Raw genomic sequence first — 144,179 nt, forward strand, 5'->3', positions numbered from 1 at the left:
TTCCTGCCCAAAGATGTTTGGCAGTAACAAGTGTTATTTCTCCTCTTAGCCATCAGTTTTGGAAAGAATTGCCATGTGGTGATTAACTCTATCAAGTAACCCTAGTAAGTATCATGTTACATGAGATACATTGTAAAGAGGCGGAGCTGCAGGGTAGGATGACGCTTCTTTGTAAGACATCAACTTTTCTATTGAACCATGGTACTTTTCCTTTCAGTTTCCTTTCAGTTTATGGGTAGCTTGGGAACATAGAAGCAGACAACATAGTCAGCTTTTTGGAAATAGAAGTTATATCTATGTTATATCTAAGTTATATCTAACTTAGATATAACTAAGTTATCTAAGTTATATCTAAGTTATATCTATATCTATGTTCCTCACAGTGCTTTTTACAGGAGAGGCCCTCAAGAGAAGCTGAATTAAGAAAAAAAAAAAAGCCTGACATATTTCAGTGCTTAGTTCAAACCTGCCATCTTCCAAAATAGGTCACCAGGTATCACTTAAAAAAAGTCTCTTCCAGCTCTAAAATACTAAATCTGTGTTCCATTTTCTGTGTTTTATGAATAAGCATAATCAGTATTCAGAAAGGAAATCAGCAATCTCTGGTTACTTCAGGACACTGGTACGTTGTATAAGCTGTAAAGTTCCCGCAAAGTCAGGACAGTGGGGCAGGATGGGGGCCAAATGTTTAGAAAGAACAGATGGTTTAAATTGTCCTTCATGATGATTAGCGGGAGTTGACCTTAGGATTTTGCCCTCACTTTGAATATAGCTTGTGATTTGGGACTGTGAAGTGGTTGGACTAAAATACTTTCTACGTTAAAGTGTTGTGGGTTTTTTTTTTTCACTCATTGCATGAGGATATTGATGGAGAAGACATAATGATCAAAATAAAAGTGTTTTAAAATAATATTTTTAAATGTTGCACAATGATCCTTTGTTGTTATGTAAACCAAACCTTGAGAAATAAATACTGATGGGACCCAGTGTAGAGAAAGTCAATCATGCCAATTCATTTGGTTGTGTTTGTGCCATATGTGTAAATAACTCCAACACAAGCTAGCCTGGGGAATAAGAGTTAATCTGGAAAAAATGCTTAATCTCGTTAATAATGTTTTAAAACCCTTAGAATTCTTTTGTCAAATTCTAAGACTTAAGAAGCAATAAGGATGATGACTTTCAAAGCTGAGTGTGGAAATTATTCATTTAGTGTCTCTCTGTGTTCCTGCAGTACTACTGACTCTTGCAAAATTGGATCTCATGTCTCTTTACTAATGAGAATTCAGATCTTCTCTGGGGACTGACAAGTCTGAAGGCTCATTACTCGTTGGTTTGATGTTATCTCTTGTTCTCAAGTAACTGACACTAGAGTTCTGAACATTTACCTTTGAGCTTTCTCGGTTGCTTAACATTACGTTAATTCATTTGGAAGGGGATGCAAGTATGTATCTTCAGTGACTGCAGAGTCTTTACCTTTCTTGAGAATTAAAGAAAATTATCTCCATTAAAACCTGAAATCCTAGCACCCCTTTTTGTGTTCTTGGTCTTTTCTTCCAGGAGATGGCGACAGAACACCATAAATATCAAATTACAATCTGCAAGAGTTTTGCCCCTTGAGGTCTTCCATCGTCTGGCCTATGACCAGTGTGGATTACTATTCAGGATTTGAGTCGTGTGTGAGCTATTTCACTGCAATATTTAATTTCAATGTCATATGTAAAGAGAGGACAGAAATACTTTCAGCTCAGGTGCTCACTTCTTTTTCCACATCTTCTCATTTTCAGAGTTTGTGTTTTTGAGTGGAGAAAACAAATAGGATGGCCTCCAGTTGAAAGGTGCTGGGTCTTACTAGCTCTGTTGTGAGTGGCGCTTTTGAACCTAGAATGATTGCTTTTGTAGTAAACCAATATGGCAGCAGTGAAATGGCAGCATAGAAATATGAAGATACAACAGGCTCTATTAGAAACAAATTTTTACAATACTCCCTGGTATTCCTCACTCTTTATGTTTAGCATTTTGGGTAGTGTTCTTCAAGTTGGTATTTGGCAGTCCTCCTTCCCCCATTTGAGGGCAAGTAAAGGAAACAAAAAGATGTTTGCCAAGGAACAATTTCACATGACCTTGGTTGGATAATGGAAAATTTTCATATTCTGCTTGTCTATCTACCAGCTGACTTCTGGTATCCTTATAAGGAGAAAGAAGATGTTATCCCCAAGTTGTCACCAATAGCTGCCTGTCTAAAATTAGCTACCTTTCACAGTAATCTAATTTGAAAATATCCATTGTTTGATTACCTTGGAGATTTTGCTATAATAAAAAGTTCTTGATTTAGCAAAAACAATTCCAAACAAAATTAGAATTGGTATGCAAAAGGGAACTCAATGGAGAGTTGTGCGTAAGGAGCTAGAAGAAGAGAGAGAATGCATATCTAGAGAAGGGCAGCTTGGAAACCCAGAATGGGAAATTTCCATAGGGTGGCACTGAATGCTTTGTTATTCACAAACAATATAATCATACTCCAGTACTCCACAACTGAAAAGTGGAAAAGAGAAATGCTTAACTCCAGGCCAGTGCTTTTGTAGGTGTTCTTTCACCGAAACTTTTACACTGATGAAATTTTTAATATTGATTTCTTTTAAAATACCCATGGGCACACCAAAATTACAACTACTTACAGAGAAACTATTTATGAGAACAAACTAAAGACAAGCAGAAAAGATTTTCTACAACTAAAGACATAAAGAAGGAACTGCAACAAGACAGGTAGAAGGGGTGGAGATGTGATATAGTCAGGATCCACACCCCTGGGTTGGTGATCCAGAAATGGGAGGAATATCACGACCATAGAGATTCTCCCCAAGGAGCAAGGGTCTGAGCCCCATATTGGGCACCCCACCTGGGGGTCTTGCATCAGGCAGATGAGCCCCCAAAACATTTGGCTTTGAAAACCAGTAGGGCTCATCTTTGGGAGAGCTGAAGGACTATAGGAAAAAGAGACTCTGCTCTTAAACGGTATGTGCCAAATCTCTTATGCTCTGAGTCCCAGCACAGAGGCAGTAGTTTGAAAGAAGTCTGGGTCAGACCCACTTGCTGATCTTGGAGAGCCTTCCAGAGAGGCAGGAAGCAACTGGGACCGCCTCTAGGGATGGAGACACTGGCATCAACTATTTGGGAGAGCTTATTCTACCACTATAACACTGGCACTGGCAGCACCAGTTTGGAACCCTCCCTCTAGCCTATAAGCACTGAGGACCCGGCCCCAACCAAGAGTGAGCTGGGACCAGCCCTGAGCTGCACACCCTGCCCAAACTGCATAGACAGCTACTTGGGGACCTGGCCCCACCCATTTGTGTGATGGCACCAGCCCCATACCCTTCCAGGCCATATAGACAGCCACTTGGGAAGCCTACCCCACCTTCCAGTGGGCCTGCAGTTACTGCATGAGTCATGACCTCTTAGCCAACTTGGCTGAGGACCAGCCTTCCCTGCCAGTATGCTCACAGTAGCCAGCCCTGTCACAACAGAAGAGCCCACATAGGGGGTACCCCTAGAGCATACAGCTCTGGTGACCAAGGGAGCATGCTGCTGGGCCCCATATGACGTCTCCTACATAAGGCCAAGAGCAGGAAACATAACTGATCTAACTAACAAATAGACATAAACATAGAGAATCAGGTCAAATGAAGGAACATATTCCTTTTTTGAGGTTAACCTCAAAATAGATAAGCAATCTACCCAATAAAGAGTTCAAGGTAATCATCATAAAGATGCTCACCAAATTCAGGAGAAGAATGGATGAACACAGTGAGAATTTTAACAAAGAGTAAGAAAATATAAAGAGAAACCAAACAGAGCTGAAGAATACAATAACGAAATTGAAAAATACAGTAGAAGGGCTCAACAGCAGACTGGATGGAGTAGAAGAACAAATCAATGACTGGGAAGACAGGGCAGTGAAACTCACCCAAACAGAGGAGCAAAAAGAAAAAGGAATTTTAAAAATTTAAGGTAACTTAAGGGACCTATGGGACAACATCAAGCAAAAAATATTTGCATTACAGAGGGCCCAGAAGGATAAAAGGGGCAGAAAACTTAGTTGAAGAAATAATAGCTGAAAACTTCCCTAACCTGGGGAAAGAAACAGACATCCAGGTCCAGGAAGCAAAGAGAGTCCTCAACAGGATCAACCCAAAGAGGTTCATACCAAGAAACATTATAATTAAAATGGAAAAATTAAAGATACAGAGAGAATCTTAAAAGCAGAAAGAGAAAAGCAACTAGTTATAGGAACTCCCATAAGACTATCAACTGACTTCTCAGCAGAAACTTTGCAGGCCAGAAGGGAGAGGCATGATATATTCAAAGTGATGAAAGGAAAATACCTACAACCAAGAATACTCTACTCAGCAAAGCTATCATTCATATTTGAAGAAAAGATAAAGAGTTTTATAGACAAGAAAAAGCTAAAAGAGTTCAGCACCACCAAACCAGCTTTATGAGAAATGCTAAAGAAACTTCTCTAAGCAGAGAAGAAAAAGTCACAACTAGAAATATGAAAATTATAAAAGGAAAAAATGTCACTGGTAAAGGCAAACATACAGTAAAAGTAGTAGAAAATTACAGGCCAAAATCACTAGTGAACATATATGAAAAAATCCTCAACAAAATAATAGCAAACAGAATTCAACAATACATTAAAAGGGTCATATACCATAATCATGTGGGATTTATCACAGGGATGCAAGGATGGGTCAGTATCCACAAATCAATCAATGTGATATACCACATTAACAAACTGAAGAGTAAAAATTATATGACGATCTCAAGAGATACAGAAAAGGCTTTTGAAAAAATTCAACAGTTATGTTAAAAATTCTCAGCAAAGTGGGTATAGAGGGAACATACTTCAAAATAATAAAGGCCATATGTGACAAGCCCACAGCCAACATCATACTCAATGGTGAAAAGCTGAAAGCACTTCCTCTAAGATCAGAGATCAAGGATAAGACAAGGATGTCCCGCTCACTGCTTTTATTCACCATAGTATTGTAAGTCCTAGACACACCAATCAGACAAGAAAAAATAAATAAATAAAAGGAATTCAAATAGGCAATGAAGAAGTAAAACTGTCACTGTTTCCAGTTGACATATTATACATAGTGATGAATGGAATATTTATAAATTGGAATGGAATATTTATAAATGGAATATTTCCTGCCCTATCAGTAAACAAAGATGTCACAGTCATCAACAATTGCAGCCCTCCAACAAGAGCCGGTGAGCCCTGAGGAAATTCAAGATGTGAAAACACAGGATACTGGTCCCAGATAGCTGAGGTGCATATCAAAGGAATGATTTCAGTGAGCCCAGACTCTTGCATCTTCCCATACATAGAAAAGCGCTAACTTCCTTAACTTGAGATATCTGGTTTTCTTTAATTAACAATAATCCTTTGACTTTCCTGACTACCTGCCCTTTGTTGCAAAACTCCTGTATATCCTGGCTCCTCCCCTCGCTTCCTCAGAGAAGTTTTCTCAGAGCTATCTGAAACGCTGTCTCCCAGGCTGCAGTCCACATTTTGCCCCAAATAAAACTTTGGGGCAACTCTCACATTGTGCATTTTTTGAAAGTCAACAGTAGAGAAACCCAAAGATGCTACCAAAAATATTAGAACTAACAAATGAATTCAGTAATGTTCCAGTAATGATACCAATTTAATAAACAGAAATTGTGTTGCATTTTCACATACTAGCAATGAACTATCATAAAGTAAAATTAAGAAAACAATCCCATTTACAATTGCATCAAAAAGAATAAAATACCTAGGAATAAATCTAACCAAAGAGGTAAATGACTTGTACTCTGAAAACTATAAGACACTGATGAAAGACACTGAAGATGACACAAACAGATGGAAAGGTATACATTGCTCAGGGATTGGAAGAGTTAATACTGTTAAAAATGACCATACTACTCAGGGCAACCTACATATTCAGTGTAATCCTTATCAAAATACCAATGGCATTTTTCACAGAACTAGAAGACATAATTCTAAACTTTGTGTGAAAACACAAAAAAAGCCCTAATAGCAAGATCCATCTTGAGAAAGAAGAACAAAACTAGAAGTATCACACTCCCTGATTTCGAACTGTACTGCAAAGCTACAGAAATCAAAACGGTATGATGCTGTCACAAAAACAAACACATAGATCAATGGAACAGAACAGAGAGCCCAGAAATAAACCCATGCTCATATGGTCAATTAATCTATGACATAGGAGGCAAAAAAATACCATGTTGAAAGCCAGCCTCTTCGATAAATGGTGCTGGGGACTTCCCTGGTGGTGCAGTGCTTAAGAATCACCTGCCAATACAGGGTACATGGGTTCGAGCCCTGGTCCAGAAAGATCCCACATGCTGTGGAGCACCAAAGCCCACAAGACACAACTACTGAGCCCATGTGCCACAACTACTGAAGCCCATGCACCTAGATCCTGTGCTCTTCAACAAGAGAAGCCACCTCAATGAGAAGCCTGTGCACCACAATGAAGAGTAGCCCCTGCTTGCAGCAACTAGAGAAAGCCCATGAACAGCAATGAAGACCAAACGCAGCCAAAAATAAATAAATAAATAAAATAAATTTATTAAAATAAACAAATAAATGGTGTTGGAAAAACTGGACAGCTACATGTAAAAGAATCAAACTGGACTACTTTCTCACACCATACAAAAAAATAAACTCAAATGGATCAAAGATTTGAATGTAAGATCTGAAACTATAAAACTCCTAGAAGAAAACATAGGTAGTATACTTTTTGACATCAGTCTAGCAATGTATTTTGGATCTGTCTCCTCAGGCAAGAGAACCAAAAGCAAAAATAAACAAATGGAACTATATCAAACTACAAAGCTTTTGCACAGTGAAGGAAACTATCAACAAAATGAAAAGGTGTGCTACTGAATGGGGGAAGATATTTGCAAACAATATATCCAATAAGTGTTGATACTCAAAATATACTAAGAACTCATATGATTCAACATCAAAACCAAAAAAAACCTGATTAAAAATTTTTTTCCATTTTATTAAAAAATTTTCCATTTCCTTGGCAGTTTTCCAAAGACATACAGATGGCCCACAGACACATGAAAAGATGCTCAACATCACTAATCATCAGGGAAAAATTAAAACCACAGTGAACTACCACCTCACACCTGTTAAAATGCCTATTATCAAAAAAGCAAGGAATAACAAGTGTTGGTGAGGATGTGCAGAAAAGAGAACACTCATGTACTGTTGGCGGGATTGTAAATTGGTGCAGTCACTATGCAAAACAGTATGGAGTTTCCTCAAAAAATTAAAAATAGAACTGCCATGTGATCCAGCAATTTCACTTCTGGCTATTTACCCAAAGAATATGAAAACACTAATTCAGAAAGATATATGCACCCCAATGTTCATTGCAGCATTATTTACAATAACCAAGATATTAAAGAAACCTAGGTGTCCACTGATAGATAAATGGATAAAGAAGATATAGTGTATATATACATACAATGGGATATTACTCAGCTGTAAAAAAAAAAAAAAAAAAATGGACTCTTGGTATTTGTGACAACACAAATTGGATCTAGAGGATATTATGCCAAGCAAAATGAGTCCGACAGAGACAGACAAACACCGCATGTTCTCACACGTGGAATCTAAGAAACAAAGCAAACAAATAACAAAATGAAACAAGACTCATAGATACAGAGAGCAAAGGGTGGTAGCCAGAAGGGAGTTAGGGTGGGGCTGGAAATAGGTGAAGGGGATTGAGTTACAAACCTCCAGTTACATAATAAGTCACAGGGATATAATACACAGCATATGGAACATGGGCAATAATATTGTAATAATTTCATACAGGGATGGGTGACTTACCATGGTGATCATTTCATAATGTATGCAAATGTCAGATCCCTATGTAGTACACCTGAAACTAACATAATTTTGCACGTCAACTATATTTCAATAAAAAAGTACGTATAGGTGATCAACAAGTGCTTATTTAATTCATATGCAAACATTTTTGACCTCCTATTGGATGCTGGGTCCTGTGTTAGGTAATAGGAATGCAGAACCTAATTAAGTTTGGGTATGCAGATATAAAGGAGACAGACGGTCCTGCTCTCTCAAGATGTGTGCTGTCTAGTAGATGGAGACAGACAAGAAAACAAAAATTGGTAAATAATGCTTTCTAAAATACATGAATTTTTCAGCTTGTCATGATCACAGCACTGAAAGAAAGTCATCCAGGCCAGCTGTATGCAAGACCTGGTTACTGGGAAAGTATACTAACAGCAAATCCCTGGTTTTAAATTCTGGCTTATCACTCATTAACTTTGTGACCTTGGGCAAATTATTAAACTCCCTCAACTTCAGTTTTGTCCTGTAAAGTGGGAATAAGGCTAACTGGTGAATCTATTTAATGTGATCATTGCAGCTTGTCTCTCTTTAGTTGGCTCCCCTCCCACTGCCAAGGGCTTGGTGGCCTTTGCTTACTTGTTGCTGTGGTCCTAGGGCAACATCCCCCCTCAGCCTCTTCAGAAATGCATGCATGCTATGATGCTTCCTCTAGCCTGCTGTCTCCAGGGCAGGGGCTCTATTTCTAGAACTTATCTCAGGCTCCTGATCCCTGCCAGACACCATCCCACTAATCTGAGACTAGCCTGTGCTGAAGAGGTCATGGCAAACGTCACGTTTTACCTTGGTTAAGGGGGGCTGCTGAGACAACCTGTTAGCGTGTGTCCTCAGGCATCCCGACTTTTCTTCCTAAGGAGTCATGTGTGTGGTCCTGTAAGAGCTGCATTTCTGGTTCCAATGGAAGGACAGCCCATGTAGTCATTAAAACATTTTATGGAGTAACTCTTCATTTCTGGATGTTGGGTATACAGTGGTGGACAAAACAGCTCATTGAGCTTGGAGAAAAATGGGACATGAACATTACCCAAACAGACACAGGGGAATAAAAATATACAGATTTAATAAGTACCATGAAAGAAGTGGTATGAAAAAGAACTGGGACTCTGATTTAGACTGAGGGAATGTGTTAATTTTTTAGGGCTGCTCTAACAAATTATCACAGACTGGGTAGCTTAGATGACAAAAATTTATTGTCTCACACTTCTGGAGGGTAGAAGTCTGAGATCAAGGTGTTGGCAGGGCTGGTTCCCTCTGGGGTCTGTGAGGGAGATATGTTCCAGGCCTCCCTCGTAGCTTCTGGTGGTTTGCTGACAGTCTTTGGCATTCCTTGGCTTGTAGAAGCATCACCCTGATCTCTCTTCACTTGGTGTTCTTCCTATGTGCTTGTCTATGTCCAAATTTCCCTTTCTATAAGGACACCAGTCATATTGGATTAGGGGCCCATCCTACTCCAGTATGACTTCATGTTAACTTCATTACATCTACAACAACCCCATTGTCAAATAAGGACACATTCTGAGGTTCCAGGGGTTAGGACTTCAACATATGAATTTGGGGGCACACAATTCAACCCCTAACAGGGAGTCAGCAGGGAAGAGCTCTCTGAGGCAGAAAAGAAAGGGAGCTGTTTTAGGAGTAGAAGGTTCTGCTGGGACTTTCCAATCATGCCATGGAACAGCAGCTGTTCAGCCCTGTCACTGCAGCTCAGGCTGGGAGTGGAATCAGGAAGACACACGCTGATTATGTTTGCATGTCTTGCCACTCATCTGATACCATGTTTGAAAGCAGAAATTAAATCTCCCTCCCAAGTGATGTGGGGGGAGGCTTTTTTATTGTTTGTGCTTTGACATTAATGTGACACACACTCTAGCCTAGTCTTCTCAATCACAGGGCAAAGATTGGAAGTCTGGTTAGTGTGATGGATTTATGTAATCATCGATCATGTTGGAGTTGCAGGGTAATTTTAGAGACTGAAGAAATTGTCATCTGAGTTTTCTTTCATCCATCCATCCATCCATCCATCCAATGCTATGTGCTGGCACTGTGCTAGCCAATGGCCATACAATCAGGTGATATGAAAAATATTTAATCATCTGTGATGGCAGCACTGCCCCAAACCAACAGCATCTATAAACAGGTGGTACAGCCATGTTGGTGCCAATGCACTGGATATCAGCCATGGGTACAACAGTCAATGACCAGCAACTGTCCTGGGTTTCAAGAGACTGGTATCTGGCTAACAGAAATATGGTGTGTGCACACATGTGATTTAAAATTTTCTAATAGTCACATTAAAAAGTAAAAAGAAAGTGGTGAAATTAACCTTAATAATATATTTTACTTATCCCAATACCTCCAAACTGTTACTTCAATATATAAGCAACATAAAAATTATTAATGCAATATATTGCATTATTTGTTAATACAGTCTTCAAGATTTGGTATGTAATTTGATACACTTACAGCACATCTTAATGTGGAGAAGACAAATTTCACATGTTCAACAGCCACATGTGGTAGAGGCTGCCATGTTGGACAGCACAGGCCTAGAGGATGTATGAAGGACAGAGGTCAGGCTCTCACTTTCTTAGAAATAGAATAGACTGAGATGAGAATAAATGTCCTTTGAGGGGCACATACTTGTACTAGAGGGAGCATGTAGTAGGAGTAATATATTAAAATAGAAATGAATTACTTTTCATTCTTCTTTCTCCCAACTCGAAATCATGTTTTCCTGCTACCTTTCTGGAGACCTTTCTGCTACTCCCAGGAGAATGATGAGTATAAATAACATTTTGTGGGAGGAGGAAATAATCTGGGGGCAAGTCCCTGTCAAATAGGACGAAGAAGTAAAAGAAAAATTTTCTGATTTGAAGAGGAGGTGGATAGATGGGAGGGAGGGAGAGTGAGAGGGGGGAGAATGAGATGCCAGTGTCCTTGCTTTATCCTACTCTCTTAGGGGTGAACCACGATGAGGCTTGAGCTATAGAAACATCTGTGTAAGCCTGAGGGAACATGGTGAAATGAGCGATCCACTTCCATGAGCATAGCCTAAAGAAGTCTGCAGGCTTCTAGACATCCTGTAGTTAAATCGGCACAATATGCAGCCACTTTGGAAAACAGTATGGAGGCTCCTTAAAAAACTAAAAATAGAGCTACTGTACAATGCAGCAATCCCACTCCTGGGCACATATCTGGAGGAAACTCCAATTCGAAAAGATACATGCACCCCAATATTCATAGCAACACTATTTACAACAGCCAAGACATGGAAGCAACCTAAATGTCCATCAACAGATGAATGGATAAAGATGTGGTATGTGGTATATATACACAATGGAATATTACTCAGCCATAAAAAAGAATGAAATAATGCCATTTGCAGCGACAGGGATGGAACTAGAGATTATCATACTAAGTGAAGTAAGTCAGAGAAAGACAAATATCATATGATATCACTTATATGTGGAATCTAAGAAATGATATAAATGAACTTATTTACAAAACAGAAATAGACTCACAGGCATAGAAAACAAACTTATGGTTACCAAAGGGGAAAGGAGAGGGGAGGGATAAATTAGGAGCTTGCGATTAATAGATACACACTACTATATGTAAAATAGATAACCACCAAGGTCCTACTGTATAGCACAGGGAACTATATTCAATATCTTGTAATAAACCATAATGGAAAAGAGTCTGAAAAAGAATATATATAATATGTAACTGAATCACTTTGCTCTACACCAGAAACTAACACAACATTGTAAATCAACTATATTTCAAAAAAAAAAAAAAAAAAAAAACAATTGGCACCATATCCAAAATAAAGAAAGTGTAATAAAGAGGAATGGGTGTGATGGGGTGGAGAGAGGGAGAGAGGGAGAGAAGGAGAGAGAGAGAGTCCTGAGGCCATGGGGAACCACAGCTTGCAGGAGATTCCAGAGCCCCTGTGTGCCCTTATGAAGGGATTTGGATCTGCTCAGAGGCCAGAGAATCAGAGGCAGAGGCTTGGCAGCAGAAGAAATAAGTGCAGAATTTGAGGACCTGTCAACTGAAGGCAAATGGTTGGAATCACAGACTGTAGTAGTAGATGTCACCTCAATGCCCCTTAAGGCCAGAAGGGACGCAAGGGACCTCAGAGGACATTGTGGAGGATCATATAAGACCATCTATTCTTCAAACACCAGCAAAAACTTGGAGAGCATGCAAATAACCATTATTGAGGTGTATTTGCATCGGTCACGGCCCAGTCAAGAGACCAGAACCCATGACAGGTAGTAAGGGGTATTTATTAAGGACACTGGTTGGAGAGGTATTAGAAGAGTTTTAAAAAGGGGGGAAAGTGAGGTAACCCTGAGATTAACCAAGGCAAGAAGCCACCACCTCCCTTAGGGTTTCACAAGATGTCTAACCCAACTACTCAGTATTCCTCTAAAGCCCTGGGTGGGCAAGTAGCAAGGCAAAGAAAATGGAGATATTGGAGGAATAAAGGAGTTCAATAAAAAGAAGGGAGAGCCAATGCAAGGTCTGACCTAATTGTTAAGTCAAGGGTGGTGGTAGCAGCCAGTGGAAACACAGAGAACAGTGGCTGAGCGGGTGTGGTCTTGCAGCTGGGCCTCAGCTTGCTTAGTCCGGGGTGGCCCACGGCCTGAGGGGCTCCTCCAACCCAGGGAGCTGAGGACTTGGGCTTATCTCCCTTATCTCAAGTGTGAAAGAGGACCACTGTGTTTATTCATATTCTTGGGGGGATCAAGGCTATTCTTGCCTTTTAAACCACCTAGGGTGTCTGGCACCAGGATTTCTGGAGGTGCTGAGATGTTGGCAATTCTTTTTTTTTTAGATGGCCATCTAAAGCTTTTAATCAAATTGGAAAAGATACAAAGCAAAAATTTTCCAGTGTACATAAAAAATGATATTTTAAAACAAAATAGTTACATCACAGTAGTACCTAATGGAATCTAAATACCAGGGTGAGTCATCCATCATCATCTATTTAAAAAATACATGAACAAGCTCTTCTTACAGGAAGTTAGACATCATTCTATTTTTCTCCTTAAAGTTAGTTTTCAATTTTACTTTATTCACAGATTTTCTGCTTAATATAATTTTTATGCTTCAAAGACTTCTATTGATCACCTACCACATTTTTCCGAAACAAATAGGAAATCAATTAAAATTATTTTAAATTATTTCTTACTGTGATTATAAGGCTACTACATGAAATACAGTTTTGGGATATATATAATTATCACACAATTTATGAAAATAGTGTTTTACTGGATTTTTTTTAGTTATTTCTGAGATACACATTTTAAATAACTAGAATTATGACTTATAACATTATACGAGAACATATAAGATTTTTAGAAATTTCATGTAATGTCTGAAACATTTATATTAACATATTTACATACAAATAACCCAATGAAAGTTTAGTATTAGTTGTTTTGTTTATTTTTTTATACTGCGGGTCCCAATCACCCAATTCAGCACACCACCATCCCCACCCTGATGTTGGCAATTCTTATTCCAGCACACTTTTCCCCAGAGGGTATCCATGAGGCCCTAACTGAGGTAGGGTGTGAAGAGGCTTTGAGAAAAAATTCTTACTGTGCTTCAGAGGAGTTAGGGCTTATTTTCTGGGAGTGATATTTCAAGAAGAATTGCTGGAGTCCAACAAATGTTTTTTTCTTTCCCCTGATATCTCACCTAACTTCATCTAAAGGGAAGACGAGTCTGAGTGAAGGTCTTCTGGTACTTACTGGGAAAACTTTTCCATCATTTTATTTTCTGCTTTGAGCTCTAAGAATTATGAGAAAAAATCATTACAGATAGGAGAAACAAAAGGAAGCAATAGTCTTATAAATGGTAATAAAATTTCCTACAGCACTGATGTGAAAATACTGTCTCGTGCAGCGTAAAAGCCAAGGTAGAAGATTTTATTTTAGGGAAAAATTGTGATTGATTATTCAAAACTCATTCATTTTAATAGATTATTTAGGGCTTTGGATTTCCTCCTTTCTCTATTGACACTTTAAGATCTTTCCTCTTTAAAATCTCCACCAGTGTTAGAGCCATAATAATGCCTTTGGAAGAGTGTATTATGTTCTAGTATCCATAAAAAAACTGGCTGGCTTTATTACTTATTAACGTTTTTGATAAAATAACTGAGGTAGGGCAGGTTGAAAAAGATGGTCAAAAGTAAAATTCAAGTATTATTCCTGGATTTCAACATTCTGGGCCTATTCTCCCATCATCTATAAGTGTCTATGATCAGGATGTAAACAATTCCTAGTTTCTGGAAGTTAAATTACTTTTGCAGCTTATAATTCAGTCATTTCTTACCTAAAAAATATTCTTCTATTACAAATTCCCACCTTAGGTCCAAAAAAGCTATTGAAGTTATTTAGATTTTTCTGCAAGATAAAACTTTGATTTTGGTATTTCTGACTGATGTTTCTTAGAGTCAGAGTGATGGTACTGAGGGAGTAAAAAGCATAGCCAAGGGGGTATCCAGAAGAAATGGTTCCCAAGTGTAAAAGTGTTTTCCCCACAAAGGAAGCCACACTGAGTGACCACTTTGTCCATTGTGCAAATAAGGACTCCTCGAGCAGCTTAAATGTCATAATTTAAGGAGTGTGGGTCCTAAGTCTGTCCTGGACTCTAGATGCCTCTCCCACACAAAAGGATTTCTTCTGTTTACTTTTGGTGGCACCATGTAGCTTGCAGGATCTCAGTTCCCCAGCCAGGGAATGAACCTAGGCCTCCAGCAGTAGAAGCACTGAGTCCTAACCACTGGACTGCCAGGGAATTCCCATCACCCTGGACTTTTTCAAAAAAATACAACTGTCTCTGGATAGGTTAAATGGTAACCATTGACAAATAAGAATTGATTTAACTAGATTGCTTTCCAGTGAATCTAAGGCTTCTTGGAGATTATAATGCACACCAATGAAGGACAGCGTTTCTGGAGCCTCTGTGGAATGGGGGAAAGAGTACCACGATACATGCAAGCAGCATGGAATAGCTAGGAAGACTTATTGGAAATTTCCAGAAAGGATATTTCTCATTTGCAGAATCAGTAAAAATTTCTTTGGGAGTCCCATTTTCAATAAATTGAATGAATATTTATTAAACCACCATCAAGGGCTGGATATTGATTAAGGCGATGTTGACATTTAATGAGCACCTATCATGTGACATGAGTTTTACCTACATTATTTCACTTGATCTCCTCGTCAACCCATTGTGCAGGTGGTGAACCTAAACCCAGGAAAGGATAGCCGCTAGTGTGGGAGTGGTAGAGCTGGAATTCAAATCCAGTTCTACATGTCCTCCATGAGCCTTGAACTTCTACATACCACATTTCTGAGTTTTTATTTGGTTTGTGTACTAGAAGAGAGCTAATATTGTGGCATAATGGGATCATCTTTTTTTTTGTTCTTTTTTTTTGCTTGGTATAACATGCATGTATATCTATTTTTATTAAATATACTATCAAATAGTTTTCTATAGTAAATAGTTTTCCATTATTCCAATTTCAACTCCCACCAGCAGTGTATGAGAGTTCCAGTTGCTCCATGTCCTTGCAAATATATGGTACTGTCAGTATTTTCTTTCTTTTTTTTGTTTTGTTTTCTTTCTTTTTTTTCTTTTACATCTTTATTGGAGTATAACTGCTTTACAATGGTGTGTTAGTTTCTGCTTTATAACAAAGTGAATCAGCTATACATATACATATATCCCCATATCTCCTCCCTCTTGCATCTCCCTCCCTCCCACCCTCCCTATCCCACCCCTCCAGGTGGTCACAAAGCACCCAGCTGATCACCCTGTGCTATGCGGCTGCTTCCCACTAGCTATCTACCTTACGTTTGGTAGTGTATATATGTCCATGCCACTCTCTCATTTTGTCACAGCTTACCCTTCCCCCTCCCCATATCCTCAAGTCCATTCTCTAGTAGGTCTGTGTCTTTATTCCCGTCTTACCCCTAGGTTCTTCATGACATTTTTTTTCTTATATTCCATATATATGTGTTAGCATATGGTATTTGTTTTTCTCTTTCTGACTTACTTCACTCTGTATGACAGACTCTAGGTCCATCCACCTTACTACAAATAACTCAATTTCGTTTCTTTTTATGGCTGAGTAATATTCCATTGTATATATGTGACACATCTTCTTTATCCATTCATCTGATGATGGACACGTAGGTTGTTTCCATCTCCTGGCTATTGTAAATAGAGCTGCAATGAACATTTTGGTATATGACTCTTTTTGAATTATGGTTTTCTCAGGGTATATGCCCAGTAGTGGGATTGCTGGGTCATATGGGAGTTCTATTTGTAGCTTTTTAAGGAACCTCAGTACTGTTCTCAATAGTGGCTGTATCAATTCACGTTCCCACCAGCAGTGCAAGAGTGTTCCCTTTTCTCCACACTCTCTCCAGCATTTATTGTTTCTAGATTTTTTGATGATGGCCATTCTGACTGGTGTGAGATGATATCTCATTGTAGTTTTGATTTGCATTTATCTAATGATTAATGATGTTGAGCATTCTTTCATGTGTTTGTTGGAAATCTGTATATCTTCTTTGGAGAAATGTCTGTTTAGGTCTTCTGCCCATTTTTGGATTGGGTTGTTTGTTTTTTTGTTATTGAGCTGCATGAGCTGCTTATAAATTTTGGAGATTAATCCTTTGTCAGTTGCTTCATTTGCAAATACTTTCTCCCATTCTGAGGGTTGTCTTTTGGTCTTGTTTATGGTTTCCTTTGCTGTGCAAAAGCTTTGAAGTTTCATTAGGTCCCATTTGTTTATTTTTGTTTTTATTACCATTTCTCTAGGAGGTGGGTCAAAAAGGGTCTTGCTGTGATTTATGTTATAGAGTGTTCTGCCTATATTTTCCTCTAAGAGTTTGATAGTTTCTGGCCTTACATTTAGGTCTTTGATCCATTTTGAGCTTATTTTTGTGTATGGTGTTAGGGAGTGTTCTAATCTCATACTTTTAAATCTACCTGTCCAGTTTTCCCAGCACCACTTATTGAAGAGGCTGTCCTTTCTCCACTGTACATTCCTGCCTCCTTTATCAAAGATAAGGTGACCATATGTGCGTGGGCTTATCTCTGGGCTTTCTATCCTGTTCCATTGAACTATATTTCTGTTTTTGTGCCAGAACCATACTGTCTTGATTACTGTAGCTTTGTAGTATAGTCTGAAGTCAGGGAGCCTGATTCCTCCAGCTCCGTTTTTCGTTCTCAAGATTGCTTTGGCTATTCGGGGTCTTTTGTGTTTCCATACAAATTGTGAAAGTTTTTGTCCTAGTTCTGTGAAAAATGCCACTGGTAGTTTGATAGGGATTACATTGAATCTGTAGATTGCTTTGGGTAGTAGAGTCATTTTCACAATGTTGATTCTTCCAATCCAAGAACATGGTATATCTCTCCATCTATTTGTATCATCTTTAATTTCTTTCATCAGTGTCTTATAATTTTCTGCATACAGGTCTTTTGTCTCCTTCGGTAGGTTTATTCCTACATATTTTATTCTTTTTGTTGCAGTGGTAAATGGGAGTGTTTTCTTGATTTCACTTTCAGATTTTTCATCCTTAGTGTATAGGAATGCCAGAGATTTCTGTGCATTAATTTTGTATCCTGCTACTTTACCAAATTCATTGATTAGCTCTAGTAGTTTTCTGGTAGCATCTTTAGGATTCTCTATGTATAGTATCATGTCATCTGCAAACAGTGACAGGTTTACTTCTTCTTTTCCGATTTGGATTCCTTTTATTTCCTTTTCTTCTCTGATTGCTGTGGCTAAAACTTCCAAAACTATGTTGAATAAGAGTGGTGAGAGTGGGCAACCTTGTCTGGTTCCTGATCTTAGTGGAAATGCTTTCAGTTTTTCACCATTGAGGATAATGTTGGCTGTGGGTTTGTCATATATGGTCTATATTATGTTGAGGATAGTTCACTCTATGCCTACTTTCTGCAGGGTTTTTATCATAAATGGGTATTGAATTTTGTCAAAAGCTTTCTCTGCATCTATTGAGATGATCATGTGGTTTTTCTCCTTCAATTTGTTAATATGGTGTATCACGTTGATTGATTTGCGTATATTAAAGAATCCTTGCATTCCTGGAATAAACCCCACTTGATTGTGGTGTATGAGCCGTTTAATGTGCTGTTGGATTCTGTTTGCTAGTATTTTGGTGAGGATTTTTGCATCTATGTTCATCAGTGATATTGGCCTGTAGTTTGCTTTCTTTGTGACATCTTTGTCTGGTTTCGGTATCAGAGTGATGGTGGCCTCGTAGAATGAGTTTGGGAGTGTTCTGCTATATTTTGGAAGAGTTTGAGAAGGATATGTGTTAGCTCTTCTCTAAATGTTTGATAGAATTCGCCTGTGAAGCCATCTGGTCCTGGGCTTTTGTTTGTTGGAAGATTTTTAATCACATTTTCAATTTCAGTGCTTGTGATTGGTTTGTTCATATTTTCTATTTCTTCCTGGTTCAGTCTTGGCAGGTTGTGCATTTCTAAGCATTTGTCCATTTCTTCCAGGTTGTCCATTTTATTGGAGTATTTTCTTTTTAATTGAGATATAATGACATTTTTCACTTGTTTCAGGTGTGCAACATAATGATTCAATATCTGTATATATTATGAAGTGATCACCACAATAAGTCTAGTTAACATCCATCACCACACATAGTTACAAGTTATTTTTTCTGGGATCCTCTTTCTATAGAATGTACAGAGTTTTTTTAAAAAACACTGAATAATTACATGATGGGGAAGTCTGATGCCAGGGCTCATGTGTCTCCCTAGAGTAAAATTATCTTCTGTAATAATGTCAGGAGAATTATTTAGGTGCAAATAACATGGACATGGGATATGAGAGATTGCAGAACTCACAGCTGATATACATTCATGCTACTGCTTAAAAACACTTAGGAACATTTTATTAAAATATTGAAGAATATATTTTTTACAAGCAAGTATACTTAATGAAGCTGTAATTCCATTAAGCGGAATATGAAGAACTCATATTTCAGAACAAGCCTAGAAAAAGACTAATACTTGCATGTAATTGAAGTTATTTTTTACTTTTTCCATGGTAATTTCAGCATGTCAGTACACAATAGGAAAAACTTTATTCCCTGCTAATTGGAATGTGTAATTCTGAAAGAGGCATAGATCACCTTAATCAGAAATAAGTTTTATGATGTTGTGATAATGGCCTTTGGTTTAGTAATATGGAGCAAGTTAATTTAGAGTGCAGAGCAGAAACCTGACCCTGGCTTGCTTCTGGTTTGGGTCTGTTAGCCCACGTGGTTAATTCACCTTCCAAGAACAAGGCAGATCTGCCTACAGGTGGGAAAGAGTGTGGGCTAGCCGAAGGCAAGACCATGAAGGACGGAAGCAGTGGTCTTGTTACTGAGTCCTTCTCCTTTCCCTTTCTTTTCTTTTCTTTCTTTCTTTTTTTTTAAATTGAAGTATAATTGATGTACAGTGTTGTTCTAATTCCTGTTGCACAGCAAACTGACTCAGTTATACACATATATACATTTTTTAAAATTCTTTTCCATTACGGTTTACCCTAGGAGACTGGATATAGTTCCTTGTGCTCTACAGCAGGACCTTGGTGTTTATCCATTCTAAATGTAATAGTTTGCATCTACTAACCCCAAACTCCCAGTCTATCCCTCTTCCTGCCTCCCTCCCCCTTGGTAAACACAAGTCTGTCCTCTGTGAGTCTGTTTTGTAGATAGGTTCATTTGTGCCATATTATAGATTCCACATATAAGTAATATCATACAATATTTGTCTTCCTCTTTCTGATTTACTTCGAAAAATGGGTAGAAGACCTTAATTGACATTTCTCCAAGGAAGACATGCAGATGGCCAGTAGGCACATGAAAAGATGCTCAACATCACTAATTATTAGAGAAATGCAGATCAAAATGCAGATCAACCCTCCTACACTGTTGGTGGGAATGTAAGTTGGTGCAGCCCCTATGGAAAACAGTATGGAGTTTTCCTCAGAAAACTAAAAATAGAATTACCATATGATCCAGCAATCCTACTCCTGGGCGTATACCCAGACAAAACTATAATTCAAAAGGATACATACACCCCTATGTTCATAGCAGCATTATTCACAATAGCCAAGACATGGAAACAATCTTTTTCCTTTCTGAGCTGTGCCCCTGCCTCTTGGTGTTCCCTTATAATTGGCCATGGCCCTCAAGGATCCATGAGTTTGCCAATCACTATCACTTGGGGTACTCCAGGCACAGACGTAATATTGCCTTCTCTCTTTCGCTGCACTCAAACTCTCTCTCACTGAGATATTTGGCTTCCACCCAGTTAGGAGGAAAAGACTGGGCTATATCTAAAACCATGGAGGAAGGATGGGGGGTTTGTTGACTGGCCCAACACACTCAGCCTTTCTACATGGGCAGAAATCCAGCTGTGCTTCTCCCAGGATGTCCTATCCTTTTCTTTGCCTAGAGGCACCATGGTTCCTACTGTGTACCCTGTGGGGGCTGTGTCAAACCAGAGAGGGTTTGTGTAATTCATCTACCCAGAGGGAGTCTCCCTTTCTGTTCTGCACAAAAGACACTGTGCTGGCTGTGGCTCTGCCTAACTTAATTATTATTGCAGTGACGTAGACCTTCAAAGGTTTTATTTCAAAGTGCCCCTATATATATTATCTAATTTGAAAATTACAATAACTCAGTGACTTAAAATGGGTCAGGAACCATTTATCTCTATGGTGTAGATGAGGAAGGTGAGGTTCAGATTGTGTGAGTTTCCCAAGGTGTTAGATCTTGATCTTGAACCCTGCGCTTGTAACTTTATATTCGTTGCTCTTTCTTTTGTTGGATTTGTGAAAGACTAATTATATTTTTTAAACTTTCTATTATGGAACTGTGCATACATATATGAAAATACAGGGAAGAGAATAATGAACTCTCATATAGCTATTATCCAGATTCAACAATGACTAGGTTTGGGCACATCTATAAGTAAATCTTAAGCATCATGTCTTTTCACCTTGTGTATTTCAGTTTTTATATCTTAAAAAAAGTGGACATATTCTTGTATAGCCACAGTGCCATTATCACACCTAACAAAATTAATAACCATTCCTTGGTATTATTTAATAATCAGTTCATATTCAAATTATCCCATTTGCCTAAAACAAATTCTTTTAGAGATATATGTTCAAATCAGGATCCATAAAAGCTTTTATCCCATATCTTATCCCTTCTCTTTCTTTATTTTAAAATTCTTTACTGCTGCCTTCTCTCTCATTTGAAACCTACTGAAATATTAACCACTTTTAAACACACACATACATATATACACACACACACACACACAAATGCATATGTTTACTTTTAGTCACTGTCCTATGACTCTCTTTACCTTCTCAACCAAGCTCTACAAAACAGTAGCCTACACTTATTTATTAATTTATTGATGTGACAAACATTGATTAACTGCTATGTGCCAGATCTGTGGGAGAGTTTGAGAAAACAGAATGAAAAGTCAATTTCTATCACCCCAAAAGTTTTATGTTGTCCATTTGTAATTTCTACCACCTGTCCCTCCAGGTCCCTTCTTCTCCCACACCCACCCCTGGGCAACCAGCAATCTGCTTTCTGTCACTATAGATAAGCTTGCATTTCAAAATTTTATGTAAATAAAATCATATAGTATGTACTCTTGTGTGTCTGGCTTCCCTTACTTTGTATCATCACCCTGAGATTTATCCATGTTGTGCTGAGCATATTCCATTATATATGCCACAATGTGTTTATCTCTTCTTTTAGTGGACATTTGAGTTGTTTCCAGTTTTCAGCTATTACAAATGAAACAAATATGATCATTTGTGGACAAGTCTTTGTATGGACATATGCTTTCCTTTCTCTTGGATAAATACCTAGGAATGGAATGATGAGTCATGGTATATGTTTATTTAAAAATTGTTAGACTGTTTTCCAAAGTGGTTGATCCATTTTATATTCCCACTGTCAGTGTCTGATATTTCCAGTTGCTCTGTTTCCTTGTCAACACTTAGTATGATCAGTTTAAAAATTTTTTAACCATTCTAGGGGGTGTGTAGTGGTATCTCATTGTGGTTTTAATTTGTATTTCCCTAATGACTAATGATGTTAAATATTTTTTGGTGTGTTCATTTATCACCTGTGTATCTTCCTTGGTGAAATGTCTGTTCAAATCTTTCATCCATTAAAAGAATTGGGTCTTTTTTTATTATTGGGATGTCAGAGTTTTTTACACATTCTAGATACAAGTCCTTTGTCAGATATATGTTTTACAAATATTTTCTTCCAGCTTTGGTGTGCCTTTTTGGAAAGATGTTTTGATGATGAGAAATAATATACGTGTAGCACCTAGTAGAATGCCTGGCATCATGATTGTTATTATTTGATATGTTCTTTGAGGAAAAGAAAATTTTGTTTGAAGATGATATTCACTTTTCCTTGGTATCACCAAGGATAATAAGAGCTGAAAATAGTGCAAAGTCCAGATTCTTGAGCTTCTCAAATCATCATAGTATTCATTTTTTGTATGCTGCACTTGCCATTGGAGAATTAGAGATAGCAGCAAGCATTGCCCTTGTCCTCGAAGAAACTGGTAAGACACATATATGGGAAACAGCAGAGAGACAGTCCTTAGGTAGCACTGCAAGGTCAGACAAGTTTTATTAATTCAGAAAATATTTTTTTGAGAACCTGGTATATACCAGATGCTGTGCTATATGCTGGAGATGAGTAGGGATTAAGTTTAAAAGGGGGGATAGGGGTGGGGATTGAGAACAGACTTTAAAAGGTATTATTGATGTTATCTTCCAACCACTTTTATATGTCCCACCACTCAATGTTGACGTTTTTTTGTTGCAGTATATCTCTAAATGAAGTGTCAATTCTTACTGTATTCTAAAACCAATCTGTATTATAGATAGTTCTAGCTTTATTGAATGAATAACTAAGGTACTATTGCATGCAATCACTTCGATTCACGAAAATTTGTTTTCATCTTTTATTGTTTGTTTTCTTTTCTTGTGAAGGATACAATTTGGGTTTAGTCTTGTGATATTGAACAAGAGGGATAGCAGTTGGAGATAGAATATAGGATGCCAATTGTTTCCCTGAATGGTTTGATAACAGCAGTGGCAGAATATTAATTTTGGTTACTGTATTAGGTAATGCTAGCCACTATGACAACCATGCCCCCCAATGCACAGGCTCTTTATTTAGAGCCTCAGCTTCCTTCTCACATATAAGCGTGTGTATGATAATAACAATGAAATATTATTATGCATTTGTCTTAGGACTCCTGTACAGAATGATGCGTATTGACACACCTTACAAACTAGAGTGCTAAACCAGTGTTAGTATCAGCAGTAGACTCAGAGGTAGCAGCAGCAGTAATACTTACTATGACTCTTGTTAAAATGGCAATAAATCACCCTTCTTAATCTGTGAACTCAGGGATGTTGTCAGAATGCAAAGTTGAGAAAGGAAATCTGATGATCTCATTCCTGATCTCAATACAGCAGTGGTTCACTTCTTTAAGGAGTCTGTGATTGGTAAGAATTAATGGCTTGGTTCAGGGAATACCTGGGGTAATAAGAAATCTATTCTCCATTCATTGGCCTCACTTTGTTTATGGTAGAAGGTGCCCTTGGGAACCCTAAACTGGATACTGGACATTTATCATCTTCCTTTGTGTTTATTACTAGATATTACTTATGCTATGGTTGTTTATTTTTCTTCAGTGGCCTCTGAATAAATTTGTATCTTTATAATGTGCAGTACTTAATTTTTAACTATAAGAAATTAGTAAAAGAGTTTGTTGACCATTTATCTAAGTTCTTCTGCAATGGCTGTCAAACTGGTGAGCATAGGAACCACCAGGGGGTGGATCTATTTAATCTACAATATGATTAAAATTTCAGATTGTAGGGCCAACCATTATAGACTGATTCAGTAAGTCTGGGATGGGGTTATTAATCAGGTAGGTTTTTCTCTTGATTAGCCTTTTAATTACATATTCTTATATTTATTTTTAGGGCTACTCTAGAGATTTTAATATGCATTTCTAATCAATTATAAAACGACTTCCTTAAGTTTTACCTAAACAGTGAAAGAGCTTGCAATAGTTTAACTTCACTTACTACATCCTGCCCTTTGTAAGCCCCACAAGACATTATTAATATTTTGAAACAATAAATATGATTTTATATTTACCTTTTATTGCTCTCCATTTCTTTCTGCAGTACTAGCTTCCATTTGGGGTGGTTTCTCTATACTCTGAAAAACTTCCTTTAGAAGATCTTACAGTGCCAGACTGCTGGTGACAGATTCTCTCAGTGTTTGTCTAAAAACTTCTTATTTCACTTTTAATTTTTGAAGGACATATTCACTGGGTACAGTATTTTAGGTTAGCAGTTTTTCTTTTATCTCCCTCCCAGCCCCCCAACCTAGTATATTAAAAAGATGTTATTTCATTGTCTTCCGGCTTCCAATTTCCCTTGAAAATTTAGCTGTCAGTGTAATTGTTGCTCATTTGTAGGTGACATTTCTATTCCTTGGCCACTTTTAAGATTCTTTTTCCTTTCTTTTCATTTGGTCTTCTACACTTTAACTAAGATGGTTTTCTTTGTTTTTTATCTCGTTTGGTGTTTATTGAACTTCTAGAATCCACAGTTTAATGTCCTTCATCAATTTTAGAAAATACAGGGCTATTATCTCTTCAAATATTGTTTCTGTCCCTATTTCTCTTTCCTCCTCCCGGGACTCCAAATACACATATTAAACTTTGACAGTTTTCCATGTGTACACTCTGTACTGCTCTTGTCATTCCTTCTTTTCTCACTGTGCTTCTGTTTGTACATAATACATTAACTTGTCTTTAAGCTCACTAATTTTGTATTCTGTTTTATCCAGGCCACTGTTAAGAACATTCAGTTAGTTTTTAATCTTAGATATTGGATATTTTTATTACAAAATATCCATGTCATTTTTGTATAGAATCCTTTTCTTTGTTGAATTTCTCTATATTTCATCCATTTTGCCCACATTTTCCTAAATTTTATTTGACATTTTAATCTTGGTTATTTTGAAGACTTTGTCTACGGATTCCAACATCTATACCACCTGTGGATATGCTATTGTTTGTTTTTCTTTTGATTATCAGCCACATTTTCCTGCCTTTTCATATATCTATTAAAATTTGATTGTATGCTGGTCATTGTGTCTAAGAGTACAGTAAAGGTTCGGCATGATGTCTTCCACCAGAGAATCTCCCTTTCTCTCTATTAGGCAGATAGAGTGAATTATATTATGGTAACTTTCCTGACAACTCCTGCTTAATACCCAAACATTTGGAGGGATTGTGATATGCTACCCTGGTCTGTATTCATACTAAAAATCAAGATCAAGTAATGGTTTGCCCTTCTTCTCCACGGGTTTGTTCTTGCACACAGGGACTGGGTTGAGCCAGGGTTTAATAAAAATCAATCTACTTCTGTTCCTTGTTTTTCCTCAACCATGGCCTATCCAGGCTTTTAATTTAGGCTTTGGTGGGTCTCTGTCTCTTTACCCCGAAACTTTTGCTCTTTGGAGGTTTTGAAGCATTAGCTCTTTAACTTCCTGCCCCATGCAAATTCAAAGCCTGGAAACTGTCTTCAGGAGAGACTAGTTATATTGTTGCAGGCTTCTTCTTTAGTGGCATTTTATCTTCTAGGCAACGGAAGTCTGTGGGAGATTTCACTTGGTTTTTCTAGCCCAACATCCCCAGGCCATCAGCCTTCCATGCTATCCCAGAACACAGCAACTAATCAATGGTAAAAACTAGCCTTGTGTTTGGGTCTCCTCTAGTTTTCAATGCACCAGATCTGTGTGAACACAAAAGCTCTGCTGGTTTCACCCTGCGTGGGCCAAGCTCAATCACTGACCTTTGACCAGTGGCATTTATCTCTTGGCAAGTGCCCCAAAAGAAGAAATCAGGTGGCTATGGTCAACTCACCTAGGAAGTATTTTTCCCACTCTGGATTTTAGAGTTACTCTAAACTTCATTGCCTCCAGAAAATTCTAATATCTTAAAAAAGTATATATATTTTTTGCAATTTGTTTTTAGTTTGGTAATTGCAGCAGAAATGTTGGCCCTCTATAACCTGCTACACCCTACCTTACATTTAAAGGTGCCAGTGCTATTGATCAGAGGCCCACAGCTTCAATCTCAGGAAAATATACTTGCTTACTATATATAAAATTTGTATTAATCTACAACCAAGGATTTAGAATTTAAACATGTCACCAGGGAATATACAAGAAGACATTATCTTAGTTCAATCAGCTGCTGAGAATAAAAATTATTCTGTTCTAAATTCAGTATACCTTTGGTCATAAAAATGTATACACAGTTAAATTGTATGCATTTCCAAAAGTATGATTTTTATGAGTATCTTTATTTATAAAACACAAGTTTGAGAAGCATACTCTTTAGTCACTCTCTATTAGATTTTAAATTCAATTAAAAAAGAAGAAAAAATCAACCTTGAAGAAACTCATCTCCTGTTGATTAAAATCTTTAATTAAAAAATTTTATTTATCTTTAAAAATATACTTTTTTTAGTATAACTTACATTTACGAAATTACACCTATTCTATGTTTATATTTCAATGAACTCTGACGAATGTATACACCTGGGTAGACAGCCTCACAATCAAGATACAGAACAATTCCTCAAATGTTCCCACCTTTTGTTATTACTCTCATACATACCTTCCACAGCAGCTAGTACTGAACTTCCTACCTCTCTTACACAAGTCGCTGGTATGTGATACAAGCATTTATATATACCACCATTACTGCTTCTGAAATACTCCCTCTCAGTTTTGCTCAACCCTCAAAGACTCTCCTGACTGAGTCCCTGATCTCTGCTCCTTTCTTTTTTTTTTTTTAAACATCTTTATTGGAGTATAATTGCTTTACAAGGGTGTGTTAGTTTCTGCTTTACAACAAAATGAATCAGTTATATATATACATATGTTCCCATATCGCTTCCCTCTTGCGTCTCCCTCCCTCCCACCCTCCTTATCCCACCCCTCCAGGCGGTCACAAAGCACCGATCTGCTCCTTTCTTTTTAACCTGGAGCCCTCTAAATTCTTATGAGGGCAGATGAAACTGTTTTAACTCAGGCATGTTGATATGTAAAGCTGTTCTCCACTGGATTCATATTTCTATGTCCTGTCTGCCCTTCTTGGAGCCAGAGGTCCTCTATTTCTTTTGAAATCCCCCAAAGCATCCTTTACTATATTTTATTCAATAAATGCTATTAATAGCCACAACTTGAAGAATGTAAATGAACTTCATTTTCCAAAGTCCTAAACCTACCCCAAGCAATCTCTGTGGGCCTTATTCTGTGCTAGGAGTTCACACACACACAGTGCCATTAGCTCATTCAACCTTTCAACATAATTTCATACCTGACTAGCATGAGATTGTCTTTTACAGAAGCACTGACCCATAGCAGTGGCAGCATCTGTCTGTGAGTGTGTTGAACACTAAATTGGAATTTTAACGCTAATAATTAACTAGAATAATATCTCACTTGGACAGAGCCATTTAATTCTCTCCTGTGAGCTAAAGTATTATTTGGGTAACTATCAAGGACATGGCAATAAAAGGAAAATTTTGGTGTTACAATGCTTTAAGAAAGGTGAAAGAAGAAATTCAGATTTTATGAAAATATTTCTTAAAAATAATGATTATTCTGAAATGGTATTAATTAATATAAAATGCTCTTGCCACTGAAATACTATCCCAACTTTCTGCTACTTTTAAGCAAGTGAGTCCTGAAGGAATAATACTGGCTCTTATATCTATGTTGCTAATATAGACTTGGGTGGGTTTTTAATAGATTTCAGGGAAATCTAGAGAAATGAAATGCACATGTATTATTTAAGCCCAGTATCAATAACTTTCTTTTATAATATTTTATAAGAATGCTTGAGAAGTTCCCTCATTGATTTCCCCTTCTGGCAGGGATAACTTTAAATGAAGAGTCTAGCAACTGTGGAAATGCTAAAAAGAAAGAGAGTGAGAAAAGATATGTGTACTCTTTGACCAATATAATCAACTGATGAATAATCAAGGGTTGGTAGAGGTCACCATGGGACTTGAAGCAGGACATGAAGATTTATTAAGAACATACCAAAGCCAGGGGCTTTCAAATGTGATATTTAATTATTTACCACTGTCTCTCTGTGTTTATGATCTATTATACGATCTACATATATAAAATGGGATATATGTGGGCTTTATATCCATATATAATGGGATCTATATCTATCTCCATATCTATATCTATTTCCATTATTTTGCAGATAAGGAAACTGAGATTCAAAGCAGTTTAATTGACTAGATCAAGGTCACAAAGTATCAGAGTCCACACCCATATTTTCTGACTCCAGGGTTTATGTAACTACAGCCCATACTTACGTCTAGTTTCTTATAATCATAGAATGTGGGCAAAGAAGCAAATCTTGCTTCTTATGTGCATTGCTTTTTGCCAACATAGGTGTCAGATCATACCCACCAGCAACAAACCCAGAAATGGTAACCTTATTGTTTTGTTTCCATTTGTTTGATAAGTTTGGTTATCTGAAACACTTCCTGACTGATTCAGGCAGGATGTCTTCATCCTGTGAGAACAGATGCCATTCCTCCCTTCACCGGGCACCAGCCCCGGCTGTCACCTTGCCGTGACACCTCGCAGCCTCCCTAGTTGTGGCTACTGATGGTTTTTAGGAAGTTTCCTCCAAGGGTTAGCATGGAGATTACAGGGCTCCACCCCAGTTCCTGACTGACTGCGGTGGACTGACAGTAGTAGGTGACAGGAACGCAATTAATTAAACTGAACGTACAAAAAATGGTCTCTGAGCTCTGGAAACGGGGCCAAGTGGTGATGACAGAGACAAATGTGCTTTGTTCGCCCTCTGCATGTCGGCTTTGCCCTGTGCTAAGAGCTTTCTTCTCACGTTCTGTCTCTCTCTTTTCTTTTTCAAGCAGTGTTATTGAAATTCATATAGTGAGAGGTAGTTTTACAGGTTAGAGCATGTCAGGAATACAAAGTTGTGGAGGTGGATGTGTGTGGCCATAGAGATTTATTTTTTTGAAATAGCTCATACAAAGCAATTTATTTGGTAATCATTTGGTTCTGATGATGTAAACCTGTAGATAAATGTGAAATTAGGAATGCCTGCTAAAGGTATGTTGCCTGTGCTACATGAAGGCATCTGACAGTCCTATTTAATAGTTGTAATAAGAGTAGTTATAATCTGTGAGTGTTTATATGCAAGGCACTGTACTAAACTTATACTATTTTATTATAACACCATCTTTATGAGGTAGACATTCTTATACTCGCTTAAAGAGAAGGGAACTGACATTTGGAGAGATTAAGTAATGCAAAGGAACACAGCCACCAAATAGCAGAGCTGGGACTGGAGGCCGGGTCTGTCTGACTTGGAGGTTCGTGCCCTTGGGCACTGCAGTATTTGCCTGCCATTTTATGGCGAAAGGAGAATGTAAACCAAGGCCCTCCCAAGCCTGCGAGTTGCTCATTTTCCCATTGCAGGTCACTGGCAGAAGCAGAAATGGAATCCAGACTTCAGTGTCTTGGCCCCTTGAAAGCTGATTGGCTGATTTTGCATCTTTGGAATACAGTTTCTTTTTCACCGTTGCAAAAAATAAGATCTGAAGTAAATCATGTGCCAATAGAAGTTATTTTTTTAAACTGCACACCAAGTGCCAAGTGTGCATTTGGTTCCTGTATAGTCCTCTCTGGTGAACAGAAATCCAGGAGCGCTATGCCCACCTCGGAACCGGCTTTGCCTGATACCAACACCACATCAGCACATAGAGGGTGGCTGGGAGCCCAAGCAGGCTCCCTATCGGTGGTTACTGATTTTATCACAAAGGGAAATCTCAGTGGGAAGGCGGGTGATCAGTTCCAGAGCACACCCATTTGTCTTCCTAACCTTTCCCTCATCAGTGAAGTGAGGTTATTTCACTCATGGCTGCTGCTTACAAAGGCAGCTGATATAAACCAAATCCTGTTCAATTGTGCTAATATACGGTCAGCTCTTCCAAATTGCACTTACGACCTACGGTTGAGAGACATTAAACAATGCATATTTTTGTCATCACATTAGGTTCTGAACAAAATGGTTGAAGGAGATAAACCCTGGCTTCCTTAAGGTCTACCATAACTGTTCATTGGCATTTCTGACAGAATGCACTGGATTTCCACTGCAAGGTTTTATAAAAATGATACTGTATCCATTCCCGGGACTTTTATAAGGCATTTAAAACCTTCCAGTATTCACCGTAGGTACTTAAAGGTCACTTCTAAAATTGGGTTTCTTTCTTGTAAAAGTTAGGCGTAATCTGGAGTCTAACGCATTGGACAGACTTTTACGACTTTTCTTTCGCCTCCCAACTGACTGGCTTTATGTTAGGTGAGCGTGCATTTCTGGGACACAGCAGCTTTCCAGTATTTTAATAGTGTGTAAATGGCAGAAAAACTTCTCACCATTAGATGCTCAAAATGACCCTTACCCTATAATAAATATGGATTTCAATTTTAGAGTAAATATGGCATTTATGGGTCCATCTCTACATCCTCGCAAATGGGAGTGAAAAGGTGAGAAATCGAATCAAAGATAATGGTGGTAAGAAAACCAGATAGGGCACAGGATTTGGAAAACATGAATTCCTCATTGGAGATTAATGTATTCGTTTCCTATTGCTGCTGTAGCAAATTTCCACTATCATGGTAACTTAGAATAACATCCATTTATTTTCTCTCAGTTTTGTAGGTTAGAAGTCAGGCAGGCTCATTTTAGGGTCACAAAGGCTGAAATCAAAGTGTCAGCAGGGCTCCATTCCTTATTGGATGCTCTTGAGGGAGAATTCCCCTGACCACCCCAGGCTCGTTTAGGTTGTTGACTAAATTCAGTTCTTTGTTGTTGAAGAACTGAGGTCCTCGTTTTATTGCTGGTTGCCCATCCGAGGCTGTTCTCAGCTCCCAGAAACCACTCACATTCCCTGGCCCTTGGCTCCAGCAAAGCCAGGCAAAGTGGGTCAAATCTCATGACACTTCATCTCTCTCAGACCTCTTCCCCTTCCTGACTCATCTTTATTTGCCTTCTTCTGCTGCTACATCCCTCTGTCTACTGCCTGAGAAATATCTCTGCTTTAAGGACTCAAGTGATTAGATTGGGCTCATCCAGATAATCCAGGATAATCTTCCTAATTTAAGGTCTGTAACCTTAATTACATCTGCACGATTCCTGTACAGCAGTACCTAGATTTGTGTTTGATTGAGTAATCTTGGGGAGACATGTTTAGAATTTTGTCTATCCCAGAAATGAATATGGCAGAGGGCACCCACCAGGGACTCCATGGCCAGATGTGGGTGGATGGTGAGTTTTGATTTAGAATTCCGCATCAGCGCTGCCTCTAACATTTTTAGTTTGTGAGAAGACTATCATATGATCAGTAGACTGTGTGGCCAGCACATAAAAATAAAAGATTTTCATATTGTAACCAATGTACATATTTATTGAATCACTTTTGTGTTTGCACGATTACTAGATATATGTTGGGGGAGGTCCTTGAGAGGACGTGACTGCCAGCTGACCCTTGAGCTGGATCTGGGCAATGGAAGGTTCCTTACTACCTCCTCTGTCCTTGGACTATATGTTCTGCCCACTTTTCCCACAGTGGGAGCTATCTTCTAGGACTCAACCTTGAGAGAGCAATGTGGTGTTGAGACCATCTGGATGGTATATGTAACTGTACCCAGTTAAGGCCTCTTCTATGTCAACTTTTAAGACTCTGGTGGGCAGGTGTGCAAATCTATCTACTCGTCCTGCAGCCAGCAAAGCCCAGCCTATTGTACGTAAGTTCCCTTGCTTGTTAAATCTGCCATCTACCAATCTGGAGTTCTCTGCCCCTTTCTTTCCTCTCTCCTTACCCTCTGTGTATGGGGGCCAGTTTCAGATTTTACCTGAGAAGCTCCCGAGTTTTGTAACCAACAACGTATGACATGAGGGAATCCAAATGTAGTCTTTCCCTATTTAGCAATGCTGCCAGACATGCCAAGACCCTAGGGGCATAAGCAGAGGATATGCACTGGCTTTGCTCTCAGAATCCTGACTCCTAATCTGGCAGAGTCTCCAGGGATAGTGTCAGAGCTTGAGGTGTCTGCTAAGGACCTCACCTGGGCAGTGGGACCGAGAAAGTGATGACTCAGACCTAAGGACTCCTGGCAAGTTGAATTTGAACCTCAAGGAAGGTGAAAGAATAGGATAATGGAGAAAGACTCGAAGGGCTGGAAATTAGAGTTTCTCTGGGGTTAGTAGTGGATAAAGGAAAGCAGGAAATTTCTCTGATGCTCCCCTGAAGACTCCTGAGCAAAATGTTTTTGTGTGTGTGTGTGTGATGCGCGGGCCTCTCACTGTTGTGACCTCTCCCATTGCGGAGCACAGACTCCGTACACGCAGGCTCAGCGGCCATGGCTCACGGGCCCAGCCACTCCGCGGCACGTGGGATCTTCCCAGACCAGGGCACGAACCCGTATTCCCTGCATCGGCAGGCGGACTCTCAACCACTGCGCCACCAGGGAAGCCCCGTGAGCCAATTTTTTTGACTGATCCAGTGACTTTCCATTTGCCCATCTCTATGTTTAGACGTCTCATCCTTGAATCCACGTTACGAATCCACAGTTATTCAATATATCAGACCATAGGAAGGTTGCCAGGGCTAACTTTGGCAACCTAGAAGATAGCACGTTGGTAACTGAGCAGTACCCTATGCGGTCTTCCCAGGACAAACCTCCCCCCATCCCCGCATGTCCTCCACCTGCCTCTTATCTGTAGAAAAACTAGCCTCCTAGGCCTTCCCTGATTTCCAAAGAATGAATTTAATCAGAGAAGTGAGAAAATGCAGAAGCAAAGGAGAACAGCTGAGCAAGACAAAATAATAATAGTTTAGCCATTAAACAAACTCAAAGATTTTAGTGCCTCCTCAAGGGCTATAGATAATATTCTGAGCTATGTCCTTGAGTTGTTTTGCAGGAACTGAAAGCCCCACCAGGTGGCAGAAGTCAACTCTATCCTGCCAACAAGCACATAGACTCCAGACCGACTGGAACCAGAAGGTTGATATTGTTGACTCCTGATTTCCTCACCACCAACCAATCAGAAGAATGTCCACGAGCTGATCATGTACCCCACAACCCTCTCCCTCACCCTGTCTGTAAAAATCTTTCCCTAAAAGCCACTGGGGAGTTCAGGTTTTTTGAGCATTAGCTGCCCTGGACTCCTTGTCTGGCACCTGCAATAAATGCTGCACTTCAGTACAACCTGGTGTCAGTAGATTGGCTTTACTGCGTGCGCACCGGCGAGCAGACACAAGTTTGGTTCAGTAACGCATTTACAAATGAACTTGACCCAAATTATTCTAGACTAATACATTTTCACATGGTTTTAACTTACCTGACTGAGGGCTCTCATGGCTTCTGGCTTAAGTAAGCTGAAATATAAAAATAAAAATTTAGGATACTCTTTCATCCAATAGACATATACAGTATACTGTATTTGTAGTCTAATAAATCCCATTTAAATTGCACTTTTCTTCCTCACTGGTAGTTTACAATGAGGTGACTGATATGCCTTATGATGACCTTGAGACACACCCATGACTTCTGAATAGTCAAAGAAAGATGAAACTATGTTTGGGCGCTAGGAATTATATGCATACTTTTTGAAAATGGGTATTTAATGTTCTGTACAAACGCTAACACCTCTGATTTAACCAGAATGTTTGACTGACAGAACACCCCTTTCCCTAAATAGCATGTAACCTCTAGATTACCATTGGGTTTTCTGCATTCTCTCTTTATTTTCTTTGCAGGATCTCATGGAAAGATTTTCATGAAAAATGGCATGGGCTTGGTCCAGGTTCAGAGATTGAGAACAATCCGATGGCAAAGTGGAGGATTTGGATGCCTAAACTGCATCCCCAGGGGGCTGTGTCAGTGACGGCCAAGCCAAACACCAGCAGGCAACCAGCAACAGAACCAGCCAGAGGTCTGTCATCACAGGGACTGAAATTACATCTATAAAGAAGTTATCACAGGGATTGAAATTACATCTATAAAGAAGTTAACACACAGACATTTTGAAGAAAGTATATCATATCATATGTTTTGGATTTAAACCATTTACTTTCAAATGCAGGCACTGCTACTTACTAGCTTGGTAAGTCTGGGTAAGTTTACCTCTCTGAGCTTCAGTTTTCTTATCTGTAGACTGAGGGTAGAACTTCAAAGGGTTGATGTGAACATTAAATGACATAATGCATGACAAGTGACCGATATAGAAACCCCTTGGTAAGTCTTAGCTATTATTATTCATGCACAAATCCATCCATTCAATGCTTATATTATAAAGATTTGTGAGGAAACACCAGTAAAAATGATTGTCTGGTGGATAACTAGGTAAAGGAGAATTCTAATTTTAGCAGAGACTCAATATAGGAACATGTTAATGTTCAAAACAGAAAAAAGCTGTGGTGAGGTTGTTCTGACCCCTAGGGCATGAGTGCAGTTGCCAGGAACCAAGGAGGGCTGATCCCTGTGCCTTTTAATTCAAATGACTACCAGCTGGTCTAGGGCAAACAAGCTAGGTATCAAGAATTGACTGAATTCCATACTGTCTTGTTCAATCTTTGCAATAACTCTAGGAAGTGGATAATATTACAATCTTCTCCAGTTTACAGATGAGGTAACTGTCGACTGAAAAATAATTGCACAACCTAAAAGTTGAGAGTTACGCTTCATTCGGCGGATATTCTTAGGACTTTAAGCCTGGGAGGCAGCATCTCAAGTAACCCTGAGAAAACTTCTCTGAAGAGGCAAGGGGGGAGGCAGGATATATAGGAGTTTGCAGCAAAGGGCAAACACAAGATTACTGTTAATAAAAGAAAACTAGATATTTCAAGTTAAGGAATTTAGCGCTTTTCTATGTACGGGAAGATGCAAGAGTCTGGGCTCACTGAAATCATTCCTTTGATACGCACCTTAGCTATCTGGGACCAGTATCCTGTGTTTTCACATCCTGAATTTCCTCCGTGGCTGCAGTCTGATGGCTGCTAGATGGCAGGTATTCTTTTTTTCCTTCCTGAGTTCCCTCAGGACTCACGGGTTCACCGTCGGAGGTGTGGCTACAATCGCTGATGACTGTGACATCCTTTGTTTACTGATACGGCAGGCAATATTTCATTTCTCAACACCGAAGTTGAATAATTTTCACTGTCACAGTCACATGCTAACAAATGGTGGAACTGATACTCAAATTCCAGTTTTAATCCACACTGTGAGCAACGGTCACCAAGGTACCTTACTTTGACAGCAGCCCGGACCCACCATCAGCACCCAGGAGTCCTTCCTGCAGGAACTAAGGAAGCTGGGAAGAGACTTCCCACAGGAGCAGCCTGGCCATTCGGCCCCAGAGATTACTTTCACCTGGAGGCCCACGGAGCAGAGGCTATTCAGGTCTCTTTACCATTCATTGTAATAGTACCTCCCTCATTTACTTAAGTAGAATAGTCAGAGAAGTATAAGGCAAATCATTATATTAACAGGCATCATATACTGGCTTACTCTGTGCTAGGCAGTACGGTCAGAGCTTTATATATGTTTTATCTCCACAAAGTAGGTATTATTATTCCCTTATTACAGACGGACAAAGAGACTCAGAGGGGTTAAGGAATTTGCTCAAGGCACATAGTAAGCTGTAGGAAGGAGAAAAGCTGTGTCTCTGCAATGTTAATGTAAGACAATGAGAATCAGGTGATCATCAAAGAGCTGTTTAGGAAACTAGCAGTTGCTGGCAAATGAGAGTCTCCTTGAGAGACTGAAGGTTCTTGCCGTGGGGAGCTGCGGGGAGAGAGGGCTTGTGAAACGCCAAATCACACAGCACCTGAGTAATAGTGAGTGGGTGCTCCATTAAAAAGAATTCGTAACAGTTACATAACGAGATGTTTATAATACAAAATATGCTCATTTATGGAATTCTTCTCTTTCGCGTTTGATGAAATATTCCTGACGTTTTCTCAGAAAGGCATGAGAAAGAAATACCTAGAGAGAAGGGAAAAGCATGGCTTTTCTTAGGTTCCTTTGCAGCTTGTCACCAGAGATATTTTTAAAATTTTTCTTTTAAAGCTTGCCAATTGACAGAGGAAATTATGATGAAAACTAAGAGTGAGATTGAAAAGGACAGAATGACAAGGCTGCTAAACAACACTACACAGCCATCCTCCTCTACACTCTCTCTCTCGGTAGTTCAATTGACAGATCAATGGCATTTAAACTGGTTTTTGTTTTTTTAGACTTTAAAAAAATCCTCACAAAACAGACCATGTTAATGCTTAATTTAAATTTTCATTACAGAAAATACAGTAATGATCAGGGTGAAGTTGACTTAAAAATAAACCTCCCAGAATGATGATTGATAAAAAGGGGGACTTGACCAGCCCTTGACATATGGCTTCCTTCTGAGATCTGAAGCAGCACCAGGAGAAAACTGCAGATGTGTGTGTATGAAAGCAGATGTTCTGGAGACTGGCAGCTTGTAGCTCTTCTCTTTGGTTGTAAGATGGCAGGACCTCTGTCTTATGAGTTGGGGCGGGTGGAGAAGTCTCCTGTGTTTCAGTGTTTGCCTTTCTTGCCCCTCTGCTTTAACTCTACAGTTTCTCCAAAATGATGTGCTTTTATGCTTACCTGTGCGGTGCAAAAACATGGAAAGTGAGAGGCAAGCTCAAGGTAGTCTCTTAAACCACACACTTGTGTTCCAATTGGAAAAGGAAGTCTATGGATGTCATTATATAATAATAATAGCAGCTACAATTTGTTGAGCATTTAATAATGCAGTATGCTAGGTCCTTTAATATATTATTTCATTCTCATCTGATAGGTGAGAAACCTTGATTTTAGAGAGGTTGAAGGATATGTCAAGGGTCGTGATGGTGGTGGGGTCTGGAATGTGGGGCTGTGCCTGACAATAAGATCTAGGAACCTAGGTTCAGGAATCAGACGACTTGGGTTCACCACGTATGCCTGGGGCGAGTTATATGACCTCTACGTGTACCTGTCTCCTTATCTGTAAAAAATCGGTGGAAATAATACCTACCAAGCTTACTCAATAAATGTCAACTACAACCAATATTGTAAGGCCATGTTCTGGCCAGTTCACCATGCACCAAACTCTGAAGCTAGAATCTATGTTGAGATGCAAATGGTAGTTTCTATTTGAAATTCCAACTCCTTAACTCTTGCAGGTTGCTATTCTGTCCTCCACACTTGTGTCTTTTGCTTTAATATATACTTAAATCTGAGTGAACACTTCCTTTTAGAACATCAAGAGTGACAGAGGAGGTTCCAATCAGCAGAGACTATGCTGGACAAGATGACATTGGATTTTACTTCTTCCAAATAAAAATTAGTTAAGTTTTGGGTTTTAATTACATATGGTTTTAAAAAGTGAACAAACCACCACAGAATTTTCTCTTAAGCAATTGTATTTTATATATACTTAAGTGATAGTGCAACCTGTTATAAAAAAAAACATGAAACAGAAATGTATACAAAAAAAGCGAGGGCTTCCCTGGTGGTGTAGTGGTTGAGAGTCCGCCTGCCGATGCAGGGGACACGGGTTTGTGGCCCGGTCCGGGAAGATCCCACATGCCGCGGAGCGGCTGGGCCCGTGAGCCATGGCCCCTGAGCCTGCGCGTCCGGAGCCTGTGCTCCACAACGGGAGAGGCCACAACAGTGAGAGGCCCGCGTACCTCAAGAAACAACAAAACAAAACAAAACAAACAAAAAAAGCTAAAGTTCCTCTTTAATCTGTTTTTGACTCTACCCGCTCCTCACTCGAGAGGCAACTGCTGATAACAGTATCTTGTCATACCAGGTTGTTCTCTGGGCTTTTTTTTTTTTTTTTTGCGGTACGCGGACCTCTCACTGTTGCGGCCTCTCCCGTTGCGGAGCACAGGCTCCGGACGCGCAGGCTCAGCGGCCATTGCTCACGGGCCCAGCCGCTCCGCGGCATGTGGGATCTTCCCGGACCGGGGCACGAACCCGTGCCCCCTGCATTGGCAGGCAGACTCTCAACCACTGCGCCACCAGGGAAGCTCTGGGCTTTTTAATGTGTAGTTAAATGTGTGTGTATGTCTGGTTTTCAACCGTAAGTGGGATATTTGACATAATCTAATATTTTTTATGTTAATGGATTCGCTACTAAATACAATTCAAACTCATCATTGTAGCACTGAAGTCCCTTTATTATCTGCTTTCGCCCCCTTCAGGTATATCATCACCCTGACAGGTACTCCCTTTTCAGGAAAATTTGACTATTACCTCCTGAAGGAGACCTGGTCATAGATTTGCTATAGTGGGTTTCTAGACTGTCCTCTCATATTTTCTATACTTTTCAATATTACTCCCTTCCTTAAGGGCCAGCCAAGCCCTCTTTTTCCCAGGAGGCTTTCTTAGACCATCCAATCTCCCTGAAGTTGCCTAGCACTGACCCACTCCACCATGACCCGTGTGTCATGTAGTTTCTTTAACACTTCAGTGCCTGTCGAAGCCTCTCATGTGCTTATCTTGTCTCCTTAATAGAATTCTATGTTTCTTTAGTTTGAAGACTTATCTTATCCCACTTTCTGTCCTTTCTATGGTGTTTAGCGTACCTAATAGGCATCAAGACATGCTTGAAGACTTGAACTAATTTGTTTTCAAGGAGGGCAGACCAAAGAGGGTCTTTGAATATTATGCCTGTGGTTTAAGATGATTAACAACTTTTCCATAAGCAGCTTTGAGTCTGTTCATTTTAGAAAAGGATCTCAAATGGATCCTTTTAGTGGATCTTCCTAGGTTCTTCTCTGTTGCCTGGCAGTGGGTGGTCTTGCCACATAGAGGGATGCTGAGAACTGCGCTAGTATAAACTTTTAACATCCCTCAATATACGTCAAGTATTTTTTTCCTTTGGTTGAGATGCACTGGCCACATAAACCCGGAAATAAAACTGAGTTTGGTGGTCAGTTGTGGCTAGTTGTGTGGTCAGTTATAAGATGGAGGAAAAAAATGTTCATCAATTCAGCCACCTTGTCAATACAAACCAGGTCATATAATGTAAGATCCAGTGAAGATTAGTTGGGACAAAGCTGAAGCAATGTAACCATGGAAAACGGGTGATTTATTTAAAATTATTTACAATTTTTATTTCTACTTAAGTATTTTTAGTAATCAAATGCCAGGTTAATTTATCAGTTTTGCAGGTTTCTGGTGATACTGAAAATTCAGATTTATTAGGAGTAGAAATGTTAGACATAAGTATGTTTGACCTAGTAGGTTTACTAAGGTAAATCCTCAAGCAAGTGTGCTATATAGAGTCAGTTATTTTTACATAATAACCATATCGTAGTAATCCTTTAAATCCTATTACAGTAATCTTGCTGCGGGTGGTGCAAAATTCTTTGGATTGGAATTTAGGTTTTAAACAGTGGGTGGTAAACAGCTTTGGAGCTCTTTTCTTTATGGTAAAAATGTGAATCTATATGATTTTTTTAATCTTGTTTTTCTTAAAATATCTAAAACTTTTTTCCTCACATTGCTTTTTGAAGGTTCAGTACATAAAACATTTTTTCAGTAACTACTTATATTTTTGCTTATATTATTCAATAATTAGAGACTCCGACATTAATTCCTTACATTTATTACATGAAGCATTCTTTGTAAACTGATATTCCATTACAGAAATAAACTAGCTCTTGATGAATAGAACCTTAAGAACAGAGTGCTGTAGAAACACGTCACAAATTTTTTCTCCTTAGCACATTTAAAAAGCTTTAAAATAAATGACAAAGAACTTACTAAATGTTTATGACTTTGGTTTATGCATGTGGGCTAATGGTATGAAAAGCTAATTCGTCACTTGGCTCTTAAGTGCATTTAATTAGCCTGGATCACTTTATACTATACTAGAAATACCTTCTCTCCTTTTCTCTTTTTGCCCAGGACAAAGTAAAATAAACAGTAACAGGAAATGGTTAACTTAAATTCGGGGTTGATGTAAATGACGGGAAAAATAATGACTGTAGAAATGACTGTAGAAAGCAAACCAGAGCATCTACAGCCAGCGGCCAAATCTGAACATCTGAACAGGCCATTTTAATTTCGGACCGTGTTTGCTTCTTTGTGTCACTGCTGCCCTGTTTTTTGTTTTTTAATATTTATTTATTGATTGATTGATTGATTTTGGCTGCACTGGATTTTAGTTGTGGCATGCGTGTGGGATCTAGCTCCGCAACCAGGGATCGAAACTGGGCTCCCTGCATTGGGAGCGCAGAGTCTTACCCACTGGACCACCAGGGACGTCACCTGCTGCCCTGTTTTACCTGTGATGTTGCATCAGTGACGTCCTGAGAGAGGCAAGTGTTAAAGAAAGAGGTATCCAGTATTTAGGTAGCAAGACTCATGGATTCATGTTCTTATTTATAGGAAATGACTTTATATTTTTATGTCTAACTTATGCAGCACTTTATATTTTTAAAATGCTTTGCAATCATTATTAGTTGTTCATGTTACAAATTTGAAAATCAAAATGTTGCACTTGGTCGAGATAACTGGCTATAAAGTATGTGGAAGAGCAGTTCTGGTTTTTTTGTTTGTTTTAATTTCAGCTTTATTGAACTATAATTGACATATAAAGTTGTAAGATATTTAAAGTATGCATTGTGGTGGTTTGACATATGTATAAATTGTGAAAGGATTTCCCCTCATCTAGTCAATTAACATATCCATCACATTACAAATTTATCTTTTTTCTTTTTTTTGGTGAGGACATTTAGGTTCTACTCTCTTAGCAAATTTCAAAACAAACAAGAGAGTATTATCAACTATAGTCACCATGTGTTGCATTAGATTTGAGATCTTATTTATCTTATAGCTGAAAGTTACCAACTTTTTACCAACCTCTCCCTAACCACTCCCATTAGCTCCTGACCACTTTTCTACTCTCTGTTTCTGTGAGTTTGAGGATTTCTTTGGTTTCATATATAAGAGATACCATGCAGTATTTGTCTTTCCCTGTCAGGCTTATTAGCATAATGCCCTCAAAGTCCATGCATCTTGTCACAAACGGTGGGATTTCCTTCTTTCTCGTGGCTGAGTAGTATTCCACTGTGTATATATATATATGTGTGTGTGTGTATATACCACATATTGTTTATCCATTCATCAATTTAAAAAAAATAAATTTATTTATTTTATTTTATTTTTGGCCACGTTGGGTCTTTGTGGCTGCGTGCGGGCTTTCTCTAGTTGTGGCGAGCAGGGCATCATTGCAGTGTGTGGGCTTCTCATTGCAGTGGCTTCTCTTGTTGCAGAGCACGGGCTCTAGGCAAGTGGGCTCCGGTAGCTGTGGTGCACAGGCTCAGTAGTTGTGGCTCGCGTTCTCTAAAGCATAGACTTTGTAGTTGTGACGCACGGGCTTAGCTGCTCCCTGGCATGTGGGATCTTCCCGGACCAGGGCTCGAACCTGTGTCCACTGCATTGGCAGGCAGATTCTTAATCACTGCACCACCAGGGAAGCGCTATCCATTCATCCACTGATGGACACTTAGGTTATTTCCACATCTTGACTATTGTGAATGATGCACCAGTTCTGTTTCCAACAGGAGAAACCCACTATTGTAGTGTTTGATAGGAGACAGATGTTCATTAACTGCTACATCAAATTATGTAATAAAAATTGACTTCTATCTTGGGCAATAAAGAAGGCAGTGAAGGGGCTTCCCTTCCCTGGTGGTGCAGTGGTTGAGAGTCCGCCTGCCGATGCAGAGGACATGGGTTCGTGCCCCGGTCTGGGAGGATCCCACATGCTGCGGAGCGGCTGGGCCCGTGAGCCATGGCTGCTGAGCCTGTGCGTCCAGAGCCTGTGCTCTGCAACGGGAGAGGCCACAACAGTGAGAGGCCCGCGTACTGCAAAAAAAAAAAAAAAAAAAAAGAAGGCAGTGAATTACTTTTTTTTAACCCAGATGTAAAAGGCTTACTTCCAGCATGCTGCTCGAGAAGAGACTTGGGCACAGACTAGAATTAGTTTGGTGTTGTAAACACCTGGGTTCTAGTTTCAGGTTAGCAACTAGCTGATTGTGTCAATTTAAGTAATTTAACCTCTCCTGGTTCATTTTTCTCCACAAAAAAATGTTCTTCCCAGATCAGTGGCTTTCAGACTTTCCTGAGTAAAGATTCAGCACTTCCATACCCTACACTGATGCCCCAGGAATTCTCAGGCTAAGGCCCAGGCCAAGAGCAAGGAGGGGAGGAGGCCCCAGAGAAATAGTCTCCAAGACCTCCTGGTGAGAAACTTAGCTCTTACTTGTTTTATTTGTTGGGCTTCGTTTGGGGGGAAATTTTTTTCTTTGCTTAAAAAAAAAAAAGTTGGAAAAACTCTGTCCAAAATGATAACTAGGTCTCCTTCCATTCTTTTAATTCTATACTTTAAACAACAGAAATAACTTGCAACTTGAATTAAAAATGTGTGTAATTTTAAAAAGAGATGCCTTTAGTGAAACACTGTAATTCTTGTCCATTTGTGTCTTGGAGTTTTATATATGATCGTGATTAACAGTACACACTGCTGATGGGGGGAGGGGGCAAGGTGTTAGTTAAATCACTATTCTCTGGGCTAACTGCGGCAGATCATATTTATCTCTGCGAATCTAATGATTCCAAACAGGCTACACTTGAAGTGATTAATCTTGAATCTGGTGCATCTAAAGAGTTCTTGTGTTTAAAAATGACACTATCTTGAATCAATGTCACTATCTAATTTAACTGGGAACACTTGGTTTCTTAATCACGATCAATATGTAGTGTTTTCTTAGTCTGAGAGGTTTTTTTATTCTAAATTTCCTTGGAGATATTAATATACATATATATATATATTAAAGTTTATCGCAATGGGGAGGGTGGAGAAAAAAATGAAGATTTAGCAAAAGGAAATTTAAGATGTGCCTAGGATGCATACAGCTGCTTGGCAGTCTATTCAGTGTGTCTATAAAGATCACCTGAAATTGGAGTAGTTTTGCAGAAGCCAGTCTGAGAATCCCATCTCCGGTTTGGAACGCTGTGGTCCTATGACCTAGATATGGCACAGAGAGAGGCCAAAGAAGGGGGCAGAGGGGAAGGGGGTCCTATTTCATTTCCCTGCGGTTTCACATCCTTGCGTCTGCCACCTGCCTTTTAACACTGCAGGGCTCCTAGGGTCCCCAATCAACTTGAACTTACCCGTCTGGATTTCTACGGGAGGCGGCAAGGCTGCCTGTTTGTTTTGTCATCACACTGTCCCCTGTGCTCTCACTCTCTTCCAATAAACCTGGTCCTTTAAACCTATTAATACTTTGCCCCAAGAAATCTGGCCCTCAGTAGAGGAGGGGGCTCAGGGCCAGGAGTCTCTGTGTTTGAGCTTAGAAGGGCCTCTGCAGCCAATAGTCAGCAAATGTCATTGCTGCTAAACCGGGACAATAAATCCCCAAGTCACCCAGTAACGCAATCTCCCTCAACATGGAAAAAGGTCAGGATTGAACTGTAAATAAATTCCTGTCACGCAACAGCGTGTCTTTTCAGGTGGGGCAGTAAATCTTCCCGGAGATGAGCCACCAGGCACACCATAATTCTCTTCCTATGGCCCTGGTCTTCCTTAGTTAATTTTTCTACAGCTGACCTTCCATAAACCTTGGGTATTAACCTTCCCTTGGTGTGTAAAGACCTCCCAGAACACACAGCCTGGATGAAGTGGGGATGGGGGCTGGGCTCCAGAGGGATCTATACCCTATAAACTATAGACAAAATTTATAGAGTATTGGCTCTAACCCCCTTGAAGGGAAGAAAATTTGGACTTACAGCCTGTCTATATTTAAAGGAAGAGAGGACATACTTATGCTTCCTTTGGTCTACAAAATTCCTTTGAAACTTTTGTAACAAATCTTTTAGAATGCTGTAAATGAAAAGAAGCCAACATGTTACAACCTATTACATATCAGTTTTCTTTATCTTAATAGGCCAGTGGACTCAAACACCTGAAGTCTCTCAATTCTGATTCTTTGGCCAGTTGATCAGCATTTATGAAGCCACCAAGCTATAAAGAGATGAAGATGAATGACGCTGGCTGCCCCAAAGAACCCACAGCCTGGATGTAGGGGAGAAAGATACACAAATAATTAAAACATAATATCCTCAGTGCTATCACAAAGGTTTCCCCAAAGGGCACTAGGAACACAGAGGAGGGAGCTACTAATTGTTCAGGGAATTTGGGAAGGCTTTACTAAGGAAGTGGTACCTGATCAGGTTCTTGGAGAATGAGTAGTTTTCCTCTAGGTAGAAAAGGAAGGGGAAATGTATACAGATATAAGAAGGCTGTTTACAAAGACCCAGAGATGTAAAAGAGCATGGCATGGATGAGTAACGGAAGATTTCAACGCGATGGGAACTTAAGATATAAGTTGGGATGTGGTAGGAGATGAAACTTGAAAGGTTAGCATGGGTCAGGCCAAGGCTAAAGACGTGTGTGCAAAAGACAAAGTACAGTTCATCAAGCACATTTCTTCTTGTCTCTGACAGCCGAGTATGAGGCAAGATCAGGCCTCTTCCTATCCCTATGACACACCTTGTCTTTGCAAAATAAAGTCTTGTCCTAGATAGCCAGAAGAGCTGTAGTACTTCATTGAGGTCTCTGGCTTTGAACTCTGATGATGAAGGATTCCTCAAAGGGCAGTGCATTTTAGAGGAAGCCCTTGTCTTTGATCTTCTCTGCTTTTTTCATTTGACAGAAGTTAAGAATGACAGGTTTCAGAATATAGGGCCAGGTCCTTCAGATGATCTAAGAGCTACTGGAACAAAGGAAGTCATTAGGAAGGCTGTTCATCCTTCTCTTTGTTTCATATTTTGGCAACATTATTTTGTGGTTTTGTAGAGCAATTGAATCTCAAAATCTAAACTGAAATTTTAAAAAATTGCTCAGCATCAGACATTTGTTTTATAACTCTTGTAGCTACAAACAAAAAGGGGAAGGTCGGGCTTCCCTGGTGGCGCAGTGGCTGAGAGTCCGCCTGCCGATGCAGGGGACACGGGTTTGTGACCTGGTCCGGGAAGATCCCACATGCCGCGGAGCGGCTGGGCCCGTGAGCCATGGCTGCTGAGCCTGCGCGTCCGGAGCCTGTGCTCCGCAACGGGAGAGGCCACAGCAGTGAGAGGCCCGCGTACCGCCAAAAAAAAAAAAAAAAAAGGGGGAAGGTCACTAGGGAGTGAACATTCTGGGTATGTGGACAGAGCAGAATCTGAGTTCTCAACACTAGTGAGCAGGTTCATTACTAATTCTTGGGTCTCACAGTGAAACATGAGTTCAGGTCAGTTACAGCCAGCTGTTTGAGCAGGGACTAAAATGTTTGCAGGATCTCAAGAGAATTGCTAAAATTAGCACTGAAAGGACATATACACAGAAAGAACAACTTTTTCTTTTTTAAAAAAGGAATTCTGTTGTAAACAAAATGGACTTCCAATAGGATGGAAGAGGCTAGGATGGATTTCTAAGAATGCCCTTCTCCCCACTTGGATATTTTGATCCGAATGCGGGGATGTATTCCTTTACTCTATCAGCAGATACAGACTGAATTCTTTCTGTGTCAAATGATGTGAATATAGTGTGGATAAGATTGATAGGTCCTGCACCTTTTGGAATTGCAGTCTAATTGTATTTAAGTGAATAAACACGACAATTATAGGTTGAAGGTTTGTGGGCAGTAAATAAACAGGTGATGTGAGAGGTGATAACTTGGTTGGCGGTGGTCAGGGAAGGTCTCTGAAGAGGTTACATATAAGCTGATACATGAAGGATGAGCCATAAGAAGAGACGGGGGCTTCCCTTGTGGCGCAGTGGTTGGGAGTCTGCCTGCCGATGCAGGGGACACGGGTTCATGCCCCGGTTCGGGAAGATCCCACGTGCCGCGGAGCGGCTGGGCCCGTGAGCCATGGCCGCTTAGCCTGCGTGTCCGGAGCCTGTGCTCTGCAACGGGAGAGGCCACAGCAGTGAGAGGCCCGCGTACCGCAAAAAAAAAAAAAAAAAAAAGAAGAGACAGGGAAGGGCATTCCAGGCAGATGGAGTAGTATGTGCAAAGGCCGTGAGGCAGGCAAGAATTTGGATTATTCAAGCAACAGAAAGGAGCAGAGTGAGAAAGCGCAGGAGTGTAATGAGATGAACATGCTTAAGCAGGAGGGGTCGTTGTCAGGAGTTCTAAGACCGTGCACAGTTTCAGCGATTTGCTAGTAGGACTCTCAGGACTTAGTGTATAATAGTCCTCAAGGCTATGGTTTATTATAGCAAAAGGGTTCAAAGCAAAATTGGCAAAGAGACATGGTGCACAGGGTGAAGTCTGGGGGAAACCAGGCACAAGCTTCCAAGAGCCCTTTCCCAGTGGAACTGCACAAGCTGGGCTTGATTTCTCCAGCAATGAGTTGTGACCAGGGCAGCTCCTTAGAGACTCAGTGCCTGGAGTGTGCTCTGGGGACTGGTTGCATAGGCATACTTTCCCTAGCATACACTAAAATTCTAGACTCCCCCAAGGAAAGCAGGTGTTCAGCCTGAACCACATTGTTTGCACAGTTTAGCACACGGAACCACCCTTATCAGTTCTGGGAAGAGTGCAAACTCTTCTGGAATCCAAGTTCCCATATGCAGTCAGAGGACCATCTTGCAAGCAGGCCCTTCTAAGGATAGCAGTCTCAGCCCTGCCATGTTAACTCTCCTGTGCAGGTGGGCTTGCTCCAAGGCAAGGACATCCACAGAACCTCTTCCATGCTTTATGCAGTACCACTGTGCTGGCCCATGATACCCTGGCCCAGTCCGTCAGCAAATTGCCCAGGACACCTGAGACAAGCACAGGTAGAATGGCTTTGGCTGGGCTGCAGCATATCAGGAAGCAAGGCTCACATTCCATGTGGGAATCAGGCTTCACGTGCTCTAGATGACTGACGTGTTAGCTTTTTTTTGTTTTGTTTTTTTTGCGGTACGCGGGCTTCTCCCGTTGTGGAGCACAGGCTCCGGACACGCAGGCTTAGCGGCCATGGCTCACGGGCCCAGCCGCTCCGCGGCACGTGGGATCTTCCCGGACCGGGGCACGAACCCGTGTGCCCTGCATCGGCAGGCGGACTCTCAACCACTGCGCCACCAGGGAAGCCCAGACATGTTAGCTTTGAGTTGATTTCCATCTGCTGACCCGTGAAACTTGGTTAATCCTCACAAATAGAAATGGGCTCCCACTCTTTTAGATGCGCTTGGTACCTTCGAACTTGTCTATGGCCCTTATCCCACGTTGTATCATCTTACAGCTCTATTGGAGACATATTATGTGAGTATAAATAGTCCTGTTGCTCCCCTCAGCCCCTCGCAAAGAGGAAGGCCATTTGGTTGGCAGGACAATTTTTAGGCCTGGACTAAAACTCATCGGGAGACTAGAGCTACAGAGGCTCAGAAAAACCTTGAATGGCTAGAAAGGCCAGGAGCTTCTGAAAGAACAAGTTTAGTTTGGGATGCTAGACTAAAGTAAGGGGAGTTGAGAGAGATAAAGAAAAAGTCAACTGCTTGCTAGAATTGGGACAGGAGGAAAGAGATTTGAAGGAAGCAGATGCTGCGAAGAGTGGAGCTGAGGGAAGGGTCCTTAGGACAACTGCTTTGGGTTATACAATATAATGTCCATTAAGTGCATCTTTGAAAGATTTCAGTATAGTTATATGTTTCTTTTCAATATTAAAAGTTTTTCTTTGATGTCATCTGATGTATAAGTGTAGTGTAATTCTGAAACACGAAGTGGTCTGGATTCGTTGCATTACTGAGCTTTCTTTCTCTATTACTTCCATTAGCTTCTGGAGGACAGGGAACGTAAAAGATACTTTGCACATGGTGGCTGTTAACAAAGATTTGAACTAATGAATGAACACACACATATGTTAATTGACAAGAGAAAAGGATAGTGATGTTGTTTTGGAATATGCCTAGCAGTTAGGACCTTTGTAACACCAGAGAGGAAAAAAAAAAGAAAGAAAGAATTTTTGTAGGAGGAGCAAATAAGTTATATCAGATGCCAAACCACCCTTTCAATGAGCCAGGTTAAAGGTGAGAGAGTGGCAGAGACACAAATTTTTAAGCTTAATTCTAAACATTTCAAGTAATATAGCAACAAGATCTTGAATAGCTTAAGAAGGACGGCAGATATTCTAATCTGTTACCAAAACTGAATTGGATCTTTGGGAACAAAGCAACAAAAACTTGACTAAAGCGGTCTAAAACAGCCACAGCTGGTTGGCTAATGGAAACTTCAACAGTGACCAAGAAACAGTCTTTATGGAAGCCCAACAAAATGATTTTAAAAACTGTCAAGACAGTTTTGTTATGAGCTGGTGTCAAAATTTTATTTCACACTTGCTGCAAGTAAGGAGATCTCATAGCCCAATTCAAAGACTGACTTTTGGTGAGAATGTTTCATAGGAAGAGAGAATGGCTAGATGATCTTTGTTTGACTAGATATAATAAAAAGCAGTGTCTGGTTAAATATCATTTGATGCCTGACAAACAGGCAGCTGAGAGTGTGGGTAGCAAGTTCCCAGAAGAGGCCTTAAGCTAATTAAAGTTTACCAGAAAATTGCTTAAGCATTTTTATTCAGGAATGATAATTTTTTCCCAGAAGAAGGTTGTAAATAATCTTACAAAACTATTTTGTCCCAGATCATGCTTGGAACATTTTTTTCCATGTTAATAAAGAAAACAGTTGATTTTTTCCAGTCATGTCAGTCTGTATAGATACACAGTGTATGTAGACATTTGGATATAAAGGAAGTTGTCATGTGTCCTCTGAACTATTATAGTTGGAAAAAGAATGACTTCAATCTCTACTGGAGGCCACGGAACCACTCTTGTCTCAATAGTATGTCATTATCAAGTGTAAGTAGGCACACTAGATAGACCACTTGCTGTAAGTTATGTCTTGAGCTGGCTTTAACATCTTTATTGGAGTATAATTGCTTTACAGTGTTGTGTTAGTTTCTGCTGTATAACAACGTGAAGCAGCTATATGTATACATATATCCCCATATGCCCTCCCTCTTGCATCTCCCTCCCACCCTCCCTATCTGAGCTGGCTTTAAAATAATGAAATTAATTATAAGGAAGGGGGGGCTTATGGAACGCAAAGTCTAACGCAAATGCAGCTGGGCCTTGGGGAGGTTGCAATAGGTCTGGAAACCCATTGGGGCTGCAGACAGCGCCCTCTCTGGTCTCTTGTTCTGCTTCTTTCTGGGCATTTGCTGCATTCTTTCTTGGGATCAGATTTCCTGCTGCTCAGTCCAGTGGAAGATGGCAGCCAATAGCTACCAGGTTCACAATGTCTAACCACACACCAAGGGATTTACTCTCTTTCTTGTTCCTGATTCCTGATTCCAGATTTCTGGGGTGGGGTCTGGGCTTCTGATTTGCTCAGCGTGGAACATCCCCTTTCTACTAAACTGAGGCCAGGGATTGGGTCATACCATATGGAAAGGTCTGCTGGGTGCCCTCCCTAGAGACGGGGAAATTCTTAGAGAAGGAAGGATTATTATAAGCTGGGCTGGTATACACCAAAGTGTATGACATCAGGCTTGATCAAAAACAGAGATTATTATTTAAAAGTTCGAAACAGCAGGGAGAAACCCATAACTACTGACCAGCCTCAAAACACAAAAAGTTTAATCTTAGCTCTGGAAGTTACCATAGGATGTTATCTTCTACAATGGCTCCCAAGCCTAGCCAACCTCCAGAAACAGATTTAGTACTTTAAAAATAGATTTCCTGACTTCCTCTCATGAGATTCTAATCCGTTTGGCCTGGAATCTACATTAAAATTTTTTCCTTTTAATTATGATAGTCAAGCAGATTTGAGGGCCACTGAGCCACCTTATATTTGCGCCTCTGGATAGCAAAGAAATCTTAAAGAGTTTTCAGGGAAAGACACTCATAATTGGAATCATTCCTTCTCCTTATTTTTTGGCCTGAGAATCAGACACTTTTTCTTTACAACCTTATAAAAATTTCCATCTACGACTGAAACATACAAGGCATGTTTCGCCTTGGATTTATTCTTTGCTTTTTCTTTCCTAGTTTCTATCCAAATCCTTCTAGACCTTTATACATTTCCAATTCTGGAACTATGATCAGTGGAGTCCTATCTTATGCATGTATCCAAATTCAACTATACACACCTGGACAAAAACATTCCTTTTGTGCATATACTGGAAATTCTGCCAGACCACTGTCCAGTTCTCTTCTTCAGAGACTGGGACCATCCCAGCAGTAACTTCAGTCATGCTGGTTTAGTTCTAGCCTGGGTTTTATCTGAAGGATGTGCTGAGACTATGCTGGCACGTTCTCTGGTACAGTTCAAAGAAAATGTAGTTTGAGGGGTGAATGCAATTTCAGGCAGCCAATTTTAGTATGAGAGAAAAAATAATATTGGGCATTGACAGAGCTGGGAGGTCAAAGGCAGCAGCTGGGAAGAAAGGACGAGAGCTAGAGAGCCATCAGAACAGGCTGGGGCATGGCCAGGCAGGACAGTCCAGCATTGGGCAAGGGAACACACAGCAGATTTCTTGGGGTTCCCTCCCACTGAGGCTGAGTGAAGTAGTGGGCAGGCTGGCTTGCTTAAAGGTAAGGGCGTGGCAGTGGGACAGATGCTGGGTGTCCCAGAAACTTACCATTTGGTTGTTCGTCTTATGCATACACTTGCCTGATTTCCTACATGCCTTACTGATTTCAGAACCAATTTTCTATTCTATAACTCACATACTCTCTTATAACCTCTTTTGGACTTTTCTAGTTTATTCTTTCAATATCTTCACCGCGGCATGTTAATCAGTCCTGTTGTGTGCCATGCAATGATACATGAGTCTTTAGTGGAGAGGCTCAGTAATGCTAACTGACTTGATCATTAAATGCTTTGTTCCTTTTCCAGGAAGTACAGAGTCACAAATAAGTAGTGACTGTATAAATAAGAGGGGGGTGAAAAAGAGGCTGTGAATATGGACCTTTGTCAACAGTTTCTCATTGGAGTTCAGCAGTGAATTTGTGAGCACTATGATTTAAGGGTGGTGCCAAGTTGGAATAGGCTTTGGAGGAAAATGATGGAAAATTGCAAAGGACTGAAGAAGTCTGAAGGGTGAGGCCATGTGGCAACATGATCTGAGAGAACGTAGTGTTGAGGGTGGTCTTTGTAAAGACATGACACATCTTCTTGGAGCCTCAGATTCAACTATTGGTGGGGAAGGGCAGGAGGAGATTCTTTTCACGTGAATCAGTCATAGCTATATCATGGAGTAGAGTGCAAAATTCTCACAAAGTATGAACATCAAACACAAGATTAAAAGAAGCTTTACACTTTTGTTCGAGCTGCTATGGTTTAGTTTTCTGAGCTCAGGATATACGTGTTTAATTTCTTCAGCATTAGGAGATATTCCAGATTTCATTTATAACATGGAAGATAGTGACTAACTTTCTACCAGCCTGATAGAACTGAAATTTATTGCCTGCAGAGAGGGTTTTATCTTAAATACAAAGAAGGACTTTTATCCCAGGTAATTAAAAATAAATCAGATTATCAAAATGAATTTAGAAATAGTTAGGAGTATATCACTTACCTTAGAGAAAAAAGTAACACGCTGCAGAACTGATATGTTGCCCTCCAAGGCCTTTGGGTGGGCTCCTCTCTGAGAAGTAATCCCGGGTGGGTTTATGCTTCTTTTTGTTGATGGGCCTTCTTTGCGCAAGTGGAAACATGGCTAACAGATCTCTTGCTGTGGATCTCAGAGGACAGGAACTAGGCAGATTTGTCCAGAATGTTGTTATATTTAGACCTATCTGGAAGCAAATTACCAGATTAGGACTCCTGAGTATTTTCATACCAAATTCTCTGGTTCCAGTTACAAAAGAAATGCTATGGATTTAAGTGAAAAGTAAATGTCACACTCATCTTCCAAAAATCTCTACTGATAATATTTTCTTATACATCCTTCCATACGTTTTTCTATGTGCTTATAAGGAGATATACACACACACGCACACACATCATCATATTATTTACAATTCTTCAGCTTGCTTTTTTCATTTAAAATATCTAGGCCATTTACCATACAATTTCCTACTTTATTCTTCCTCAGAGCTACAGACAGCTGCAGAGAGAGTATTCCATCCTGTGGCTGTACCACTCATTACTTAAACAATCCCATATTACAGCATATGTAAATTGTATGGTAGATGTCTCAAGTTGCTTGTGAATTCCCGCTTCTTTCTGATAAAAAGAATTCTGATTTTGTTTAAGACAACAATATCCTCATCTAAAACTAAAACTACTAAGACTCCCATGTAGGTAGGTGTGACATGTGACACAGCTTTGACTAAATGGATTTATAGTATCCCATTGTATGATCACATCATAATTTATCCAACCAGTCAGAAGAAGTTGGCTAAGCTTGGACATGGAAGTTGTTTTTGAATTATTGCTATTATAAACAGAGTTTCAATCATTGTCCATTTGCTTGATTATTTCCTTAGACAAAAGAACTGTGTTTGGACGGTAGAATTCGGAGCAGTAGCCAGTGGGTAGGGGAGGTGTTTGGGAATGGGGGGGGGGGCGCCATCTTTTTGGTCTGTGTCTTCCACAGGCCCTGACTTCCTGGATTCTGTTGGTAATACAAGTTGATGCAGCGGTACACTGTGCATTGCCAACATAATTCTTACAGTTTATCATATCTTCATTTTCTCCGTTGTGTCACCCTGGCTCCCTCCTTGCCTGTCTGCTTTTGGGGTCTTGTGGCCAGAGGTCAGCCTCCTGTCAGTGTCTTTGATGGTCTGGATGTTACTGCCATTTGCATTCTGCCGGGGTCTGCTCTGATTATTTCAGCATGACTAGGTCAGAGAAGAACAGTGAAGTCAGTCCCTCTCATGGGGAGTCAGTTCATCCACGCTGCAGGCAAATTTATTTCTGTTGTATCTTGATATCCAAAGTGGAAATAATTGAGGTCATGCATCACAGGCAGACAGAAAACAGAATTCTAAAATATTTCTAAGCAATTTCGCTCTATTGAAACTATATTGCAGCATAGGTATGGGTAGGGGTGATCAAGATGCTTAACAATAGGAAAACAGAGATGTCACTTATCAGAATGGACACTGGCATGAAACTGGCACGGCTGCACCTGTGTGCACCAACTGAGTATCACCAGGGGGACTGGAAATGGGATTCTCCTTTTTATCCCCAGAAACTAAATTCTGAAATTCTTGTCAGCTAGACTTCCTTTCAGCAGGTTCTTATCTCTTCCAACCAGGCTGTGAGAACCAATCTTCCTAAAATCTCCCTTTAAAAAAAAAGATCTCTTTGATTAAATCATCAGTAGATATTTCTTTCATTTTATATTTTTAGAGATCCAAAAATTCTAACTTGGATATATTAGTCAGAACTCTTTGGGCTGCAAGTGACAGAGCTCAATTCAGACTTCATTCAACATAGAGGGGAGTTTGGGGTTCGCATGCCTAGGAAGTCTAGGATGGAAGACTTCAGGCAGGCTTGGACTCAGGCTCCATGGGATTATTAAGCCTCTTTAGCAATTATCTCTGTTCCTCTTCGTATACTGGCCTCGTTCTCTTCTTTGGTAGATGGTCTTTTTCCAAACTGGTGGACAGGGCCAGCCTCATGGATATGCATCCCCTGTGCTCACAAAGGTCCCAGCACAGAAGGGTCCTCAGCTTGGACATGAGCAAGCCCAGCCCAGACTAGCTGAGCCAGACCCCGATGAGCAGAACCTCCCAGCTAGCTTCTGAACAACAGTCAAAGCTTACTGTGTTTGCGTTTGGGGGCGGTTGGTTACGTAGCGTTCCATGGCAATAATAATGAATACAGATGATGTTTTTAGCCTTGTCACTTTCACTGTTATATCCTAGGGCCTAGGACACTTTCTCAAACATGGTGGGCTCTCCATAAGTGTTTCTTGAGCGAAAGTGAGAAATGTTGAATGAATAATATGAGAGGCTGAATATGTACCTCATTTTTCTTTCATTAAAAATGGTATTTACAGGGACTTCCCTGGTGGCACAGTGGAAGAATCCGCCTGCCAATGCAGGGGACACGGGTTCGAGCCCTGTTCCGGGAAGATCCCACATGCTGCGGCGCTACGAAGCTCATGCACCACAACTACTGAAGCCCGTGCACCTGGAACCCATGCTCCGCAACAAGAGAAGCCACTGCAACGAAGAGTAGCCCCTGCTCAGCAACGAAGACCCAGTGCAGCCAAAAACAAAAAGATAAATAAATAAATTTTAAAAAATGGTATTTACAACTAAACCTGAAAATAGCACTCTGACAATCTTCCACAAAATCCTCCCTTTTGAGGACAAAATCCATCCTTGATTAGGAGAGTCTTTTATTCTTAATGACAATGAATTGCTGAAAAAAGAAAGAAAAAGAGGAGGTGTAGTCCTAATTAACTTCACTACTAACTTTAGACGTATAATTGGTATTGCAAAAATATAAAATTCTCAAATGAAATGATTATTGGAGTTGGCAGTCAACTAAGACTCTTAAAATCATCAACCTCCTCTCTTTCTCTTCTGATCACCATCTTAGAGTATATGTGATGGGATTTTCAAAGAAGAAAAATTAAGTAAATTTCATATGCATTACACTACACTAAGAACTGTATGAATTAGGTGATAGACACATACCCATCCTTCCTGGTAGCAGCTGATAGGCTAAGAAGAAAACTCCATTGTAACCAAGCATAAGGCAGTTAGTGACTAGCCCAAAACTGGCAAATGCTGTAATTAAATAGGATTACACCATGATCAAGCAATAGCAGGTCTGTGTGACAGTAGCTGAAAACAGTGAAGTCAGGGGAATCACATATGAATGAAGTGTGAGTTAGGTAACTTTTATGCTGTAACATTCACAGCACAGAGTCACTAAGATCAATAGAAGATGATGCTGTTTCTTTTAAAAACCTTTTTAGCTCAGAAAATGAAAAACAAAAACAATACTTTTCTCTACATCTTTAACAAAAGCCAGATAGATTCTCCTACTGCTGGCTGTGCTAGTCAAAACTGAGAACGAGTAAAGCTTTCCACTCAAGTGCTCCCAGCTGATTCCTGCAAATGCTCCACCGACCCCATTTAGCATAGTGGAATTGCTGATTTAGTTGGCATTCATCAGGGGGCGGTTCAAGAGGCAGTAATGAGCTCATCAGCGCCCCCTATAATTAGGCGTTTGCTCTGAATTGCAGGTGACAAATAAGCTTTCCAGGGGTGCCAGGCCTCACTTTCTTCCCACATGACGGAGCCCTTGGGAAGACAGGAGGACCTTGAGAATCATGTCCCTTCTGGAGAATTAAATGCATCTGAGTGGATTACGCACATTACCTGAAGGAAGACATAAATTGTCATAATATTTATCAAAGGACAAAAGAATTCCCAATTATCTTCTATAATCAAATATCTGCTAAGGACACTTGGAGAAACTGGATGTGACAATGAGTCAATAACATTGCCGCTGCCGAGTTACCTTTTTGGTGAACTGCTTCTGTTGAGAGCTGTGCTTTGATCTAGATGGACGTCATCACCATTTGTTTTTCCATTCAAGCTGGGGTCTCAGCAAAGAAAATGCTCAACTCTGTGATTTTGTAGGTCACCAGTATTCTGAAAAAGTGTGACTTAATCAATGTATAATTTTATTTTTTTCTTCCTCCTTCCCCATGAATTTTCTACTGATTCTTAGGTAATAATCAGGTATATCTATGGTCATTTTAAGTTGAAAATACAGCCTTGGTTCAGAAATTAAGTGTGTTCAGCCCAAGATTGAATTTAGTGTCAAATACCTTCTCCTCTCCCAGCTCTGTCTTCCTCAGGCTGGGAGCTTGCTGGGAGGAAAGGTGGTCACTGCTGCTTCTCTATTTTTCTTCCTTTAGTTTTTCCTTCTCTCCCTTCCCAGCTAGCTGTGTTACTGAAGCAAACTTGGGTCCGCTGGCCCGAGGGCGGCATTTATTATTAAGGTGCTGTACAAGGAGTCTGGGACAGCTCCTGCTCAAAAAACCCGAACTCCCCATGGCTTTCAGCAAAGTATTTTTAAAGGCCAGGTGAGGGAGGGGCATCCTGGGTACGTGATCAGCTCGTGCACAATTCTGATTGGTTGATGGTGAGGTAACAGGGCGGTGTTACATGCTCCTGATCATCAGGTAGTTAATTTCTTTCATTTGGTGGTGGTTTTAACATCTGTAAAACAACTCAGGAAATGTGCATCAGATACTGTTATCTAGGTACTTCAGAGAGGAGCTAAAGCAGAGGTTACAGGGAGGGGTCTGTCCTAGGAAGGCCCCATAATGTCCTGCTTGGCGATAGCTGGCCAGTTTCTAACTTCTCCAGGATAGGAGAGCTGGAGGGTGAGGGTAGGAGGGAAGGAAGGAGTGAGGAAGGTTCTCAAGTGAATCAGTGGTTGTGTAGCAGTCCTGGCAGGATGTTAAGGTAGACTTGAACTTCACAAGGTTTTTGGTAGCTGGGCTCTGCTCTGCTCTCCTCCTTTGCCCCAGGTTGATGTGTCTAGAGCACAGCTGGTAAAGTTGGGCTTGTGTGGCTATATCCAGCATGCTCTCTGTTGTTGTTTTGGTGGAACACAGCCATAACCAGCTTGTTTACTGCTGCTTTCACCATACAAACAGAGAGCTGAGTAGCTTCCAAGCAGACCAGACAGCCCTTGAAACCTGAAAGATTTACTATCTGACCTTCTCCAGGAAAAGTTGGTTGGCTGCCCTGTCTAGAGTTTGGGTGGTCATTTTCAACTCCTTCTGGAGCCACTAGACACCAAGCTTTTCCCTTCAACTACTTGCTGCTAGGTTCCTTCCGGCCCTCTGGGACATCCTATGGCTGACCCTATACTGGTTTTCTCCTGTGGCCCACATCTGACTAAGGGAAACCTTTGTACACCCCGTGCCGTGCAGTGTAGAAGAACAGGTGACCTGTTCACAGACTTCTCTTTGCTCAAGGTGGAACCTTAAGGGTAGTGGAGAGGGTAGGGACTCATATGGCAATAGCTCTCTATAGGAAAATCTCTTCCTGAGCCCTTCACCTTTGCATATCTTTAACCTGACTGGGCATTCAAACATGATGAACTGGTTTTAAATATTTATAAATTCAGTACACTTACAGTGTGTCAACAGCCTATATCTATAATATGGTATAGAGGGGGTGTGATCGTCTGCAGTCTGCATAGGGGGAGGGGATGGCATCACTGGTGCCACAAATGTGTGTGACCGAGCGTCCTGGACAGGAGTGCACGTGCCCCCAAGGATGTGGTTCAGAGCTTTCCACTTGTCTATGGGATGATGACAGTCCTAGAGGGTGAGCTGAGGTGGGAACTGAGTGAGAAAACGTTGTCCGAGAAGGTAAAAGGGAAGAGGGGAAGGAAGAGGGGCCCCTAAATCGAGGGGTCCAGAGGCCTGAGCACTGCTTCAAACCAGAAATACATGAAAACACAAGGCTACAGCATAGACCGTAAATGTGTGGGGTTGGGCCTAGGACCAGCCCATCCGCAACTGCTCTTTTAGGCCTCCGGGAAGCGGTAGGTAATTGGGAGGACTGTGTCTGAAGCAGATGATGCAAAATGGTGGCCCACAGCCAGATCCAGCCCACATATGTATTTTGTTTGTAGTTTTTAAACGGAATCCCTTGGCTATATTTAAAAATTTAAAGTATTAGCCACAAAAATCAGATTTTGTCATGGTCTCTGCCACTCCCTTCTGTCTCCCCACTACTGAGGAGTTACCAGTTTTACTTGTGTTCCTACTGTTTCACCTTGCTCACTTCAATTATTTATCTTATCTGTCTGGCCCCAAAGGCATTGGATTTTTGACCCTTAGAAAAGGACAAAAGAACAGACAGGGCAAAAAAATCTGTTGGGTTTGCTGTAAAGGTTGCTTCAGATGATATACACAATGCCTGGGCAGAGCACGGCAGGTGTTAAGGGCTCAATAAACTGTAGCATCTCCTCATCTCTACTTCCTTGTCACCATTTTGCCCCAGGTATATTTCAGGGCTGTCAGGAAGTCCTAGCCTTGATGAGAGAGAAGAGAGGCTTCTGTCTTTAAGTATACACCACTTGGCATTTTACAGGAGAGACAGGCAGTGTTGCTGTGTTTGGCTGTCAGAAGGAACTGCTGGATTCATAACAATTAAATCCTTCTTGGTGGTGGGTCAGGGTTCTAGCGACCCGGGATATGACACCCAGTGGAGTGTGTTTATGCCAGATAAGCTGTTCAAGTAAAACCCTATTTAATCCAGCAGGCACCTTGAGGATGTCCACCTTTAGAGGGAATAGAAAGGCAAACGTTAAGTAGAAACTCAAACTTTTCAGTCTCACAATCTACTTTCTGTTCTGTCATTGGATTTTGCACTCTGCTTGAACCAGAGAAATGAAGAAAAGATCACCCTGGGCTCTGTGAACTGTAATTGGATCTGTCGGAGGAGTCCCTTTAAGAAAGAAAGAATGTACTCTATCACCCCCTCTAAAGACACTCCAGGGACATAAGAGACCAGGGAGAATCTTAATACGTGTGAGATGTGTTTCTTTTCAGTCTGAAATGTAGTGGTCAAGAGGAGTTTACAAAATTAAGAAGAAAAAGTTACAATCGATACTCTGAGAATATTTTTATACCTCTAGATTTTTTTTTTCCAGATCACTAAAGAAGACCCATTATAAAGCTATATCTGTCAGCAAGGCCTTTACATATCTCCGAAGTCTATAAAGGCAAAAATTTCCTCTTCCTAATGAGATTCTGCTTACCTGATTATTTTTATTTCTCGATAATTCCTTCCTAATTTTAAGAAAACACCAGACTTTCTCCTGCATACCATTTTCGTGGAACATCTAAAGCCATGGTAAAACTAGTGATTGAAAGTTTAACATAGTTTTGACGCATGATAGAATACCTTGCCTTTTCAGTGGTTCTCAAACTGTACTGTATATAAGGGTCTCCTGGAGGCCGTGGTTTGCAGATAAATGTTTAATAACCAGCAATCTGTGGGAGAACAAAAAACCCTGAATTGTTGCATTTGCTGATTTTCATGGTGTAAATACTTCCACCAAGGCAAATTTCAGTCTACCTACGTGAAGTCCATTGGCTTAAAATTTCTCAAATTCCTGGCATTTTAACATTCTCTTCTTGGAAGCTGGTACTTACCAGCTCCAGTACACCACTGCCTGGAGGGCTTGTGAAAACTAATATTTCTGGATTCTACCTCCAAAGATTCTGACTCAGTATTTCCGGGGTGGGGCTGAAGAATTTGCCTTTTGAAGGAACTCCCTGCACCTACCAAGCAGAAGATGGTTGGAGCCGCATTTCCCAGATATGTCTGGTGGAGCCCTAGTTTAGTAAATGTTAATATTTCAGAGGAAAAATAAAAGGCGTCAGTGGTTATATGCTGAGAAAGGCCAGGACAAGTGAAGTTCTGTAGGTTTTCTTTTTCTTTTTTTTTGCGGTACGCGGGCCTCTCACTGTTGTGGCCTCTCCCGTTGCAGAGCACAGGCTCCGGACGCGCAGGCTCAGCGGCCATGGCTCACGGGCCTAGCCGCTCCGCGGCATGTGGGATCTTCCCGGACCAGGGCACCAACCCATGTCCCCTGCATCGGCAGGCGGACTCTCAACCACTGCGCCACCAGGGAGGCCCCTGTAGGTTTTCTTGAGTGTAGGCCTTGTGAGTTTCATAGCATGGTCTTCTGCAGGGTGACACATCAGTAAGAGGGTACCCAGTGCAGTTTTTCCGAAATTTATTTGATCCTAGGGCTTTTGGTCCAGGCATGCTGTTTTGGGAAAGAAAATTAGTATATACACTTTCCATTTATAGAACTAGAGTTAGACTCTGAGCCATGGGATTTTGTAAACAAATTAGTTTTCACAATGCTAGGCATGAAGTTGTATTGTAGACTTTGCAGAGGAAAGTTTAAAGGCAGTGAGTAGCAAATGTGAAGTCCTTTATCTCAATATAACCTTTCAGTACCACCTCATTCGGTACCGAATCGAGGCTAGGGTACAGATGGAGGGCTCCTTAGCATGCTTGAAGCTTGTGGCCTAGAGGAATTTGAATCATTCAGTCCTCCAGTTTTAAAGCTGGAAGAGACCTTAGAGGTTAGAGTGGGAGGATTTCAGAGCTCGAAGAGATAGAAGCGGTCATCTGGTCAAATCCTCTTTTTTCACCGAAGAGGATGTAAACGCCCCCGCGAGATTAGATACCTTTCCAGTGCTGGGGCTAAGACTGACGCCATCCATTGCTCTCTTCACTATATTAAAATTTCTTTTCTTTCCTGGAAAAAGTTCAAGATTCCAGCTGATTCTGATGCCTGTTTGAGTCAGGGGGCCAAAAGTCCAAATGTCCTTCTCAGAGCTGTTTTGGAATAATCCTCTTAAATTAAACTGGATATCTGCATCCTTTGAAATTCAGATTCGTCAGGGATGTTTGATTCTGATAACAACCTCCCACCCCCGGGAGGAAATTATGCTCTGGGGTCCAGCGGCTGCAAGAAGGCAAGCTGTCAAAGTCACACCAGCGAGCTCTCTTTCTCTCCATTTTATCAGCAGGACAGCTGGGAACAAAGGCACAGAGGGGAGAGACGTATGCGGAAATACAATCCCGTAGAAAGCTGGCATGTGCCCAGCTCTGTGACTGTAAGGGCAATAATATTTTCTGATGTTACTGAGGAGAGTGAAATATAAATCTCAAACAGAACACCCTTCATGTGTGACAGCAGAAGCTTCTAGAGCCAAGTTACCGAAGACAAAGCATTCCTTTGTACCCTTTAAAACGGCACTGTCCACTTTTTATTTTACCTCTATTATGCCACTGACTTGCAATCTGAAAGGGTCTGGTTGAGTTCATGGAAGAGGATAATTATTCTCTTATCCCCCTCTCAGGACCTGCCCCTGCCATTCTCCCATCCTCGTATATAAGCCACAGGTGACGTAGTAAGTACTAAGAATGGTGTTGAGGAGACAGTTAAAATCAACAAGCCTCACTCTTTCCCCTTACTAATTAGGCACATTTATTGGGTACCAGTTATGTTCCAGGTACTGTGCTAGGCTAGGAGGATGCAACGTTGAACAGCAACAAACCTGGTGCCCACTCTCGTGAAGCTAGGAGTCTGTGTAGAAGAAAAAAAAAAATCACAAAAATATACCTAAAATGACCAGTTGTGATAAATACGTTGAAAGGAAGGTACCTGGAGCTGCGAGAGTGTGTAACATGGCATGGGACCTAGAGCGGTGCTTCTCAAATTGTGTGATGGAGAACCAGTTCTCCCCTCCAATCTGTCACCAACTGATGCTGGCATACATTTGGTGCCACGTGTGACTAACCACGTGAGTCTGACAACACCTGGTCTGGTCTTTACCAGGTTCAAGAAGATTAGTCTACTGATCATGTGCTTGGATGTCATGGTAATATTAAAATGCCATAGAAGTTTCTAAACACTGCTTTCTCCATTTCGGTACTTATCTCCTTGCAGACAGCATTTGGACTGGCACTGGACTGTGGACTGCCCTTTAGGTAGCCCTGACCTAGACTGTCGAATCAAGCACGTTTTCCTGGGGGAAATGATGTTTTTACGAAGTGATCTGAAGGATGAATAAGCACAACCGAGATGGGCAGGAGAATTCCAGGTAGAGGGGATACAGAAGAAGACCAGGATGACTGGAGAGTGACAGCGAGTGGGAGACCAGTCAAGGTGAGTTAGCTGGAAAATGCCAGGCCACACCTATGTCGGCTTCCTGTTTTCTTGCTGGGGCAGCTCTTGGAAGGTTTTCAACGGTGCACTGCAGTGTGGGAAAGACATTAGGTGGAAGTCAGAAGACCCATTCATAGACTATTGGAAACATTCAGGTAACTTAGCCTGGGTGGGCGCAGTGGACGTGTAAGAGGTGGGATATTGAGGAAGGATAGCAGGGTTTGGTGGTGGAGTGGATATGGGGTTGAAGGAATGGGAAAGATCAAAGATGACTCTTCTGGTAACTTATCAGTCATCCCCACCTTTCTACTCTAATGCAGACAAAGAATATTACTTCTTTTATGTTCAGGACAAAAGGAGTCTCTTTATCTCTGTGGCAGTTTCCTGGCAGGGAATGGAAGTCCATTTCCCAAGTCCTTCAGAGGCCCCGTCAATATTTTTAGATGTGCTTCACGACTGCCATTCTTTCTCCTTTAAACGTTCCATTTATGGAATTGAGTTCTTCCTTTGGGTATAAAATCTCCACTAGAATATTTCCTCAGCTTTTTTCTTAAAGCATTAGTTCTAGAAAGTATTAATAAGTACTGGATGAAAAAGGAGTCCCATCAGAGAATCTATTTGGGAAACCCCGCTAGACAGACTTCTTTTCTACAAGGCCGGACTTCTTAGAGCGTTTACTATACTAATGTACGTCTTCAGTTTCCAAGAGGAGAAATAGAAGATGCAGTGTTTCCAACACTTATTTAGTTATGGGGCCCTTTTTGCCAGGAGCAGCTACTAGGCTAGTGTTCTCTGGAACATTCTTTGGGAAAGGATGCTTCATGGTGAGCAGAGGAGCCCTATCTTCAGCACCTGAGTTCGGTTTTGCTTCACATATTTTGAGGCAAGAAAAGGTTTTTTGTTTTCTCTTGTTTCTTGGTGTCACAGGACAATCTAGTTCCATTTCATAAGGTGTTTTTACCAAGATGCTAAGTGAGTCTTTGGAATCAGAACAGCACCCCGTGTACCTGATAAACTTGCATTTCTAGCTCTGTGGTGAAAATTGCAATGGCAACTCTAAGTGTCATTCTGGGGGCAGCATCCAGTGTATCTGTCTGGGGCAATGTGTCCCACCCAGGCAATAAGTTTGGCAGGGAGAACATCAAGTACCACCCTGATGGATTTAAGTGACACTTGTGTAGTAGCAGTAAATTTTACATCTGAGTTGAGCACAGCACAGCAGTAGTTATAAATGATAGCTCTGTCGGTGAAGGCTGCCCTTCTCTCCCTCCTTCCTTCCTTCTTCCTGGCCTTCCAAGGCCACCAAAGAAAACAGCAAAGAAAAGGTTTTTTCTTTATTTAGTAAACAAGTTTTATGCAACTATAACACTGGCATCTGTAAGCAGGTGAGCTAGATCAGGGTCCCTCAAACCTGAAGGTGCAGGGGAATCAACTGGGGATCGTATTAAACACGCAGGTTTGGCTGTAGTCAGTCTTTGTGGGGCTAGAGAGTCTGCATTTCCAACAGACTCCCAGGTGAGGCCAGAGCTGCGGTGAACAGAACACACCTTGAAAAGCATTGATAGATAGTTCGTTGGCTCTCACCTTTTGGCGTGCTTGCGAATCCCTTGGCCTATTTCCTACAAATGCCTCTCTTTTAGCTTTACTTCTGGAGCTTCTAATTTTGTAGATCTGGATTTTTCTCTCTCCCCCTTTACTCTCCTATATGCATTTCTTTTTTCTTTTTGCGGTACGCGGGCCTCTCACTGCCGTGGCCTCTCCCGCTGTGGAGCACAGGCTCCGGACGCACAGGCTCAGCGGCCATGGCTCACGGGCCCAGCCGCTCCGCGGCATGTGGGATCCTCCCAGACCAGGGCACGAACCCCAGTCCCCTGCATCGGCAGGTGGACTCCCAACCACTGCGCCACCAGGGAAGCCCTGTGCATTTCTTAAGAATAAGGCTATCCTCTTCAGAATCACTGTATAAGGATCAAAATCGCAAATTAACCTTGTTACAATAGTGTTACTTAATCTCCAGATATTGTTCAGATTTTTCTAGTTGTGCCAATAATTCCCTTTATAGCACACGTTGCACCCCCCCCCCCCATCCTCCCAACAAAGTTCTGGCCCAGGCTAAATGGACCAGGGGTTTAACACTAGCAAATTAGCTCAGGCCTAAGACAATAGGAAATACTAGGCTATGGTGGGGATTGTGGCTGCCTGGGGTGAGTGCCATGCTTGAAGGCATTTTCAGTAAAATATCTAACTGCAGTGCCAGCTTAAGTTGTAGTCACTCACACGCCCTCTCACTCCCACCCTCACTTCTCTCTGCCGCGTCCACACCAACTACCATGACCTTGAAGTTTTAGACCTCCCAAGGGTGCCGCTTCGCCACTCATAGCTCCCTAGTTTCCCCTCACAGAACCATTCCACTTGCCACGAAACATAACCACTCAGTTATTATGCCCACGAGGTAATCCATCATCCCTTCAGACAAATGGATAAATGCTGGTTATAAACGCCAGATGAGTTCATGAGTTTGGAAGCTTGTTAAGCGTAGGACAAACTGTTGCCTTTTTAACGGCCTGGTGTGATGTTGGTTTGTGTCAAGGATCATGCCCAGAAAACTAAGGGTGATTTTTGTAGCTGCTGAGAACCAGTTACCATCCTGGTATTCAAACATCCCTAGGAAAACAACAGCCAATGTCAACGCTCTATAGTTTTGATTAGGTGTGACTAAACGAAACTGCCTTCTTTCAGAAAGGCGTTCTCTCCCCTTGTGTTTTGAAGAAGTTGGCTGCTCAGAAATCAGACATATGACTTTTCTGCTAAACAGGAATCTGGGCCATCAAAGCCACAGTTAGCATCGGCGAGGGCTTGTGTCCATCCTAACACATAAGCAAGGCATGGTACCCGCCTCTCAGCACTGCCAGTCTGCAGTCCACAAGTTCTAACCTGAAATCCTGTCAGCCAGATGTGTTTCAGATTTCAGATGTTTTGGGTTTTAGAAAAGCAGTACAGACCATACACCAAGTATTATGCAATACCCCAGCAGAGTCTGGGGCCATACGGCATTATCAAATACATTAATATTTCTGCAGCAAAACTATGAAATTCACCATCAAATGCAATAAATCAAGACTAAATAGATTTTCTCTCTAGCTCTGGTGGCCTAAATCATCACGTGGTTTAAGTCAGCTCAGGTTTGACCTCCAAAGAAGTCGTGCAAAATCTTTCAAATTTGTTTTTCTTTTTTTTTAACGTCTCTATTGGAGTATAACTGCTTTACAATGGTGTGTTAGTTTCTGCTGTATAACAAAGTGAATCAGCTATACATATACATACATCCCCATATCTCCTCTCTCTTGCGTCTCCCTCCCACCCTCCCTATCCCACCCATCCAGGTGGTCACAGAGCACCGAGCTGATCTCCCTGTGCTATGCGGCTGCTTCCCACTAGCTATCTGTTTTACATTTGGTAGTGTATATATGTCCATGCCACTCTCTCACTTCGTCCCAGCTTACCCTTCCCCCTCCCCGTGTCCTCAAGTCCATTCTCTATGTCTGCATTTTATTCCTGCCCTGCCCCTAGGTTCTTTAGAACCATTTTTTTTTTTTTAGATTCCATATATATGTGTTAGCATACAGTATTTGTTTTTCTTTCTGACTTACTTCACTCTGTATGACAGTCTCTAGGTTCATCCACCTCATTACAAATAACTCAGTTTCATTTCTTTTTATGGCTGAGTAATATTCCATTGCATATATGTGCCACATCCTCTTTATCCATTCATCTGTCAATGGACACTTAGGTTGCTTCCATGTCCTGGCTATTGTAAATAGAGCTGCAGTGAACATTGTGGTACATGACTCTTTTTGAATTATGGTTTTCTCTGAGTATATGCCCAGTAGTGGGATTGCTGGGTCATATGGTAATTCTATTTTTAGTTTTTTAAGGAACCTCCATACTGTTTTCCATAGTGGCTGTATCAATTTACATTCCCACCAACAGTGCAAGAGGGTTCCCTTTTCTCCACACCCTCTCCAGCATTTATTAAAACTTTCAAATTTTTAAGGCTTTCTTTAGTTTGGAATTGCAGATAAGGCATTACAGACCTGGTCAAGTATTTGTTACTATAGATTTTAGTCTGCAGTGCTTCATAATCCAGAGTTTAAAAAAAAAGAGTTGCAATGGTGAAAATTAAGAAATCCAAATGAAAATTGGAAAGTATGATAAAATATGTGATCCTGGCTTATTCTGTCCATTACAATAGATAACATCAGGTGGAATGCTTTGTCAGGAACCCTGCTAGATGCTTTCCATTAACTATATCATTTATTACACTTAAGAACCTTATGAAGATGGTATTATTATGACCCTTTTTTAATAGATAAGGAAACTGAAGACCAGAGAGGTTAATTAACTTGCCCAAGGTCACCTGGCTAATAAATAAGAGAGCTGGGCGTGGAACCCAGGTCTGTCCGACTCCAGTGAGTCTTAGTTCCTTAGTCTTAACGCCACTGTGTCCTGGCCAAGTTGGCAGGGAATGCTTTTTGTTGATTGTGCTGGTGTGTGGGGTTAATCTAGGGAATCAGCTAATGTCTGGAAATGTAATCAGCTATCCTAAAATATAATCAGATTAACTTCTGTGTTTCTGTTCCAATTTTGAACATTTCAGTCAATTCATTGATTCAAAGTCTGCTATCCCCATTACATACTATTACCACTTTAAAATAATGCGTGGTGAACTTGTGGAACTGAGTTATTGTGTTATTTATGCTTTTACTCCCAAGAGTAGTTGTAGATTAAAGAAATCTTTTTAAACATTTTTTATATATATACAGAGGGCTCCTGGAGAAGTGAGTGGCTATTACCCAAATATAAAATAACCATTGAGTTCAACTTCAGTGAGAAGGGGTTTCCCTGGTGGTGCAGTGGTTAAGAATCTGCCTGCCAATGCAGGGGACACGGGTTCGATCCCTGGTCCAGGAAGATTCTACATGCCACGGAGCAGCTAAGCCCGTGCGCCACAACTACTGAGCCCGTGAGCCACAACTATTGAAGCCTGCATGCCTAGAGCCCATGCTCTGCAACAAGAGAAGCCACCGTGATGAGAAGCCTGCACACCGCAACAAAGAATAGCCCCTGCTCGCCACAACTAGAGAAAGCCTGTGTGCAGCAACGAAGACCCAATGCAGCCAAAAATAAAAAATAAATAAATTTTAAAAAATTGCAGTGAGAAGGCAATTACTGAGTTCCTGTTTTGTGCCTTATGCTTAGCTTGGGCTGGAGTTACAAAAGGGAGTGAATTTCTTGCCCTAAAGGTGTTCATAATTGGGAGGAAGACAGACAAGTAGACAAGTAATTATATGACAATGTGGAAAGAGCCACACCAGGGATGAGAAACAAGGAGCTGAGAGGGGAGGAGCCAGAGAAGAGACTGTCACCCCAGAGGCGTGACATACACCTGCACACAGCCATTCCCTCACTGAGCTGCTTATAGTCTGAACTGTTCCGGCAAAAGGTAGTAACAACATACTCTCTTAACACGTGTGTGTGTGATGGGAACGGGGTTGGGGGCAAACCCCAGGCTTGATTGTGAAGTGAGGAAAAGCACTGGCATAGTCTTAAATTATGGGTTCTGTTCACATTTCCAAAACACCCGGCTTGATCCAATTCCCAATTGCAACCTCACATGTGTGACACCGCCCTCTCTTTCCCCTCTCACCCACTCCACTCCAGCCACACCAGACTCTGCAGACACATGTTCACTCTGGGGCTTTTGTACTTGCGGTTCCCTTTACTGGAATAGGCTTCTCCCAGGTAACCATGCGGTTGGTTGCCTCGCCTCCCCGAACTTCTAACCCAATTGCCACCTTCTCAGTGCAGCTCATCCTGCCAACTCCCATCCCCTCCGAGTCCCGGGCTCCTTCCTTGCATTGGTTTCCCTGCCGCACTCATCACTGTGGGACACATTCTGTGCTTTAGTTTTGTGTTGACTAATAGTTATGTGTGTGTAACAATAGCAAATAGCTCCCTGGGGGCAGGAGTTTTGTTCTAAAATCTCTGCTGCATCCCTGGTTTGGGACAGCATCTGGCTCACATAATATTTGCTAAACAATTAAATACATTTCTATGGGCAGCCGGGCCATTGTTTTTTAACTACTTAGCCAAGAGTTATTTGAATTATTATCCTCTGTTGATAAGCAAGAAGGCCCATAGCATGCAAATGTTACATAATCCCTCAGCATTCTTCTCTGGGAAAGCTCCTCAGTCGACACTGTTCTGCTCTCAACAACATATGAGATTTATTTACACTGAAAAACTCTAAACTTTGACAGCCAAACAAGATTCAGGACTCTGTGTAAACTGGAAACCAAAGGATAAAAGCCATGTATTTCCAGGAGGCGTTTCCAGGAGCTAGCTCATAACCTATGGCAAAGTCTTACAGATAGAACATCTTAGGGTGGGAACCTCAATCCTGTCAGTGCCCAAAGTCACGAGCTGGGGGAGGCTAAGCCACATTGCCAAATTCAGAAGAGACTCAGGAACATGCCAGGATGTGAGCTGTAAAGTTCAGAATGAGACATGGACCCGTTCCAGGGACTGGAACGTGCTCCCGTGTGGCTTGAGCAGCATCCTCTCTCCCTGTTGGCAGATGGACGCGGGGACACCAGCGACATTCAGAAGCCTTGCTGGGGACGATGGGATCTGCGGAGGTGACTGCTCACACTTAGGTGTCCTCAGTGAGATGGTACAGTCCCTCCCTGGGATTTATCTACCACAGGACCAGAGCCAGGGAAACTCTCTCTGCATGCTTCTCTCCATCTCTCCAGCTGCCAGAAGAAACACTGCTTTTATTCTGATGCATCAATTCCTTCCAACAACACAGAGGCAAATCTTGCTCTGTCCTGTGAGCTGCTTTATCTCGTTAAGGTAACTACACATCTCCATCGTCTCCATTGATTTGGTCATTTAAGTCTGACAGAGCAACCTGATTTTTAATTTCTTAGACAGAACATCCTCTACGTCTTCCAAGTACCCCCTGTGGTTCCTAATGAATCAAAATAACATCACTGTCGCCTTTGCCTCCCCCCATGATTTCTTAATACCAGACAGTGGTTCTGGAAAAAAAAAAAGATTTCTTCCATTACGATTGTATATGTGACCACAGAAGGTGGCTTCTAGGATATAGGCACACTCAGGCAAATTGTTTGGTTATTTAAAACAATGTCCTTTCTGTGTAATATTCCCGGACACCAGATTGATGCCAGGACACTGACTGTCTTTGAAATTTATTGAAGAGACATCTCGTGGGGCTCAATCAGAAAACTGTCACTCTGAATTCTGCCTCATGAGGGCTGGAAGATTCAGTGCCAAGAGGGACCGCTAGTGTCCTGCAAACCTCTGAGCTCGACAATGCTGAAGGTTCTTTAGATGCTGTTTCCTGTTTTCAGGGTGTCAGACAAGAGTGTACTTTTATTCATAGTTTGCCATTCTTTATGAAATAGAGGCATAGCCTATTCAGGATTTCTGTCTAGGTATTTGTAAGCTGATGAGTCTAAATGACCTTTCTGTAGAGGAAATGTTATCTGTGGAAGGCTCTATGGAGCGCCAGGATACAGTTTCCATCAGCCTATATTGGCACCAGGTCTCATTTACCGAGCACTTACTACACGCACGTAATCCACATTCCATATAAGTCACCCATTTAAAGTGTACAATTCTATATATAGAATGGATAAACAACAAGGTCCTACTGTTTAGTACAGGGAACTATATTCAATATCCTGTGAGAGACCAAAATGGAAAAGAATAAGAAAAAGAATATATATATATATGTATAACTGAATCACTTTGCTGTGCAGCAGGAATTAACACAACATTGTAAATCAACTATACTTGAATAAAATAAATTTTTAAAAAGTGTGCAACTCAATGGCTTTTATTATATTTACAGAGTTTTGCAACCATCACTATAATTACTTTTAGAACATTTTCATCACCCCCCAAAGAAACCCTGTGCCTCTTAGCTATGACGTCTGAAGGCAGTCAGTTTTTAAAAATCATTTTATTGAGGTGTGATTGATACATAAAAACACTGTACATATTTAATATATATAACTTGATGAGTTTAAGTATACATATGTGAAAGCATCACCACCATGGAGGCCATAAACATATCTATCACCTCCCAAACTTTCCTCCTGCCCCCTTCATTACTATCATTGTCATTATTACTGTGGTAAGAACACTTAACATAAGATTTACCCTCTCAGCAAATTTTAAGTATACAGCACAGTATCGTTTGACTGTCGGCACTATGCTGTATAGTAGATCTCCAGAATTTATTCATCGTACAAAACTAAAATGTTGTACCCTTTGACCATAGCTTCCCCGTTGCCCCCTCCCCACAGCCCTTGGCAGCCACCATTGTGCTCTCTCCTTCTATGAGCTCGACTATTTTATATTCCACGTGTGAGACAGATCATAACAGCGTTTGTCTTTCTGTGTCTGATCAAAGCCTGCATGCTTAACCATTACACTTTTCAGCATGAATCTGAAGCAGGCTAAAAGGTCACCTTTCTCTCACCTTCTCTTTTTTCCTTCCTTCCTTCATTCTTTCCTCCCTCCTGCTCTCCCACCCTTCCTCCCTTCTCTCCATCTTTCCCTCCTTCCAGCCTCCTCTTGGCTCTTCTAAGCTGGCAAATGTATTCATTTTCCATCAGAAGCTTGGTGACACTTGCAGTGGGAGTAGATTTGCTTTTTTCAGGGTTGTGTTTATAATAGCATTTTTGGATAACCCATGGGAATTGCCATGTTTCATCTTGACACTGCTAAATACTCTCCCATATGAAATCAAAGCAAATCTTTCACGTGTCACGGCTGGGTAATGGCTTTTCTTGGACAGTGTCCAATCCAGAGAACTGATGCTATTTTATTCTCCTGATGAAAACTGTTACTTGGCTTTTTCCAGCTCTTCAATTATCCTGTCTTAGACTCTCCACCGCAGCTGAAGAGAGAGGTGAACCTGTTTTAAAGAACATATACTTTTTGCTGAAACTGATGTGTCAGGATTGAGGGAGTCATTTGTTGGGAGTTGAGCAGGCAAACCTTTTATTTTATTACAGTGTCTGTAACCTCACGGCTTTCTCCAACCACCAACGATTTCTGTATTTTGGGTTTTCAAATTTTGTCTTGTTTTTGAATTAGACCTAGGAGGAAAATTTTCAAGGCTTTCAGGAAAAAAAATCGGATTCAGTCCTACGTGGGGAGGTTGTGGACAAGGTGGTCGAAGAGACACTCCGTATAGGATTTGCTCTTAGACCTGGTCAGGACCAGTGTCGTTCAGGAAGCACATTCACCCGGGCAGGTGACACGGATGACTGGCTCCCTGCCGGGGACCCCTGGGCTCGGCCCATGAATGCCTGTTCTAACTGCACTGAACACCCTCTACATAAGGGTTTTATGTCCCCATGAGATTTGAATACATGTGCTGCAAATGTCACAACAGAGAATGGGGATAAAAGAAGATTTATCTGGAAAAAAATAAAGTAAGCGATTTTTTGGTCTGCCCAGCATCTTTCTCTTGGGAAACTTCCCTCTCTAGTCTGGTGGGCTGTCATTCATGTGGTGATTTCCCCTGAGGGTTAGGAGGGTTAGGAATTCTCCCCAATACAGTGATGTCCTGTGGTAGGCATCTAACTCAAGCAGAGCATCAGACTCATTTCAGAGGTACTGAGGTGGGGCTGGTAGAGAAAGGGTTCCTTCTTCTGAAGACTGCAAGAGCAAAGAACCATTAACATCTGAAGCTGCTGAGATAATCTGTACTGCCACGTGGAGACAACTTGCTTAAGGAGGAGGAAAGCGGAGTCTTAAGGTGATGGAGCAACTGCACCTTAAAGACATAATCTGATGTCCTGGATCCAGCTGTGCCTGAACTCGACATATTCCTCCTTGCCTTTTCAATGATGAGAACCAATACATTCTCATTTGGTTCAAACTAATTTGAGTTGGATATTTGTCACTTGAAACTGAAAATGTCCCGACGAATACAACAACATATGCAGAAATTTCTGGCCATATAAACAAGAAGTGAAGAAATATGCTAACACCTCCCAATATGAACCCTGCTGAAAAGGCACCCTTTGCGGTTATCACATTCAATTCTAATTTCTATAAAATGTGTGTGTGAGGGAGACTCATTTCCCTAAGCCTCTTAGCCAGTCATCTGTAGGATTACTTCAAACACAAGGAGGGACACTTCCCACTGGGGAGGGCTGGGGAAGCCTTCCTGGAGGAAATGATGGTTACACTGACTTAGAAAGGCAGAGGCAGAAGAATGAATAATTCTGGCAGGGGAAGCCTCAGGCCAGGAGTGTGAATCAGCAATGGGCTTTCTGAGCAAGGGGGACAGCAAAAAATGTTTGGAGAACTAGACACAGGTTGTAGCTTGGAGTATATGGAGAGATGCTGAAGGACTTACATCAAGGGAATAAGGTCAGAGCTGCGTCTAGAGGGTTACTGTGGCATCGGTGTGGAGAAGGATAGTGTGTGTGTGTTGGGAATGGGCTGGGAACAAGCAGTGAAACGACTAGAAGGCCAGAGATAATGGTGGTCACATGGTCGGATGAGAGGCAGCCCCGTCCCATCGAAGGGCTGGCAGTGCAGCTGAAGAAGAGATTTAGAAGGAAAATCAGAGCACGTGGGTCTAGAGTTCTGAGTCCTGAGAGGCCTGAGAAGGAGGGCGAAGGCAGCTTTTCCAGAAATACGCTGTGGAATCAGCCTCTCTGAATGGTACCAAAGCAAAATTATTCAGGCACTTGTTAAAGACCAAAAGGAAGACTTTATTCAAGAGAAATTCCAGCAATAGGGGTTTCATGGTAGGGAAGAGAGAGAGAAATCGCACCTCCAAACACAATAAGGAAAAGTAGAAAACAAAGGCTGGTGGCAGGGTGGGGGTCAGTGGATGGAAAATTACTAAGAGGAAACGTGAAGGCCAGCGGGGGTCTGGCTCAACCGACGTGACAGGATTCTTACTGAAAGTACTCTGGGGGGCTATTGGACATTGAGGGCGATGGATGAGGAATTTGATAAGGTATTGAGGGTGGTCAGATATCAAGGGTGGGAGATTTTTGCTAAACTGTTGCAGCAGGATTCTTGCTAAGACTGGACAACGTGGGCTAAGGACAGAGCCCAAGCTCAGGGCCACAGAGAGAGGGCTCAGAGGAGCCTGGCTTAAGTCTGGTCAAAGGAGAGAGTCTTGGTCAATGGTTATCAAGAAAAATGAATATGGCAGGTCTCAGGGAGCCCTCAGGGTTCCCAGGACTCCAGTACATGCCTCCCCCGCTGCTTGGTTCAGCCCAGTGTCAGAGTGTCACCTCCCCTGCTACTCTGAACTCACAGAGGTGATGCTGGGAGGCCAGGGAGGGTCCGGCAGGAAGAGGTGCCGTTCAATTCTCCCTTAGCTGATCATCACTGGCCTTTGAAAGGCAGTTCAGAAGAGACTGGGAAGTAAAAGCAAGATTATAAGGATAAAGACTCCTGGAAGGATTTGAAGAGGCAAGGGCAAGGTGCATATTGAAAGACAACTCTTTACACTTGTCTGCAAGGAACAACAGTCTGACACACACAGTGCCTGCCAGAACTTTCGTAATAACTTCCACACCTGTAGATTCATTCTTTTTTATTTATAATTAATTTTTATTGGAGTATAGTTGCTGTGTTACAATGTTGTGTTAGTTTCTACTGTACAGCAAAGTGAATCAGCTATATGTATACATGCATCCCCTCTTTTTTGGATTTCCTTCCCATTTAGGTCACCACAGAGCACCGAGTAGAGTTCCCTGGGCTATAGAATAGGTTCTCATTAGTTATCTATTTTATACGTAGTATCAGTAGTGTATGTATGTCATTCCCAATCTCCCAGTTCATCCCACCTCCCCCTTTTGTAGATTCATTCTTCTTGCCATTGCTACCCCAAAAGCTCATGGGAAAATTTTCTCTGTACATAAAGAAAGAAATCACGCTCTGGCAGCTGTATCCTGAGTAGTCACTTTGAGAGAGACCTATTTTTCTAGCTGTAAAGGCTATATTTGAATTTCACCGGCTGTTTTCCTAATGATTATTAGAATATTTTGGTCACGGCACCAGCTACAGAAAAGGTAGTGATGCCACCGAATCTTTCTTTAATAAGGGAGATTTTTGCATCAGGAGAGGTGACACATTTAATGTAATGCAGATGTCTTCTCTCTGGGTGTTCCCCAATTCTGACAGTCTTATGAATCACCCCAACCGCTAGTAATTGAATAAAAATGGCTTGAGATCCCATCACACACACCTAAAGGGAAACCCAGCATACTTTCTACCCACTCTGTGGAAATTCGCAGGGGTAGGGGTGGAGTGGGCTTGGCTAACCCTTCTAGGCTTTCTGCTTCTACTAAATTCTCAGTCTCATGTCTATCTAGACTCATGTGGTTTTTCTTTTCTCAAGTCGAACCCAGTTGCGTTTTCTTTTGATGCCCCTTCCAGAAAGCACTTGTGCGCAGCCCATTTTTACAAAAGGTTTGAGAAAACAGAGGGATTGAATTGCCACAGAGCAGAGCAAATTCTTTGAAAGAAATTACGGGATGTCCCCATTGAGTTCGAAATTGAGATCTTCCTGGCTCTCTCTACCAGTGGTTTCTCTTGAGCTCTCTTCTCCTGGGCTTCCAGATTCCATTTTCCTATACGCTCTCCCTCCAGCCTTCTATCTTTCTTCCTATGTCTTCTACCAACATATCCCGCCCCCTATGTCTTCTACCAACATATCCTGTCCCCACCATCTCAGCCTGCCTTTGGAAAGCTATTTTTTTCTTGCATTATTATGCAGAGAAATATACTTTCCTTTGACCGACTTACTGGTCTTTCTTCTCAACAGTATCTCAGAGCCTACACATTTTCACAACCAATGGCTCTTCAAGGCACTTTTGCTAAGCAAAAGACACTTCCTTCTTAAGAGAAATTTCATCAACAGATTTTGAAATAAATTGTTATTTCCCTGCTACATTGAAGTCTATGTCATACCCAGATTCTAGTAACTGGTGTATTAGCAGTACTTTCATAGTACCGCCAGAATCAGGCTATATTTTAAAAATCACAGAATAAACAGAGATAAGACTCATTAAGGCTAGACTTTAAATTCATGCCTTTTCCATCTTTTTTGGTTATTTCTGCATGTTGCCTCCTGAGGAAGAGATCTTTCCTCATAAGCAGTCTCATCATCCTCTTCTTTAGATTTTTTTTTTGTAAGATAAGCCTTTATTTCCAGGACACTGTGAATTAGCTGGTGATGGCTCTTAAAATTAAAATAAGAAAACTGGTGTTACATCTGATATGTGCAATGAAGTATGGAGTTTGAAAGAGGTGAAATGCTCGCATACTTACTTATCATCTTTGTTACAACCAGAAATTCACACCTGGAAACAAAACTCAGAACACAGTCTAAGACAGTTCTTTCTGGCTTTGCATCGTAAAGGTTCATTCCTGGTCCCCCTGTTACATCTTGAGACTAAAAAGCTCTTCCTTTAGATCATAACTTGGGAAAGGAGGGTTGGTCAGTCTCTGTGGCTTTAATGTTGACAGCAATTCCATAAATTATTTGAAAGTGGTTTGCATTTCCTACCTGATCATTTAATCCTGCCTCATATCACATCTCAAAGAGATTGTTTTTTTCTCATTTGCAAAGTTTGCTAAGAAGTTCCCAGGTCAGTTTTGGTACAAACGTGCACCATCATGGAGGTCTCCCACTAGGTATACTTCCATCCTTCCAAAATACGCATGATCTGAAAATGGTTTTATGGGGTTGATGAACAAGGCATGTCAACTCCATCACTATGCATCCACTGGCATGTCAGCCTCAGGATCATCATGTAACTTCACACAGTGACATCATCAGACAGGTGGGGCACCTCCAAGGGTGCACAGGCACCAGTGGACTGGTCTAGCCTGACTCTCCAACCCTCAACCTCTGGGCCCTACCTAAGCTGTACATCTGCTTAGCGTCATATTTCGTATGCAGATGTCTCCTGGTTTTACCAGCTAGAGCCATGTAAACATGGTAAAATTGTAATGTCTCCAGGATCTGCATAAGCAGGGACTCAGCTCCTCTGAAACTGTTCCTGGCCATCTCTGCAAGTTTCCCTTAAGGGTTTTATAAGTGCCACAGGGTAGTCATTTGGTGGCCTCCCATGCTCTTTCTTCCTCTTATTCCAGCTCCCCTCATCATTTATATGTCAGCTGTATCATTGTAATAAAAACAGTAAACAGAGCAGAGGCACTACTACGTGCTAGGAATTATTCCATAGCCGCATACGTTTTAGTCATTTAACCCTTATAGCCACACAATGTGGTAGGTCCGTCCTATTATCTGCATTTTCTAGATGAGAAAACTGAAGGCCAGAGAAGAGCCAGCAAGGGAGTGGTAGAACCCAGAGTCCATGCCTTTAACCACTTTGCTATTTGCATGTTGAGTCATGGTAGGTGTTGACTTAAACTCTATAAACGAGGACACAGGTGTGACATGAGTCAGTCCTGGATTTGAATCCCAGCTCAGCCACTTATCGTGTAACAAGTTACTTCACTTCTTTGGCCCTCGGTATCCTTATCTATAAATGGGAATGATATGAGGACTTTCCTAATCAGATTCTTGGGAATATTCAATAAAATACTGCCTCTAACAACATTAAGTGGAGTCCTTGGCACGTTGAAGGCATGCAATGAATGTTAGCTCTGAATATAATAGAGTCATTTTCTTTTTAATACTAATACGCTTTTTATAGATTAGCAAACTGAGACTTGGAGAAGTGAAAGGCTTTCCCCAGGTTAAACAGCTTTAAAGAGGCAGTCTAGGCTTGAAACTCAGCTCTGGGACTCCAAAGTGTACGTTCTTTCCATCCATACCTCTCTGGTATTGCTGCCATGAGCTCCATCAATGCTGAAGACCACATGACAGAGGCTATGTGGGATGTGGTTTTGCTCAAGAAACAGACTCCACCCTGATCTTATACATAATTACCTGTGATAAGAGCCACGTGTGAGAAGTTCCAATGCGTGGAATAAATGACGTGTGACGAGAGTGTTGAGCAGGGTGAGGCCACGTGACCATAAGCTCAAATCTTTTCTGGGTAGCTTGAAATTTTTGGCCGAGTGCCTAAATCTTCATTTCACCTCTTGCTGTGGAACTCTTGTTTCTCTTTTAAGCGCAGGAGTCTAACTCCACGGGTAACATAATATCATGTAAATGAGGGTAGTCTTGGAAGGCAGGCTGCTTGTCATACTATAGTTGCTTTGTTGCTGTAATGAAAGCCACATGCTTCATGGTATTTTTAGACTAGTTAATATTAGCAGGTCAGCAGCATTTTTATTTAGATATTACTATTCCAGCTGGGCTTCCTCTAGTTACTTCAAGAAAATTCAGAATTTCTACCGAACGTAAGCTTTCAGGAGAGTGCAAAATGGAATGTAAATGACCAGCACTTTCCCCTTGACTCTTCCAGTTTCCACATGGAATTTGCATTTGCTTCCCTGAGTCTCTGTGAAAGGAAAGGCTGACCCAGGGGCTTGCTTTCAGAGAATGGTGGAGCAAGTAACAAGGTGGAAGCAATGATGAGGAAAGACTTGAGTTTGTCCTGGAGGCAAGAGAAGAGGGTGGAAAAGAGGAAAGGGTGGGGAGAGAGGGCTGTCCAACTACCTTGCGGACTTCTTGAAATTACTGGCATGGTATGGCTTTTTTTTTGTTGTTTGATTTGTTTCATTTTTATTGTTTTATGAAAGGTAGGATCATTCCATTCCATCCTTGAGTCCCCTTTGGAGTTATCTGAATCTCTAAATTTGCTTCTTTCAGAGAAAGTTTTTTACTTCTTGGGAAATGTCCTTAAATTCCTTTCCTTCCTGAATACATCGTATCTCTCCTTCTCCACCCCACATGAAATATCCAACGTCTCTGTGACTAGAAGAGTAAAAACGCCATTCCACCCTCCTTAGAGAGAAACTGAGAGAGGATTTTGACATCGAATGTAATGATGTCATCACGAACAGTGATCTCCATCCTTAGGGTAGGTCTTTGTGGACCCAAGAAGTGACTGATGGGCATGCTCTCCTCTGCCCAGCAGACTGGAGGCAAAAGAAGTAAAAGAAAGGAATGATCAGCGTCCCTCACAACAATCTTAAGGACAAAGACTTTTCTGCCAAGGATCAGTTTATGCCAGGCCCACACACGCAACTGCTCAGAACCCACTGTTGGTAGAGGGCAGGGCTGATGAGATTTTGCTTTATCCCATGTCTTGGGATTGTATTCAACTCAACAGCTATACATAGGAAACCGCTGAATTTTCCCCACCATGATCACCTTGAAAACATACACTGCTCAGTCTCCTTTCCCTGTCCCCTTCTGTAGCCTGGTCATTTTCAGATTAAAAAAAAACCCAGAAAACCCCAAACCTTATTTTGATAATCATGACTTCCAGTATTAAAAGATCCAATAGAGTCTAAGTCAAAACTTTGATCTCAGATCCAATTCAAAACTTCTCCCATTCCCATAGCCTAGGCCTGACCCTTGGCTGGGGGTCCCAAAATGGGGGAAAGAGGGTCTGATCTCAGCGTCTGTTTGCTCATTATTCGTTCTCACGCACTCCCCCTTCTCCATTTGCTTAGCTACCTTTGGTTTCTCCAGGGCTGGGGAGTAAGAGTAAAGGAGGAAGAGGGCAAATAGTGTTTTCAAATACTTGGTGTTCTTTGTGATTCCCTCTTGGCTGGCATTGCCAAGGTGTTGGGCACCTCACTGCTCTATTTTACAGTGGGCACTTGTGGGTACTCCATATTGGGACCTTTGTGCTGCACTGGTTCCTGTATGGGTGATACACTCTTCAACTGATCTCTTGTGACCCACTTTCCTCTTTCCACCCCAACTCCTGTCCCAGTGGTTGCATCTCTAGCCTCATACTGCCGGCGTCCCCTTGCTCCGGCAGGCCACCCTCTAGGGTGGGTCTTTCAAGATATTTTAACATGCATTCCATAGTGTCCTCCAGACTGACGAAGACTCGTCCATTCATGGTCCACCATGCCGAGAACAGGCAGGCTGCCCCCTCTGCTATCTCTGTCTTCACTTGCCCCCTTGGGCAGCTTCCGGCAGGCTCTTGCCTTCAGAAACAATCTGTGGCAGGCTGTGGTCTCTGTTCAACTATGTCCTCAAGCCTTCAAGGACCCATGTCAGTCTCTCCTTTAGTGAAAGGAGAAGAGTCAAGTGACCTCTATTCTTAGGGATTCCCGTCCACAAACTCCCTTTGGGGATTCCAAGTCTCAAGCCCCAGATCAAGAAGCAGAATATTATCAGAACCCCAAAGCACCCCTCATCTTCCTCTCTAGTCACCCTAGACTTCCAGCAGCATAGATTTGTCTCCTTTTATATAGTTTGGAGGTAAAAGACCAGTTTGGCCACCTGGTAGTAAGTTTTGGCGTCCAACAATCATCCCCTGATGACTGGATGACTACTTATTACTTATGTTTTCACCTTAGGGGCTTCAGTCAAAATGTGGCCACCAGGAAAAGTTCCGTTTGCACCTAATGGAAATCTGTAAATTAAAAGTTTGTAAGGAGTGAGCTTTCTGCGCTGACTCCACTTTGAGACTTCCTCATGAGTCATTCAGAAAGATTCCCAGATTGTACAATCTCTGGGAATTCGTATTTGTTCTCAGAAGTTGTCTGCAGATGTGTATATGTTTGCATCAACAATTACTTGCTAGATAAACAGAAAAAGTAATAGACATATCTACCCTGGTGGGAAACCATATAGAGCTGTAGCTAAAATTCACTGAGCACTTCTTCTTTGCTAAGCTCTGTTCTGTGCCTGTTTTAACTCTTTAAAACTTCACTACTCAGAAAGACTCACTATTATTATCACCATAACACAGATAAAGAGGCTGAGGTGCAGAGAGGGTAAGAAACATGATGAGAGTCACACAGCTGGAAAGTCAAAGCCATTTGTAAGCACTGGTCACCTGGCTCCAGAGTTCCTGCTCGTAACCACTCTTCTATTTGGGGGGGCCAGACTTCCCTGAGGAATCATGAGTTTCCCCATTGCTGTCTTCCAGATAAAGCTCCTCTGAGTTTCCTTAGTGGAATGACTCAGACTTAGGGAAAGGTACCACAGGAAAGGTGATGACTTCTGGGTCAAGACCAGATCTTTGGGGTAATAAACTAGATTCAAATCTAGATGTCATTGCTCTGCAGAGTGGGAAGAACAAGGCATTTGGAGATGTGGGAGCCTTGTTGGGAACAGGCTTGTGCCCATGATGGAAACCCCATAAGAAAAGTCTACTTTTGGGATATTTCTCCCTTAGGCCATGAGAACACTCATAAGCAGTATATGGATTTAAGTTTTGCAAGGAGAACATATATTCTTGGTTTCTTAAATTATCCCAGTTGTTCAGACAAGACCAATACCCTCTAACACCTCTGTGGTGACACAATGTAGAATGAAAGTTCTGGGCACTTGATTGAAGTGTGCTCAGTCCATCAACCTCTTTGCTGAGCCCATGAGAAGGGAGAGGTACCCATTGAAGGGGGTCGCCTGGGAGTTCCTGATCGTAACCAATGCGGGAGAGGCAGGGGCCCATGGAGAGTAGAAAGGAGAACACAGTGCTCAGAAGCAAGTTCTAGGTGAAGAAGGGATGTAAAATCAATCTCCCCTTCCAATATGTTCTTAGGGAATCTGACCTGTATGAGGGGACGGGGAGGAAAGGAGGACGCTTGGGTTAGATCTTTCTTCACTAAAGATCAAGAAGATTGTGGCTTGGTTGCGTGATTTCAGAGATAGCAAGTCAGAGTGGATCTTGTGCAACCCATCAAATGGGATTTGGTGGAAACGGGATTGAGAGGTTGCTGGATGAGCAGGGGCAGGAGGAGGGCAGGCAAGAGCCTTGCTTGGGATCCTGGCTCAAGTGTCTAGGTGAGCAGCAGATGGTCTTCAGAAGGAAAGCCAGCAGTATCCACTTCAAAGGAAAGGTGGAGTCTGGGCTAAAGGGGGGTGGTCTGGCCATGAAGACTACAGGTGTCAGGCACAGCAACTGAGAAATATATCCTGGAGCGTGCTCCAGTATGCCTGACTTTTCCTGCAGTAACTGTCATTGGAGGACCGAATAACAAAAGAACAACATTTACTAGTCTTCGTTCACTTCGCAAATATATACTGGATGCTTCATGTGTCTGGCCTTGCACTAAGCCCTGGAGATACCATGTCATTAGAAGGACACGATCTCTGCTTACAAAGAGTTCAGGGTCCAGGGGATGTTCTGACAAATCAACATGATGGTTTGTTTTAAGTGCTTTGATAGGTTATGCACAGGCCCTGTGGGCTCCTAGGAGGGTAGACAATCTAGACGTTAACTGAGGGAGGTTAACAAAGAACACTTCCTGGAGGAATGGCATCTATAGGGAGGTCTGTAGGATGAGTTGCTGTCAGCCCGGAAAATGGGGAGGCGATAGGGTTTATTTTTTTTCAGGCAGACGAATCTCAACTTGAGTAAGAGCCAGAGGAAGAGGAGCCCTGAGGAGCCTGATATGACTAGAGGGGACTGTGTCAGCAGGAAGTGGCTGGAACTGAGGCAGGAGTCAGGGACAGATCATGTTGGGTTTTATAACCAGCCTATGGGGTAGGTAGTGCTGTCAGCCAGTGTCTTACAGTGGAGGCCAGTGAGCAAAGGGGTTCAGTGACTTGCCCTGAATCACACAGTACAGGTGGCAGACCTGGTATTGGATCTAATATCTGCCTTACCCCAAACACAGAGCTCTCTCTATATTACTCCTTTGCATCTTTTTTTTTTTTCACCTTTATTGGAGTATAATTGCTTTACAATGGTGTGTTAGCTTCTGCTGTATAACAAAGTGAATCAGCTTATATGTATACATATATACCCATATCCCCTCCCTCTGGTGTCTCCCTCCCACCGTCCCTCTCCCACCCCTCTAGGTGGACACAAAGCACGGAGCTGATCTCCCTGTGCGGTGCGGCTGCTTCCCACTAGCTATCTGTTTTACACTTGGTATTGTATATGTGTCCATGCCACTCTCACTTCGTCCCAGCTTCCCCTTCCCCAACCTGTGTCCTCAAGTCCATTCTCTACATCAGCATCTTTATTCTGTCCTGCCCCTATGTTCATTAGAACCACTAGTTTTTGGTTTGTTTTTAGATACCGTATTCCTTTGCATCTTTATTTTGAGAAAAGTTTAACTAATTAAAATTTCTACCCAAATAACATGTTCATCTCCAATAGACCCCTCTGCCCCATTTTGACCCAGAAGTCATCGCATTTTCTCAGGATTAAACACATTGAAATGTATTTAAAAAGATTCTTCCCTGATCCTGATGGAGGCAGCAAATCACCGAGAATTTGACTCTGCTAGACCGGCTGTGAGCACGAGCTTGGAAGAGCCAGGCGGCATTTGTATTCCAAGGGAGAGAGTCCAGAGAGAAAAATGCACAGCAGTTTCTTTCATAAAATGTTTAAAAGGACTAGTTTGTTCATGAGCTTGGTTGATCAGGGTCAGGAACTTGACATCATAATGCTGAATGTATCAGAAAAATTCTGTGTTTGCTCACTGCCCCTGCTCTGAACAGGCTTCTAACTTCCAGCTCTAACATCTCAGGGCTTAGTCCTCAGGAAAGGCAAGTTGGTTTGAGGTTTTAAAATTTTTTCTTCTCTTTCCAGTTTGTGGCAAAATCCAGTATAACTGTGGCATTTACCCACTGATAAGTGAAAAATCAAATTCATTGAAAACAATGAGTGCTGTCCTAGCTCCTTAGAACTCATAGCTCTATACCTGGGCGGCTGCTTCCTTGGCCAAACATCTGACGACAGTCTTTCCATATTGTCACAGGGCTTTCAGCTCCAGTCTCTTTATGTCTCCCTCCCTGGGGCCCTGCAGATCCTGGCTCGTCTTGGAAAAAAAAAATCACTTTGTTATACAGCAGAAGCTAACACCATAGGCAAAGAACGCCTCTGGGGCTCCGAACCTTCCTTTTCTTCCTCTTCCCGTGGGGCCTCACACTCAGTGGATCAGGTGCCCAGCATCACACCATTTCTCTCTCCTCTTCCATCAAGATGATGACCAAGAAAGAATCTCAGGCTTCACTGGTGGAAGATAGGAAGGAGTAACTTCGATGACGATAACAGCTTACACATAGGTAGGGCACACTCTGTGCAAGACACCTGGTTCTCAGAGTTTTGTGTACATTGGCTCAATGAATTATCCCAATAATTCTATACACTAGAGAACGTCATTATCCCCCTATGTTACAGAGAGGTTAGTTTAATGACCCAAGGTCATAGCGTTAGAACCTGATTTGAACCCAGGAAGTCTGACTTTGTCCATGGGCTCAGCCAATGTTGGGAGAATGGGGACGATTTACTGATCAAGATGTGCACTACTTCATTTAATGCTCCTAAATAGTTTTGATATACAGTTTTATAACCCTGTTTTACAAAAAGGAAGACAGAGAGGAAAAGCGACTTGCTGAGATTTCGTAACTAGTAAGTGGTGGAGTAGGAATTGGAGGCACGGTCTGAATGACTGCAAATTCCACGTTTTGTTTACCACGGCATGCCCGTATCCAGGTCATCAATCACAGGGTGTCAGATGTTGTGCTTTAGTTTCAGAGTATTAAGTTAGATTATTGGAGTTATGATCCTTGGGGGTGGGACTTCGGGTAGCAACTAGGAGACAGGAGAGACATTTTCTTTGGGAGTCGGGGGCGTGGACACTGAGACCTTCTTGGACGTTGAAGTTACGGTTTTTAGGCTGGTGACTGCTTGGCCATCCTAGCATGCTGGCCTCATTCAGAAGCTTCTTCTCCTCAGTTCTAACCCACTGTACTTGACTGTCTGTGTCTCAACAGTGCACGGCCTCCCCAAAGTGGCTATGACTGAAAATAAACTCACTTTTTTTTAAACATCTTTATTGGAGTATAATTGCTTTACATTGTTGTGTTAGTTCCTGCTGTATTTTTTATTTTTTTGAAGTACGCGGGCCTCTCACTGTTGTGGCCTCTCCAGTTGCGGAGCACAGGCTCCGGACGCGCAGACTCAGCGGCCATGGCTCACGGGCCCAGCCGCTCCGCGGCATGTGCGATTCTTCCGGACCGGGGCACGAACCCGTGTCCCCTGCATCAGCAGGTGGACTCTCAACCACTGCGCCACCAGGGAAGCCCTCCTGCTGTATTTTTAAATCTCCTGATGGGTTTAAGAACATCACCTAAGCTGGAAACACCCCTTTCTCCTTCACCTGCCACATTTAATCAGCCCCTGTGTTCTACAGATCCTGCCTTTTACAGACATCTCTGGTCTATTCTCTTATACGTCATCGCTCATCCTGTCTTTGTTCATCATCGTCACCTAAACGACTGCAGGGGTCTGCCAAGTCACCTCCTCACTCCTCCAATAGTCCGGCACGGCTGCCCCTGGAGTAACTGCTCTACCGTGGAAACTGATCATGTCACTTCCCTGCTCAAAATCTGTCAGCGGTGGGTCCCAAACACTTATGCAGTATTTCCTCAAACTTCAGACTGTGGTCTTCAGTAACTTTATTCTTGGGGCTGATGGGGTCTCTCAGACATTTAAAAATAATCCTTTATAAAAAAAGAATTCTTGTGATGAGAACTCTTAAAATGGTTTTATCCCAACATTGATGATGTGACCTTGGGTCAGTTGGCTAATGGTGCCCATCAGAAGAAAAAATATTTTATTTTGCTCTAAGGGATATTATTGGTAAGATTAATAACATATTTTGTTAATATGCCTTGTATTGGGTTCTACTTTGTAAATTTGTTTTGGTTTTATTGTTGTATAAGGATTATAGACATTGAGAAGTTATACCCGGCTTATGTTTTCATAGATTTAAATAATGTTGTAACAAAAATAAGTTGTCAATACTAAGAATATCTAATCAGCTCTTTCTTTTAATGTTGATCCATATAAGTTCAGAAACACTGACCTGTAGGGTCAAGGGCAAACTCCTTAGAGCAGCAGGTGTCTTGTCTCCATCACCCTCCAGCCTCCTTCCTGCACCTTCCCCCATGCCTGCTTCTTACTTGACTAGAGCTCCTTGACAGTAGGAACGATTTTTTATTCATATTTGTACCTACATGCCTGACAATGAGTGAAGGAAGGAAGCAATGAATATGGGATGGAGGCAAGAGAAAAAGGGAGAAGGCTATTCTATAGACCTAATGGCCAATGCCTAACATTACTTTAAACAGTAAGTTTCCTTGTTTGACTCCAGGCTGGGACACCTTCTAGCCTCTCCTATGTGTTCAGCCACACCTTTCTTATTTTATGTATTAAATGATTAAGTCATTTACAGGGGGAGAGAGGAAGAGAAAGGTTCAAAACCAACACCCACACGGGAAGGTTGGATGCAGCCTGTATCCTGAGGGAAGGAATCATCTCCCCAAAGTGTTTTCAACTTGGAAATTCTCAGAGGATCAAAGAGAGACTGTCCACACTGCCCCTGGTCCCACAACATGTCAGCTGCTCCCCTCCCACTCTCTTTAGCTTCTAAAAGAAGAACGATTCGTTTAAACACGCTTTTATGTGTACTTTATTTTTAGCCCAGAAAGTATTTGCTTTTAATGTTTGTATATGGGCATGTGAGTTCAGATCAGCTGATGATCAGAGGCAGACACCCAAACATCCCTGCAGCTGAAGTGGGCATAGTAACTAGCGAACGACGCTGGACAGCTTATGTTGAGCTCCTGTCAGCTCCAAAATTCTACTTGCTGAGCGACAATCAACTCTAGTGGGTCGCTGCTTTCATACCATTCTCTTAAGGAGGATTTGGGTGTACTCTGCAGCCAATCTCATCCCCTCAAACAGAAGAACTTTCTTCCTCCTCTTCTTTTTTCCCTCCTTCTTTCTTTCTACCATTCGATAATTGCCTCATATGCCAGGCGCCACGCAAAGCCTGCCTAGCCATTGATCCTGACCTCATACAACAAAATTATCAAATAGGTTCTTCTTGAATCTCCATAAGTCTTTACAAAGAGATTCGGTTGTGACATAAGAGGGTGTCAACCTTGGTTCTCTTCCTAGACATTTGCCTTTTTTTTTTTTTTAACATCTTTATTGGAGTATCATTGCTCTACAGTGGTGTGTTAGTTTCTGCTTTATAAATGAAATGAATCATCCATACATATACATATACCCCCATATCTCCTCCTTCTTGCATCTCCATCCCACCCCTCTAGGTGGTCACAAAGCAGGGAGCTGATCTCCCTGTGCTATGTGGCTGCTTCCCACTAGCTATTGATTTTACACTTGGTAGTGTATATATGTCCCTGACGTTTGCCTTTTAACGCTGTTTGTGGAGACGAGGAGACCTGGGTCCTCCTAGTTCTATGAACTGGGGCAGGTCCTTCACCTGTTTTGACCTTAGAATCTTCTATAAAATGATGATGGGAAAATATCTGCCTCTTCTTTTTTTTTTTAAACAGGAAGTGCAGTGATGAGGATTGGTTTTTTTTTTTTTGGCTCCGCTGCTCGGCTATGTAGGATCTTAGTTCCCCGACCAGGGATCAGGGATCGAACCTGCGCCCCCTGTAGTGGAAGTGTGGAGTCCTAACAACTGGACCACCAGGGAAGTCCCCCAGTGATAAGGATTAAAATTAAAACGATACGATCTCGGTGAAAGAGCTTTGTCAGTGGTATAAAGTACTAAAGAAATATATGGGAGGGTAATTGTCCTTAGCTAGCCTCTCCACAACCGCTGTCATTAGAACATGGCATCCTATATAAATGAAAGTGATTATATAAACAAGGCACTGGCTTCTTACGGCTCAACAGCATGGTGGACACCCTCAATCATTCCACCAGACATGGGTGCTCAGAGAGAACCAGGCTAGGGCATGGATGCCTGGGGACAGAGGCAGGTGGCACGGCCACAGGTAGACTGGGTCTGAAGGGCGGGCACCATGGGTGGAGGGGCCACAACGTGGAAGGGTCCTTTTTGTTTGGTATCCTGAGCTGCCTGGATACTCGGAAAACAACCAAATGCCAGCTGTCTGAGCTTGCCACCGTCCCCTCCTTAGCACCCTCCCGTGGACAGCAGCTGTTCGAAAGACTTGAACAAGTTCCCAGAGATTTTCAGTTACTTTAATTAAATCTTCTCACTGCACCCAAGTGGGAAAGACAAAGCCATCCTCTGCCTTCTGGGAACGGTATGTAAACATCCTGTTTTAAATCACAGTGATAACTTGGTTCATTTGTTAATTCTTACTGCCTGCCCTACCCACTCCCCTCTTCAGCCTCACAGCTGCCTTCTGCTGTGTCCACCCACAGGCAGAAATGCAGAGCTGCGAGGAAATGTTAGTGCTTCAATGTGGGGATAAAGGGCTTTTCCTCTGATATAAATATCCACTTTGTTCCCTGCTTCCCTACCTTTAGAAAATGTACATTTCTTTTTCAAGGGAAGGGACCTGCCTTATTAGCAATAGGAAGCACTTTTCCCACTGCCATCTTGAATCTCATATTCATTCATAGATTCAACACATAGTGATTGAAGGCCTACTATGTGCCAGACACCGTTCTAAGTGCTTGCAATAAAGCAGTGAGCAAAAGACATGGGGTCCCTGCCTTTATGGAGCTTATATATGGATTGAGAGGACACAGTCAATAAAACAAGTACGAGTACAAGATAGCTTCGGATGGTGAATGAAATAGAAAGAGTGATAGAGAATGGCCAGGAAAGGGGTGTATCTGAGGAGGTCTGTCCGAGGAAGAGTGTTTAAGCTGAGACCCAAGGATGAGGCTCTGCCGTGGGTGGATCTGGCCCAGAGCGTTCCTTATTAAGGGAACATCAAGGCCCACCTCACTTGCTGAGAAGCCCATGTTTGCTCGGCTGACGTTGACAGCAGCTGGGTGTCCAGATTCCCAGGCCAGTTTTCTGCTCTCTAAACCATGTCACTAGTGGGTGCCTACAGGTATAAGAATGTGGGCTATTTTCTTCTCTACTGATTTCCGTTCCCTTTGCAGGGCTTTCTCCAACAAAGAGAATAACACAGACTGTATAGCTGATTTCAAGTCACTGCCTTTCCTCAATCACCCCTATTTTTAGTTAAGCTTCTAAAACCTTTGTTGTGATCTGGGTCTACAATGGTTACTGAGGCCAAAATTAGCACACAGTTATCCCTCTTAACTACTAACAATAGACATCATGACCTTTAATCTTCAGACACAGACCTCATCCTGGGGACTTATAATGGGACTGATGTAATGTCCATTTAAGAAAGGATACCTCTGTCTTGGATTGGAAGAATCAATATTGTTCAAATGACCATACTACCCAAGGCAATCTACAGATTCAGTGCAATCCCTATCATATTACCAATGGAATTTTTCACAGACCTGGAATTTAAAAATTTGTATGGAAACACAAAAGACCCCAAATAGTCAAAACAATCTTGAGAAAGAAGACTAGAGCTGGAGGAATCACACTCCCTGACTTCAGACTATACCACCAAGCTGTAGTCATCAAAACACCATGGTACTGGCACAAAAACAGACACACAGACCAATGGTACAGGACAGAAAGCCCAGAAATAAACCTGTGCATTTATGGTCGATTAATCTACAATAAAGGAGACAAAAATATACAATGGAGAAAAGACAGTCTCTTCAATAAGTGGTGCTGGGAAAGCTGGACAGCCTCATGTAAAAGAAAGAAATTAGAACATTCTCTAATGACATATACAAAAATAAACTCAAAATGAATTAAAAACCTAAATGTAAGACTGAGTACTATAAAACTCCTAGAGGAAAACAAAGGCAGAACACTCTTTGACACAAATCACAGCAATCTTTTTTTGGATCTGTCTCCTAGAGTAATGCAAATAAAAGCAAAAATAAACAAACGGTACCTAATTAAACTTAAAAGCTTTTGCACAGCAAAGGAAACAATAAACAAAATGAAAAGACAACCTATAGAATGGGAGAAAATATTTGCAAATGATGTGACCAAGAAGGGTTTAATTTCCAAAATTTATAAACAGCTCATACAGCTCAATATAAAAAAAAACAACCCAATCAAAAAGTGGGGCAGAAGACCTAAATAGACATTTCTCCAAAAGAGACATACAGACGGCCAACAGGCACATGAAAAGATCCTCAGCATCGCTAATTATTAGAGAAATGCAAATTAAAATTACAATGAGGTATCACTTCACACCAGTCAGAATGGTCATCATCAAAAAGTCTACAAGAAATAAATGCTGGAAAGGTTATGGAGAGAAGGGAACCCTCCTACATTGTTGGTGGGAATGTAAATTGGTGCAGCCACTATGGAAAACAGTATGGAGTTTCCTTTAAAAACTAAAAATAGAGTTGCCATATGATCCACCAATCCCACTCCTGGGCGTATATCCAGAGAAAACCATAATTCAAAAAGGTACATGCACCCCGAAGTTCATAGCAGCACCATTTACAATAGCCAAGACATGGAAGCAACCTAAATGTCCATCGACAGAGGCGTGGATAAAGAAGATGTGGTATATATATATTGGGTTGGCCAAAAAGTTCATTCGGGTTTTTCCATAACATCTTACAGAAAGACAAATTAACTTTTTGTTCAGCCCAATACAATGGAATAGTATTACTCAGCCATAAAAACCAATAAAATGATGCCATTTGCAGCAACATGGATGGACATAGAGATTATCATACTAAGTGAAGTCAGACAGAGAAAGACAAATACCATATGACATCACTTATACGTGGAATATGAAAAATGATACAAATTAACTTATTTACAAAACAGAAATAGGCTCACAGACATAGAAAACAAATTTACGGTTACCAAAGGGGAAAGGGGGGAGGGATAAATTAGGAGTTTGGGATTAATAGATACACACTACTATATATAAAATAGATTAACAACAAGGACCTACTGTATAGCACAAGGCACAATATTCAATATCTTGTATAACCCATAATGGAAAAGAATCTGAAAAAGAATACATACATATACATATATATATATATTTATATATATATATATGATCACTGAATCATTTTGCCGTGCACCGAAATTAACACAACATTGTAAATCAACTATACCTCAATTTTAAAAAGAGGTAAAAAAAAAAAGAAAAGAAAAGGGTACCTGGGAATTTGTGAATGGTCCAGGCTCCTGGTTTGGGCTGACGGTCTTAAGAAGAATGGGGACTGGGAAGACTCCCTTTACAAATCAATGATCAGGAGAAAGAGAAGCAGGCTTCAGATAGGAAAATTATCGACCAGGTGTTAAGAGCTATCCTTCTCAATGTAACACCCCATCGGTGCACTTTTATACCAGTTCCCCCAGGTACCTGAAGGAAATTTTTGGTGACATGGCTCCTGTTGGGCTGCACCCCACCGGCCTGCAAGCCTTGCAGCTGCCCAGCCTTGAGACCAAAGAAAGACCCTGGCGACAGCGACAGAGACATCGGTGGTTCACTGGACGGCGGACCTTACGCGTCTGAAGCAAAAGGGTCCTGGAGAGAAATCCCACTGTGTAGAGCCGACGGCAGGCAGGACAAGGCAGCCATCTTTGGTATTCTGGGGAGAGGGAGGCTACCATTTATAGGGGGAATTGACGTCAGGTTGGCTCATCAGTTACCAGGGAAACCAGCAACCCACAGCCCCACAGGTTAATGACTATCACTAGGGCAGATGTTTCTCTTTAATAAACGAGTAGGTGGAGCCATTCTGGCCCAAGGATTAGAACAGTCACTAGCTGGGGCTGGGGGCGAGCACGTTCACGTGAGGAGGGTGTAGATGAAGCAGGGACTGGTCGGGCGGGGGGTGGGGTGGGGAGAGAACAAATAGCCATCTTTGGTGGCCTGACCATTCAGCCCCTCTCCATCCTCTTCCTGTTTACATACCCATTTAGCCCTGGGAGTATTTGAAATATACAGCAATCACTGTTCCCACAAAAATAAAGAGTATAAGAAACAGAAGAAAATACTCTGCAGCTCATAGCAAAGTGGGTGCTCCAAGTACACAAGCTGTCTAGGCTGACTCAACCCCAGAGGCTCACTGGTCGCACTGACAAGTAGTGCCATAGCTCTTCCTGCCTCCTTGTTCAAAACCTGTCCCTGAAGTCCACCCAAGGGGCTGACTTTGACCTCCAGGTCCTGTGCCATGCCATCTTTGTTAGGATGTGTCGCTCATTTCTTCTTCAGGGCTAGTCTTTGCATACATTATTCATTCACTCCGATTTATGACCTATTTATGAAGCATGTACTATGAGTCTGCAGTGTGCTGGGCTTGGGGGACAAGGGAAGTGGCTCCCGCTCACGTGACCCTTGAGGTTTACTAAGGGATGTAGACAGTGACAGTAACATGGGGTGAGAAGTGCTTTGATGGTAGGAAAACAGGAGATATGAGCAGCACAGAGAGAGAAAAGACGAATGCTACTATTTTGAAGAGGGGCTGAAAAATCTCTGCTTCTCCTGGTCTCACCTTCTCGGTGTTTCCATTGCCTTTTCGTTTTTTTCCCACCTCTGGAGAGCCACAGCCCACCAATTGTCACTACCCATCTAGTGGACTCTCGGCCACATTGCCAGTTAGAACATCATTTTTTCACCTTTCCTGTCTGGCGAATCCCCGGGCTGCATCATTTTTGCGAAACCAAGCTTCACCCCCAGGAAACGGCGGTTTCCTGTTTGTAGGAACACAGGGCTACTGTCTCAGCGGGCTAAGGATTGAGGGTCATTTTCCTGGGAGTTAGGAGGCCTCGTGCTCCTTGTGCCACCTCCAGGTTAAGAGCCGAGGAGAAGAGCTTTGTGGCCGTGGGGAAAATTCTCTCTCTGAAGCTAACAAGCCTCGATGGGAGTAAGACCAGCTCCTGAGGCTTCATTAGGCCTGAGCTCTACCCAGGTGACACAGGGTAGAACTAACAATATTAAATCAACTATTCAAATGAGGAGGTTTTCATGCATTTCCAAGCCCAGGACCTGGTGTACTTGCTAGAATTTTAATAACATAAGCTGTGACTTTCCGCACTCTTATTACACATTGACTGACTACACTGAGTAGGAAAAAGGCATTAATAAAGTCTATTAGATAATTCCGGGGAGGGGTGAGACTCTTCCAGACGAATAGCGTATATTTCTGGGCCCACAGTTCTCCTCCGATTCTTACCCAGCCCATGTCAAAGGTGATGAAATAAGAGGTCACACATTTGTTGAGTTCTGGGGACCCTCTTCCTTTCACAGAATCATTGTGTTGCTAAGTCACCCATTGGCATGAGACTGAAAATGTCCTCCACACAGACTCCAGAGGCCAGCTCCCTCCCCATCTCTGATTCAGGCCTCATCCGATAAGCAGGCACAACACAGCTGCCTGGGCAGAAATCTCAGATAAGGGCCTGAGTCATCTTAGATAAGGGCCCCAGCAGGGCAGAGCTCTGGGCCCAGGGGCCTCTTCTACAGCAGTGCTGAGGGTGTTCTCAAAGAGCTCTGGCCTCAAAACTCTTGCACTGGTCTTCTCTAGAGGTCAGAATCTTTTTTTATATATAACTATTACTGGGTGTTTTTGTATTATCCAAATAATGTATCTTCCTTGTAGAACAGTAGAAAATAAACAAAAGCCAAAAGTACCAAATTAAAGTAATCCATAATCCTAACCTTCTTTGAATGCAAACACGCTTGTTGATATGTATTCTGGACTCTTCAGTATACACGCTACATGCATTGTGTGTGGAAGCATGTGCACGTGTGCACACTTTTATTGGTGTTTTTAAAAAAAATTTATTTTATTATAGTTGATTTACAGTGTGTTAATTTCTGCTGTACAGCAAAGTGATTCAGTTATACATATATATACATTCTTTTTCATATTCCTTTCCATTATGATTTATCACAGGATATTGAATATAGTTCCCTGTGTGCACACATTTTAATGTCAGTCTACTAGATGTTTGACAAGTTATTTTTTTCTCTGTTAATTCCTTAATACGGACTTTTAAAATATTCTTACGTGCTCTTCTATGTCACTGTAATGGATGCATGATAATTCATTATATAGAGAATTTATAGAGGTTTAATTAAACCTCTCTATGTGGGATATTTAGAGTTTCCAGTTTTTTGCAAATCTATCATAAACATTTCTCAAGTAAAATCTTTGCACGGAGTCTGTAAGTGTTTATCTTTCAGAACATTCCTCTGGGTCAAGGCCAACTTGGAGGTCTTAGTATATTTGGGCTGCTATAACAAGTACCACAGTCTGGGTGCAACAACAGAAATGTATTTCTCACAGTTCCAGAGGCCAGAAATCCGAGATCAGGGTGTCAGCATGGTGGTTCTGTACGGGCCCTTTTCCGGGTTGTAGAATGCCAACTTCTCCTTGTATCGTCACACGATGGAGAGCAGAGGGCAGTAAGCTCTTTCGAGACTCTTATAAGAGCACTAATCCCATTCATGAGTGCTCTACCCTCATGACCTCATCTAATCCTCACTATTTCCCAAAGGCTCCACCTCCAAATATCATCGTATTGCAGGGTAGTGTTTCAACATATGAATTTTGGGGGGACACATTCAGTTCGTAACTTTGGATAACCCATGACTAGAGACAGATTCATAGAATCATAGATTCTCTTCAAGAGGAAACTTAGTGATCCTCTGTTTGCTGAGATATGAATTAATAATAATATAACTGAATTCAACTTTCCCTCTTCTCTTGTCTACCCCTGTCAATCTATTACTGATTGAACAGCTCCAGGGATGGGTACTCACTGTGTTAATATAGCTTCTTATAACCCACAAAGGGTTTCACATACATTATCTTATGTTAGCCCCAGAATAACCTATGGAGTAGAACTGATATTTTTACTATCATGTTTTTTTCAGATGCTATGGCTGAGCTCAGAGGGGATAAGTGATTCGTCTAATTCATACAGCTGGTACATGGTAGACTCTTGGTCTCTGAATTCGGATAGGTTTGTGTGTGTGCAGAGGTGGTGGTGGTGTAAGGAGTGGGAATAGTTTTGTTTCCTCAAAGCCCAGTTGCCTGTTCAGTGTTTTATGCTGAATCCAAGTCATTCTTGCATTAGTTCCCGCTCCCTTATTCTAATTCTTCACTCGTGTCTAGGTAAAGCGAATCTATGCTTTGGTTCACCAGTTAGTCCTTCCTGAGTGTCTTTGAGGAGGTAAGGTAAGTAAGTTTTGAACTAGGGGAAAGGGGATATGAATGGAGGCCAAGGGATCCAGAGCAGGGAGAAAGGCCCTTGGGGTGTAGCCTTGTGGGGGCTGCTTGGGTGTGAGATGAAGTTGTAGGCCGAAGGAGGAGAGAAATGCATGTGAAGGGTCTCCTGAAATACACCTGGCCCTGCAATTGTCACTGTTGGGTCGGCACCATGGCTGTTTCTGACCCTGGGTCAGACATGGATCGCTGTGATAAGAGTACTTTCATTTCATCCTATCATATTCTTATCATTAGAGAAGCAAAAAAATGAGCCCACAGAGATAGATCACTATGGAGAGAAGACAATCTAGATGTATTTATATTTTCCCTTTTATTTTGAATGTTTTGCTTGATTTCCCTTCATTTGAAGTCGATCCTCCGATATCGCAGAGATAACATTTGCCTGATCTCAGCCAGAAAGCCATCACAGAAGCAGCATTCCTCAGGGCACTGCACATTTGGAGCAACCTATTAGGAGCAGGTTGTTTGCAGAGGGCAAAGCCCAGAGCAGCCCAAGGGCTGAGAAACGCAGAGCCCTCGGCTGGAAGGACGAGTGGAGAGAGCGCCCCCTTGTGGAACTCTGCTCATTGTCTAATCCGCCTGGCAACAGGCTGTCTTTTGCAGCTCTTTAAACCAATGGCTACTTTCTTTCCACGAACTTGTGTTTGACGGTAGAAGATTCTGAGTACAATTCCTGGCTCCTTTTAATATCCACCAAGAATTAATCATTTCAACTCAGTGTGCAATTCAAAAGACTGCACGATTTATTTTTTTACAGAGCCAGATTAACTGTGAATTGTCTCCCAAACTAGGGTGTTGGATAATTATTTTTATATTTTGGTGCAAAGCCTTATAAAATACGGTTTTGCAATTAGATTTTTTTTAAAAAAACTACCTTTCCTCCCTGGGTAGGAATTAAGCAAAGCCCACGCAGTTTGGGGCTATTTTTAGTCCCGATTAATTACTAGGCCAAGATAATTCCAAGTTCAGCTGCTTATTTGGAGGAGACACGACAGCTGGGGTCTCAGGGCGGCCTCGGGTCAAAGACGACACTGTAACAAAATGGTGCCTTCCCCACCTCTGGGGAGAGTGCAGGGGTGGCACTTTCTGGGACACTGGTATCAGCTTTGCCAGCCTGGAGTTAGTGAGCAGAGGAGAAACTGCTGATTCAGGGGCCTGCAGACATGCCTGATCTCGCTGCAGCGAAAATAGGTCACTAATGACACATGGCAATAAGCCAAAAACAAAACAAAACAAAACTGAACTAAAGGCGGCCAGGAGCTCTGAATCGGCTGCCAGTGGCAAGCTCCATTCTACTAGAACTCCAGAAAGAAAGCAATCTGCTTGCATTTGTTTAGAACTATGACAGGGCTGCAGAACTCACATGCCCGGATGGTGATCTCTCCCCCTTGCCTTTATTTTCTTAAGCATTCAAGTTGTTTATTATTTCAGTCTATCCTGTGTCCATTCCCATGCACTAAAATCACTCTGGGTCTCCTGCTCTTTCTCTGAACAGCCAAGCTGATATGATTCTTTTTTTCCCCCAAGCAGTAGAGAGCAGAATGAAGTCAAGGATGACATTTCCCTCTCTGATTCCTTATATGCTGATGCTGAAATGACTCTGGCCCGTCTAGTCCTTACCACACTGATCTCCATGAAACCGCCCGTCTCTGTGATTTTAGGGAGAAGTGTCTGGTATTGCCATTTTGTGATAAAATAGTATTTTACTTTGTTTTGGATAGCGTCACTCCTTATTGGTGTTTTCTGTTACTCTCAGTAGTTCCTTAAGAGAAAGCGAATTGGGGAGAGGCAGGCTGGGAACTGCTAGTGGGTCCTCCTTATAGGTCTGGTGGGATTCAGTGTAGAGCTTTGACCACAGGTCCTAACAGGCCCCAGATTGCTGGCTCCACCTCCTGAGTTTTGATTCGGTAGATCAGGAAGAGGGGCCCAAGACTGTGCCTTTCTAAACAGTTTGCTGGTGACCGCATTTCGAGAGGCAGGTCGACAATGGCCTCAGCACTGCACCCACATAAGCAATTTCCATGTCCTAGAGCTTCTTCCACTAGACAGTCAGCCGTAAAAGGGGAGGGACCACATGTCTTCATCCTGGAACCTTCAGACTCCAGCATAGTGCCTGACACTGAGAAAGTGCTTGTTAAATGGTTGTTGAATTAATTAATTGATGATTGAATCCTATCAGCTGATCTTCTGAAAACAGAAGTGGGTTTTCTGAAGGCCTGGGATTATCTTAAATGGGGTGTTGGTTGCATTGGATGTAAATAATTAAATCACTGGAATTAATATTAAAAACACAATGGAGGAAGGAGAAATTAGGCAATGTACTCTTCCCAGGCCTGCCCAGGATGCATAAGAAGAGCTGGGTTTTAGGAAGAGGCTGGGCAGAGGAAAATGGGCCCATCACATTTGACAAAGTGTTTTACCCAGAATTTGTAGTCAGGGACAGAAACTTTCTATGAGTATTAAGCAGGTGACCTGGCAGCTCCCCTCTGGAGCTCCCCTCCTCCCATGCACTGAATCTCACAGGGCAGGGCAGGAAATGGTTCTTATATCAGAGAAGGGTTTTCAGTGTGGTTTGTGCATTAGTGACTATTACACATGCTGGGAACAAGTGTGTAACTCCTGGAGATTAGCCCCTGGGACTCCTCAAATCTGTGTGTTTGTTCATTTAGATGGGAACAAAGGGGGAAATGGAGTTTCAGTCTGCTTTGTCGGAGCCCATCCCCCATTCCCTCATTCTAGCTGCCCCAGATTTTCCTCTCTGCATATCCTACCTCACATTTTGTACTCTATCAGCACCATCATGCTGGGAGTTTTCTAGCACAGAAAACTCTGCTTCCACCTTCCAACCAGCCAAAGTCTGGATAACTTGAACTTATCATCTATGACTTCATTTAGCAGCCACTTAACAGGACATCTCTTTTGGTGTATCTCCTCTGTGTTCTCAGAACACCCTGTGAAGACCTCTATCACTCACTCACTTATTTATACAACGATCATCTATTGAGCTTCTGTTATGTGCTAGTCATTGAAGATACAAAGATGGATGTGACATGACGCTTGTCCTTAAGCAACTCATTGTCTAGTGAGGGGATATCGATACGTAAACAAGTAACTAAAAGACAAAGTGCAAAGTCTGTGTGGTATGGAAGCACATAGAAAGGACACCTAAGCCTGACCTGAAGTGTCAAGGAAGGTTTTCCAGATTAAGTGACATCCGAATCAAGATCTAAAGGGTTGAATAGAATTTATCCAGATAAAGGGATGGGAGAAGAGCATACCATGGAGAGGAAAAGCATTTGCAAAGGTCATTATCTGTTTATATGATTGGCTGTGGACCATAGATTTGGGAGGCTGAGACTATGTTCGTTTGTTTTTTTTGTGGTATGCGGGCCTCTCACCGCTGTGGCCTCTCCCATTGCGGAGCACAGGGTCCGTATGCACAGGCTCAGCGGCCATGGCTCACGGGCCCAGCCGCTCCACGGCACGTGGGATCTTCCTGGACCGGGGCACAAACCCGTGTCCCCTGCATCGGCAGGCGGACTCTCAACCACTGCGCCACCAGGGAAGCCCGTGAGACTATGTTTTATACATTAGTCTAGCCCCAACTCAAAGCACAGTACCTGGCACACAAGGCAAAGTTTATTGAAAGAAAGAATGAGTGAATAAATGATTTAACCACTGCTGAGATGGTTGGTGAGGGTCCTAATTAACCACAGAAAGTGACGATTCCTAGAAAGTGAATTTTGCTAGCTCAGTGGCTCTCTATCCTAGGTCTTTAACTCTCCTTGCAGTGTGCTTATCAATGGGTTAGCAGACATTAAAATTGCATGGGCTCTATGTGCAGGTATATTCACGTCCTGAGTACCGCTGTTGGTATGGTTACCATGTAGCAGCAAAATGCTCCAACCCAATGCTTTGAAAACAAATGTGCAGTTTGTGAAAAGAAGATGAATGCAAACAAGGTTAGAAATGACTGTGCATTTTAACACTGCTGGAAATCTAGAGAGATAAAAATGTGCTTTCAGAGACAAGCCTCTTTATTTTTTTATAATTGGGAAAACACAGATTTTTGTTGTTTTTGTTGTTGCTGTTGCCATTGTCGGTTAGCCCTCAAGGTGTGTCCTGCCGTGCATGGAACCATGGGGTATGTCCACAGGCCCACACACCTGCTCACAAGTTGTCAGTGAGCTCTGAGTTTCTGAATCACCTTGGGAAAACGGAAAATGATTAATTCAAAGCAAGAAGGTGATTTACATATTCTGAATGAATGATAGTGATTGAAGTGCTAACACCTCAGAAATTTGCAGAGGAGTTCACGAGCCTCCCTGTGTTCTCAGAAGTCACTTTAGTGACAGGAGCCCTGCCTCAAAGAATGGGGGAGGCACCGGAGGCAAGAAGCAGTGGGTGGGAGAGTCTGAATGGCTTGGTTGGAGGGTCCTGTGCTGCTTCCTGCGCCATGACCTCGTGGGCTGACACCTGGATATAAATAAATGCCCAGTGAAGGCTCACGGTTAACCAGGCCTTGCGATGGTTCTTTCCAACCGTGGATGCACATTAGAACCATCTGCAGAGTATTGAAAACTACCAAGCCCAGGCCTTCATCCTAAGAGTTTCTGATTTACTTGGTGTGGGATAGGACTCAGGCGTCAGGGTTTTTTTTTTTTTTGGCAGTACACGGGCCTCTCACTGCCGTGGCCCCTCCCGCTGTGGAGCACAGGCTCCGGACACGCAGGCTCAGCGGCCATGGCTCACGGGCCCAGCCGCTCCGCGTCATGTGGGATCTTCCCGGACCGGGGCACGAACCCGTGTCCCCTGCATCGGCAGGCGGACTCTCAACCACTGCGCCACCAGGGAAGCCCAGGCGTCAGGGTTTTTAAAAAACATTCCCCAGGTGGTTCTGTTTGAAAGCAGGGTTGAGACTAATTGTTTGGAGATGAGGAGAGCCTGATGTTAGCTAGGGAGCTACTCCTGGATTGCAAGTCATTCCCTGCCATCATCTCTCTCCAGGGATGAGGGAGAGAAAGCAAAGAGGGGTAATTAAGGGTTTAGTCTGATCCTTTTAAAACCCCAGGCTGGAGAGGCTTCAGGAAACACAGGTTACATGCACTTGGGTTGGCATTATTACCCTTGGAATCAAAAGGAGAATATGGAAAATGAAGAGTTAGCTAAATATTTTTAAATGATGGGGCAATGGTTTCTGGCAAGATACTTCCAGGAGGTCTTGAAAGATGTTTGGCAAGAAACCCACTGATCAGATGAAAGGACCTGTGAAGTGAAATCTAATGGACATCGGAGATAAGTACTGCAGGGGGCTGGGGAGTGGAGCTAGATACTAGGAAACAAATGGCCGTATCATTTATCTGAAAAACAACAGAGACCTCTCAGTGACTCGGGAGAAAACAAGGGAAGAGTTCCAGGGATAATGCTCATAGGTACCGATGGTAACATAAGTTTTAAGATTTTAGTTTAGAGAACTGAACATAACTTTAAAATTTATTATTTTATCAGAATGGGCATCATCAAAAAATCTACAAACAATAAATGCTGGAGAGGGTGTGGAGAAAAAGGATCCCTCCTACACTGTTGGTGGGAATGTAAATTGGTGCAACCACTATGGAAAACAGTATGGAGGTTTCTTAAAAACTAAAAACAGAGCTACCATATGATCCAGCAATCCCACTCCTGGGCATATATCAGGAGAAAACCATAATTCAAAAAGATACATGCACTCCACAGTTCATAGCACTATTTACAATAGCCAAGACATGGAAGCAACCTAAATGTCCATCGACAGAGGAATGGATAAAGATGTGGTACATATGTACAATGGAATATTAGTCAGCCATAAAAAAGAATGAAATAATGCCATTTGCAGCAACATGGGTGGACCTACAGATTGTCATACTAAGTGAAGTAAGTCAGACAGAGAAAGAGAAATATCATATGATATCACTTATATGTGGAATCTAAAAAATGGGTGCAAATGAACTTACCTAAAAAACAGAAATAGAGTTACAGATGTAGAAAACAAACTTATGGTTACAAGGGGGTGGGGGGGGAGGGATAAATTGGGAGGTTGGGATTGACATATATACACTACTATATATAAAATAGATAACAAATAAGGACCTACTGTATAGCACAGGGAACTCTACTCAATACTCTGTAATGGCCTATATGGGAAAAGAATCTAAAAAAGAGTGGATATATGTATAACTGATTCACTTTTCTGTATACACATGAAACTAACACAACATTGTAAATCAACTAACTATACTCTAATAAAAAATTTTTAAAAATTATTATTTTAAGCATCACCCAAACTTTTAGGGTGGGACTCGTAAGTAGAACACTCCACCAGAGTTTTGCCCTCTGGGGACAGACTTCCAGAAGGTGTAAAGCTTCCCGACATTCATATATTCCATCCAAAGCGTTATAAGGCTCTCAGAACCATATGCTGTTAATATTCCTGGGGAAAAATGTCTGTAGAGAACATTCCAGTACCTATTTTAATAATACATCATCAAGTAGCTGTGGTGTATTATTAAAATTTGTGCCAACCTCAATGCCAAATTCAAATTCACTTAGAGAAAACTCTGGTCTAGTCTAACTGGAGGTCCTGCGTTTCTTTCCTTGACCGTCACCTGTTCTGAATTCCTCTTTGGTCCCTCCAGCTTTAGCAGTTACAGTTACCAAGAGCTGGAGAGGTGAAAACCAACACTGGCTCCATCTTGGAAAGTTCCAAGCTCCCTGGTGTGACGGATACTGTATCTCTCTGGACCCTGGGAGTCTCCTATGACTCTGACTCCCTCAAGAGAGGTGGCATCCTATCGGTGAAGCTGCAAGAGGGAACAACCTTCATGAAAATAGAGTCAACCAAAACAACCACCTGTCACTGCTGCTATATCTTGCTTGGCATTGGTGGGCCCAGAGGTGACAGGGTTTTGCTGTTCACCCCGTACCTCATAGGCACACCTCCTAGAACTTGTATCTCATTAACTTAGAGCCAAAAGTTCTGACTTACAAACAAGACATTGGACCTCACGAAGTTCAAGCTTCTGCCAGCAGAATTTAGCTACGTTCCTGGCACCTTCCTGATGCCACACAGCTCTGAGGCTCTCTGTATGGGAATGTGTTTAAAGGATTTACACCAGGTGTGATCAGCTGATACCAGTGCAGAATCCTGGCTGAAACAGGTCACTAAGGCCTTAACTGTCTGCTTACAGGCCTTCCCTTACCAGTTTTCAAAGGGTTCAAGAGGATGGAGAGCCCTGTCTTCTCTTGTCAAGGGGATGCCTCTTCTGACCTCTTTTTTTTTAGTTCTGGCCTGATATCTCTGGGTCTGGTCAGAGAAGGGGTTTTCCTTCTCTGGCATAGTTATCCTGAAATCACCTATAATTATCCACTAAGCCTACAGGACTTTGATTCTCTAAGATTTGTGGGAAATGGCCAATGAATGCCAGGAGAAATCTATTCAGGATCTGCCCTTACCCTGTTATGATGCTAAACATTGAGTGGAACCTGTACTTGAAAATGAACAAGGTCAATCCTGATTCTTCCAGGCAGCTCTGAACTTTGAAGATCAGAAATCATGTGCCTCTGAGGTCTTGTAAAGTACAATTTTATTACCCAAAGAAATTAGTGCCACCAGATATTTCATACCAGCCACCATCCTTTCCATCAACTACCAGATAGTGTCAGGAGCCTCTAAGAAGCCTTGTGACCATTTACCGAAAACAGAGTGAAGCTGTCTTCTCCTTTTGTCCTTGTGATACTATTGGCTCCTAAAAATCTGCACTGAAAACCGTTGTCTCTGGTCAGCAGTGTTAGGCATTCCGAACGCAGATTTTGGGTTCGGGTTTCCTTTGGTGTCCGTTTAGAAAGCAAGAGTCCATCCAAATCTAAATTTTATCTGGGTGTTTATTCTTCACAATGCACATGTTATGAGGCCCAGAGATAGGAACTACCGTCTCTTAAACTGTTATTTGCAGAAAGTGTGATGCATGTAGACTTTCCCTAGGTGGTTGGGGGTTTTGCACCTCTATTCGAGACGGCTCTCAGCCCACGAACAGTGTACAGCACGCTCGTGAACGGCATGCACTAGGCTTCTGGCTAGGAATGTCCTCGTTAGCCTCATCTGCATCTGCTCAGGTACAAAACTGAAACTTTGCATCCTCTGAGAGACCTGTTTGAGATACTCTCAAGAGAGGAAATGAGACGAGCCGGTGCTTGAATATTTTCTCTTTCTGTGTAGCTTTCTGCACATGGTGTATGCATGAGAAGAATAGCCATACGAACTGCCTAGATATGCTGCCTGCACGTCTGGACTTGTAGAGTAGGCACGCCGGGGCTGGCCCCACGCATACAGCTACCTCTTGCAAACCTCCTGGGTTTGCTGCATTCTCTTCTCCAACTCCCCTGCCCGCTCCTACACGTAGGAGTGACTGGGAGGCTTCTGCACTGGGGCCACAGAATCCAAAAACCAGGGTGATGGCACAGGTGATGGCTCTCAAGTATTAAAGGCTCCTTAACTAGCACCACCTGGCTGCAAGTTTCTTCTCTCCTGACAGCTTCTCCTGCTGGGCCTTTCCAGATCCTAGGGGTGAGGGCTAGAGGTTTACTCTAGCAAGAGCCTGTTCCTGAAAGCCTGGAAACCATGCAAATCCTTGTCTGATTCATTGCTTCCCAACTTTTTCCAAGTGGCCTCTACTCCTGGAGTTCTAAAGAGGGGTTCCCCCCGCCGCAAAAAAACAAAGAAACAAAAGCTTCCCTGGTGGCGCAGCGGTTGAGAGGATGCCTGCCGATGCAGGGGATGCGGGTTTGTGCCCCGGTCCGGGAAGATCCCACATGCTGCAGAGCGGCTGGGCCCGTGAGCCGTGGCCGCTGAGCCTGCGCGTCCGGAGCCTGTGCTACGCAACGGGAGAGGCCACAACAGTGACAGGCCCGCGTTCCGCAAAAAACAAAAACAAAAACAAACAAACAACAAAAAATAAAGAGGGTCTCCCTTTCTCTTCACAGCAATAGAAAATAATGGGGTGGTCTTCTTCTTCTTTCTTTATGCACCCCACGCCCCAATGGTAGCAGCAAGATCTTTAAAACCTTGCTGGTACCATCAGCACAGCGTGCTCCAAAGTGTGTAGGTCTGGTGTGGGGTGAATCCTCCTCTACTCCGGCTGTCACACCCTAGTCGGGCCTTACAGTTCCTGTATGTTCTCATCCTTACTTTCCTGTTTTGTTTCACCAGTTGAAAGAAATAAGAGAGCTATCTCAGACATGTCAGCCAGAGCTCCTGCTGCAGCTGGCTCCTTAGAAATTACTTAAGGCCCTCTCTCTCTATATATTTCCTTTTTTTTCTCTCTCTCTGCTATCTTTTTTCTATTGCTTTCTATAACAGTGTTCCCAGATTTCAAAAAAACTTCTCAGATTCAATTTATAAGCAGAGGTCATTCTTCTTCCCTCCATATCTGGTTAGAAATTTGACCTGCACAGTCTTGTGGCCACTGGAGCTCCCCAAGGCAGACTGCGGAGTCTTCCCCATTCTGCCCCTGACATGAGGCAGCGCTGCATAAGGCCGTAAGTGACCGCAAACTCCAGGTGCCCGAGGCTTTCTACCTGCTTCCCCCACCTCCACAACTGGCCCCTGCCATTTTCCCTTCTTGCAACATCTCAGAGGTGTGTTCCAGCCTCCATCTATCTCCTGCCCCACCAGGTGCTGGCGCGGTGCTTCCTGGAATAGTTTCAGCTTACAGTAACAAGTAGCTTTAGGAAATGAATGGCCTGCCTCTCCATTTGGTGGTTCTAATGCATGAACTTAGTTTTCAAAAAATATTACATCCAGAAAACTGGACATATACATATACAGCTTGGTGGCTATTCCCACGTAACCAGCACCCAGATGAAAAAGATAATATTATCAGAAACCCAAAGCATGACTTACGTTCTTTTCTAATCATGCTAGACTTCCAGCAGCATGGATTAGTTTTACCTATTTATAATCTTATACAGATGGAAGCAGACGCTGTATTCTCCTTCGTGTCTGACTTGTACTCAGCATTATGTTTGTGTAATTCCTCCCTATCACTGCACGGGCTTGGAGATCATGCATTTCCTGTACTGTGTACTATTCTACCAGGTGAAAATGCCATATTTTCAAAACTCCATTTTACTATTTTGCTCCACTATTTGCTCCAGAGTTTGGCCATTACAAACAGCACTGCTGTAACGGCAGTGCTGTTGTTGTGGTACCTGACTCTTTGGTGGCCACACGTAGGCATTTCTGTTGGGTCTATGTAGGTGTCATGTGTCACGGGGTCTGCGTTTGCTACGTGCTGCCCAAAAGTTTTCCAAAGTGTACAAGAGTTACTTCCTCCCCATCTTCGCCCCACTCGGCATTTTCTGTATTTCCATTTTAACCATCCTGCTGGGTGTGTGCTGGTATCTCACCGTGGTCTTTTTTTTTTTTTTTTTTTTTTTTTTGCGGTACGCGGGCCTCTCACTGTTGTGGCCTCACCCGTTGCGGAGCACAGGCTCCGGACGCACAGGCTCAGCGGCCATGGCTCACGGGCCCAGCCGCTCCGCGGCATGTGGGATCTTCCCGGACCAGGGCACGAACCCGTGTCCCCTGCATCGGCAGGCGGACTCTCAACCACTGCGCCACCAGGGAAGCCCTCTCACTGTGGTTTTAACCTGCATTTCCTTTTGCCTGGCTCTGTGGCAGCCTCAGGTATGAAGTCAGGGTGTCGAATGAAAGAAATCACTGCAGACAGATGCCTGCTGGCTCTTTCAAGAGATGCAGCCTTTTCTCCTCACTTTAGAAATGACTTGTTTGCAGAGGCTAGCTTGAAATCCACAGTCCTTCAGGCAGCTGCATTCTGAGGAATCATGCTGTTGTTAACAGGCTTAGACACATCCCACAGTCTCACACAAGTGATGCTGTCTGACTGCCACACTTATTTGTTCATTCATCTGCAAATAATTGTGGAGTCCTTAATACATGCCAGGCACTGTTCTAGGTGTTGAGAATATATCAGAGGACAAAACAGAATATAGACTTTAGAAAGTTCATAGTCTAGGGTGGGGAGATAGACAGTAAATAAAAAGTACGAGAGCTTGTCAGACAGTGGTTTGTGCTACGTAGAAAAATAAAGCAGGGAAAGGGTAGGGAGAGCTGGCAGAGCTTTAAATAGAACAGTCAGGGATGGCCTCCCCGACAAGTTGACATTTGAGCCAAGGCCTGAAACTGACTTGGGAACAAGCCATGTGACCAAGGGGGGAAGAACATTCCAGGGGATCAGCATATGCAAATGGCCCAGGGGGGAAGCATGTTTGAGGAACAGCGAAGAGGCTATTGGGAACAGGGTGAACAAGAGGTAAGGGGTGCAGAGAAGGAGAAGGTTGTGTTGGGCCTTACAGGTCATCTGAGGACTCCAGCTTTCCCTCAGCTCTGAGTGCAACGTTCTCAAAGCTGCTCTGCTCCCACGTCTCTGAAGCCTCTCAGTGGCACATCCTCCTCTGAGGCGTGACCACCTGGCTCTCCTCCCACAGCCTGGGATGGGGCAGGTTAGGATCCCTCCCCCCTCACACCTTCTAGAGGTCATCTGGTGGACGCAACAGCAAGGACAGCAACCAGATGGAGTTTGAGGATGTTAATTTTTCTGTGATACAGTGAACAACAGTAGGGTTCAAATATTCCTGAGGGAATCGGCAGGCTATAGCCACAACTAGGCCTCAGCAGTGTGTGGGTACCAACAGGCACAGTAAGAGTTAAGATGGAAAGTCTATATATGGTATCTATATTTCCTGCCTGCCTCATAGAAAACCAAACCCCACTTTCGAGTCCCTCACCTCAACCAAGTGTTTCCTGGGGCAGCTCTAAGAGGGGATCCAACATGTGCTCTTTATTCAGGCAAACAGAGCTGTGACTTTTCTGGAAAAGAATAAGGAAGAAGGGGTCTTGGTATCAGAGTAGACTGAGCAGAAGAGAAAAAAATCTAAGAAAATAAAGTAATAGTATATGGTAAGGGGAGCATTAATTAATAAATGGTGTTGAACAAACCTGGCTAACCAATGGGGAAAAAGTAGACTCTTTGCTCTATAATTCATACCAAAATTAATTTCTGTAAAAATTCTTAGAGGAAGCTGAGTGACTTTTTTTTTTTAACAACTAGATATGGGGAAAGACTTTCTTTTCATCCAAAAAGTAACCCATTAGCATCATCATGTGAGAGTCTGTGTCAAACACAATTCTAGTGCTTTATTTATGTTAAGTAATTTAATCCTCATAACAATTATATATGTATTTACTATTTATTCTTCCCATTTTATAGATGATAACATTGAGGCACAGATAGGTTAAGTAATTGCCAGAATTCAAACCAAACAAGTACGATTTCAGGGTTAGTACTTCTAAATTACTAAACTTTAAAGGAAAATACTGAGAGATTTGGATACCTGACTAAAAGCTATATAGAAAAAAAATCATACAGAATAAAAGACAAATGATAATGGGGAAAAATCATGCCACATGTGTAACAGATAAAGTTTTACTATCCTTTACAGAACAATTTCTCAAATGTTCTTGCCCAGAACACCAGTGTCCTGAACGATGCTAATGGGGGTTCTGTAAAAAAAAGAATTAAAAAAAAAATAAAAGTTTTGATGGTCAGTTAAGTTTAAGAAATGCTGTGTTAAATCTGACCATAGAAGTCTTTTTCCTCCTCTCAGCATACCTATTAATATCTCAAAGGGCAATAAAATTTCCTGAAATAAAGTCTAGAAAATGTTATCTTTGTATGTAATGAGTTCCTACAAGTCAGGAGGGAAAATATGACTATCGCAATAGAAAAACGGGCACAAGAGAGAACAATTAAAAATATGTAGTTATTAGTGTATTAAAATATATTCAACCTTGTGAATCATCAAAGGAAAATAAAACAATATAGAGGCACCAATTATTATCTCTCAAATGGGCAAAGTTTTTTTAAAAAGTCTTATACTCAGTATTTATGAGAGCATGAGGAAAGAATGCACTCTTATAAACTCACTGAGGTTGGAAATGAGTACAAGTTTTCTGGGGCAAGGAGGAATTTGGTAATACGTATCAAAGGCCTTGAAAAAAATGTATATGATGATCTAGTAGTTTACTCACAGAACTTATCATAAAGAAATAGCTAGACGAGTGGGCAAGGTCCTATGTACAGGGAGCTCATTGCAGCACTGTTTATATTAGCAAAAATGTCTGTTAATATAAGTTAAAGCACATTTACGCACTGCAGTACTATGCACCTCTTAAAAACAGTGACATTGATCTATTTTATTCCCATGGAACAGTATCGAAAATATATGGAGAAAAAAAATGAGATTACTTTTGTAAAAAAGCAAACAAAAGAAAATAAAAGAGACTAAAGTCATAGATACTACAAAATTAATGGTGGTTAGTTTTCTCCAGTGGTGAGATTTGGGGTGATTTTTTTTTACTTTTTTAAGTTTTTTGAATCCCTTTCTGTGTTGTCTAATTTTTTTTACATTGATTACTTGTTACTTTGAATGTAAAAATAGCTATTACCATTTTGAAACATGAAATGTTTATTACCCTGAAATAGCGAGTCACAGATTAGAAAAATAAGAGGATTTCATTCTTCAAGAAATACTAAGTTCTTTATTATGCTAGTGAACTCAGCCTCAGTCTCATAAGCTAAAGTCAAAGTGGGGGTGAGGAGAATTCATGAGGAAGAAGAAAAAACAGCTTAAAAAATCTGGAGTCTGTGGAAATAATAGGTCTTTATAAAAGGGATATAGAGAGAAGAGAATTAATCTTCACTGGGTTTAATTGCTGCACTGAATCACTGGGTTGTCAGAGGAAACTCCCGGACAGCTAGTGGTGTTCTTGTACCAGGCAGAGAACAAGTGGCTGTCGAAGAGGCTTTGCAAATGGACCTGCAGAGCCACCCGCCAGCAATTTCTGAAGGGAATCTCAGCTCCTTGTTCCTGAATTTGTGGAACAGAATCTGGGCCAACTCCTTCCCTTTTCTGACTAACCCAAAATGAACTCCTTATGTGAAATCTGGACCAGTTCCAACACACCCAGTGCTCAAGGTTGTCAGCCAGCTGTTGGCAGCTCACACTGACTAGTTTTCTTTTCTCTTAAATGGTACAGAAATATGTTGCTTTACATATACAGGAAAAAAATGGACTGAGGGACCTAATTTGCAAATAGCCCAGTCCTCCTAAAATTAGCCTTGAGACCCAGTCAGTTTATTTACCCTTCATTCTGTGGCACTGAACTGTGTTGAGATGGGGAGGTGTCACATGGAGAACGGTCCATTTTATTTATGATCTGTAAAGGGAGTTCCCTAGCAAATTCCTCTACAAAGGATGGGACGTGAATATTAATAAAGAACCTGTCTCCCTTGCTATTCTCCTCCCATTGGCAAAGCTCTCCAAAAGCTTACTGCCCCTCCGGGTTCCTGAATGGGGTGATTGGGGAGGGGTGACAGGGCCAGACTGCTGTGGGGGACAAGTGGCAGGACCTCCATGCCCTGAAAGGGATGTTAAGACCCAGGGCTGCTAGTCTTTGAAAGAACAATTTTTGATTCTTATGCTTTCATTTGAGTGACCAAGGGAGACCCTCCCCTGTACAAATTTGGATTAAATTAGCATATTAGCCAACTTAGGGGCTGAGTCTTAAACAATCCAGGTAGGTCAGATTTTATTTTACTCAGGAGGGGAGCTTTCAAATTCCAATTGAAAATGTATTTTCCTATGTTTATTTAAAATCAAATCGATCATTAAAACTAGGTATATTTTTGGAAATAGAAGATTTGATAGGACTCTATCATCCAGTCCTGTTAAGAAGTGGTGTGACTAGAGTCCGTTTCTTCATTCATAATATAACACCTACTCTGTTAGGTAGTTGTAAAGATGAAATGAAAATGTTTTGGAAGTACACAGCACTGGCCTGGCACAGACTAGTTAATGGAGGCCAGCCATAAACACCACAAGCAACGCATCCCCACAGAATCCTTAGGCATTTAGAAAGGCTGGCATCAGGAATTTAAAAAACTTGCTTCAAAATATCCTGTCCTTCTAGGAACACTTGTACGCTGTTGGTAGAAAAGTAAATTGGTGCAATCACTGTGGAAAACAGTATGGAGGTTCCTCAGAAAACTGAAAATAGAGCTACCATATGATCCTGCAGTCCATCAGCAGATGAATGGATAAAGATGCCGTATATATATATATTCTGTCATTTGCAGCGACATGGATGGACCTGCAGGGTCCATCTTATGCTTAGTGAAATGAGTCAGACAGACAAAGACAAATATATGATATCATTATATGTGGAATCTAAAAAATAATACAAATGAGTGTATACACAAACTAGAAACAGACTCACAGATATAGAAAACAAACTAGTGGTTACCAAAAGGGGAGAGGGATGGGGAGGGGCAAATTAGCAGTATGGGATTAAGAACTACAAACTACTACGTATAAAATAGATAAGCAACAAGGATATATTATAGAGTACAGGGAACTATAGCCATTGCCTTGTAATAACTTTTAATGGAATATAACCTGTAAAATACTGAATCCCTATGCTGTACTCCTGAAACTAATATAATATTGTAAATCAACTATACTTCAATTAAAAAAAATACCCTGTCCTTCTAGAAACACCACTGCTTACTGTGTTATAGGGTAAATTCCCCCACTCCCAGCCCCAGCTCCACTCCCATACTATGGCTGGGTCTTTCCCCTCACTACCACCACCGTTTGAGGGTCAAGGAGTCCACTTTTCTAGGTGTTGGACCATTGACAAAGGGCTGTCCACTTGGGCAAATCGATGGGCTCAGCAATTTCTCGGGTCGCGGGAGGGTCGTCTGGGATGACGTGTGGGAACGTGACACGGGAGGCGCTTGCCCAGCCGTGGAGAGAAAAACAAGTGAGAGGAACAGGGACGTGTGCTGTTGATAGGAGCCAGCCAGGCCACCACCAGGCCTCCTGGTACTGGCCACCTGCTCATCTTCATTTTAGCATTAACTCTCTGATCTGCCTTGAGTGGAAAGAAAAATTCTGAAAAATAACCTTTCCTGTCTCTCAGCTTTCCAGTCATAACAACTCCTAATTCTTCTGCAGGCAAAGTAGACACTTCTGCCCACTAGGGGAAAGGTCAGGAAGGGCCGGAAAGAAAGAAAAACACAATGATTAATATTTCAATATCTTATCTTCCAGCCTTGCAATGACAGCCTTTTCTCACTTCTGTGGAGTTGTTGGAAGTGCAAGGAACATAGAGATAATTTGGCGGGGGGGCCCTCCCTGGGAATTTCTCTGGATGGAGGATATTAAATTAGGAAGCCCAAGGGTTCCTGCCAGGCTCTGGGGGTGGGTATGAGGTGGGGTGGTCACTACAGCACCCTTGCTTCCCCCATGTGTTCAGTGTCCCCAGAACGATTTCCTGCTCCACACTTTTGCCTCCTATCTCCTCCCTGAACACCCCACCCCACCCCAAGTCCTGGAAGAATCAGAAAATCACAATGGCTGACAAGGAGCTGATATAAGAAAGAACAGGTTAGCTGACTCGACAGCAACCTCCTTCTAGAAGCAGAGTGAGCATACTGAGCTGTGGTGAAGACCTGCTATACTTTAAGACTGGGCCCACCTCCAGTTTCTGTCTCTGATTCACAGATTAAAGTGGAATGTTCCAGGAAGCCTTGATCTGGGAGGAACCCTTCTCTTGGGTCTACAAGTTCTCTTTATGCAGCAGGAAAGTCCCACCCGTTGACCATTTGTGAGCAGCCTCTGACCACTCCACTAACTGTCAGACCTAAATTAAGGGCAGGAATAGCCTCCCCAGAGGAAAAGATCCCTGATTACACTGTGGTTTTCACACTGTGACGAGAGTCACACAAGAGTCACAGGCTTATGGGGCTTCCCTGGTGGTGCAGTGGTTGAGAGTCCACCTGCCGATGCAGGGGGCACGGGTTCGTGCCCTGGTCTGGGAAGATCCCACATGCCACTGAGCGGCTGGGCCCGTGAGCCATGGCCGCTGATCCTGCGTGTCCAGAGCCTGTGCTCTGCAACGGGAGAGGCCACAACAGTGAAAGGCCCGCGTACCGCAAAAAAAAAAAAAAAACAACACACAAAACAAACAAACAAAAAAGAGTCACAGGCTTACTGACAAAGTGTACATAGGGAATATTACTCAGCCATAAAAAGAAACGAGATTGAGTTATTTGTAGTGAGGTGGATGGACCTAGAGACTGTCATACAGAGTGAAGTAAGTCAGAAAGAGAAAAACAAATACCTTATGCTAACGCATATATATGGAATCTAAAAAAAAAAAAAGGTTATGAAGAACCTAGGGGCAGGACAGGAATAAAGACGCAGATGTAGAGAATGGACTTGAGGACACGGGGAGGGGGAAGGGTAAGCTGGGACGAAGTGAGAGAGTGGCATGGACACATATACACTACCAAATGTGAAATAGATAGCTAGTGGGAAGCAGCCGCATAGCACAGGGAGATCAGCTCGGTGCTCTGTGACCACCTAGAGGGGTGGGATAGGGAGGGTTGGAGGGAGGGAGATGCAAGAGGGAGGAGATACGGGGATATATGTATATGTATAGCTGATTCACTTTGTTATAAAGCAGAAACTAGCATACCATTGTAAAGCAGTTATACTCCAATAAAGATGTTAAAACAAATAAAATGAAATGTATGTTGGGATTTGGGTTTTCTATTTTTAATAAATAATATTACTAGACAAGGAATTTTGGAGCATAATTTCCCTGAGCAAGTCCCTTAACCTCTTTATGCCTCAGTTTCCTCATCTAAGAAATAGCAGAGTTGTATAATTTTTTATATCCATTCCGGCATTAACACTAATTCTTTTTAGAAATATTCAAGAGTAGTTAAAAACCCTTATGTTGGGTTTACAGATAAAATGTTTCCATTAAAAAAATTAAGAAGCTCCAGCTGACAAAGTTTCAGCTAAGAGCATTTATTTCTTGTTTTCCAGGTAATGGTGAGTGTATTCTGTTAAAAGTTAGACCTACTTGAATATCTTTTTGAATGCCTGGTCGCGGTGACATTTCTATATGAGTGAATTTGAGAAAGTTTAATTCCTAAGATGCTGTCATTGGGATGAAATACTAAGTGAGACTTGAAGGTTGGACCCTAGTAAGGATGACAGGAGTGAACGTGAGATAAGGACTCTTCATTACTCAGGGACAGTAGGAGGCCTTGAAAGGGAACACTGGGGCAGGAATAAAACACACAAGATTTATGAGAACTTTTGAGTAACCAAGACCTTCCAAACCATGGGGAATCAGCGAGCCCCACCCACGATGGCAGCCTCCTATTCATTTCCCGACCACTCCTTCAGGGTTATTTCTGAAGACAGGCAATCCCTTTGGTTGGAGTAGGAATGGGAGGGAGTGGGGGAAGGATGCTTTGGTGTCTTTGAAGTGAATACTTGAAAAGTTCCTGAAAGGGAGGTCATTAAATAATATTTTGCCTGGCTTGTTCTTCTTATTCAGCCAAATTACCAAGAGAATCTACTACCCGGTTTCTTCAAGTCACTTGGAGTGAAAGGACAGACCAGAGATACCAGAGAGCTCAGTTTGCAGAGGCTTATTGGCCCTCTCTGTCTGTGGTACACCAGTGAGTCTTGGGTGGGCTTGATCTGAATGTACCAGTCAGAGGGCAGCCTGTATGTAGTGACTCACAGGCATCGCAAGCTGAGACATCAGTGGACCTTGGAAGCAAAGACATCTATGCTCGTAGGTCTGGTGGTGGTGAGGGGGCCCGATTGTTCCAGTTAATATCTCTGAGGCTTTTGGATGCCAGGGAGTCTGCAGCTGGTTTCCTTTTGTCTTCATCTGCATACAAACATTTCTTTCCTTATCCTGGGCTACCCTACAGAAGGATGGGGGCTGATGCCCATTCTTACCCTGGGCTCACTTTCATTTCAGACACAAAAAAAGAAGTATTATATTCCATCCTGGAGTTTACCTTGTAATTTAGCTTCATTGCAAAACTCCACTTATGCTTTCTGCAAGCTGCTCTTTGGCCTTTTGCTCTAATGCACCTGTAGGACTCCATATCACCTTCATGAAATATTTTCCTGTCTTTATTGCTGAATCTAGGACTTGTCCCACTCTCTGGCTTTGATGGTTTTTCTACTAATATTTGTTGAAATTAAAAGAAAATCAAGTCTTCTGGAAATTCAAAACTGTATCATGGCAACTCTTTTAAAGCTCTCGATGGGAGTAACTGGTAGGATATTGAAGACATTCCAATCATCATCATTGTCATCAAAAACATAGACGCCTCTAGATTGTCCAATGTGAATTGTATTTTGCCTGCAAGGAGCTTATAATCTAGCATATAACTAAGATAAATAAATCAAGAAATTAGTTCCAAACAATCAGAGGGAGTAAATGCTCTCACTGAGGCCGTGTGTATAGGAATAATGGAATGGGATTCTATCTCAACACACAGTCCATTCATGTGAATGTCAACTGCAAAGTTTCTTAGACTAAGATTACTAAATGGAAGCAGTGAAAATTTAGTTCCCGAAAAAGAAAAATAATGCTTATGACCCATTTAGAGAAATGGCATAGCCTTCTCTAATTAAAATGGAAGTTTCAGGGTATAGATTCTGGACTACTAGTCGTGTCTCTTGTGGATCCCATTCTTCCCTCAAAGTCAGATTGAGGCCCATTAAAACCAGATTACAACGAGCTGGTGTTTTTATTTTACTCCCTCACACAGGAAGCATGCCTCGAAGCAGGCGTCTGCATCGTTAGGGCAAGTTATCCCTCCTATGAGAGGGGAAGAGCTACAGAAACCCAACTCTAGGTTTATCTGGTGAGCATTATACATTTATTTATGTTTGACTTGCATAAGACGTGTGATTGAAGCACAACTAAGCACACTGTAAATGAATTTAAATAGACCCATTGTTAGAACAGGATTTTCTCGGATCAAATTTATGTTTGCTGCCTGCTGGAGGCTGGAATTATTGCCCAGCTCTAAGGGTCACACACAAGCATTCCTCCCAGGGCTTCTGTTCACGTTAACAAACTGCATACAGTTTTGCATTTTTCCCCCTCCTGCAGACTTTTCATCACTTGGCATATGGAAACCATGTGGAAAAAAAACTACCTCACAGGCCAAAAAAGCGTAGTAAAGGTTTTAAAAAAAAAAAAATCAGGAAGGAGAGGTGAAATTCCTGCATCTAAGTGCCAGGAGTGAATAAAAGTCAGAGTGTCTTTTATTTTATTCTATGCAGTCACTCTGCATAAAAGTCAGAGTGAATTTTCTGAGGTCTATTTATAGTGATTTAATCCAATCATAGGAATTCAAGACTGTGTACTTGTCACAAGTGGCTGAAAAATGAAAGAAAAGCAAATATTATTTTTCCCACATGGAAGACTGGAAGGTAAATCTATTTAATGTAAGAAACATACCTTCTTCTTCCCCTGAATCAGATTAGTCACCCATCTCTCTCTTCCTTTCTGACAGTCAGGTTTATCAATCTAAATTTAAATTTTATCTCTCTGATATCTGCCAAATGGCTAGAGAAATATTAATTGTACTCTTAATTTTTACTTGATAATCTATTTTGTGTTCATGAATTTCCATGGTTTTTTTTTTCCTGGTGGCAGTGATGAGACCATCTGATGGTCAGTTTTTTTTTTTTTTTTTTTTTGGCTGCGTTGAGTCTTTGTTGCTGTGCTCGGGCTTTTCTCTAGCTGCGGCCAGCGGGGGGTACTCTTGGTTGCGGTGCATGGGCTTCTCATTGCGGTGGCTTCTCTTGTTGCTGGGGCTCAGTACTTGTGGCTCACAGGCTCGAGAGCACAGGCTTCAGTAGTTGTGGCTCGCGGGCTCTAGAGCGCAGGCTCGGTAGTTGTGGCGCACGGGCTTAGTTGCTCCGTGGCATGTGGAATCTTCCCGGACCAGGGCTCGAACCCGTGTCCCCTGTTTTGGCAGGCGGATTCTTAAGCACTGCGCCACCAGGGAAGTCCCGGTTGAGCCATTTTTTTATAAGTATAATAGGACATCCAGAAAGAGTCTAATGGAGTGTACACAAGTAGCCAGACCTCTACAAAGGGACAGGTAAACGCCACAAAACTTTTATTTTCACTTCTCCCTCTTCAAGCTAACAAGCTGCATCTGCTCTCTTCCTGCTGTGAGGAAGGGCTTCTGGCCCCTCTCGACTTCCTGTGTACATGGGCCATGTGGGGTTGGCACCTGAGACCAAACGGAAGCACAGCAGATAGAAAGGAAGCACAGTATTGGTACAAGGGGAGGTAATTCCATCACCTGTCAAATCCCTCTTCTGTCTCCTCTTTGCCTCCTTGCACTCGTGGGTGCCCTAATGGGGACTGAAGCTGCTATCTGGTATCTGCCCAAAGGGAGGCAAGAGTCAAAAAAGGACTTGAAGTCTGAAAGGGAATTTCTCTGCAGAGGTAGCAGCAATGAGGAAGAAGGAATTTTCTGAAACGGGTCAGTTTCTTACAACTTTTCTTGGCAGTTTGCCTAGAAGGTCATCTTTCCTGCCCCGCATCATGGGGTAGTTCCTCCTGGGAAGCAGAAGTGAACAATGGACACGGAGAGATATTAATGATCGATATGGCTGGGGCTATTGGAGCCTGGGGCCAATGCTTCAGAGTCTGTGAGGGCATTGATTTGGCAGTTGAGGCAAGTTCGAGATCTTACCAGGATCCGAAGACCTTACAGGGGCAGATGCCAAAGAAAGATTGCTACCTTGAGAAATGGACGCAAAGAGGAGCACAGTGAAGGGCACAGATGAGCACAGTTAGGCATACAGTCCCTTACTGGGTTAGGGTTGCACAGGATATATTGAGCCAAGTGAACCTAAAGGAAGGCTACCAAGCACCAAATGTGTGAAATTAAAATCAAAGAAAGTTATTGATTTTCCTAACTACCCAGAGATGTTTCTCCAACCTAGCTGTATAATTCAGGCAGGATTATGCAAATACAAAAACTCAGACAGAGAGGGGAAATTATAGCAGCAACAGCACGCAAACCAGGTAGGACAGAAACTCAAACTAATGCAGGGTTAGTGTGAGAAAAATCCTATTGGCACTATGTTTCTGGAGGCTGTGTGTGTCCCAAGGAGCAGCTGCAACCCAAAGACCAACCATACTGCAGATGCTATCGATCCTTAGGTGACAGTAACTCTGCTGTTCTATGTGTGTGATTGTTTTGCGTGAGTCTATCGAAAACGACTGTGGCAAATATATTATCGGTCTCACTGTTTCCACTTTCAGAGCCCTCTGTGAGCAAGCTTGCACATGGTCTCAGAGCAATTCTCCCCACAGCGCTCAGTGATCAGAGCTGGCGTGGGAGGTGGGATCTCTTTGCAGTCTCTGCAGTGTTTCTGGTCTCAATGTGTTTGTTTGCAGAGTGACCAATAAGAAATCTCTATTCAGGGTTGTTAAAACAGAAACTCCCTGAACTGCGTGTCAGGTCTCTAGGCTCCTGGACAAGGCTTGGCAGTACCCCTAGATAAAGTTACAGCTGATGACCAATTGACCAGCAAGTTTTGTTCCTGCGTTGCCACGTTACCTGGGCTTACAAAAATGGCAGCCAAATAGGACCATTGTGGCAAGAGTGAGTGACATCACCTTTTAGTGTGTGTCTGTGTGTGTGTGTGAGAGAGTGACTCTGAGTGTAGGGGATGGAGGAGACACACAGAGATTTTTTTCAGTCCATTGCACCTCTAATTCCTGCTCTCTTCATTTTCTACTCTTTCTCCTCAAAACTAGCTCATTTTTTCTTTGGAGGATATAATTGAATCGAGTGCCAGCCCAGCCATGGCTGACTCTGGTTCCAGGACCCACGAGCTTCGTTTGGGTCCTCAGTGGTAATGGACGTGTACATGAGTTCTTTCATCTAAGAATTTGGGTAGTTGGGAAACTTCTGTCTCAAGTTATTGCTGTGAGACGAGTGACAAGAGAAGATACCATCACAAAAGCTTGTGTTTGCAAATGTGCAACGATGGCTGTATTCTACAAGGTCTTAAAAAAAAATTTTTTTTAACATAATGGAAGGCTATTCCCCTCTATCTTGCCCACTTCTTTCTAATTTTTCTCTCTCTCTTTTTTTTTTCTCTTAACAGACTATAATATGGCTCTGAAAGCTATCTTATTTCTTGAAAGGCTCTAGGGTATTTTTTTCTTTATTAAATTTAAAAGTTGAAAGTCACAGCTTATTACTTAGCAGGGCTTTATATGCGTTTTTCCATTCTCCTGTGAGTCAATAAAGACACCAACCTCTGCTAACTTGATAGAAAATTTTCCAAACTGTGTACTAGGAAGGTTGATGAGTTGACTTGGTTTGCTTTGTTTTCAGTTTCCTGGTGCCTTCGTCTTTTCAGTCTAGGAAATTGAAATACTAATTCTCATCTAAATTCAAGCAAAGTGTTCAAAGTGCAGTCCATGAATTATTTATTTTCATGCCCCAGACTTCATTCTTTTTAGCCATACCCCTGCACACTCATGACAATAAATGAGGTAGGGATTCAATTTCTGAGCAAGAAAGAACACTTTGGCAAGTTAGAAAAGGAAGGAGTATTTCATCTGCACAGATGTCTGCTGGGTTAATGCAGTAGCCATAACTACCATTTAAAAAGTGTCTGCTATGTGTCAGGCATCATGCTCAGTGTAAGAGGGTGTATTTTAAATGCTTGCAAAAGCTTCCTAAGAATAGATATCATTTCCCTAATTTTATAGGTATGAAAATGAAGGCTCTGAGAAGTTCATTAACCTGCTAAAGTTCACACAGCTAGAAAATGGCTAAGAAGGATGTTCCCAGAATCCCCTTATATCTGTGCAAATTTGATTATTGATCAATGAATCTTATTAATGACGGTTACCTTTTTTTCCAGTTTACAAAGCACTATGACATACATCGTTTCCTCTCATCGAGCCTCAACAATTCTGTGAGTAGGTCACTGTAGTCCCAATCCACAGATGAAGAAAGTAAGGCCCAAATGAGTGAAACTATGAAAGCAAGTTAATCCTAGGGACATTGCAAATGCACTCTAGCTAAAGACCAACCTTCTAGCTCAGAAGGGACAGCTAACTGAGCAGGCCCCTCTTCAGAGAATTCTGACTTACCAGATATGAACAAAATCAAAATAAGCTTCATAATCCTCTCAACCGGCAGGCCCAGTGAGAAGGAAGGAGAGGATCTCAGGCCAGAGGAGAGCAAGGATTACTGTTTTTACCAACCTGGGGCAGTGCTCACTGAAGGCTTGTGTGTGTGTGTGTGTGTGTGTGTACGCACATGTGTGCACACAGAGGTTATTCTGGGAGCCTGAGGAGTTTGAGGTCTTCCTTATCCCATCAGGAGCAGGAAAGGCAATTTCACCCATGGGTTACAGCCAAGACCAGAGGGTGCGTCTTGCTTTCTCAGACTCTGCTGGAGAGAGGCCCAAAATTCTTTTACAGGACCTGCTTGGACCTTGCCAAGAACCGCCAGGCACTTAAGATACAGCCTTTACTTACACACATTACCCACCAAACCCTTCCAATTGTATCCCCCAAAGCCTTCACACTCGGCTCCATTTAAACATGGCACTGTGCCTACCTTCAAACTCTGCATTGTGGCAAAAATTGAAGCCACATTTCAGGACCTGCAGGCTACAGCTACCTTAGAGAACTGCCTGGTGGCCAAAGGGAGAAATATTTACTATAAAGTGGCTTTACCAGTGAGGTTTTGCCTGGGGACCATCATCAATAAACTGGAAGAAGAGGCCACATCTGAACTAGCCCATGGCACAAGTGCCCACTGTACTTTTCCTTTTGGGTATTACTAATTCTCAGCAATCTCTTAAAATCTCTGAGCCATATTTGTTTCTCTCCATAATGTCACAAGAACTCACTGACATAACAGAAAATCTCCACAAATCTATGTGTATGTCAAAGGCCAAAAAGGGACAAGGTAAGGTTGTTTTGGAGCTGTGCTAAAATGAAATAATTATCCAAGTTTAGTATTTCTTTCCCAGCATCTGTCCCTTCCCTCTTGTACTATTCTGTTGTTAAAGGAATTGGCAGTGATTCTTGGAGCTAGAGGTATTGCCTGTGCTGCCTCTTAGAATCATTTTTCCACTTGACACCACCTGGGGTTAGAAGGAGGAATGAGCTGGGGTGTGTCTGCGTGTTATTGTTAGTACAGTCTGTGTCAGCATGGGCTGCAAGTCAGCATGATTGTCACATGTCACCGAGCCTCATGGGGCCACCGCTGGGAGAATAGCCCTAATCCAGTTACACAGAGAAAGCTGGAACCTTCGGGGAGCTGAGTGCCTCTTCTTTCTCGTGTTGCTATAACTGGAACTGGGCATTTACACCCCAAGCCAGCCTTTACCTAATACACTCAAGTTTAATAAAGAAGAAGAATGGCACCCTTGAAGGATTAACATTGGTGAACAGTTGGAAACTTGTTAAAAGATGTTTTTTCCCTTAACACTTGTTAGAGTTTAGGAAAACCTAGAAATGAAATTCCTAAAAAAAGCCAGTTTCTCTCCATATTTCTAAATCATTTTCATATCTTTAAAAAGCTATGTGTGTAATCTTCAGCAGAGGAAGGAGAATATATATGCCATTGCTGACTTCCTATTTCCAAAGATAGTATTCTAACATCTGTAAATCAAACTCACTACTTTGATATTATGTAAAGACAGAGTTTTGAAATAATACAATTCTGAGCCCCTCTGCAGCCCCCTTTTCTCATCCATTTTCATCTTTCCTAAAGATGAAACCCTGAACAAGGACTTAAACAATTCAACATTTTTTTTTCCGGAAGCTGGATTAAAGTTTACCTTTGCCCTATCTGTATGTAGTAAGTAGAATTTGCTAACAAAGGGAGAGTATAAACTCATCTTCAGGATGATTGCAACATTTACTTAAGAAAGGCCTTTCATTACATTTTAAACTATTTTCAACATTTGTTGGAAGGCAAACAATTAGTGAACAAATTACAAAGCATTAGTTCAGACATGACAGATGATTTTTTAGGGCTTCCTTGAAAGTACCAAAACTTCTTTTAAAATTCTATACTTTCTCACTGATTCACACTGGGTTTCCTTCCATTTATTTCAAATGGGCTGGATTTTACTGAACATTGAAAATGGGACACTCCTGGGAGGAGAATTCTCAATTAGGGTACCGCCTAGGCTAACTATGTGGGTTAGCCACATGGCAGAGCAGAGGCCAGTCTTGCATTCATGTTCTCATTCATTTAGTCCATAAATTTGTTTAGCACCTCAGGCACTGTGTTACATGCTAAAGATAATAGGAAATAAAATATACACATTGCCTGGGCTTAGCCTCACAGAATTTATAGTCAAATGGGAAATACAGAAGTTATCATCCAATAAGTGCTTTGGACTGAATTGTGTTCCCTGCAAATTTCATACGTTGAAGCCCTAACCCCCAATGTGACTGTATTTGAGATAAGGCCTTTAAGGAGGTACTTAAAGTTAAATGAGATTATAAGGTTAGGCCCTAACCAACCAGGACTGTTGTTTTTATAAGAAGAAGAGACACGAGAGCATTCTCTCTGTGTGCAGGCCATGTGAGGACAGCAAGAAGGCAGCTGTCTGTAAGCCAAGGAAAGAAGCCTCATCAGAAACCAACTGTGATGGCACCTTGATGTTGGACTCTAGCCTCCAAAACTGTGAGAAAATAAACTTTTGTTGTTTAAGCCTCCCAGTTTGGAGTATTCTGTTATGGCAGACCAAGCTGACTAGGATAGCGGAAGTGCAGGGTCCTTTGGAGGTATGTGGAAGGGGTCCCTCAGCCAGTTCTGGAGAAGCAGTGTCTAGGCTGAGATCTGGAGGAACAGCAGGAGTTAGAGAGGAGAGATGGAAGGAGGCATGTTTTCAGGGGAGGCTGCAATACAGGTGAAGTCACAGAGGCAAGGACAGCATGGCTTGGAGATGTGAGACAGAGGAAAAGAAAATTCAACAACTTAGAGCATAGACGGCAAGGGTGCTGGTTCTGGAACAGATGAAGCTCTGTAAGTCCAAAAGGGCTTTAGAGCATGGGTTTTCAGAAGTTTTCAACATAATACAACTCCTCTTCCCTCTTGAAATCCCTTCTTTCCCCTTTGGGCTTCCATAACATCACATTCTCTTGGTTTTCCTCCTACTTTCTTCATCATTCTGAGTGTCTTTTGCTATCTCCTTTTCCCCTACCCAACTAAAAATATTAGAGTTCCCTAAGACTCAGTCCTGTACCCTCTTCTCTGCTCTTTTTACATTCCTTCCAAAGTGATTTTATCCAATCACGTGACTTTAAATAGAGCCTATATGCCTAGGACTTCAAGTCTCTATCTTCTACCCTGACCTCTTCCCACAAATGTAGATTCATTTGTTTCCCTGATATCTCCCTTTAGTTGTTCAATAGGCAACTCAAACCTAATACTCAATTAGGTAGGATGCTATTGGCTGTAAGCAACATACGACTCCAACTCAAATGGCTTAAACAGGGCATTCTTAGAGTGGCTTCTGACCTGGGTAGTTCATAGGGATGGTACTGTATGGGAGGAAAAACTTTTCCTCTAACCTTGTATGCTGGTTGAGTGAGTCCTGTAAATTAGAGTGACAAAAGACAGATTAAGAGGAGAAAAAATTTACACATGCAATGCAGATACATGCAGGAGCGCTCAGTGATGAGTAACTTAAGGGGGTGCAGCCTATATACCTAACCTGTTAGGCGAAAGAGAGAGCGGAGAAAGGGTTTCTATGGGAAGGACGAATAGGTTTTTGTTTTTATGAAAGATAAGGGAGTTTTTGCTTTTGTTTGTTTATTTTTAAGGAAAGACAAATGAGACAAATGAGAGTTTAAAAAGTTTGTGATATCTGTCTATGCTGAGTGATCTTTCTGTCTCCTTCATGGCCATAAAACTCCCTGGGAGAGGGGATTATGGTAGGTTTATTCTTGGTGTTTTTCCTGGGAACAGACTCACGCCGAAGAGGGTATTTGTGGTAGCCTGACTTCCCAGAAATTTCTGCTTTAATTCAGATAAGAGAAGCTCCAGGAAGCCTTCTTTCTACATCTGTTGAATTTCAGATGTCTTCAGCTTAAAATAATTCTTATGTTAAAGTGGCATAATTTGGGGTGCCATATCCTGATCCCCTTCAGTACTGCATTTTCTTAGTTTTGACCAAAATTGTAGAAATTGTAGAAAGGGCTTCCAATATTCTGAGTTGAGTCTTAGGCTAATTCTGGAATTGTGAGTCATCAAAGAGCCTAGGTTAGTATGATTCTTCTTAGCTTTAACCTAGCCACTTTTATAACTCTATTCACCATATGATTCAAATTGAAGTCAAGAGATATTTGTGATGCATGAGAGTACCTACCATGGCCTTTCCCCTGTAACTTTGTTGTTTCCTCCTATTCTGACCTGAAGCTCATCATGAGACTTGCTTTGGTCAATGAAATGTTAGGAAATGCACCACAAGAGGCTTGAAATGTGCTTATACATTGAAATTTGTTTTCTTTCGTTCCTTCAACCCCTGCAGTTACCATGACAATGAGCCCAGGCTAGCCTGCTAGAGGATGAGAGACCATGTGGAATGGAGGTGAGTCATCCCAGCTCAAGCCATCCTAGACCAGCCAGCCTCCTGACAATTGGCCAGCTAACCAAGGATGCACGAGTATGCGCAGATAGAACCTGTTAAGTCAAGCCCAAATCAGCAGAAGTGCTCAGCCCATTTGTAGACTCATAATAAATAACAAATGCTAGTTATTTTAAGCCACTAGTATTAGGGTTAGTTTGTTTTACAACAATAGCTAACTCACACATGTGGAAAAGTCCTAACCATTTTAAGTGGAGAGGATAAGGGGACATCTTAAGAGAGGAGGAATAGGGTTTCTCAAAACTATACCTTCCAAGTCTGGCAATTTAAATTCCTGGGTGTCTTGAGGTGGGAAATTTCTAAACTGGGCATTCTTTCTGAAAAACATGCTGTCATGGCCCTTGCTGAGTAAGATGGTCACTCTAGGTTAGTTCTGCTAGCAGACCATCCTTTGATATGCAAAATTATATAGTTATAAACTTCTCGTCTCTTTGTATGGAAGGCCGTGTAGAACAGAGCTGGAAGAAGGCTGGTTACCGGACTGAGAAACATGGATACCAATAAAAGAGGCAGCACAAGGCTGTCCTGTTAGCACAGGAGATGAGACCCTTAAATGGGAGGGGCCACAGCCGTACATGGAATGAAAGGTCCCTGTGGAGATGAGTTTCCAGCAAGTTCTTTGTAATTAGTTCTTTCCTTCTCTTCAGATCCTCTGAGGTCATGGCAAGCCTCCAGAATTTCACACAATGGCTGGGCACTCCTCCTAGGCCACAGTTGTACCCTTCATTTTGCCAAAGGATTTCCCCCAAAGCCTAACTGCCCACTAATCTTTATCCTCTGTTTCCTCCACTGTGTCCTTGAAGACGCTATCAAACTTGCATTTTAACATCCAGCTTGCTGTCCTCTTTTGTTTCTTTGTAGAAGGTCTGGTCATCATTTAGACATCTCTTGACATACATAGATGTCAGACAGAGAGACCCCAAGGAAGAAATCAACATGCATTACACTTGATTCAGCTCTCATTGGTCGAGAGTGGCTGCAGTATGGTGGGAAGTTGCTCACTGACAGAAGGATCTGCTGGGCTGGCTCTCAGGGCAGGAGAAGATATGATGGTTCTCAGAGCATGGGGAAAGTTGATTTTTACAATGTAATATAAAGTCTTATTTTATGAAGTAACCATTGCAAAGTGCAGTAGTGCTATAGCAAATGTAGCTTACTGGTTAAGCACGTAGACTTTGAAAACAGATCTGGATGCAAATTTGGGTTTGTGATTCACTAGTGCTGTCATTGTGGGCTAATTACTTAACCTCTCTACAGCACTGTGCAATGAAGACAATAACTCCCACTCTTAGAGATGTTGCAAGGATTAAGTGAGATATAGTTTAATAATATCTCATTTATAGTTGGGACTATGTAACACAGTACTCAAGTTCTAGTAAGCACTAAGTATAGGTGATGATAGTAATAATTACTTAAGATACTGTTTCCCTAAAATATACCCAAAAATAATGTACTTGGAAATGTTAATAGGTGTACTGTGAGAAAAAAATGTTTCAGAGGTCCCAGAGAACATCAGTATACTACAGGCTCTGTATGGCTGTGCAGTAAAAAAATCAGTTTTGTTTAACCCAGCTTTTTCCAAATTTGAAGACAGACTCTTTTTCCGTCTCCTTTTGGAATACGTACTGACATCTGTAGGTCACTAGTGTCCCTCAGAACACTGTTTGGACCGGGTTGGTTTATGAAAATAATTTTCAGTTGTGTGACTAGTTAAAGATCCATCATCAGAAAGCAAAATGAGGGTTAGATATAAAGAAGCTTAAGTGTTGAAACTGGCCTCAGTGAATATTGGGCCAATGTAGCAGTTGGCTCTTGGTCTCTCTGGAGTCTGGGAGTAAAGAACGTCATCTCGGCCATCAGCTGTGAAGGGGCAGCATGCAGCGTGGTAGGGCAGGCTTTTAAAATTTTAAATCAGGATTTACTGTTCCAACTGATAGCCTCACTTTTAAACAGAAGGCACCCAGAGCTCTAAGTGGCAGCTCAGTCCCCTGAAGAAGAACCCTGAGCTCCTCACTATCCTCACTAAGACCACCCAGGCCAAATCCTGGCTTTTTTTTTCAATCAGAGTGGCCGCGTATTTTATGCTTTTGTTTGTTTGAGTTTGTTGTGTAGGAAACCACATGATGTATAAGCCAAGTTGTTCTATGCTGGTTTCAGTGTAGGAGAAGCCCCACACAGTGATGCTTTTGAAAAGGAAAGTTACGACTCAAAGAATATGGGATTCATGCCTAAAGCAGAATGTCTCATAAAGAGACCTGGGTTTGGATGGCCACCCTTCTTGTACAACAGCTGGCTATTCATGCTAGAGACATTTTTTCAAGAGTTACAGAAAGTAGGTAGTAGATCTGAAAGAGTGAAAAAGAAATGTTATGTTTTTATAAGGGAAATATACATACTTTTTTAGCATGCTAAGGATGTTTAGAATATTAAATTGATATGATGTTAATGTCGAGTCAATGGAAGGGAATTTGCAAGGGAAGAAGACACCAAATTACTTTTCTGATGAGATAGTCTGTGTATCTTGTCACTAAGAACATGTTTAGTCTCAGGTTTCATGAATTGCTATATGTCACTGAGTAAGATGGAATGCTTATCAATTCATTTTTGAAGTGAGCAAAACTATAATTTTAACAAAGATCACAAAGACAGACCCTCCTCCCCAAGCAATTAAAAACAAAACCATTTAGATGCAACTGACACTGACTTAGGAATACAAATTAAAAATAAATTTAAAGTATTAGACAATAGACTTTAAAACAAAGAATTAATCCATACCTTCTCAAACTCTTCCAAAAATTAGAAGAGGAGAGAATTCTTCCAAACTCATTTTATGGGTGGGCATTATCCTGATACCAAAATCAGACAAGGACACAAGAAAAAAAAATTATAGGCCAATATCCCCAATAAACATAGATGCAAAAATCCTCAACAAAATATTAGCAAACCAAATTCAATTTAAACTAATTAAAATTAAAAGCATCATACGCCAGGATTAAGTAGAATTTATCGCAGGGATGCAAGGATGGTTTAACATCCATAAATCAGTCAATGCGATACATCACATTAACAAAATGAAGGATAGAAATCATATTATCATTTCAATAGATGCAGAAAAAGCAGTTGACAAAATTAAACATCCATTTATGATAAAAACTCTCAACAAAGAAGGTATAGAGGGAACATACGTTAAAATAATAAAGGCTAAATATGACAAGCCCACAGCTAACATCATACTTAGTGGTACAAAGGTGAAAACTTTTCCTCTAAGATCAGGAATAAGACAGGATGTCCTCTCTTACCACTTTTATTCAACATAGTATTGGAAGACCCAGCCACAGCAATTAGTTAAGAAAAAGAAATAAAATGCATCCAAATTGGAAAGGAAGAACTAAAACTGTCACTATTTGCAGATGATGTGATGTTATATATAGAAAATCTAAATGCTCCATTAAAAAAAAACTGATAAAACTAATAATAAATGAATTCAGTAAAGCTGTGGGATACAAAATTAATACAATAATAACAAACTATCAGAAATAGAAATAAAGAAAACAATCCCATTGACAATTGGATAAAAAAGAATAAAATACCTTGTAATAAATTTAACCAAGGAGGTGAAAGACCTGTCTACTGAAAACTATAAGACTTTAATGAGAGAAATTGAAGAAGACACAAATGGAAAGCTATCCCATGTTTGTGAATTGGGAGAGTCAATATTGTTAAAATGTTCACACTACCCAAAGCAATCTACAGTTTCAATGAAATCCCTACCAAAATTCCAATGGCATTTTCTCAAATAAATAGAATAATCCCCAAAAGTATATGGAACCACAAAAACAAAAAAAAACACAAAAAACCAAAAAAACCACCAAATAGTCAAAGTATCTAGAGAAAGAAGAAAAAAGCTGGAGGCATGATGTTCCCTGATTTCAAACTATATTACAAAGCTATAGTAGTTAAAATAGTATGGTATTTGTAAAACCAGACACATAATGGAACAGAATAGAGATCCCAGTAATAGACCCATGCATATATAATCAATTAATTTATGACAAGGAGCCAAGAATATATACATACAATGGGGAAAGGGCAGTCTCTCCAATAAATGGTGTTAAAAACTGGACAGCTATATGCAAAACAATGAAACTGGATCCCCTATTTTAAACCATACACAAAAATGAACTTGAAATGGATTAAAGACTTGAATGTGAGACCTGAAACTATAAAACTCCTAGAAGAAAATATAGGCAGCAAGCTTCCTGACATAGGTCTCGGTGATGATTTTTTGAACCTGACACCAAAAGCAAAAGCAACAAAAGCAAAAATAAGTCAGTGGGACTACATCAAACTAAGCAGCTTCTACACAGCAAAGGAAACCTAACAACAAAATTAAAGGCAACTTAGTGAATTGGAGAAAATATTTGCAAATCATATATTTGATATGGGACTAATATCCAAAATATATGAAGAACTCATTCAACTCAATAGCAGAAAACCAAAGAATCTGGTTAAAAATAGGAAGAAGATCTGAATAGATATTTTTCCAAAGAAGACATACAGATAGGCAAAAGGCACATGAAAATATGCTCACTATCATTAATCATCAGGGAAATGCAAATCAAAACCACAATGAGCTATCATCTCATACCTGTTACAATGGTTTTTATCAAAATGACAAGAAATAACAAGTGTTGGTGAGCATGTGGAGAAAAGATAACCCCTGTGCACTGTTGGTGAGAATGCAAATTGGTGCAGCCATTCTGGAAAACAGTATGGAGTTTCCTCAAAAAATTAAAAATAGAACTACCATATGATCCAGCCATTTTACTTCTACCTACTTATCTGAAGAAAACAAAAACATTAACTTGAAATATATGTGCATCCCCATGTTCACTGCAGCATTACTTATAACAGCCAAGATATGGAAGACAACCTAAGTCTCCATTGATGGATGAATGGATAAAGAAATTGTGGTATATACAAATGCACCGGAATACTACTCTGCCATAAAAAAGAATGAAATCTTGCTGTTTGTGACAACATGGGTGGACCTTGAGGGCATTATGCTAAGTAAAGTAAGTCAGATAGAGAGAGACAAATATTGTATGATCCTTCTCATGTGTAGAATCTTAGAAAAAAAACAAACAAGCTCATAGATATAGAGAACAGATTGGTAGTTGCTGGGGGGAGGTGGAGGATGGGAGAAATGGGTGAAGGGTGTCAAAAGGTAAAAATTTTAAAGATGCAATGCCAAGGGTAGTTTGATTAATTCACCACTGTATTGTGGTGAAGCACTGAATTGTGCTTCTTATACTAGGTGAGGAAATGATAGTTGCTGAGTGAGTGAAACTCTTGGTTTATAAAACCAACAACAAGCACTATTTACAATAGCTAAGACATGGAAGTGACCTAAATGTTTATCAACAGATGAATCTATAAAGAAGATGTGGTATATATAATGGAATATTACTGAGCCATAGAAAGAATGTAATAATGCCATTTGCAGCAACATGGATTATCATACAAAGTGAAGTAAGTCAGACAGAGGAAGACAGATATCAAATTATGTCACTTGTATGTGGAATCTAAAAAAAAATACAAATGAACTTATTTACAAAACAGAAATAGATTCACAGATATAGAAAACAAACTTATGGCTACCAAAGGCGGGGAAGGTTAAAGTAAGAGTTTGGGATTAACAGATACCAACTACTATATATAAAATAGATAAATAACAAAGTCCTACGTATAGCACAGGGAACTATATTTAATATCTTGTAATAAATTATGATGGAAAAGAATCTGACAAAGAATATATATATGTATAACTGAATCACTTTGATGTACACCAGAAACTAACACAATATTGTAAATCAACTATACTTCAATTAAAAACACACATCTCTTATTATATACTTTATATTAAAAAGGGGGAGTGAGAACTGAATGCTGCAAAAATAAACTATAAAAAATGAACTGAAAAACTAAGAAATTACATTTGGCAGCATCTGAAAAGAAAACTACAATCTGACCAAGTTTTACCATAGGAATGCAAGAAATGGTTTATTAATAAGAAGTCTATAAATAAAATATATCATTTCAATAAGTCAGAGAAAAATTATATAATCATCTTAGCAGATGGTACCCATTTATGATTAAAAATATACCAAAGTGGGAATAGAGAATAGTTCCTTAACAGTACTTAATAGAGATGAAGACATAGTAGAGCATTCTCATGAGAACTGGAAACAGGATAAAGATGTTCAGTATTTATTTTTACTATTTTATGTTTTCCTGGAGGTTTTAGCCACTGAAATAAGATAGGAACAGTGTGATAGTTGACTTTATGTCAACTTGGCTTGCCTATGGTGCTGAGATGTTTGGTCAAACACCAGTTTAGATGTAGTTGTGAAAATGTTTTTTAGATGCAATTAACATTTAAATCAGTAAACAGTGAGTCAAGCAGATTACCCTCATAATGTGAATGGGCCTCATCCAATCAGTGGAAAGCTAAAAGAAGAAGACTGAAGTCCCCAAGGGAGAAGGAATTCTGCCTCAAGACTTCCTTTGAACTCAAGACTGCAACATCAATTCTTTCCTGGGTCTCCAGCCTATTGGTCTGCCCTGCGGATTTCAGATTTGTCCAATCCCACAACGCTATCAGCCAGTTCCTTAAAATAACTCTCTCAGTATAATACACACACACAAATCCTATTGGTTCTATCTCTCTCTCTCAGGAGAACACTAACTAATACAAATGGTAACAGCTAACACCTACTGAAGGCTTTCTACGTACCAGGCAATATTTTAAGAATTATATATATATATAAAGTCATTGAATCCTCACAATTACCCTAAAATGTAGGATGATTTTTGTCCCTATTAGAAACTAATCAGAAAGAAATACTCTGAGGACTCAGAACGTTCTAGGCTAATTAAAGGAGAAGAACCAAAAGCCTCAAGTTTCTGCCCTTTTACTTTTAGGCAAGAGACTCCAGCTGGCTCTTTCTGGGTAAGATATCAGTGCTCTGAGACCACGCACTGATGGTGAAATCAACCCTATTATCCTGGCAGTATACAACTGAACTGGACACAGGCTGGGAAGCAACAGCATTCAGAAACCACTGCAGGGATTTGGTCTGTACTCTACTTGTGCTCTGACAATTCCGTATTAGTGTCCTATTGCTGCTGTAGCAAATTACCACAAATGCAGTGGCTTAACCAACACATTTATTATCTTACAGTTCTGTAGCTCACAAGTCCTAAAATCAAGGTGTCAGATTTTGGAAGCTCTAGGGGAGAACCCATTTCTGTGACTTTTCTGGCTCGTAGAGGTCACCTGCATTCCTTGGTTTATGGCCCTTTCCTCCATCTTGAAAGTTAGCAGCATAGTATTTTCAAATTTCTCTCTGACCTCTGCTTATATTGTCCATTGCCTCCTTCCTCTGCTTCTGACCTTCCTGCTGCCCTTTTACAAGGACCTTTTTGATAACTTTGAGCCCACCAGAATAATCTCCCCATCTCAAGATCTTTAAGTTAATATCAGCTACAAAGTTTCTTTTGCCATGGAACGTAATGAACTCACAAATTTCAAGGAGTAGAATATGTATATTTTAGGGGAAGGTATTATTCTGTCTACCATACACACCAAGCATGGGTGAAAGACCCCATCATATCCTTCCTATGGAGAAGTGTGCGTGCTAAAGGAAGAAAGAAAAGCTGGCCTCTCAACTCATACTTCTATCCCAAAAGATGTCAGTGTTTCCCTGTTCCTCACTCTCTGATGAGGAGCCTGCTGTGCAGCCCAGTTTTAGAAAAACTACCACAGGAAAAGGGAATATCCTTGCCACAGTGTTTTCTAAACTTCCCCTATACACATAAAGTAAGAAGTTTTTACAAAACTAGAAAGAAACACGGATCCATGTATTTCTCATCTCGTGGGCAAGCCTATTCCAAACATAAAGACCAAATTCACAGCGGACAAAAATTCAAAACACAGAGGTTTCTAAAGAACAGAAACAGAGACTTCCAGTTTCTGGTTCCACATGTAAGGAGCTGGGAAGTTGCCATTCTGTCCATACAAGTAAACAAGTAAAAACCTGAACAAACTGAAAAATAAACAAGTCTTCCTGGATCCATAACAGAGAGGAGGACACAGGGCAAACTGCCGCCCCCAAGATTGGAGAAACAGGCTAATAATAGAGAGCCACGGCTTACCGGAACAGAGACGAGCAACACCTCCATGGAAACCAGGGCTGCGGTAGGAACATCTGAACTGTAATAGATGAATTTTTGAAGACTCAGTGCGGACGAGTCTGGGAGTTAAAAACTCCAGGAGGACCCAGGCATAGAGGTGGCTGCCACTTTTTTTGAGTTCGACCAGGTTCTCACAGTAGATATCAGAGAAGAATCTCCTAGTGCTTCCAGCAGGGTGAGGGGAAAAGAGGCCATTTTCCCCATCAGGGAAAACTAGTTAACCTGAGCCTAACCTGCTGGGGTATTACTACCAGAGCCTAACTGGCCTGGGGGAAGGGATATACCCAACTTCAGCTGGCTCTAGCCTTCCACGTGAGAGAAGGGAAATATCCCACTTCAGCCCAATCTATCCAACCTGTCCCACCTGAGCAGGAGAAAAAACAGAAACACGTGTGAAGTGCACAGCCCAGGTGCATAAGCTCACTAAAAGGGCGAGACCTAATCATAGGAGTATAGAATGCTCCCCCTACCCCCCAGCCTCTCAGCCACATCACGAAAGTCCTATTTACAGCACTCCAATTCATCCGGTCCATTATATCCAGTTATCAAAAGAAAAAAAAGAAAATGACAAGGCATACCAAAAAGCAATAAACACAATTTGAAGACATGGAGCAAGCGTCAGAACCAGACACGGCAGGGATGTTGGAATTATCAGACAGGGAATTTAAAACAATTATGGTTAAGTATGCTAAGGACTCTAATGGATAAAGTAGAGAGCAGGCAAGAGCACGTGGGCAATGTAAGCAGAAGATGGAAATCCCAGACATATGGGAACATATGTTTATGTATGACTGATTCACTTTGTTATAAAGCAGAAACTAACACACCATTGTAAAGCAATTATACCCCAATAAAGATGTTAAAAAAAAAAAGATGGAAATGAAAAGAATGCTAGAGATAAAGAAATGAAATGCTAGAGATAAAAAACATGTAACAGAAATGAAGAATGTCTTTGATGGGCTTATTAGTAGACCGAACACAGCTGAGGAAAGAATCTCTGAGCTTGACAATATATCAGTAGAAACCTCCAAAAGTGAAAAGCAAATAGAACAAAGACTGAAAAATAAAACTCTAACAGAATATTCAAGGACTGTGAAGTGACTACAAAAGGTGTAATGTATGCATAACAGGAATACCAGAAGGAGAAGAAAGAGAGAATGAACAGGAGAAATATCTGAAACAATAATAACTGAGAATTGACCCCAATTAAAGTCAGACACAAAACCACAGGTCCAAGAAGTTCAGAGAACGCCAAACAATATAAATGCCAAACAACAAAAATCCCCCACACCTAGGCATATCATTTTCAAACTACAGGAAATCAAAGATGAAGAAAAAACCTTGAAAGAAGACAGAGGAAAACAACATCTTACATACAGAGGAGGACAAAGACAAGAATTATATCTAACTTCTCTTCAGAAACCATGCAAGCAAGAAGAGAGTGAAGTGAAATATTTAAAGAGAAAAACTCTGCTAATCTAGAATTCTGTACCCTGCAAAATTATTCTTCAAAAGTGAAGGAGAAGTAAACACTTTCTCAGACAAACAAAAATTGAGGGAATTTATTACCAGTAGACCTGTCTTGTAATAAATGTTGAAAGAAGTTTTTAGAGAGAAGGAAGATTCTATAGGTCAGAAACTCAGATCTACATAAAGAAAGAAAGAGCATCAAAGAAGGAGTAAGTGAAGGTAAAATTTAAAAGTTTATTTTTCTTACTAATTAATCTAAAGCATAACAATTTGTTCAAAATAATAATAGCAACAATATATTCAATTATGTATGTATATATATAAGCATGCTTACAAGTATAATATATATTTATGCATACTTATGTATAAGAGAAATGAATGACAGCAAAAATAAAAGGGACAGGAGGGAGGAATCAGCATTATTTTGTTATCATTAGTACTCGTACTATCTGTGAAGTGGTATAGTGTTATTTGAAAGTGGACTTGGATTAGTTGTAAGTGTATATTGTAGATTCTAAGGCAACCACTAAGAAAAGGAAAAAAATGTAAGTATAACTGATATCCTAAGAAAGGGAAATAATAGAATCATATAAAGTGCTTAAAACCACAAAAGGCAGGAAAAGAGTGGAAGAAAAAATAGGAACAGAATAAGGGAACAAGCAGGAAACAGTAACAAATATGGTAGATATTAATCCAACTATATCAATAATCACTTTGAATATCAGTGGTCTAAATGCACCAGTTAAAAAATAGAGATTGTCAGAGTGGAACAAAAACAAGTCAACTATATGTTTCTACAAGAAACCCACTTTAAATATAAAGACACAAATCTATTAAAGGTATGTGGATGGAGAAAAATATACCACGCTAATACCAATCAAAAGAAAGCAAGAGTAGCTATATTAATTTCAGAGAGCAGATTTCAAAGCAAGGAAAGTTATTGGAGATAAAGAAGAGCATTAACAATGAAAAAGGGATCAATACTCTAAGAAGACAACAATCCTTAACGTGTAAATACATAACAAATTGTGTCAAACTACATGAGGCAAAACTTGATAGGACTGCAAGGAGAGAGAGAGGAATCCACTATCATAGTTGAAGACTTCAACACCCTCTATCAGAAATGGACAGATCCAGCAGGCCGTAAATCAGTATGGATGTAGCTGAGCTCAACAGTATCATCAATCAACTGGATACAACGGACATCTGTAGACTACTTCATCCAACAACAGCAGAATGCGCAATCTTCTCAAGCTCACATGGAACATTCACTATGATAGATGACATTCTGGAGCATAAAACACACCTTGACAAATTTAAAAGACTATAAATCATGCAATGTCTGTTCTCAGACCATGATGGAATTAAACTTAAAATCCATAACAAAAAGACAACTGGAAAATCCCGAAGTATGTCGAGATTAAACAACATACTTCTAAATAACACATGGGTTAAAAAACAGAAACACAATTAAAAGACAAACAGTAAACTAGAAAAATAGTTATAAAATGTATAGAAAATGGTTAATATCTTTAATGTATAAAAAGCAGTTACAAATTAATAAGGGAAGAAACGAATACCCCAAAGGCAAAATGGGCAAAGGAGATAGACACTTCACAAAAGAAGAGAGCCAATGGCTTATACATGTGTGAAAATGCATAGCCCCATAAGTGTAAAGGGAATTTAAACTAAAATAATTGGACAAATATAAAGATGAATGACAACTAATGGTGGAGAAGATGTGATAAAGCTTTTTGGGCCACCATCCTGATTGCTGGTAGAAGTGTGTGTGGTACAATATTGCTGGGGACCCACTTGGCAATATGTATCAAAAGCTTAAAAATTGTATACACTCAATGACCCAGAAATTCCACTTAAAGAAATTTATCTGAAGGAAATCAGGAGTACATGCAAAATTGAACTGCAAAGACCCTCCACACAGTCCACATATTTTACATATATATGGAAATATATGTATATGTTTATATATATAAAATAGCAAAAAGAGGAAATTTTCTGAAGAAATTAACTAGACTGTGATCAGCTATGAAGTAGAATATAATGCCATCACTTAAAATGAGAATTGTATCCATTCAATCTTATTTATCATCGGACTGTATATCAGATTGTTATCCTCACTAAAAAGCAAGGGCAGGGCTTCCCTGGTGGCGCAGTGGTTGAGAGTCCGCCTGCCGATGCAGGGGACACGGGTCCGTGCCCGGGTCCGGGAAGATCCCACATGCCACGGAGCGGCTGGGCCCGTGAGCCATGGCCACTGAGCCTGCGCGTCTGGAGCCTGTGCTCCGCAATGGGAGAGGCCACAACAGTGAGAGGCCCGTGTACCGCAAAAAAAAAAAAAAAAAAAAATTAAAAATAAATAAATAAATAAATAAAAAGCAAGGGCAAAGACTCTTTAACTGCTGTACTCTTAGTGAATGAAAGAGTGCATGGCGGGGGGTGGGAGGGAGGTGGGAGGTAGGGGATATAGGTATACATGTAGCTGATTCACTTCATTGTATGGCAGAAACTAACACAACATTGTAAAGCAATTATACTCCAATAAAAATTAAAAAAATAAAAATAGGTTCAGGTTCGCTACTCAAAAACATAAAAAAAGAGTGCATGGCACTCTTCTAAATGTTTGCTGATTGACTTATTAATATAAAATATGTTTTCAAATAATATAACAGCATGTGAGACACAATTTTTTAAAAATTGAGAAAAAAATTTATAGAGTTGATATAAAAACAAACAAGATTAGGAGGAAACACATCAAAATATTTATACAGGTTTTCTCTGGATTATGAGACTGAAGGTAATTTAATTTTTTTCTTTGTATATTTTACAGTTTCCAAATTCACCATAATGACCATGTATTAGAAAAATTTCAATAAATAGTAAAAACGTAAAAAGAACAGTAAAATGTGTTTTGTCAAAATTGCAACTTGTTCTCCCTGGTCTTTTCAAACTGGCTCCTCAAAGTGGACTGATAGAACCTGGGAACTTATTTGAAATATAGAATCTCTGCCTCACCCCACCCAGCTGGTTTACTTTCTGATTCAGCTGCTGCTTTAAGTATGCCCTGCTTTCTTTTACTCACCTCATTGCCTCCATTCCCTCACCCCTGCATTAACTACCTGTTCAGCATTTGCTCACCTGCTCAGTCATGCCCATCTGCACATTCCCATTCCAAATATGCTGTCACTTTGGAGATTGCCCAAACCTGGATTTTAGAAAGCTTATTGGTCACACTTGGGGTAAGGTAGATGACAGTTCCTTTAGTAGAGATTTATTTATTTGAATCATTGAACATTTACCAGGTAATTGATTAATAGGACAGTCCATGATCTTGAAGACCTCTTAATGAAATGGCAGGGATGGCAGGGGTGGGAGAGGCATCCTGTAGAAATACCAGGCAGTGAGCTGAAGAGATATGTGCCTTTGAGAAGACACGGGAATGAAGCAAAAATAATGCTTGAGGAAAGCCAGGAAGAATTTGGAAAGGAGGTGATATCCTTCTATGACCCCAACTCCAACCCAATGAAGTTACTTCCAAAGCAGATACATTCCCCCAGCTCTGCCCATATCACTCTTTTGATTGTCATCTTCCCCGGTAGACTGATAGTTCAATGATGGCACAAAGTGGGTACTTAAGCTATATTTGTCGAATGAAGGCATATGACCTGAATCTTAGAGGGAGAGTTGAACTTGGTGAGGACGGCTGGGTGTTCTCCAGGTCATAGGAAGTAGAAAGCAAGAGGAAGAGAACAATACAGCATGTTATAACTATCACTGGCACACCTTCTCCAAACTGCCCATCAGTGGATCAGGGAGACATTTCCGTTTTGAAACAGACTTTTGTAGATCTACCATAGTTGAGGGTTATGGAGAATAATACCTTTGGCCAGTCAGCTGTGACAGATTTAAAGCTCAACTGCCAGCCAGAAGCCCATCTCAAGAGTACGGTTCCCTCTTTCAAAGAAAGGGCTGTGCCTGTGCTGAAGCCTGCCTGGGACTCCCCACCAGGCCTTTTTTTAATGGCTGTCCTCTTCAAAGTAGAGTGCAAACGTGCTCTGAGTGAACAGACAGCACAGCTTAGAGTCTAGGCCCCAAGAGCTTTCAGAGAAAGCAGCAGAGCTGCAGCACGACCAGGAAACCGGGAAACAGAAAAGCTAGGCTTCTGTCTCCAGCGGCCCCTCACCAATTTCTCGAGATTCTTTGGCATTTGAACAGGCTGCTGTTGCTTTGGGGGAGAGTGATGTGCACAGTGACATTTGTATTAACGCCTTCCTGACGACTGCCTTCTGTTTACCAAACCATAACATGAAGGTGGAATTATTCCAGAAAATTTAAACTATCTGTGTGTCAAGGGCAAAGAATTCACCGGCTTTGGGAGCTGCACCCTATGGCTGCGGGAAAGAGGCCCATCACATGGCTCTGGGTGTCATCACCTTTGACCTGTGGTTCGGGCAGTGGCAGGTTTGACTGGACTGTCCAGGCAAGAAAGCTCTCCCTGTTAGTGAGTGCTGGGCCGTCAGGGACTACAGCCTGGGAGGGAGCGGGCCAAAGGGAAGTCTGCAGGATCCTGAGTTGCTGAATTTCAGAAACCCGCTTCCTGGTGAAGGCAGCCACTCCCCAGGGCCGTACCACCCTGCCCCAAGGCCCATGGGGCTTTGTCAGGCATGAACTCCAGGTCACCCGAGAGAAATCACACCTTCAGTTTCAGCAGAGGTCACTGCCTCTCCGCACAGGAGAAGGAGGCTGTGAAAAGAATATTTGAGAGGCAGGCATATGTGTTGAGCCCAGGGACATCACATAGCTTTGGGCCTCAGTCCCAAACCAACTTCATTCAAACCTCTGGTGAAAGTGATTCCCCTCATGTGTCAAGGTAAACTCTCCAAGCAAAGTCTGATGAGCGATATAGAAACTAATGTAGGGAGGGAGTTTCTCAACTTCTTCTTCACCCAGAACATCAACCACCGTTGCTCATTTCTCTTCAGTACACTGCAGTGGTCATATTGTTCAAATATTTTTGGAGCGTGGTTCCAAAAACCCAGTCACTGACTGCCGGAAGCTGATTATGAAAGCTCCCTTTTATAGAAAATGTTTTACGTGCTCCTAAACATTTTTATGCAATTGCGGTCTCCTTGGGAAGACACAACCCATCTTGTGAGGGGCCGGGGATCCAAGACCCTTAGTTGCCATGGACCCAGGGCTCCGGATTCTGGTGCCTCTCAAGCACCATGGAAATTGTCTTCACCCCTTCATCTGAGGCCTAGAATGGTCCTGCCTCTAGAGACTGTACAGACAGCACGGTTGGCAAATATACTTTCTTGTACATCTGGGACTCACATCTCAAGCTTTTTCTGGGATCTTGGGTGTAATATCCTTCTTGGTTCAGTCTAAATATAATCTTCAGTAGGCAGGAGAGGAATGCTTAGAAAGTAACCACTTGCTGATGTTTTGAGCAGAAAGAGATCTTATTTCTAGTAGACCATAAAAATCAGCTTTTATACCACTCGTATTTGTTTATTCAGCTGCTGTTGTTCTAATTCTCATCTCCATACCACCTAAAAGAATTACTCTCTGGGTCTACAGTAGCTTCCCCTTTGGCAATCCTGCCAGCGTATTCCTGGAAGAATCCTATTTCACCAGCCTCCATTGGAGGATGGTAAGGCTCTGAACAGAGCTCGATACAAAAGGAATGTCTGCATTCTCAGGAGGGTGTTCTTCAACAGGGGCTGCTTTTCCTAACTGGCCCAAAAGCCCTCAGTGGGGCTAATGGTGTCTCTGGGAGAAAGAGAACTCTGGCTCATGCTTTAAATGTTAGTCCTCGCCTCTGAGTGTGGGGTTTTGGGAAGGGAAAACCACTTCTCTCCCCACCGCCAGCCACTTTTAATGGTTAAAATATTATAACAAATGCACCAAACACTTCTGAAAAAAGAAAGAAAATCAGTAATTCCACTGTTATTCTTGCATATTCTGTTGTTTCTATCCTTATGTAATCTGCAGATTATATCAGAATGTATTCACAATTTTCTATGCTACCTTTTTTGGCAGAACGTTATACCATAAGCACTTCATGTAACTATGGGCTTCTGTTTTTCATAATTATAATTTTAATAAAACATAATTTCCATTGAAGAAAAGAATGACAATGTATTTAACTATTCCTTCATTGTTGACTCTGACGTGGCTTGTGATGTTTTGTCTTCATCAATAAAACCTCCATAAGCATCAGTGAGTCTATAGCTTATTCTTCTTCTGTATTTGAATAAATTCCCAGGAGTGGGATAAAGTATTAACAGTTTCCTGGCCTTTAATATGTGTTGTCCTGTTGATTTCTTAAAGAATTTTAAAGGTTTGCATCCTGTGGATTACTTGTGGCTGAATCATACACAAGCCAAGGCAGGGACGATATTCAAAATGTATCAGTTAGTTGGGGCATTGGTACTTACTGATCTAAACTGAGGCCTGCTGCTCAACCTGCCTGGACACACTGCCTGAATATTAGCCCTACTTGGATGGCAAACTTAGTTGCCTCCAGGGCACCCTTACCTTCTATTCTCTTTTCTTTTTGCTTTAACATCTTTATTGGACTATAACTGCTTTACAATGGTGTGTTAGTTTCTGCTGTATAAAAAAGTGAAGCAGCTATACATATACATACATCTCCAAATCTCCTCCCTCTTGCGTCTCCCTCCCACTCTTCCTAACCCACTCCTCTATGTGGTCACAAAGCACCGAGCTGATCTCCCTGTGCCGTGCGGCTGCTTCCCACTAGCTGTCTATTTTACACTTAGTAGTGTCTATATGTCCATGCCACTCTCTCACTTTATCCCAGCTTACCATGCCCCCTCCCCGTGTCCTCAACTCCATTCTCTACGTCTGCGTCTTTACTCCTGTCCTGCCACTACGTTCTTCAGAACCATTTTTTTTTCTTTTAGATTCCATATATATGTGTTAGCATACTGTATTTGTTTTTCTCCTTCTGACTTACTTCACTCTGTATGACAGACTCTAGGTCCATCCACCTCACTACAAATAGCTCAACTTCATTTCTTTTTATGGCTGAGTAATATTCCATTGTATATATGTGCCACATCTTCTTTATCCACTCATCTGTTGATGGACAATTAGGTTGCTTCCATATCCTGGCTATTGTAAATAGAGCTGCAGTGAACATTGTGGCACATGACTCTTTCTGAATTAAGGTTTTCTCAGGAATATGCCCAGTAGTGGGATTACTGGGTCATATGGTAGTTACATTTTTAGTTTTTTGAGGAACCTCCATACTGTTCTCCATAGTGGCTGTATCAATTTACATTCCCACCAACAGTGCAAGAGGGTTCCCTTTTCTCCACACTCTCTCCAGCATTTACCGTTTGTAGATTTTTGATGATGGCCTTTCTGACTGGTGTGAGGTGATACCTCACTGTAGTTTTGATTTGCATTTCTCTAATGATTAGTGATGTTGAGCATTCTTTCATGTGTTTGTTGGCAATCTGTATATCTTCTTTGGAGAAATGTCTATTTAGGTCTTCTGCCCATTTTTGGATTGGGTTGGTTGTTTTCTTTAATATTGAGCTATATGAGCTGCTTGTATATTTTCGAGATTAATCCTTTCTCAGTTACTTCATTTGCAAATACTTTCTCCCATTCTGAGGGTTGTCATTTCGACTTGTTTATGGTTTCCTTTGCTGTGCAAAAGCTTTTAAGTTTCATTAGGTCCCATTTGTTTATTTTTGTTTTTATTTCCATTTCTCTAGGAGGTGGGTCAAAAAGGATCTTGCTGTGATTTATGTCATGGAGTGTTCTGCCTATGTGTTCCTCTAAGAGTTTTATAATGTCTGGCCTTAAATTTAGGACTTTAATCGATTTTGAGTTTATTTTTGTGTATGGTGTTAGGGAGTGTTCTAATTTCATTCTTTTATATGTAGTTGTCCAGTTTTCCCAGGACCACTTATTGAAGAGGCTGTCTTTTCTCCATTGTATATTCTTGCCTCCTTTATCAAAGCTAAGGTGACATATATGTGGGTTTACCTCTGGGCCTTCTATCCCATTCCATTGATCTATATTTCTGTTTTTGTGCCAGTACCATACTGTCTTGATTACTATAGCTTTGTAGTATAGTCTGAAGTCAGGGAGCCTGATTCCTCCAGCTCTGTTTTTCTTCCTCAAGATTGCTTTGGCTATTTTGGGTCTTTTGTGTTTCATACAAATTGTAAAATTATTTGTTCTAGTTCTGTGACAAGTGCCATTGGTAGTTTGATAGGGATTGTCCTGAATCTGCAGACTTCTTTGTGTAGTATAGTCATTTTCACAATGTTGATTCTTCCAATCCAAGAACATGGTATATCTATCGATCTGTTTGTAACATCTTTAATTTCTTTCATCAGTGTCTTATAGTTTTCTGCATACAGGTCTTTTGTCTTCTTAGGTAGGTTTATACCTAGATATTTTATTCATTTTGTTGCAGTGGTAAATGGGAGTGTTTCCTTAATTTCTCTTTCAGATTTTTCATCATTAGTGTATAGGAATGCCAGAGATTTCTGTGCATTAATTTTGTATCCTGCTACTTTACCATATTCATTGATTAGCTCTAGTGGTTTTCTGGTAGCCTCTTTAGGATTCTCTATGTATAATATCATGTCATCTGCAAACAGTGACAGTTTTACTTCTTCTTTTCCGATTTGGATTCCTTTTATTTCTTTTTCTTCTCTGATTGCTGTGGCTAAAACTTCCAAAACTATGTTGAATAATAGTGGTGAGAGTGGGCAACCTTTTCTTTTTCCTGATCTTAGTGGAAATGGTTTCCATTTTTCACCATTGAGAATGATGTTGGCTGTGGGTTTGTCATATATGGGCTTTATTATTTTGAGGTAAGTTCCCTCTATGCCTATTTCTGGAGGGTTTTTATCATAAATGGGTGTTGAATTTTGTTGAAAGCTTTTCTGCATCTACTGAGATGATCACATGGTTTTTCTCCTTCAATTTATTAATATGGTTTATCACACTGATTGATTTTCGTATATTGTAGAATCCTTGCATTCCTGGGATAAATCCCACTTGATAATGGTGTATGATCCTTTTACTGTGCTGTTGGATTCTGTTTGCCAGTATTCTGTTGAGGATTTTTGCATCTATGTTCATCAGTGATATTGGCCTGTAGTTTTCTTTTTTTTGTGGCATCTTTGTCTGGTTGTGGTATCAGGGTGATGGTGGCCTCATAGAATGAGTTTGGGAGTGTTCCTCCCTCTGCTATAGTTTGGAAGAGTTTGAGAAGGGTAGGTGTTAGCTCTTCCCTAAATGTTTGGTAGAATTCACCTGTGAAGCCATCTGGTCCCGGGCTTTTGTTTGTTGGAAAATTTTTAATCACAGTTTCAGTTTCAGTGCTTGTGATTGGTCTGTTCATATTTCTTCCTGGTTCAGTCTTGGCAGGTTGTGCATTTCTAAGAATTTGTCCATTTCTTCCAGGTTGTCCATTTTATTGGCATATAGTTGCTTGCAGTAATCTCTCATGACCTTTGTATTTCTGCAGTGTCAGTTGTTACTTCTCCTTTTTCATTTCTAATTCTATTGATTTGAGTCTTCGCCCTTTTTTTCTTGATGAGTCTGACTAATGGTTTATCAATTTTGTCTGTCTTCTCAAGGAACCAGCCTTTAGTTTTATTGATTCTTGCTATAGTTTCCTTCACTTCTTTTTCATTTATTTCTGATCTGTTCTTTATGGTTTCTTTCCTTCTGCTAACTTTGGGGTTTTTTTTTTGTTGTTCTTCTTCTTTCTCTAATTGCTTTAGGTGTAAGGTTAGCTTGTTTATTTGAGCTGTTTCTTGTTTCTTAAGGTAGGATTGTATTGCTATAAACTTCCCTCTTAGAACTGCTTTTGCTGTATCCCATAGGTTTTGGGTCTTTGTGTTTTCATTTTTTTCTAGGTATTTTTTTATTTCTTCAGTGAGCTCTTGGTTATTAAGTAGTGTATTGTTTAGCCTCCATGTGTTTGTATTTTTTACAGATTTTTTCTTGTAATTGATATCTAGTCTCATAGTGTTGTGGTCGGAAAAGATACTTGATACGATTTCAATTTTCTTAAATTTACCAAGGCTTGATTTGTGACCCAAGATATGCTCTATCCTGGAGAATGTTCCATGAGCACTTGAAAAGAAAGTGTAATCTGTAGTTTTGGGATGGAATGTCCTATAAATATCAATTAAGTCCATCTTGTTTAATGTATCATTTAAACCTTGTGTTTCCTTATTTATTTTCATTTTGGATGATCTTTCCATTGGTGAAAGTGGGGTGTTAAAGTCCCTACTGTTATTGTTTTACTGTCGATTTCTGCTTTTATGGCTGTTAGCATTTGCCTTATGTATTGAGGTGCGCCTATGTTGGGTGCATAAATATTTACAATTTTTATATCTTCTTCTTGGATTGATCCCTTGATCATTATGTAGTGTCCTTCTTTGTCTATTGTAATAGTCTTTATTTTAAAGTCTATTTTGTCTGATATGAGAATTGCTACTCCAGATTTATTTTGATTTCCATTTGCATGCAATATCTTTTTCCATCCCCTCATTTTCAGTCTGTATGTGTCCCTAGGTCTGATGCGGGTCTCTTGTAGACAGCATATATATGGGTCTTGTTTTTGTATCCATTCAGCCAGTCTATGTCTTTTGGTTTGAGCATTTAATCCATTTCCATTTAAGGTAGTTATTGATATGTATGTTCCTATTACCATTTTCCTAATTGTTTTGGGTTTGTTATTGTAGGTCTTTTCCTTCTCTTGTGTTTCCTATCTAGAGAAGTTCCTTTAGCATTTGGTGTACAGCTGGTTTGGTGATGCTGAATTCTCTTAACTTTTGCTCGTCTGTAAAGGTTTTAATTTCTCCATTGAATCTGAATGAGATCCTTCCTGGGTAGAGTAATCTTGGTTGTAGGTTTTTCCCTTTCATCACTTTAAATATGTCCTGCCACTCCTTTCTGCCTAACAGAGTTTCTGCTGAAAGGTCAGCTGTTAACTGTATGGGGATTCCATTGTATGTTAATTGTTGCTTTTCCCTTGTTGCTTTTAATATTTTTTCTTTGTATTTAATTTTTGATAGTTTATTTAATATGTGTCTTGGTGTGTTTCCCCTTGGATTTATCCTGTATGGGACTCTCTGTGTTTCCTGGACTTGATTGACTATTTCCTTACCCATATTAGGGAAGTTTTCAACTATAATCTCTTCAAATATTTTCTCAGTCCCTTTTTCTTTCTCTTCTTCTCTTGGGACCCCTATAATTCACATGTTGGTCCATTTAATGTTGTCCCAGAGGTCTCTGTGATTGTCCTCTATTTTTTTCATTCTTTTTTCTTTATTCTGCTCTATGGTAGTTATTTCCACTATTTCATCTTCCAGGTCACTAATCCGTTCTTCTGCCTCAGTTACTCTGCTATTGATTCCTTATAGAGAATTTTAAATTTCATTTATTGTGTTGTTCATCATTGTTTGTTTGCTCTTTAGTTCTTCTAGGTCCTTGTTAAACGTTTCTTGTATTTTCTCCATTCTATTATTCTCTCTTCTGTTAA

This window comes from Leucopleurus acutus (genome assembly GCF_964270905.1).
Source record: "Leucopleurus acutus genome assembly, chromosome: 11".
NCBI classification, from domain to species: Eukaryota; Metazoa; Chordata; class Mammalia; order Artiodactyla; family Delphinidae; genus Leucopleurus; species Leucopleurus acutus.